Raw genomic sequence first — 144179 nt, 5'->3', positions numbered from 1 at the left:
ACAACAACCTTAACTTCGACAATCATATCAACTCTACCATAAAATCAGTAAATAAAAAGATTGGAACACTCTACAGAATCAAACCCTTCCTCACTCCACTCGCAAGAACCACATTAGCTAGGACTCACCTTATCTCTACTTTGTTATATGCATCCCCCATCTACACCAATCTATCCAAGAAGAACCTCAATAAGTTAGAAATATCTTACAACAATATTGCTAGATTTGCTATAGGAGCCCCTTTTAGAACACATCACTGCCTAAATCTAAAACAACTAAATTGGCTAGAACTTCCTACTCAGCTAAAACTTCAACAACTCATTATAGCCCACAAAACCCTGCACCAACCCCTTAAAACTCCAATACTCTTGTGCCTCATTAAACCTTATTTTAGTCAAAAACAACTACGATCTTCAAACAAACTATTAATCAAAACTACCATAGCCAATAACTCTGCAGGTGACTGCCTGTTCTCAAACTATGTTGGAAAAATATGGAACAAACTACCTTCAGATATCTCATCTCTGACTTCTCTCCCACTTTTCAAAAAGAATCTGAAACTGCATCTCAATACCAAATGGCTATGCCCCTGTAGTAACCCAGACTAATACTATTTTCTTCCTACCTTCTGCAGACTACATTTAAATAGGCTCCATCTGTTCTCCAACCTTGTTGGAATTTACAGTATATCTACCCGTTGATGACTCATCCTACACCTCTCCCTCACTTTTTGAACCAACTCCACAGTCTCAAGTAAATAGCCTATGTACCACACAGTACTTCTCTAAATAACCAATGTCCTTCTAACTCTACATGTGACTGCCTGATCCCTAACTCTTTTATAAACTGAACAAGACAAACTCCATCTTTCCATTTTTGTCCTCCTTCCCTTTTGTTCTCTCACACCACTTCTTTCAGCTTTTCTTTCCTCATCCTTCCTCTTATATAGTTTATGCAATGATTTCTTTTTGTATTATATTACTGTTTTGTAATGCACATTGCAAAAAAAAAAAAAAAAAAAAATTTTATTTTTTATTTGTTAATTACTAGTTATTTACTGTTAGTTTCATATTTTTTGTAAGATCTGCTAAAACCATGTAATCATTGGAGCTTTTCCCCCCGGGCCTCTACTGAAAATGGACATATATCCAGACAGACTAGCCCGGTCAACAAATGTAAAATAAAATAAATAAATGAATAAATAAAATAAATAGGTCTAAAAATATAGCTGATGTTAGTTTGCCTAGATTCCGGTTCTGGTTGATTAAGTTGGTGAAGGAAAGAATGGCACTTGTTGCACTATGGGCTGGTCTAAACCCATGTTGGGTAGGAGTGAGAAGTTGTTTTTTCAATAGGTATTGCATAAGTTGCTGGTGAATACATTTTTCTAATATTTTAGCAAGTGGGGATAATATGGCAATGGGGCGATAGTTGGTAAGGTCTGTACAGGTCCAACCTTTGTGTAGTGGGGTGACATATGCTATTTTTCAGATTGTTGGGATTTTGCTTTCTGTTATTGCTCTGTTCAGGAGAATTGATATTGGATAGGCTATCTCATTAGCAGCTATTTGAAGGTATTCAGCTGGAATGTTGTCGGCAGTTAGGCTAGTTAGTTTGAGTTTACCTAATAATAGTCTTTTTATGTAATCTGTGGGAATAGGTTTGAATTGGAAGGTGGTATTGATATTGGTAGCAGGCTTGGGTTGCTAGTAATAGATGTTGTGGGTTGTTGATGAACTAATTTTGAAAATGGTTTCTATAAAAAATCTATTAAAGGCTTCTGGAATGTCAGTGCTATATTTTACAGTGGCTGGTGTTGGGGTACTTGGTCTACTGGGGTGGAGTAATGTATTTAGTCCTGCTCAGGGTTTTTGGGGGTTATGTTGGTGTCTATCTTGCAAATTGAGAAAATAGTTCCTTTTGTCTAGTAGAATTTGTTTTTTTGTTTTGTTCCTAAGATTTTGAAATTCTTGTTTGGTTGCTATGGTTTTGACGGCTCTCCACTGATGCCAGGCTCTATTTCTTTGGGTTATCATGGTTCTAGTAGTGCTTGTGATCCAGGGGGCTATTTTAATTTTTTGTTTGCTTATATGAGGTGGGGCATGGGTGTTTAAGATCTTTAGGAAGGTAATGTTAAGTAGCTCAACTGCTTTGTCTAGTGGGCGGGTATTTAGAAGATTCCAATTTTGGCATTGTAGTTCAAGTTTGAATTTTGTTATGTCAAAGATGTTAAGTTGTCAATCTCGCCTTCATTCTTGCTGGATGGGTTCGGAGCCGATCCTCGGCTTCGACTCGGCACTTGCTAAGCTCAAGAGTCACTTCCACCAGCTCGAGGCAGCCCCATATCCCATGATGCAAGGCGGTGATTACCCAGATCTCGTTTGCCGCTTCGCTCATGAGGTAACTTTTTACCAGCTCCTGGTAAGTGAATTTTTCTCTACTTTTTTCTAAGACTTTAGTCCACCCCATTACCTTATATTTATATATATATTACTTAGTTAATTTCTCGATTCACTTAGCCCTATTCCCGTTAGTGTCCCGCTCCCTTTATTTATATTTTTTACTAGTCGGGCCTTAGGTCTTTACCCCTCCTATATTTTTCCTGTCAGGGTTTGTTTGGGTGTGTCTGTGTGTTTTTTTCCCTGTACTTGATTTTGTTAAACTAGTTTAATTTTTTGGACTGAGTGTGTAGTGTGTGTGTGTAGGTACTCAGTAATGTCTAAAGAGGCTAGGGTCTCAGGCTTCAAGAAGTGTGACTCGTGCTGTCAGAAGATGTCTCTGACAGACGGTCACACTTCTTGTATTTATTGCCTGGGACCTCTACATCTGCAGGACTCCTGTGCTATTTGCCACTCTTTCAGCCAGAGAGTCCTGCAGGAACGTAAAAATAAACTTATTCTCGGGGGCTTATTAAAGCCTGAGAGCTCCCCGGCTAAGTCCGGCTCGGGGAAGCCCTCAAAGCCTCCCAAGGCCCAGGCTTCAGTGTCCAAGCCTTCGGCCTTGGCTCCAACTCCCTCGGAGTCGAGATCGGCTCCGGCTGGAGCTGATCCTTCCTTCTCTGAAGGTTCGGTATCGGCGCCAATCGGCGCTGATACTCTTGCTTCCATGCCTGTGTCGGCTCCGGCTGGAGCCGACACATCTCTGACTCAGCTCGGAGCCGACAATTTGTCGGCTCCAACTGGAACCGAAGGTTCTTCGGCTCCGATGGCTCCGTCAAGAAAGAGATCCAGATCTCCGTCGCTGGAGTCTATTCATTCAGCTCCGGCCTCTCCTTTACTTTCGGAGCGGAGCCATCGGAGCCGATCTTCAAAGTCTTCCAGACTCTCAGACCATGACTTGGAGAGAGTGGTGAGTAGACTTCTGAAATCACAGGCACTGGCCCAGATGCTTCATAGCCCATCTCAGCAGACAACCGCTATTCCACACCCTCCAGAAATTCCTCCTTTGACTCTCCTTCAGAGCTCGGAGCCGGAGCTTATTGGAACTGTGACTGTCGGTGCTTCGGAGCCGATACCACTCCTTTCGGCTCCGTCGTCTTCGACTCCTATCTCCTCCTTGAGACCTTCCTTGGTGGTATCCGGTCGTCGGGCTTCCCTTGTCAGTTCTGAGGGGGCAAGTGGCATCGAACCCTTGTCCGACCCCGTTCTCCCCCTCGGAGCTTCGGCTTTGGTAAGCTCGGCACCGACATCTGCTTCGGAGCCTTCCCTTTTGGTGGGGCCGGGGATTCCTGTTTCCTCGGAGTGGGAACTCTCGGTCCTCCCCGGGAGGGGAGCCTTCGAGGTGATGAGTGTACTAGCCCCCGAGCTGAGTCAACAGTCGGTCCCTTTAGCTCCTCCCTCTTCAGTGCCTGTAGATATCTCTTCCCACTCTCTTGCTCCCGGACCCAGAGATCCATCACCCCAGGTTTCCCCATTGGGAATACCTTCCTCTTCCGAGGTTTCTCCTGATCCTTCAGGGGAACCCCCGTGTAAGAGGACCTGCAAGAGGAAGCATTTAGACTCCCCTGAGTCTACAACATCAGATACCGACTTAGATGAGTCGGAGGGGTCCCCAAGATCCCCCTCTGAGGATGTCTCCTTTTCAGACATTCTTGAACTCCTCAGAGGGGGAACTGGCCCTCCATTAACCCCTCCGAGGATGTCGGTATACCTGGAGGCTTTTGGATCTCGACCCTCCACCTCCTGGGTGTCTCCGCCTTTCGACCCCCTCATGGACGTGATAGCTTGAAAGGCATGGGCATCTCCTGATTCTGTGGAACCAGTCCCCAGGAGGCCTTCTAAATTTATCACGGCCCCCACTGAAAAACAGTTTCTCACCAAAGGTGTCCCGGTTGATGCCATGGTGGTGGCGGCCGCCACCAAAAAGGAACTTGCAGATCCTTCCGTACCGGTCCATCCTCCTAACAAGGAGTCTAGGACCATGGACAGGTATGGTAAGCGGATGTTTTCCTCAGCGACCTTTGCTATGCGTTCGCTGAATTATCTATGTCACTTCACCCGACTTCAAAGAGATATCCTCAAGGAATTGGGTGAGGTGGTACAGGATCCATCAGCTGCTGGGGCTCAAGAGAAGACTGCCTCTCACCTGGGAATCCTAAATTCCATAACTAACTCCTCCATGCAGCTCATTTCTTATGCAGCCAATGGAGCGAGTAGAGCTGCAGGCACAGGAGTGGCTCTCAGACGTCAGTCCTGGATGCGACTTTGCAATTTTGCAGACCCCTTTAAGGCATCCTTCACAAACTCTCCCTTCAATGGGACAACTTTGTTTGGACCTCAGGTGAAGGACACTTTGACCAGGTGCGATTAAGATGGCAAGACTCTTTCTGCCGTAGGAGTCCGTTTCTCCACCCCTTCAAGACCTTACCCCAAAGGTCAGAAGGGAGGGAAAATGTGGTTCCGAAAATCTCAAGGAGTCACGCCTGACGCACATGGTCAGTTTACCCCCAGCGGCAGAGGGGGTAATAACAACAGACACCGCCCTAGGGGCAGAGGGGGTCCGCAGAACCAGGGCAGCAGAGAGCCTCTCTCTCTGACAAGCCCTTCCAGCATCCCTGAGGTGTTGCCCGACTGCCCACCCTTGGAGGCAGTCGGGGGGAGATTATCACTGTACCCAGAAGCCTGGCTTTCCCTTTCTCAAAACAAATGGGTACAGTCGATCATATCCAAGGGTTACAGAATACCTTTCGAGAAAAGCCCCTTCCCTCAAAAAGGATCCCTTCCAGACATTCCACCCGGTCTAAGGGAAATTGCAAAGCCAGAGGTTTCAAAACTTCTAGAGAAAAGGGCCATCCAGCCAGTTCCAGCAGGCCATTTAGAATCCGGAATCTACTCAAGGTTCTTTTTGGTCCCCAAAAAGACGGGAGACTGGAGACCAATATTAGACCTCAGCAGACTAAACAAGTCTGTCAAAAGACAAGATTTTGGATGGTCACACTTCAATCGATTTTGCCCTTTCTGGACAAAGACAACTGGATGTGCTCTATAGACCTTCAGGATGCGTACTATCACATAAAAATCCACAGACACTCCAGAAGGTTTCTCCGCTTTCGGCTGGGGACCAGTCATTTTCAATTCAGAGCCCTGCCCTTTGGTCTCACCACAGCCCCCAGAGTGTTCACCAAATGCATGGCAGCGGTCACGGCTCACCTGAGACGTCAGGGATTCCAGGTGTTTCCGTATCTAGACGACTGGCTCCTCACAGCCACCACCAGGCATCAACTTCTCCAGGCCAGGGATTACACTCTATGTCTCTGCAGCCAGTTAGGGATTTCTGTCAACTTCAAAAAGTCTTCCTTATCACCTTGCCAATCTATTACCTTTATAGACGCAGATCTAGACACTACGCGGATGTCAGCAAATCTAACAAATCAAAGAATCCTGGATATCCAAAATCATGTTCGGATCATCCTATTCAGCAAAAAGGTACAAGCCAGGTTGGTCCTGAAAGTGTTAGGCCTAATGGCAGCTGCCATCACACTTCTTCCTCTGGCCCGCTTTTACATGCGTCTCCTACAGTGGATGTTGTTTACCCAATGGTCCTTCCAGCAGTTGCCCATGCGTCACAAGATCCTTGTCACACAGACCTGCAAGAGCCACCTATCCTGGTGGATTTCTTCCCCCCTAGTCCATCAGGGCAGACCATTTGTCCCCCCGGCAGCCACGGTCACTTCGGATGCCTCCCTGATCGGGTGAGGGGGGCATTATCAGGGCAGAATGGTCCATGGCACGTGGCAACCGTTCGAATACCACCTGCATATAAATGTCCTAGAGATGAGAGCAGTGCTTTTAACGTTGCAAGCCCTCAATGACTTTCTTCCTTTAGGAACTATCGCAGTTCACACGGACATGTCCGTAGTATGGTATATCAACAAACAGGACGGGACCAAGTCCTATCCTCTGTGTCGAGAAGCTCTCAGACTTTGGCAATGGGTGATCTCCTCTCAGCGGTTTCTGATAGCAACGCATATCCCCGCGAAAACCAACATCATAGCGGACAGGTTGAGCAGAGCTATACTCATGCCTCACGAGTGGTCTCTCAAACAATCTATAGCGGAAGAGATTTTTCAGAAGTGGGGCCCTCCTTGCTGTGACCTTTTTGCTACACCCCAAAACAGCAAATACCCAGACTTCTTCTCTCTCTTTCCACTTCCAGGCCATCCCCCCAGAGATGCTGTAACCCAGGATTGGCCCCAGGGACTTCTTTATGCTTTTCCCCCTTTTCCGTTGATTCCTCAAGTGCTCCAGAAAGCTACCGACTTGAGAGCCAAGCTGATTCTCATTGCTCCTTACTGGCCTCGACAAATTTGGTTCCCGTTCCTTCATTGACATCTCTTAGTGCAGCCTTGGCATCTGGACCCAGTTCCAGATCTTCTGACCCACCAGTCGGGTCAACTGCACCGGTCCATTCGTTCCCTCAACCTCACTGCTTGGTTGCTCCACTTCCTTCCTTAGCCAGGCTTCCTATGATCTCTAATCCCATTAGGGATATCATAGTAGCTTCTCTAAAGCCCTCTACCAGAAGGATTTACTCTAGCAAATGGCAACGTTTTTCCTTTTGGGCAAGGTCCAAGAACATAGATCCCTTTACTGCCCCTATTCAGTCAGTTTTGGACTTCCTAGCTGAAATTTTTCACTCTGGTTCTTCTTCTTCCACAGTTAAAGTCCAGCTGGCAGCAATCTCAAATTTTCATGTCGGATTTGCAGACCAGAACATTATGTCTCACAAACTTTGCAAAGCCTTTCTCAAAGGAATCTTCCTACTTAAACCCCCTGTTAGGGATCCTCCACCGCAGTGGGATCTAAATTTAGTGCTGGCATCCTTAATACTTCCCCCTTTTGAACCGGCTGCTACATGCTCGTTAAAATTTCTCTCTTGGAAGACACTCTTTCTGGTCGCTATTACTTCAGCTAGAAGGGTGTCTGAACTTCATGCTGTCTGTGTTCGTCCCCCGTACTTGTTCTTCCACAAGGATAGAGTATCTTTGAGAACTAATCCATCTTTTTTGCCCAAGGTTGCTTCTAAGACAAATTTAAACCAATCTATTGATCTTCCAGTATTTTTTCCCAATTATTCTGACAGGGCAGAACAAAAATTGCATTGCCTAGATGTTCATCGCCAACTCAGATATTCCTTGGACAGATCAAAGCAATATAGAAAGTCTGACCAGCTTTTTCTTTCTTATGCTGAAAATAAGAAAGGTCTCCCTGTTTCTAAGGTGACCTTATCTAGATGGCTGTCTTCCACTATTTCTTACATTTATCAGCTTAGGGGCAAACAGCTGATCTCAACACCAAAAGCACATTCTACCAGAAGCCTAGCCACATCTACAGCCTTTCAGGCTAGACTACCCTTAGACACTATTTGTGCAGCAGCCACTTGGGACACTCCTCATACCTTCGTCTCACATTACAAATTGGATTTGGCCTCCAGGGACAGGGCGAGTTTTGGTTCCACAGTTCTCAAGAGTCTGTTCTATTGAGCCACCCAGGATAGAGGTGCTAGGAACACGGTCCCATCCAGCAAGATTGAAGGCGAGATTGACAACTTAACATTTAGAAGTTATGTACCTACCATAACGTTCCATGTTAGTTGTCTTCTCTCGCCTTCTTTCTTGCGTCCCTCCCTCCTGTCCCCCTAGCCTGGACAGACCTTGAACTATCTTCTTCTCTGGGAGATTTCTCCCTTGGACACCAGTTAGCTCTGCACTTAGTTACCTGGGTTCCCCTTACAGTTTTTCTCAGGCTAGTTGTTCTTCTTCCCTTGGGGGAAGATAGTAGTTATTTTATTTTTTTTTTTTCCTCTAGCTACCAAACGAGATCTGGGTAATCACCGCCTTGCATCATGGGATATGGGGCTGCCTCGAGCTGGTGGAAGTGACTCTTGAGCTTAGCAAGTACTGAGTCGGAGCCGAGGATCAGCTCTGAACCCATCCAGCAAGAAAGAAGGCGAGAGAAGACAACTAACATGGAACGTTATGGTAGGTACATAACTTCTAATTTCTTTTGTTTCTAATGGTCCGAATTGGTGGTTTGGAGTTGGTGTGGGATTTCAGTTTTAGTAGGAAAGTGGGGTGGTGGTCACTGAGGTTGTCTGGTAGGATTCCTGCTTGATAGAAGGTATTGGAGTTGTTTACTAGGGTCCAGTCTAGGAGGCTTTCCTTGCTTTTATTATTACCTAGCCTTATACTAGAGTTAATGATCTGGGTGAAATTATATAGATTTATAAAGTTGGAGGGGTTTGAACTGGAGCATGTATGCCAGTCTATATTAAAGTCACCTAGGATGATGGTTTCATGGTGTAGGTTTTCATTGGTCCAATGTAAAAGGGCTTCTAGGGTGGGGATATTATTACCTGGTGGTATGTACCCTGTTATAATATTCATAGATATTTTTGTCAGTTAGTTCAAGTTTGGCTAGTAGTAGTTCTAAGGTTGTAAGGGGGAGTATAGGAGGGTCAATAATGGTTACCTTGTTTTTGTAAAGTAATGTTACACCACACCCTTTTTTGAAAAGTCTATCATTACGTATTACATTATACCCTGGGGGAAGGAATTCCCTATCTGGAGTGGTAGATTTTAACCAAGTTTCAGTTAGGGATAGTAGATTTGGGGAATAGGTGTCTAATAGAGTATGTAGTAGATGTACTTTATTATTAATACTACGTATGTTTAAGTTCAGTAAAGGTAATCTATTATCTGGTCTGGAGGGTAAGTTTGAGTTATTAGGTGGGGGGGGGGGAGTGTATGTCTGTGTTTGGGCCTGGATCAGGGTGCATGTCACCTGCTAATCTTAGTTGATGACTGATATAGTGAAGGAATATTGATAGCTTAGCAAGAATGTGTATATTTATGTGTGGCAAGTGATTTCATGGTTGTTTTGATAACTGTTGTTGGTCCTAACAGGATTGTGCTGTGATGGTAAGTCCATGAGGGTATGTGTTGGCTATAGTGTTTGGTGTGGGTGGAGTAGGTGGATGTATGTTTTGATGGGATGGTAATGGTGGTAGGAAGAGTGATGTGGTAGGAGGTGAGGTGATATGTTATAACTAGAAGTGCAAGGGTGATGGTGTTGATTACACACATGTTGAGTGGTTGTAATGGTATGTGTGTTGGAATTAGTGGGAGGAGTGTGTTGATTAGTGTGAGGTATGTCTAGTAGATGAGGAGTGGTAAGTGGAGTTAGGCCTGTTTGTGATTGGTTGTAGGGTTAGTGGGAGGAGTGCATAGGTATAAATTTAGGTGTAGTGGGGGTGGGTGGGAATTGGGGGTAGGGGAGTGGAGTGAACGGAGCGGGGCAAGCCCAGCCTAAGGAGGTAGGTGGTTAAGAAACAACCAGGCAAGGGTTTTAGACACTATGGGAACAGTGCAGATTGTTTTGAGTTGCAGGACCGTTTCTTATACTTTTAGTTTGTTAGACTTGTTATACAAGTCTGCTTTTTAGAGTGTTTATTCAAGTCTGCTTGGGGGATCAATGGCTAGGTGAAAATAAAAAGCTGTAACCTTTCTTTTCAGCCCGTTTTCCCAGCTAGGTATCTGGCTTAAGGGTATGGTCGGTGGGAGCTTATCATTAACAATGATAGGCTGCCATCTAGTGGCCAAAGAGAATAACACCACCTCAAGTCAGGTTAATTTGCCACGAGTAGATGAGCAATAAAACTGCTGGGAAATACTGCCTGTCCGGGCATGTGTGCAGCCAGAAAGTGTTACAAAAGGTAGAATAAACAGTAATAAACCATAGGCAATCACCTACACTATAATTCTTGAGAGGTGTAAGTCCTTTAGTCAGCAGGGAGGGAGATGCTGATTTCCAGAACACGTAGGTGTCCAAGACGCTAGGTAGGAGCAGACTGGCAGACACCATTGATGTGCAGTGATCATGGGGTTATAAAGGTTAACTTGTTGCTAGATAATTCTGACAAACTGAAATCTAAACCAATGCACAGAAGACTAATTAGATTAATTTGCAGATTATATTGAAGCAAAACAGTTACTATATAAAACTATATAAAACTAACTGTAGCGATGCATTCGGTTCGGTGGAAAGTTTTGAAAGAGAAATTTTTGTACTGGTAGGCAAAACTTAAACTCACCATGACTATTATCAGTAAAAGAAGAAAGACTTTATTTTAACAAAGGTAAGCGCTTTCGCGTATCTCCTGATACGCTTCTTCAGACCATGTATACAGTGAATGAACTTTCAGAGAATATATAGTGAAGATACATTCAAATTATTCAATTAATTTAGCAATAAAACAATCAACCCTTAAAAGGGAAACGCTTCAAGCAACATGACTATGCATGCTAAAAGCTTCATATGAGCAAAACACTAGGTAATGCAGAACTTTTTCTATTTATAAAAAATTTTATAATTTAAAATTTAAATAAAAGCATTAATAAAAAGTATGTAAGAAATCTCACTGCTTCAAATTAAGGCATATGAAAACTCATATAAAATATGCCTGTGAAATCTTAATGCACGTTAAATATACAAACTAAACAGTACAAAATTCTACAGAATTCATAGGTTAAAGTCCCTGGATAAAAAACTTAAATATTTATGCATAATATTCAAACTATTCTATGAACAATCTTCTTATTTACTTTTAAACTATATTGCTATTTATAGAAACAAAGTAATGTATATGTATAGAATTTATAAAACATTTTCTAATTATAGGGCCTTGTCTGCAAGAAAAATGTAATGCTGTAAATCCATGCTAAAATCAGTTTAAAATCAGGTTCCATGTTATAAATATGTATAAATATATATAACAATTAGATGAATGATTAAATAAATAGAAATATATGTATAGATAAATAAGTAAATATGGATAAATAAATATACAACTATTCATCTGCGTGTATTCAAAAAAGATCTTAATGAGACATAGGCATTAAGTCCAGGGGGATAGTGACCTTTTAACCTAAGGATCCATTTCAGTTCCTTCAACTCTAATAAATTCATATAATCACCACCTCTAGTGTTCGGTTCTACTATTTGTAATACTCTAAACACAAAGGTATGACCAGGGAAAAGCTGGATATGCTTTGCTAGAGCATTAAGCTCATTTTTATTTTTGATGTCATATTGATGGTTATAAATGCGATTTTTCAACTTCCTCTTTGTCAGGCCTACGTAGAACACTGAACATTGTTCACAGGTGGCCAGATATATTATGCCTGTGGTATCACAGGTAGCCTGGAATCTAGGTACAAATGTATAGGAAAGATCTGGATGTATGAATTCTTGTTTTTTAGTTAGATACTTACAATAATTGCAATGGTTGCAAGGAAACGTACCAAAATTATTCCTTAAATGTACTATATCAAGTCTTCCATTATTTGCCTTATCACATAAAAGTCTTTTAAATTCTTGTTGTTTCTATAGATAAAGTGAGGGTTCTTACCTACTAAATTCAAGGTACGGTCATCTATTAATAAAACTTTCCAGTTATTGGCAATAATTTTCTTAATATTTACACTATCATTGGTGTAAGTAGTCACAAAGCTCACCCTCAAATCTGTGCTTTTTTTATTTTCATTTGCATGAGGAGGAAAAAATGAGTGTTTGTATCTAGTTGCAGTTCTAGGTGTTTCTGCTCTATCTAAAACTTGCCTTCTGATATTCTTTACTAACTCTTGATCATAGCCTCTATCTAAAAATATTTTTTCCATTTTGTCAGCCTCTATTAATAGATCCATGTTGTCTTTACAAATCTTAGAGAGTCTAATAAACTGACTTTTAACTATCCCACTGAAAACATGACGTGGGTGCATGCTATCATAACGTAAAATTGTGTTTCTCCAACATAATTTTCTATACAATGTTGAAGTCAGTGTACCATCTCTAATATCTAGAGAGACATCTAAAAAACATACCGAGTCAAAAGAAGTTACTGCTGTAAATTTGAGAAAATTTGTCGTGCTTTCAAGATAATTTTTAAATAAATAGAATTCTTCTGTGGAACCATCCCAAACAATTAAAATGTCATCTACAAAATGTTTATAGACTAGAACTTTGCTAAAATAAATACTTGTAAAGACATATTCCCTTTCCCAGTGATATAAGACTAGGTTTTATGTGACGTATTCGCACAAGGGGTGCCCATGGCTACCCCAGATACTTGTAAGTATAGGTTGCCTTCAAATGAGAATACATTATTATTTAAAACTAAATCTAATAGATGACATATTAAAATTTCCTGATTCCTGTCCACAGAAGGAAAAACTTGGAGTACTTCTCTAATTGCTTGTATCCCTTGATCATTAGGGATAGAAGTAAAAAGACTTTGAATGTCCATAGACACTAATAAATGTTTACCTTTTATAAGAGGTGTCTCTAATGTATCTAAAGCTGATAATAGCTGATAAGTGTCTTTAAGGATACTCGGGACCTCATTAACTAAAGGTCTAAGTGTGTCTTCTAAATATATAGAGATATTTTCTGTGACCCACTTTTCACTAGACACAATTGGACGCAAAGGAGGAGGAAATGTACCTTTATGAAGTTTTGGTAAACCCTTGATGATTGGAACAACTGGGCTATCATTAAATAAAAACTCATAAAGACTAGGTGATAACTGACAACACATAAGTAGATCATATAAGTCATCTTTGATAGCATTAATGATTCCTGAGAGCTTTCTTTGATCTATCCTTAAATAAGTCGCATCATCATTTAACATGTCTAACATCAGGGTTTGATAATTCTCAGAATCAAACAGAGCAATACCACCGCCCTTGTCTACTGGTCTCAATACAATAGAAGAATCATTAATCAGCTTATTTAAAGGCAATCTAATATCTCTAGACATGTTAAAATACAAACATTTTCTTTCACCGCTAAAGAAATATTGATATAAATCTTGTTCGCACATTTTTATAAAAGATTCAACATGTGCTGGCAATGGAGGTGTATAAGAACTTTTCTTTTTATGGAAATGCAAACCAGATGCATTCTCAGTCTTATGTCTTGAAGCGTCTGTATAAAAATATAGCTTTAGAGCAACTGCTCGCCCAAACAAGCGTAAATCAATAAGTATGTCTGATAAAACGCTGCCCTGTGAAGGGACGAATGATAGTCCTTTGTTTAACAAGTCTTGATCATTTTTAGAAAGTACATACCTTGACATGTTAAAGAACAATGGTTCTAATGTTTTTGTCTCCTTCTCTGATACGACGCATTTTCTCCTGAAAACTTTCGTTTCCTGGTCTCCCAACTGCCAAGACGCTCACAAGATTGAAGCTTGCTTCCTTATCGGAAAGGGTAAAAAACGAGAGCTATCCTGGACATTCTGTTTTGGTATGGCACCTAAGCTTTTTTGAAATTCAATAGCTCTGTCCGCTTCTTGATTCGGAAGTGGAGTTGAAGTCGCTGTTGCAGAGACTACCCTTGTTGGTATCTCTGGCGGCGTGGTGAACGCTTCATCTGTGACATCATCCTGTATCAATGGCATGGGAACTGAGCTCAAAGGACCAATAGAAACAGGGGCTGTGAGTGTTGAATCACGAGGTGCCAAATTATGAATTTGGTTGGTAGCTGGTGAGTTAGAATCAGTGCTCCTGGGCCATACGAAGACTCGCCCAGTAGAAAAATCTCTGAAGTCTCGCTGCAATTTCTTCAGCTTAATTTGTTGTAGTCTAGAGGCATAAGAACTTACTTGACTATAAATGTTATCAAGTTTCTTACAACAAAAATCTTCGCTGAATTTCTCTCTCAGTTCTTTGTTAAGTATATTAACTTGAGATAGTTCATTTCCAAGAGGGGTGAAATAATCAATTAGTAATTGCATGTATTTGAAACTGGCTTCAAGGTTAATCTCCTGCCATTTCTTCAGGAGAATGGGGTGAGAATCACCATATGAAGGCATGCATAATATACGCATGCCTCGTGGAACTAACTTAAAATGCAAACACGCTTCCATATGTTTGCGTTGCCACATAAATCGCTGAAGTTTGTATAAGTCATTTTCAAGCATTTTCGTTTTTGTGTTAAAAACTTCTAAGTTATCTATAGTGGCATTAGCAGTATCAAAAGTGGAAACATTTAAGTCCAGAGCCAATAAAGGATTAGTTTTACAAACTGTGATAGCAGTCCATTGTTGTTCATTCAACAGGTTCCTCGGTTCTGGGTTGTAATCCAGTTCCACATTCAGGTTTGCCATGTCGTGTGTAGATGCAGTTCCAATAAAGTTGAAGAGAAGGAACAAAAAGACGAACCACAGCTACTGAAGAGTTTTCAGTTAAAAACTATGCAAAGTACTGGTAGGCAAAACTTAAACTCACCACGACTATTATCAGTAAAAGAAGAAAGAATTTATTTTAACAAAGGTAAGCGCTTTCGCGTATCTCCTGATACGCTTCTTCAGACCATGTATACAGTGAATGAACTTTCAGAGAATATATAGTGAAGATACATTCAAATTATTCAATTAATTTAGCAATAAAACAATCAACCCTTAAAAGGGAAACGCTTCAAGCAACATGACTATGCATGCTAAAAGCTTCATCTGAGCAAAACAATAGGTAATGCAGAACTTTTTCTATTTATAAGAAAGAGAAATTTTTGAGTGCAAAAAATGTTTGACATCAGGATCTAGGCATACAACATCAGAGGAGTATATTTCCATAAGAACAAGATACCTGATTAAGGTGAGAGACAAGAAATATAAGAAACGGAAAGTCAAACTGCAACTTTGAAGACTGAAGTAAACAAACTGGACAAACAAATTCAGCATAGTCTAAGACAAGCTCAAGAAAAATTTTAAGAAAATGTATATAAAGATATTGAGCATAATAGGAAACTTTTTTATAGATACATAAGATGCGGAAGGTGTAAAGACATACAAATTGATAAATTGTGTGTAGATTCTAAAATTTATTCTCAGACACAACAGATTATAGATATATTTACAAAATCTTATGCAAAACAGTTTAGCTCCACAAAGGGGGCAATAAGTTATCCTTGTGACATCTAGGTTACCTCAGATACTAGAATCAAATTAGATTATCTTGAAAAAGAACTGCACAAATTGGATCCAAGTAAAGCACAGGGAGGAGATAGAATTAGTAATAATGACCTGAGAACACTTCAGCAAGAACTTACAGAACCACTATATCTATTATTTACTCGGGCATATAAATATGGGGAGAGTCATCAAGATTGGAGACATGAGCTTATTAAACCTGTCGTTAAGGGAAAGGGGAGTAGGACAAACCTAGAGTCATAGAGACCCTTAAGTCTACTTTCATGTTGTGGAAAAATAATAGAGAAGGTAATATTGGATAAGTTATTGTCAGAATTGGATAGACTGGAACTTGTAATCATATATCAGCATGCATATGTTGAAAACAGTTCTATTACCACTTGTAACATGATGTTCTATAACAATATAATAACATAGATGAATGAAAAATTATGCTGTGATGTAATTTATATAGATTTAATTTCAGCATTTGACAGGGTCATATACAAAACACTGATCAATAAATTAGAGCTACTAGGTATTGATGTACTGTTGATAAGATGGATAGCTGCATGGCTTACAAAAAGGACATGGCAAGTATCATACAGCAATTGGACAGGTGAAATTCTTGGTTACAGTCAGGGTGTCCCACAGGGCTCTGTCCTAGACCCTTAAGATTGTATCTTTCAGATGTAACATTTTCATCTGAGGTGTTCTACAGTCTATATGCAGATGATCTGAAACTGGGTAAACTGATTACATGTGTTACAGATAAGGTATGTCTGCAAAAGAACTTAACTAGTAAAAAATACACTGATAAGTACATCAAAAACAAAGTATATGAGATTTGGGAGACAAACTGTAAGGTTAATATTTAATATAGCACACAGTGATAGAAACTGTAGATTAGTCTAATGACCTGAGTATATGGGTAGATCCAGCTCTGAGTTTTTATAATCATATCAACCAATTGGTTAATGATAGTTATAGAACTATACAGGTTGTATACAAAGATTTAAAAATTCTAGGAACTCAGAAATGATTAAGTCATTGTTTGTTAGTTACATTAGACCCAAACTTGGGTATGGAATAACAATATGGAAACTTTATAAGAAAACAAGCATGAGTAAACTGAAAAGAGTACAGTAGAAATATACCAAGGGCATCAATGGATGTGAAAATTTAAGTTATCATGAAAGACTAAAATATCTGAACTTGTACAGTGTCTCTTCTAAATATCTAAAAGGAGATCTTATTCAGGTAAATATAGGGCATTTAGAGACCACTACCTCTGGGAATGTTTGGGGTTATCAAAAAGTACTAAGAGAATCATCAGACAACCTATGTAGAAGCTTCTGTAGGAATGAGAAGTGTACTAATTGTTTCTCTGAGAGAGCAGATGATGGATGGAACAGACTACCAAATTACATTAAACCAAGTACTAGTTTAGATGTTTTTTTAAGAACAGCCTGGAAACTTATTACGGGAACAAGTGTTTTGGTATATTGGTAGGCTAGAAGGGCATTAATACCCATGCTTGAAATATTTGTATGTATGTATGTCAGGCAGTGGTGGCACAGAGGGCCACAATATGAAAACAGTGGCCATTGGCTCCAGTGGTGGTTCCTCAGCTCCATATCATCATACAGTCATTAGCATGCACTGTATAGCTTGCTATTTTGACTATTACACAGCCCCATTATATATCTGAATCACCTACACTCTGCACATGGGTGCCACTCATACTAATTTTCACAATGTACTAATCATATACGAATACCAGCTGCAGTCCTATTTTTTCCAAGGGCAAATACATTGCATCTACTGTTTAATGTTCAAAGATAAAAAAATAATAGTTCCTAAAAAAAGTAAAAAAAAATGCTTGAAAGGATACATGAATCACATTTGGGAATACTAAAGTGCAAAGATAGAGCAAGACATAATGTACTAACCAGGAATGCAATTCAAATAGTTTTAGTACAGAGTTGAGCCATCTACAGTTCTTTCCATAATAATCCAAACTAAGAGATTTTAGTATATCCGTTACCAAGTCATCATGTAGGTACTGATTTGTTTGCATAATTCAACTGACAGACACAAGTGCAAGTCAGGCAAGTGTACTAAAGTCTCTTCTGTAGACAAACAGATATCTGATGTTCTCATATCTGAAGATGGCTAGCAGGACAAAAGTTAAGGATTCAAAAGATATGTGTCTGCATGGGAATTCAGACATAAAACAACCAGTTCATATCGCTGGAAGTCAAACGGACAAGTGGCGAGAACTATTCAAACAGTGACAAATTTCAAAAAAGACTTGTAGCAAATCTATGTAATCCCATATATTTCAAATAAATCAATACTTCAATGCAGAGACCCAGTCTCACATCAGCTGAGCTGTTATTGGGAAAAAGAATGAAAAATAAGTCACATACTTTACCTGTGTTACTGATAATCAGACGATGAATAAAGAGTAAAGGGAATGCTGGAAGGAAAGTTGCTGAAATAGAAATACTATTATGTCAGAAACTGTAGAAGTTTACCATATGTATAGGCTGGAGACAAAATGATACAAATATTAATTACACGGGACTGACATTATTGCCTTTGAACCAACATCTGTTGAGCCTAAGTATTGCTATTCCAAAAGCATTTAGTAGTTTGCTTCTCAGACTGGTAGGATACAGTACAGAGATGTACTGCATACTATCCTATAAACAGTTAATTTTGAGAGCATAAGTATGAAAGCAACATTCTCATCTAGTAGGATCTCTGCCATTTTAAATATTCTGGTTATTGTCTTCTGTTTGGTTGACAGTCTGTGTTGTGCAGTCTAATCTGTCCAAACATTTCAAAGGTTGTTTTAATCTTGTAATATTAGGGATAAGGTTGCCAAGGTCATCCATCTACCCCCTAGGATGTGACCATATATTACTGTGATATCCTGTATATGGACTGACTGGAATTCTGCTGGACTGATTTTAACTATGTTGGCTATGAAGAGGTCACAGATGGTGTTTCATTGCACCCTGGACCTATGAGGCTAGTGAAATCTTGACTAGAATGTCTTGGTACATTCATCTGATGTAATGTTAATTTATTTCCAGCTACTCTTAAGTAAACTCTGACAATCCATTTCCTTAAAAACATCCATCAGTCTGGACTAGCTGGAAATTTGTCGTCCTACTTTTGACTTACTTTTTGGGTAGGGCTACTGAGAATCTGTTTATAAACAGTTGTATGCATCTTACATTTCATGATTTCCTCGTTCCTTATCAGACTGATTTTAGATCCTGGCACAGTAATGTGGTTGACCACACAAAAATGGTAAATGATCTCTTGATTGTGAGGGATTAGCATTTGTATTTAGTTCTGTTTCTTTGTGTTGTCTATGCAGAATATGAGTGTGTGGATACACATTTCCCATTTTGACATTTTAAACCACTCTGACACATTTTTACAGTGCAAAGATAAAGTCACATCTTCCCATTTTCTATTTATCACATCAGTCTTTATATTTGTATTACAAAACAGTGTAAGAAACTTCTCTGTGTGGAAGATTTTCAGTCCATATATTTCTAGTTAATCACTGTATATTAATCAGATCAGACAATAGTAGTAGAAGTAGCGAACGTAAACTCGTCAAGTCAAAAAGTAATAATAGAAAATATATAATTCTACAGTATTACTAAGTATTCGAAAGTAATCCAAGCAAGGCAGGCGGTCTGTTTCCAGTCGAAAATCCTTTATTAAGTACACAGACAAGCGATCCAAGTAAAACAAAAATAGAGTAATAATTTCCTCACAAGCTTTCTAAATATATATATACTTTTTATCAGGCATGGGAGTGGTTTACTGTGCTGTAAAACAAAGTGTTATTGGTACACATGTTAAATTCACATCCCTTCCCCCATCAGAGTGACATTCAAGCTGGTCCTGCCCTACCTAGTAGCTGTCATAATAATATATAGCCCTAATGTACTTTAATGGTACATCTTATTTAACCAAATTATTAAGTCTGTGATTTTATACAAGGCAATATACTACATGGCTGGAAATATATCAACCTTAGTTCATTTTGCGATCAAAAATTATATATAAATATATACATATACATTTTGCATGTAAAAATCAGTTTCTATTTTCATAACCTATTGTTAACAAAGATCGCTTTCGTCCTTCTAGACTTCTTCAGGTCTGTGTACAAGAACCCTGAAAACCTATATAATTGTATAATTAGTTAGTATTGTTATTACCATCATTTTGAATAAAGTGGAAAAAAGAGAACCAGAAAAAAGTAAAAAAATATATGTATGATGATGGAAACAAAAATATACACTTAAACGTCAAATGATTTAAAATGGCATTTAAAACCAATTTGTAGAAAAAAATAAAATAAAATACACTTAGTCATGTAAACAATGTGGCAATTTTCTAAGTTCCAGTGCACTTTTAATTGAACAGTAGTAGTTTAGTCCAGGCTTCCTAAAAGAGTTCAGCTTTAATTGCCACATGAGTTCCTGTTTCTCCAGAATATTCGGGATGTCTCCTTCAAGATCACCCATGTCTATGCGATCCAGGATCTGGAACTTTAAACCTGTGTGTCTTTTATGAAGAGAAAGGTGTTTGGCTAGTGCATTATTTTTACATCCAGAGCGGATTTCTGACAGATGACATGAAATCCTTCGCTTGAGTTTATTTACAGTCTTGCCCACATAGAATGCATCACATTTATTGCACTGTGCCCTGTAAATTACTTTTTTAGTGTTACAGTCACCCCCTGCACTGGTTTTAATGATCTTCTTTATATAAGGGCAATAAAAACTATCACCTTGCTGTATAAATATACAAAATGTACAATTAGTTTTACATCTTTTAGTGCTTTTCTCACATGGTCTAGGTTTAAATTCAACAAAACTTCTAATATTCCTGGCCTTCCTATAAACAAATGATGGGGCTTCACCTAAGATGTTAATCAGAAAAGGGTTTCCTGTGACAATGTTCCAGTTTTCTTCAATAATATTTTTGATACTGTGATAATCCAAAGTGTATGTCAGGATGCAGCTATTTTCACATTTGTTATTCTCTGTGGGATTACTTAACATTTTTCTACTGGGGAGGTTGAGTGAAGGTGCTTCAGTCCTTTTCAGTTCTATAATGGGTTCCAGGATGTTTTTTAACATCTGACTTTCATAGCCTCTCACTAGAAAATCATTCTCTAAGTTGTTCACGTTTCTCAAAAATGGTTCCATCTCTGTGGTGATTCGAGCTAGTCTATAGCCTTGGGATTTCATTACATTATACTTGGGTTTTGTAGGATGTAGACTTTTACTGCGGAGTAATAAGTTAACCCTTGCTGGTTTTCTGAATAGATCAGTGGTGATTCTGTTATTGTTGATGTCCTTGGAAATCTGCATATCTAAGAAAGTGGTTGAAGTACAGCTATGGGAAGAGGTAAACTTCAGGAAGGGGGTTGTTTGATTGAGGTAAGCCTAGACTAAACTACTACTGTTCAATTAAAAGTGCACTGGAACTTAGAAAATTGCCACATTGTTTACATGACTAAGTGTATTTTATTTTATTTTTTTCTACAAATTGGTTTTAAATACCATTTTAAATCATTTGACATTTAAGTGTATATTTTGTTTCCATCATCATACATATATTTTTTTACTTTTTTCTGGTTCTCTTTTTCCACTTTATTCAAAATGATGGTAATAACAATACTAACTAATTATACAATTATATAGGTTTTTAGGGTTCTTGTACACAGACCTGAAGAAGTCTAGAAGGACGAAAGCGATCTTTGTTAACAACAGGTTATGAAAATAGAAACTGATTTTTACATCCAGAATGCATATGTATATATTTATATATAATTTTTGATCGCAAAATGAACTAAGGTTGATATATTTCCAGCCATGTAGTATATTGCCTTGTATAAAATCACAGACTTAATAATTTGGTTAAATAAGATGTACCATTAAAGTACATTAGGGCTATATATTATTATGACAGCTACTAGGTAGGGCAGGACCAGCTCGAATGTCACACTGATGGGGGAAGGGATGTGAATTTAACATGTGTACCAATAACACTTTGTTTTACAGCACAGTAAACTACTCCCATACCTGATAAAAAGTATATATATATTTAGAAAGCTTGTGAGGAAATTATTACTCTATTTTTGTTTTACTTGGATCGTTTGTCTGTGTACTTAATAAAGGATTTTCGACTGGAAACAGACTGCCTGCCTTGCTTGGATTACTTTCGAATACTTAGTAATACTGTAGAATTATATATTTTCTATTATTACTTTTTGACTTGACGAGTTTACATTCGCTACTTCTACTACTATTGTCTGATCTGATTAATACACAGTGATTAACTAGAAATATATGGACTGAAAATCTTCCACACAGAGACGTTTCTTACACTGTTTTGTTTTTAGACCCACTACACTTTAGTGGGTTGTTTTGAGACTTCGGGGATATCACGGAGATTACTTGTATATTTGTAATACAAAATCTAAATAACCATTCTTTCTCTCCACAATCTCACATTACATAAAAAGAAGTTATGTTCTTACCATAACGTTCCATCTGTATTCAGTCTTCATTCATTCTTGACAAATGGGACATGAAACATTAGTACCTCCCAGAACAAGGTACTCCCCTTCTGGGTCAACTTCCCAGTCCCTTCTTGGATAGGCCAGAGTCTCCCTCGGGGATGTCAGTCCAATAAACACAAAGTCTTTTAAAGACAGGTTTACCCAAAGTTGAACCTGAAAAGGACACAAATAATTGATCTGATTTTCTAGACTGTTTGGTTTTGTCAAGATAGAAACTTAACTATCTGTGAAAATCTAGTAAATGCAAGCAATATTACCTTTATTTGAAAAAAACGGGAAAGAAGACAGGCAAATCAATAGTCTGATTAATATTAGATTCTGAGACCACCTTAGGTAGAAAAGAAGGATTGGTTCTCAATGAAACCCTATCCATATGAAAAATCATATAAGGATGCTTCACACATAATGCCTGCAATTCAGAAACTCTCCTGGCAGAAGTGGCAGCCACCAGAAAAAGAGTTTTCCATGACAGGAACTTGAAATCGCAAGTAGCTGCTGGTTCAAAGGACTGGAGAACTAAAAACTGTAGTACTAGGGTCAAATCACATGGAGCTATAGGATCCTTAAATGGGGGCTTTATACATAAGGCACCTTTAAGAAAAACTTTGCATAAACAGTGGGAAATTAAGGTATGATCATCAAACCCATTATGAAACTAGGAAATTACTGCTAATTGGACCTTGATGGTGGAAGCAGAAGCTCATTGATCAAAAAGTGAAGCTAGAAATTCCAAGGCCTTGTCAACAGGTGCTGAAAAGGGATCTAAATTATTCATATGTGGCCAAATTGAAAATCTCTTCCATTTGCTAAGATAGTGCTTCCTTGTGGATGGTTTATGAGAAGCCAGAAGGATTTTGTTTTGTACTAAGAAGGGTAATCTGTTCTGCCTGGCAATTAATGGAATTGGAGAAACCAAGCCATCAGTTTGAGACTGTGAAGATTGGGATGCACCACTCCCTGTAGGTGAGACAGCAGGTCTGGAACTGGGTCCAGATTCCAAGGTTGGTAAATCAGGTGAAGCCAAAGGAAGTGGAACCAGACTTGATGGGGCCAATAGGGTGCAATGAGGATCACTTTGCATCTCAACCTTTGGGCTTTCATCAAGAACAGGGAAATGATAGGGAATGGTGGAAAGGTAAAAAGTAGACCCGGGGGCCAATCGAGGAGGAGTGCATCTCTTGGGGACTCCCCCCTGTGGGGGAATTAAGGCAAAACAGCTACTGCATTTGTTGTTCATTGGGGAGGCAAAGAGGTCACAGCAAGGCTGGCCCCAATGATGAAAATTTTTTGTTACCTTGAAATTGGAAGACTTGAAAGGTTCTGTGAAGTCACACAAATGCATCCATGCATCCTTATGGCAATGCATGAACCCACTGCCCTGGTCTTTCCCTCAGTTGCATGAATGATGAGCCACATGGACAAGTTCGATATAGACTCCAGGGTGGCAAGCTGAGAGACAACCTTATCCCGCACCTTGTCAGACACAGCTCCGGCAAGGACATCTGACAGCTCCTTTATCAGATCCCTTTGGAGTCTAGTGAAGTGTGCCATGAAGTTCAAGGACCTAAGAGCGAAGGTCGATGATGCATAGACCCACTTCCCAAACCTGTCCATCATTCCAGTCTCTCGGTTAGGAGAGTGGACAGTGGAACTCTCCTCGGCAGGTTCCTTTTTGGTGGCCACTGCCACCACCATGGCTTCTACTGCTAAACCCTTTCTCTAATGTGGTTGATCTTCTGGAGTTGATAAAATTTTGTCTGGTCTCCTGGGAATCTGCTCTATGGAATCTGAAGCCTTCCATGCCTGTTGCACGATTAGCTTAATAAGTTTGTCAGTGGGCGGGGTCACCCAGGAAGTAGATGGGTAAGCACCAAAAGCTTGCAAGAACACAGATTCATCTGTGGATGGGTTTGTGGGCTTTAAATCATTCCTCTGTTTTAAGATTTCCAGGATGTCTCCAAATGAGACATCTTCAGGGGTGACCAGGGGGAACCATCCCCTTCATTGTAGTCTGTGTCTTCTGTGACAAATTCTTCTAGAGAATCTAAATGCTTCCTCTTGCAAGTCTTCTTATATGGTGGTTTCTCAGTGGGGATCTCTAAAGAAGATTCTGAAGAAGAGGGGTCCTGAACAGGGATATCTTGCAGTATCAGTACCTACTGTTCTGACGTGAGAGACGGTGGCAGCTGCAGTCCAAAAGGTACAAATGTGACACTCTGATGTAGATGGGGCCAGCTGAGACTAAAGCTGTCTCCATGATCTGGAAGGCAGGCCCACCTAAAGAGGGATGATAGCCCAGAACTGAGAAAAACAACCTCAGAACCGGGATCACACCCTACTCCGAAGGACTGCCCTCCAAAACAGAGCTGGAGAAGAGTCCGAAACTGTCAGGGTTCCAAGAGCCAAGGATGACTCTAAGAAAAGTGTAGGGACCATACTGGAGCCCTCCAAACTGACAGCCAAACTATTGCCCCGAGAGTCTATCAGTTCCAAGGGAACCAAAGACATCAGAGCCAATCCAAGCACCAAAGGAGGAGCTTCTGTTGACACCATAACATCTAGAACTGGCTAATCTAAGTGATGGGCTCCAAGCCTAGTGAGGAGGTCAGAGGAGGAAAATCAGGAGGAGCCTTAGGAGAGAAGACCTTGACTCCAGATGGCAGGGAGGTCTGAGTGGGTGCAGGAAAACCCCTGGCCGCCACAAGTTGATCCACTAATCAAAACACATCTACCTCGGAAAGACTTCTGGTTGATCAAACTGACATCCCCGTGGGAGACTCTGGTCTGTCCAAAAAGGGACTGGGAAGTTGACCCAAAAGGGGAGTACCTTATGTGACACTGCCAGCCTAGCCATCTGGAATTTTTTAAATAATTCTATGTCATTTGTGAATATTGGTATGATTTATACAGTACTGTATGTTATGTACTGAGCTTCAAGAATGCAACCAGAGCATACCCTGCTGGAACATAGAAGATTAACTTACAAAACTTCAAGCATTTTATTGTTTTATGACTTCCAAGTTCTACAAACTTCTGAGAGATATGTGCTTCTCACACAGAGATGTTGAAATTCTATTAGTTTCTGTTTCAGCCTGGGAACTGAAGTCAGGTGACAAAAAGTGAAGTCATGCAGGCTAACCCAGCAATAATATTTGATATTAATTTAGGAACTCTCTCAGAGAGTAGGCATTTTGTATTTTGTCTTGGACCTAACAAGAACATCCACTCATCATCATTTGCTCTTGCCTTGCTAATAGTAAGTAACCAGGGTACAGTAATGTCTTTAGATATAGTTAGGAATAAAGATTAGTTTATATGTTTTCTGTATTTGAGACTCTCCTGCAATGTTGTTTTAAAATATTTTCTGTGATTTTGAACTCTGAAGTAACTATTTGTTTTCTGAGTATTGTCTTGTTCATTTATTATTTATCATTAAATATATTTAAACCTATCTTTGTGGCTGATATTTGTGAAACACATTTAAGCTCTTAGAGCACTTGCATATGTATTTGGTGACACTGTACAGGCCGCTCTTAAATAGACTTACAAGTCGTGGTCAACATTACCATTTCGATAATAGTAAAATTACAAAGTAGGATAGGACACTCTTTGTAAGGGCCTTATAGTAGCTAAGTAGGCGTTGGTGGCAGTGATAACTACCTTATAGTCTGGGCAGAAGGGGGCATAGCTAGTAAACCTGTGCCAGCCTTCCCCAGGTATGTGTATGTGTGTTTGTATATAAATCAAATATCTAAGAGTGTGTGTGTGTGTGTGTGTGTGTGTGTGTGTGTGTGTGTGTGAGAGTGTGTGTGTGTGTGTGTGTCAGCTACTTGGGAAGGGACACGAAACACTGGTTGAACAGAGAGGGTTGCTAGAGGTCTTGGCTTGACCCCTCAGCTGAGATCTTAACCCTATACCTGTGCCAGTGGGGAGTCTTACTGGGGATCTAGAGGAAGGGGAAAAACAGCCCCAAACTGACTGTGATCTCTGTGTGCTCTTAAGGGAAATTGTACTTTATTGTTTGCATATTTATCATCCTCCCATTGTGTACATCCCTCACTGTTGCCAGTGGTGAAGATTGAGGCTCCTTGATTTCTGGCCCAGTGCAGTGGCATCACACCTTCTTCTAATGTTATGTATCCCATTCATCAAGAATGAATAGAGATTGACAACATCAGATCTGATGTTACAGAAAAGGAATTGTAGTGTCTAGCAGTTAGCACAGAAAATGCAATGAACTGTTAACAAGTTGCTTCCTGTAGTCCATGGTTTGATTACCTCACCCTTCAATTCCTTGCTTTCTGACTCTTGAGTAAGTCAGTTAACAAGACAGTACTTCTTGGTGGGTGGGGTATGTAAAAATTCCATGAGGATTAGTGCTGTACCTTAATTAACATATAAATAAATGCCTACTCATGTCTTCTCTTACTTCCTGTAACAAATATCTGTTTGCTTTATTAGATTCAGACGAACTCCAAAGTGACACACAAACATAAATGAATAAATACCTTTCTTATCACTAACCTAGAAAATAGACATCAACTCCTTTCACATCATGCTTTCAAAAATAGTCCTATTAAATATACTTTCTTCATTACAAGTATTAAAAAATATTCCATATCTATGGTGTATCCGTAATCTTATTTGGAACCTTCCTCCAATAAAATCTGAAATGTCATATTCTATTCTTAATACTTTGACTTATTTTCATTTCAAAATTACACATTTTTTTTGCTTTCTGAAAATCATTTTTCTCTCTTTAGTTGTAAAGTAAATGTCTCCATGTTTCCAACTAAAATGTGTGTAACTCACTATATTACATCACTATTAATTAAGAAAACTAAAATCCATATAAGACATAATAAGTGGGAAGCCAACTTCCATTCCCAAAAAAGCTCACAATCTCATCCCCATCTTCCTTTAATGTACTCCATTATTTTACCAATGCATCAAACTAATAATAAAGGACTAAATAGTCATCCCTGCTTAATACCACTTTTCAAAAATATGGTCTCCTGAAGAAGAAGAAGAAAAAAGAAAACTTTTACAATGAGGGTTGCTTCTTATACTCAATATACTCCCTTTACTCACTTCTAACACATTTGGCCTATCTGTTTGTCAACAACTTTGCCATAAACTATACTGTCAAAAGAATTTGCAGTCTCTGCTCCTAGACAAAAGCTCATCTCTTTTGTTAAAACAAATTTATAAACATCCTCGCTGCTTCTAATATACTTGGAAACACTATACCCTTCCCGCAAAAATGGGAGATCTGACATTGCCATTCACTCCCATCCCCCTTGCCATTCTAACACCCAAGTGAGCACTCAAACAAGTCATTTAGGTTATAGTCAGGACTTCATCTTTTTATCCCACAGAGCTGGGCACCATCTTTACATAACATCCATGACCTAGTTCATCCTGATCAGGTAAACTCTCTGTTCTTAAAACCTTTAATGCTTCTCTTCAATCTCCCAGTGTAACAGCTTTTATTGTAATCCCCATCTTCCACTTCTGTAGCTCCAAACTTCTCCCTTAATCCCATTTTCAACTACATTTCTTACTTCCTATCCTTCTAAAAGGGATATACTGAAGTTATTCAGCACCCATCTGATCAAAGCTCATTCAAATGAGACAGACTGAAAGGGCCAGTATAAAAAATTTCTTAAACGGAGGCAGTGTCCTCATTTCCATTATGCAGGTGGCTCTGGTTCCTGTATCCCCATTTAGTACAGTTAACTCCAAGACTGCCAAACCTTGAGAGAAGTTATAACTTGTGTCAGTCCTGACCCATTCAGACTATTCCTTTTAACTCCATGGGTAACAAAAGCCCAGTAAAAAAGGGTCAGTTAGGAATAAATGTCTCATATACTCTAGTTCTTTTCAAGAAACTTGCTTATAACAATATTTGACTGAAAGGACACAGATCCAGTTGAAAGTGTTATTTGGCATTCATACACCTACCACAATGTGTATACAGCCATGTACACATCAGAGTACATTTTATACATTCAGGAAGACACCTTACACTGTGCTGCATGGTCCTCCAATGTGAAAACATGCAGCACTGTGAAGGGCTGACCCCATAGTCATGCAGAATGCCAATTGGGCTTTCAAGGGAGAGAGGCATATTCTAATAAGCCATGTGCTCTCTCCCCAGAACCATGCCAGGAACCCGTCTACATGGCCGAGCAATTCAGGAAAGCAATCAAACGTGTACATCAGCATGGGTCTATATTATGAAACTGAAAATCCCTAAGCATCGACCCCTTTACCACAAAAATCCCCAAAGCACTAAATTGCAAAAAAGTATCGACCTGTAATAGTCGGCCAACCCCACCACCCGCTACATACTACCTACCTAACTATGCACTATCCTTAACCCCTCCGTAACCCTAAGGTCCATAACTACCACACACTTCCCATACACACATACAACCAAACAAAATAAATAAAACACATACATACATTTAAAAAAAAACCTACCTCCAACACTATACTAAACCCCACATACACAACTAACTATGCACTATCCTTAACCCCTCCCTAACCCTAAGGTCCGTAACTACCGCACACTTTCCCTACACACATACACCCAAACAAAATAAATAAAACACATACATACATTTAAAAAAACACCTACTTCTAACACTACACTAACTCTTACATACATTACCTATCTATGCACTTACCTTAACCCAAATCCTAACACTAAATTCCTATCTATCGCACATTTACCTTACGGAGCTATACCGCAGATGGGCCAACCAAAACAAATCGACATTTTGAACTTTGCGGTTTTGAACTTTCATGGTTTACATACTTTGCGCAATGTGGGTCGACATCTTTGTATTCGCCTAAAGGAATCTTCGCTCTCATAATAGGAACCAGATCAGCATGGCCATCCCCACCATGTTGTGGTACCGAACCCAGCCAAAAGGCACTGTTCAACTGTGAACACAAATGTGGTGGGGGAGGGAACCACTAGACACAAGAATTTCCAGTAAAAGTACCAGAATGGCACCATCAGCAAAACAGGGATTGGGGTGGATAGGGGGGGAACCACGGGACATCAGGGAGAATAATGTTTAAAAGTGCTGTATCAGCACTTCCATTACTACAGGTATTGGGGTGGATACACCATACCAGCACCAACATTACTACAGAAAAAGGGGGGGTACATGGGACACCAGTGAATACTGCCCTAAGGCAAACAGCAGCATGGCAGGGATGGAGGAGAAGCCACTGGGCACAACTCAACTGCCATAATGGCACCAACCACAGTACAGGGATTAGGGATGTGGGGATCCAGTAGACCACTTAGGAATGCATTGCTGTGATGGCACCTGTGACATCCCCACTCAAGACCAGTAATCAAGGAGCCTGAATCCTCACCACTGACACTGGGGAGGGGCATTCACTTGGAATACAAATGGATACACTCAGTATTTCCAGATGCAGACCTCTCTGCATCAAACACAATTTCCCTTAGAAGCACACAGGGAACACAGTCAGCCTGGAGTCTGGAATTCTCTATATCTGCCTTTCTCCAGGTCCCCATAAGGCTCTCCACTGGCATAGCTGTTTTCAGCATCCTCTCTGTGAAACCAGTGCTTTGTGTCCCTGTTCCCTGTAGCTGACACACACACTGAGATTTAATTTTCACACAAACACACACACAACTGGGAAAGGCTGGTACAGATTACCCACTCTAACAACTTTACCCAGACTATAAGGTAGATTCACTGCCACCAGTCAGTTACTATAAGGTTCTTAAAAGGATATCCAGTTATACTGAGTGAAATTAATATTAATACAAATGGTATAATGTTGACCAAACAGCCAGGCTTCAGGAGTGGCCACAGTTATCACAAAATAAATATATGTAAACTTAAATATTTTCTAAAAGGACCAGCCACAATGAGAAGACTACCCAGTTTTGGCTAAAATGGTGGGAATACCAAAGATCCATAAATCATTGGAAAAACCTCCCTTTAGACCAATTGTATCCGGCTCTCATTCCAAAACCTTTAATATAGGTAAATTAATAGATAGATGGCTGAAAGATATTTATACATCCATCCCACATATTATGAAAGATTCCTGGAACTTTCTGGGTGATCTAACCAAGGATAAATGGCATCCCAACATAATTTATCTTACTATAGATGTCCAGGATTTATTTTCCAGTATTCCTAAGGATGAAGGTTTGGACTTGTTTGCTGACAGTCTTAGGAAACACTCTGGCTTCACATGGGATAAGATCAACTTAATATGTGATATGATGGGAATCGTGTTGGACCACAACTATATATCATTCCAGGGAGAATATTTTAAGCAAACCAAGGGAGTGGCAATGGGAGCAGCTTGCGCTCCCATATTTGCAAACCTGGTTATGCTAGGTTGGGAGTCGGAACATGTATTCAATAGTGCATTTGACTCCAATATAACATATTATGCAAGATACCTGGATGATATTTTTATTTTGTGGAATGGTTCTGTGGAAAGACTTGAGGAATTCATGGTGTATATCAATAACACCACTGATTTCTTAAAATTCACCTATAGCTATAGCCACACTGAAATAGCGTATTTGGATATATTATTAAGTCATAATGATGAGGGTTTCATTTCCAAGATATATAGGAAGCCCACTTTTTCGAACGACTACATATACTTTACCAGCAATCATCCTCCTTATGTCTTTAAAAACATCATAAAAGGGCAATGTATTCGTGCCGCTAGGATGTCATCTGTAAAAGGCACTATGGAGGTAGAGCTTAGTTATATTCAAAATTTATTTTTAGATCATGCATATCTAGAGAATATGGTTAATGATGTAACAAGTTATGTGGCAAATGAATGGGGACACAAGTATCCACCACTGTTGGGCTGTTATAACATGGACATGAGGACGAAAAGAATGAATGATTCCTACGGACGTGTATGTGTATTGACATATACACCCCTCACATATTTGGTCAAAGAAATCCTTGAGAAACACTGGGAAGTAATAGCATCCATGGACAAAGATTTAATTTGGGGTAGATTTCCCAAATGTGTGTATAAAACAGCGCCCAATGTTAAACGACTACTGGAGAGAGCTAGTAAGGGAAATGGTAAGGAAGAGATAGATAAAGGAACGACCAAATGTGGGAGATGTAAGCAATGTAAGTATATTAACACAGCCAAATCTATCAGGTTGGATGATATTAACCACACGTTAATCCATTGTAGGACTGGTAACTGTGGTACAAAAGGGGTAGTTTATATAGCCAACTGTACGCAGTGTAATGCCCACTATATTGGCAAAACTGAAAGACAACTAAAAAAACGGATGTATGAGCATTTATACAGGATACAGAAACATGACACCAAAAATGCTCTATACAGACATATTTTGGATCATGGGAGTGAGCACAGTTTTTTATTCTCCATCATTGACCAGATTTCCATTACACCTCTGGGGGGGAATTGGAAAATGGAGTTGGCAGCAAGGGAGAGTAGATGGCAGATTCTGACAGATTCTACAAGAAAACCAGGACTTAACGATTTTATTAGCATCAAACCATTTTTAGCCCTCATGTAAAAGACTAGAGCAATGAGTTGCCTGAGTGCTATATTGGTAGTGGACTTTTGACCATTAGTGATAGGTTAGCTCACTTTTTTCTTGTATGGTCTGTTGAATTAGTTTTTCTTACATATCATTTTTAGGATAGTTGGTACAGTTAGATTCTGGAAGATATTGTTTTTAGTAACCACTTTATGTGAGGTTATTCACATACAGTTCATAAGGGTTATATAATGTACTAGTTTATTGAATGCACACATTTTTAGTCTATTTGATTCAGATGTGATATATGTCTGAAGATGTTAAAGTACATGGGAGATATTTATATTCATTTTATTGAATATTTTATTGAATATTTTTATTGAATGTTTACATTTTCATTGAATCATATCTCAGTATGATTATTTTCAAAATGTTTGTATTGTTCATGAACCTATATGTGATGACAACTGTGTTTTAACAAACAGGCTGTTTATGTGTGTATATATAACAGCTATAATTATATAAGTTGGAAGGTATGACTTTAAAGTTTTTGGCGGTTAACAGGAACAATTATTCAATTATGTCTATTAAGGTAGAGTATATAATGAGGCAAGTATGTTAAAGAAATTGTTCTGAAGAAGACTGTACTTCACAGTTGAAAGCGCTAAACTTCTGTATTTTTATTTGCACATCGTGGAATTGTCATTAAATTACTTATTTTATCAAGACAAGTGATTCTTCATTGTCAGCATCCAGAACTTTGTTACAATGAGAAGTTTAAATATATTTAATAGTAAATAATAAAAGAACATGAAAATACAACATATATATTTACAGTAAACATCAGAGTTTCAGTCACAGGGAATATTAAAAATAATACTGATGGAAAGTTGCACACAGTTATAGAACAAAACAGTATTTAGCTAATTTCACTATCTATTCCTGATTGACTAAAAGCATTACTGTTCCTACTTACTGAATAGAGCAAGGCAAGATGGGTGAGTGGTCCTTGTTGGCAGATCCAAGACAGAATGCTGCTGAGACTTCAGTCTCCTCTAATATTAAAACATCATTTCAGTACAGAATTACATCACATACATCTGGTCAGCTGACTTTGTTTTCCATCCTATTCCCCCATCACTAGAAGCTACCAGGGTTTAGTACCTATGTGCTACAATACACACAGAGAGAGCATTGCTCAGATGTGGTGCAGCTGCTGGAAGTCATAAAACCATAAAACCATTCCACTCTTCCTACAGGAGCTTCAACATATTCTCTAGCACAGACATTGCGTTGCTGGCTCCATTGAAAACTGTGGGATAACATCTTTATGGCTTAACCCATAAAGTAATTTAATTTCAAGAATATTTTTCAAACTCAGGTGGATTAACCTCTTCTTTCCCAGTATATGCTGTTACAATGTATACGTTTAATTCAGTTGCAATAATACATGTACATTTCCTTTCTTTCCAACAGGGCACACTCTTGATACATTATATATTAACAACCAAATTAAAAAAAAATCCAAGAAAATCCAAATAAAACGACCAGAATGAAAGATCCAACACTGTTTATTAGTCTCTCTAGCGCCTCGGCTCACGCCTTCAAGGAGAATGACTACAAAGAACATTTCATTAATATTTATATCATCTTAAAACAATCAAACAATTAATCAAAAAAATTATTAATTCATAAAAAAACTTTCCAATTACATTCCACATTTATACCACTAGGTGTCATTGTACCATATTTTAATATAAAAACAGTCTCTTTATATAAAAGCTTTTGCTTGATCACTTCACTATTATTATCCACTATAATATGTTCTAAAACTGTTGCTGACAAACCATCTGGTTGACTATTATGATAGTCTTTAAAGTGCATAGCTAAGGGACTTTCCATTTTCTTATTCTTTATATCCCTTATGTGTTCCTGAAGTCTAACTTTGAAAGCTCGTTTACTTTCTCCTATATAAAACAATCAACAAGGACATTTTAATGCATACACCACTACTTCTGTGTTGCAAGAAAACTTGCCACAAGGTTTGAAATTTCTTCCATTTATACGTTCAAACGTTCTACTTATATATTGGCAAGAAATGCACTTACCACACTGGTATGTGCCCATTGACCCTATCTCCAATTTTAAACTAACATAAGGTCTAGAATATCTAGCATGTACCAGCATGTCTTTGAGGTTTCTACCTCTCTTGTAAGAAAATATAACATTTCGCAGAATTATCTCTAATAAATCTTTATATTTAAATAGAAAAGGCCAGTACATCTGTACTGCCTTTTTAACTTGTTCTGCTATTAAATCATACATCAAAACCATATACATTTGCTGACCCGAATATTTATTTCTTTCTTCTACCTTTCTTTTTTTATCTCCCTTTGCACATAATTTTTCACTTTTTGCTCTTTTCAAAGATAATTCCACTTCTTATTTGTCATAACCTCTTCTAATAAATAACTCAGAAGTTTTCCTTAACTCTGTTTCTAACTCATAACTATTATTACACAATCTCATTATTCTAATAAACTCCCCATATGGCAAAGATTTAATAAGATGTGAAGGATGGTAACTTTGTCCATCTAAAAAATGTAAGCTATCTTCAAATTTCCTATATATTTTAGTGGCTATTTTGCCATTGTCCCTACCTCCAACGTTAGATCCAGGAAATTCACTCTATTACCCAAATGAAAACCATCAAACTCTAAACCAAATTGATTTTCTTGTAGATTCTTTTTAAAATTTTCTATTTCATTTACACCTCCCTTACATATAAAGATCAAGTCATCAATGTAACGGTAGTACCTGACCACATATTTTTTAAAAAAATTTATCTGATACAAAAATTCTAGTTCAAAAGAATTCATTAGCACATTCGCATACATAGGGGCAAAACTTGCCCCCATAGCTGTACCCTTTAACTGATAAAACAATTGACCATCAAAATAAAAATAATTATTCTTAAAGCAAAATTCCATTAACTCTATAATATAAAAAGACTGAGGATTATCTCCTAATATTTTTCTTAGTGCTCTTAACCCACATTCATGTCTGATGCTTGTATATAAGCTTTTTACATCTGCTGTTAACGAATACATGTCCTGTGTCCATACAATTGAAGAAATTTTATTCAAAAATTCAAAACTATCTTTAATATAAGATGTTTGTTTAACAACATATGGATACAGGAAACTATGCAAGAAAATTCCCATATTATGTAAAAAGTAATTGCATGCTGATACAATGGGACATCCCGGAGGAGAAATGGCATTTTTATGCACTTTTGGTAAACAGTAAAATAAAGCTCTCTCACAATTCTTTGTCTTAAACTTCTTCATTATATCATCCTTTGTAAAATATCCTAGCCGAAGTCCCTTGTGCAATAAATCATCAAACAGTTTTAATGCCTTATCATATATTTTAATATCACATTTCCTATAAGTTTCAGTGTCATTAAGATGTTCTAAACACATTCCAGCATACTGGGTATAATGCATTAATACCACTTTATTTCCTTTATCTGCTGGCTTTATTATTAATTCATGATTATTAATTAAAGTTTGCAATGCCTGCCATTCCAATTTAGTCAAATTATATGTGATTTTATGTTTATTAACTTCAAAAGCATTATATATTTCTTCTATAGCAAAATCAGTCATTGCTGCAAAGTTCTTTATACCCTCATGTGTAAATGGTGGAACAAAATCACTTTTAGTTTTCACTCTAGATGTATCTAATTTACTATATGCAGTATAATTGACTGTATCCTGATTTTCAGATGAACAAGAGTAAAAACTATCATCAGAATCATCAATAGATGAAGATGACATTAAATTACTGTCCTCATTGCCAAAAATACAATTACTTTTACCATGAAAAAAAAACAGCTAAATGCAATTTGCGTATAAAACGATAAATATCGCTTTTCAGAACATGTAAATGGGGCAAAACAGTAGGAATGTATTTTAAACCATGATTAAGAACTGTGAAAGTTGCATCATTTAAACCAATACCACACAAATTAATAATATATGTAGTGTCCACATTAATATAAGTTACTGTTTGTAAATTGTCATTAATTTCTTCTGGTTCGTTTGTACCTTTGTGCTGTTGTATATGCACCAGCATATGGTCTCTGTCCATTATCTGCTTCTCCGTCGTTTTCTCTAGGTCTCTCTCCATCACCGAAGCCATTGCGTTTTCCTCTATGAAAGGACTGCTGAAACGCGTGGGGATTTTGTGCTGCTGGAAGTGTGGGGAAGTCTCCACCTTCCCCTGGTTCACTTTCCTACTCCGTTGAAACATCCAAATGTGTATGTGATCTGCCATTACGCTGTGGTCTCTCCTGTTCCACAAATCGCACGCCTTGACGTCGTTGCCTATTGGTTGGACGAGAAAACGCTGAATCCCCTGCATAAACTTTTATATCTCGATTCAATTTATATTTTTTAACATTAAGCAGTTCTTTTTCCAACTCTATTAACTTGTTCTGTATATCTTTGAGGCATTGTTCCATACGGATAGCACCTATAGCTCCAGATAATGTTTCACAGGTATTGGTAATATCAGTTTTAAGTTTAGCCTGTTTGACCTTATCGCGTTCAACCAATATGTTAACCCATTCAATTGAACACTGATGGGCAGCTATTACCCATCTTTTGTGGAACGCCTTATCAGTCTCATCTTGTAGGGCAAATGGTGTTGTTGGATTTTTAAAAGCTCGTAAGCCTCTAGGTGTAATATTAAGTTCTAAATATCTTTGCAAACTTAAACAGTTAAGGTATACTGCTAATTCTTTAGCCATAAGTTTGTCCAATTTCTCAAATGTCTCTTTCATATCTGCAGGTAAAGAGTTACCTACTCATTGTCCAATATAAGAGAAGGGATTATCCATCCTTCTCTACTGTTCTTTTTGTAGAAATTTCTGCCAAAAGGTAACTTGCTCTTCTTGTGTCCCATGGGCATTCAATCGCTCACCTGCTGATGTAGTAAATTGCTCCATAGTAGTTTGACTCATATTTAATGAATCTTGCCTAAAGATTCTAGGCAAATTAAGTGAAGGATCACTAGACATAAATATATTAACAACCAAATTAAAAAAAAATCCAAGAAAATCCAAATAAAACAACCAGAATGAAAGATCCAACACTGTTTATTAGTCTCTCTAGCGCCTCGGCTCACGCCTTCAAGGAGAATGACTACAAAGAACATTTCATGAATATTTATATCATCTTAAAACAATCAATTAAACAATCAAACAATTAATCAAAAAAATCATTAATTCATAAAAAAACTTTCCAATTACATTCCACATTTATACCACTAGGTGTCATTGTACCATATTTTAATATAAAAACAGTCTCTTTATATAAAAGCTTTTGCTTAATCACTTCACTATTATTATCCACTATAATATGTTCTAAAACTGTTGCTAACAAACCATCTGGTTGACTATTATGATAGTCTTTAAAGTGCATAGCTAAGGGACTTTCCATTTTCTTATTCTTTATATCCCTTATGTGTTCCTGAAGTCTAACTTTGAAAGCTCGTTTACTTTCTCCTATATAAAACAATCCACAGGGACATTTTAATGCATACACCACTACTTCTGTGTTGCAAGAAAACTTGCCACAAGGTTTGAAATTTCTACCATTTATACGTTCAAACGGTGAAGACGATTTGGGACAGACAGAAAGAATGTAAGAGGAAACAAGGACATCCAGCAAAGAGGTGGATGGATTGTGTGAAAGAAAATATGCGACAGTCAGGCATGAGTATTGAAGAAGGTAGGAATGTGGCATTGAATCAAGAAAGATGGTGACAGTTAACACAATTCCCTGACCACACTGACCACATGTAGAAAATGGGAAAAGGGGGCTTGATGATGATAATGACACACACCTCTGGGAAAGGCTGGCACAGATTACCCACTCTACCAACTTTACTCAGACTATGAGGTAGATTCACTGCCACCAGTCAGTTACTATAAGGCTCTTAAAAGGGTATCCAATTATACCGAGTGAAATTAATATGAATACAAATGGTAATGTTGACCAAACAGCCAGGCTTTAGGAATGGCCACAGTTATCTCCTAATAAATATATGCAAATACTCTCAAAACTTAAATATTTTTCTAAAAGGATCAGCCACAATAAGAAGTTTAAATATATTTAATAGTGAATAATAAAAGAACACGAAAATACAAAATAGCTATTTACAGTAAACACGAGTTTCAGTTACAGGCAATATTAAAAATAACTCTGATGGAAAGTTTCACATGGTTATAGAAAAACAGTATTTAGCTAATCTCACTATTCCTGATTGACTAAAATAATTAATGAATAGAGCAAGGTAAGATGGGTGAGTGGTCCTTGTTGTCAGGTCCAAGAGAGAATACAGAATACTGCTGAGACATCAGTCTCCTGTAATATCAAAACATTATTTCTGTACAGAATAACATTACATACATCTGGTCATCTGATTCTATTCCCATGCTATCCCCCATCACTAGACACTAACAGGGTTTAGTACCTATGTACAATACACACAGAGCATTGCTCAGATGTGGTGCAGCTGCTGGAAGTCAAAAAACTATTCCGCTCTTCCTACAGGAGCTACAACATATTCTGTAGCACAGACACTGTGTCTATGGCTCCATTCAAAACTGTTGGATAACATCTTTATGGCTTAACCCATAAAGTAATTTAATTTCAAGAACATTTTTCAGAGTCAGGTGGATTAACCTCTTCTCTTCCAGTATATGCTGTTACAATGCATACATTTAATTCAGTTACAGTAATACATGTACATTTATTTTCCTTCCAGCTGGGTGCACTGTTGATATATTTTAATACAAGCAAACCTCACAAATACATTTTCAGCACAACCATATGTACAAATTAGTTTGATGTACAAATGACACAATTATTTACAAAATTCCAGCCAGCTGTGCTGGCATATGTTACAAATCCACTGCCCTACTTCTCCTGGCATGGCTGGCAGTATCTCATATTTTCACACCACCACTATCGCTATAGGGATCATGGGTGGGGGGAAAACACTGGACAACAGGGTTTAACCGTCTTAATTGTAATGACACCAATAGTATTATGGGAGTGAGGGAACCTACTGGACTACCAGGACTGACTCTTTAAAGTGCTGTAAAAGGCACTGACATCATAACAGGGATCGGAGACTGAGAGTATATACTAGACCACTAGGGTCTAAGCCATAAGTGCCATAATGGCACTAATATATTCCAGGTATGGGGGGACCACAGAAGGATGAGTGAGTGAGTGAGTGAGTGAGTGAGTGAGTGAGTGAGTGAGTGAGTGAGTGAGTGAGTGTGAAAGAGAGAGTGACTGAAGGGGAAATTCCACTACCTACAGAAGCAGGTGGTTACTAACATGACATGTAGGTCAGCCATGATCTGCACATTGTGGTAAAACCCAAGATTCGGGAGATATGCAACTAAACCAGTAATGAGGTCCATTCTCATTGTGGCTAACATTTTCCTGAATTGCATTTGGGCACATTGTACTGGAATGGCCTTTGTCCCTTAATGAATTCCCAGGCTGATGTGGAATCTCAGTTTTATGAACATACAAAGTAACTAGTAAATATATAAAAAAAAAAAACTAAAAAATCTGTACTGAAAATATGCTTTCTGATGAGAGCAATCCTCCAATATTTGGGTTTTTGTCCATACACACCGCTTTATTATTATACTAAATGTGAGATCTATGTTATTTAGAGAGAGGCAATTTTAACACATTCCACTAACATTTTATCCCAGATACATTTTTCACCCAAACACAAACACACACACACACACACCTACATTCTTTCCCACTCCTGTTGCTTGGGTACACAACACAAAAAATGTCTTCCTTCCTTAGCTTTATCATCTCTAGTTCTGCCAACCTGATGTAAGCATTTCTGATACCAGATGTCCAAGCATTGTTCTGGTGACCTAGGTTCAGGAACAGACTTGAGCAGCCAGGGGGACCAGAAAGATTGTGGCAGGGTTACTTTTTTCATTGCACATCACTGTAAAAAATAAGTAGGTAAAGGCCACGCATCTTGGCACACACCCTTCAGAAAATAAGTCTTCAGCAGTAGTTAAGGAGAGAGCATGAGCACCAAAAAGCATGAGATAGCTTAGAGAGGGGGGTGGAAGGCACAACAGATCACATGAGACAGAGTGACCATAAGTATCTTTTTTTTATTTCTCAGTCTTTTTTTTTTTTTTTTTTTTACTGAAAATAGTATCCCAGTCTCCTTCCATTAATGTGGTATAATATTAAAATGTACTCCTTCCATTTTCTTTCTTTTCCTAAATCTGTTTCCTCACAGCCCACCTTAATTATGTCCTCTTGCTGGCTGTCAAATATCTGAAATCCCTTTCCATCAATAGCTCACTGTTTCATTCAGTCTACTTAATCTTTATCCCCATGTGTCGCTGTAAATTATGTGATCTTCAATTAAATTAACATTATTGGTTTTAGTTTACTGCACCACTACCTCCTGTATTCCATCCTCGTTATCTTTTTTCATACTCCTACTCAACAGAGAGAATCCAGCAAACATATATGCTTGCATTTTCATAGACTCATTGAATGTATAAGGTACTGGGTCATGTGGCCATTTATACTGTGCCAGTACCTACCCTTAGACCTTACCTCCTTTTTCAAGGAGTGATAGGCCAGCCATATACATGGAGTGAATTTAGGAAAATCCATACAATTGTCTAATTCCTTCTTAAAGGAAAACAGTGTCACATTGCTTGATGCAGAGGAAGTTTCTTCTGGAGAAGGTGTAGTCATTGTGTTACAGTTCTCCCTCTCTCACCATGATTTGTTTATTTGATGAAGCAGGTTTAGGGCTCAGGTTCAAGTGTTTGCAGGACTGGAGAAATAACAGGACTTGGACGTCTGGATCCCTAATGACCCAGAAAACAAGGCACAGATTGTCCCTATGGAGTTTCTATGGCATTAAATACAAGGACAAGACCTCCAGCCTCTCTTGATAACTCAGGTACTTTAGTTCCATGATCTTTTTTGTCAGGAAACTTTGGGTTCTCCCCAACTGCTTGACATGGTTAGTAAGATATATCCCAAAGGGGGCATTCTATTCTATGAGGGGTCTGATCAGAGGAAAATATGGAGGGGGGGTCAGGACTTCTTTGCACCTAGAGGACAATATGGGGGGTCAGGACTTCTTTGCACCTAGAGAAAATATCCTTCACAATCAGCTATGTCAAAGAGGGGATTATGTTCAGAGGAGAGGGCGTTATCTACCCATATTCCAAAGTCTTTTACATTTTAATTTTGGAGTGGGTTGTTTTCAAAACTGTGTGGAGGATTTGTTTTCCAAATGCAGCAATGTTGCATTTTACCATGCACTTTTAGCCCATTTTCAGCCCACCAGCTCTTAACATGTATATGTTCACTTTGTAGCATCTGCATATCAGAATACAGTTCAAAGATAACACCCAGTTTTGCATCATCAGCAAACTTGGCTAACAAGAGTTTCTGATTTTTGATCTGGAGATCAGAAAAGTACATACCAAACAGCAAAGGTGTTAGCACTGAACCTTGTGGCACCCTACTGATTACTTTCATACTCTGAGGATGTGCCTAGCACCCTTAAAGTGTGGGTTCTGTCCCTCAGCCAATTTTTGCTATCCATCTGACTACACACAAATCAATTTGGAGTACATTTAGCATGTTGATAATGTTGGCATGTGATACAGTATCAAATGCTTTGGTGAGCAAAAGTATGTTGTATGGCCAGTCAGACCAATATCCATGGTTTGCAGTACCCTCTCAAAATAATTTACCAGATTTAATAGAAAGGATCTAGCCTTAACAAAACCAAACTGCTGTGGGGTCAAGTCTTATAAGACTTTTGTACTGTAGTTTATCAGATCTGTTATGACCATTCTGTGGACTTACAGATGAGGCTTATCAGGCTGATGATTCTGTAATACCATGGTCTGTGGTTGGGCCACCCTTGGGAAGATGTGTTACAACTGCTGTGCATCAAACCTTGTGGATAAGTTCAAGCTGAATAACTGTAGGAGTGGTTCCACCAATGCAGGTTTAGTGCTTATCAGCAGGCCAGCTGGTATGCTATGAGGTCCTATAGAGAATATATTTTTTTGTTTTGGAAAGTACTTACAACAAATATTCCTTTCTGATGATAAACCATTTTAGGTGCTTAGGTATATGCACATTTATCTGGGGTAATGTTAGCCAGTTTATTTTCAATATCCACTATATCAGAGTAGGTAGTACCATTTTGTGAGTTCAGGGCAACAAGTGAGTTCAACAACTATCTTTCAGGTGTCATTCTAAAGGGATCCAATATTTGCAACTTGGGAGAACATGCTTAGCCAAGTATGGTCTGTACTTTTCCCCTCTATGCTTTCAAATACTGCCTAAAAACGTTATCCACCCCCATAGTGCCTTTTTAGGCAATGCCAAATTGGCAAATTTAAGAACATGGCAAAATCAACTCAAGTGAACCTCAAGGTATTACTGCTCAATGCCAGGAGCCTAAGTAAAAAACTACACTCTCTCCAAATCCCAGAAACTTCAAGGGCAGCACACAGCAATGTGGTGAACTGATGGTTAATGATGCCACATTCACTGAGCCTGATGATATAGCGAATCTGTTAGAGGACAAATTCAGTTCTAATTTTACGCTAACCATCTCTCCAAATATACCCTCAAACATAACCCCTCCAACTATAAATAGGTAGCATGTTATGGCTGCACTTGCTAACACCAATAACTTGGGCTCTGATAACATCTCAGGAGGCCTCCTGAGCGGTTTAAAATAGGACTTATCATAGGTTGGTACTAGGCTATCGGCCCTAGAGCCTATACAAGCCTAGACATAACAATTCCCTGGCTATTTCTTCCCACAGTATTTACTTCCTTGGACCCCTGCCTAGCAGGGTGACTGACGTGATCCCCGGGGTGAATTTCCAATCTCCTATCCAACCATCAGGGTTCCTTTTGAAGAGGGCCAAAGAGGCACTCTGCTTGACATGTATGGGCAGTCTATTCCAGAGTATGGGGAGTCTGTTGGTCAGGAACCTATCCCTCCAGCATGTTTTGTTCATTGTGCTGACAAGGTTTAGATCCCTGGAGTGTGTGTCTCTGAGGGATTGGGATTTCAAGTGTAGCATGTCCAACAGCTCTAGGTTTGACATGGCCTTGTATGTTAAGCAGAGATTGCCTCAGAGTAGACGATATGCGACAGAGTATAGCTGGAGTTTTTTTAGACTGTCAGCATAGGGCATCTGCTTTAGGCCTGTGATTCTTTTAGTGAGGTATTTCTGCGGCCTTTCCAGTTGTTGCAGATGACTTGAGAGGTACATACCAAACGGGGCATTGTATTCTATAATGGGTCTAATGAGGGATGAGTACAGTGGGACAATGACCTCCTTTTTTCTGGATGAAAAGCCCTTAGTGATGAGGTGTGCCACATAGAAGGATTTCCTGACTGTTATGGCGATGTGGTTATAGAAGGTGACCACTGTCCATCTGTGTCCCTAAGTCTCTTATCACACTTTCGGTGTTTAGTGTACTTCCACCTATGTGGTAATTCACAGGTAGATGTTTTTTCCCCAAAGGGGATAACTATACATTTCTTGGCATTGAGCTTGAGCTCATGGCTCTGCCACCAAGCATCTGTTTCTGTAAAGCTTGTATTATTCTATATTAAAAAAATTTAAGCTGCGTTTATATCTGTTTTTATGTTATTTTGCTAGTTTGATAGTTATTTCTTTAGGATCACTGTTTTAGTCCTTGCCACTTAACAAGTGATAATTCAATAAAGTTGCTAAAAATACACTTCATACAACATAAATTAACTCTACAAAATGCTGAATATGCACCTGGGATCATCCCATGATGCTGCACCCAAATGTGGCAAACATAGGACCCATGGAGTCATTATTTAACTATCGCCTTAAAGCAGGCTTTGTGTCCCATGAATGGAAGACTGATTGTCATCTTCTTTCATAAGAGAAGACCTTCAACAGATCCTGAAAACTACAGACCCATTAGTCTGACTAGCCTTATCTGCAAAGCAATGGAAAGAATTACCATGAAAATTATCAACAAGGAAATAGGACACCTCCAGACTCTGGATCCAGCTCAGTTTGGCTTTGTCAAAGGAAAGTAATGCTTACTGAATTTGGTGGACTTCTTTGAAAATGTCACTAATGTAATGGATGAGGGAGAAAACAGTGCTTACTGCCTATGTAGATGTGGCTAAAGCATTTCATACAATTCCCCACTTAAGTATTGAGAACAGCCTTAAAAAACTAAGTATAAACTACTTTATAACATGCTGGATATCTAGCTGACTCACTGATAAGACCCAGGAGGTTAGAATTAGTGAAGCTACCTCCACAAAGAGGTTGGTCATCAGTGGAGACCTCTGGGCTCTGTCCGAGGCCCACTCCTCTTTGGCATCTACTTCTCAGATGTCAAAGCCAATGTCAAAGGCCTCTGGCTAACTAAGTTCACAGATGACTGCAAACTAGGAGCAGTCACTAAATCATCCCAAGATAATAACACCTTTCAGGAAGGTTTAACACAGATAAATGCTTAGTCCCAAAACCAAGGTTTAAAACTCAATACCAAGAAATGCATTATAGTATCTTTTGGGAAGTCAGCTACCCTCATAACTATGTCATCAATAAAACATCCCTAAAAGTATACAGTCCAAACTAGAAGTAATGAAGCATGCAGAAGGTGTAACTCGTCAAAAGCAAAGGCAAACTTTAATGCAGGTTAAAAACAGAATAAATCCGCTCCCACACCACCAATACTGATCCTTGTGTTTCTAGTTCTTTGTATTAAGCGCGTTCATTTCTGACCAATCAGAAACATCCTCAGAATACTTGACAATTCCATAATGGAAAATTTACAGTCAAACAAATCCACACCTTCAATAAACAACCACCCTATCACAACCAATGTTAAATACATAATACATAAGCACATTTAAAAAACCTTTTACAGGGACTTAGACAAAAATAACTTTTTTTTAAAAAACTACCTATAAAATTCAGCATATATCTATTCTATATAAAATTGTGAAAAACACAAAAAATATATACATATATGTAAGCAATACTAAATCATCATAAAAAATCATTTATCTCTCAAGTGCTTTCAATTTTAAAAAACATGTTACAGAAAGGGATTCATTCAGACCAGGCCATTCAGTGGCATTGGTCCTAATCTGCCACAATGTTTCTAGTTTCTCTAAGTTAAGGTCCAAGAACCCCCCTTAACCTGTATTCCATCACCTCAATGACAGAAACTTGAATGAATGGTCGCTAAATTCTAAAATATGTTTGGCCAAAGCATTTGTTTGTTTCTTACTTTATGTCCCTTAGGTGTTCATATATTCTATTTCTTAGTTTCCTTTCTGTTTTTCCAGTATAGAATCCTTTACATTTATTACAAATAGCACAGTACATTACCCTTTCAGTATTACAATCACATTTATTATTTAATTTCACTAAATCCTCCAAATATAATACCTTTCAGGAAGGTTTAACACAGATAAATGCTTAGTCCCAAAGCCAAGGTTTAAAACTCAATACCAAGAAATGCATTATAGTATCTTTTGGGAAGTCAGCTACCCTCATAACTATGTAATCAATAAAACATCCCTAAAAGTATATTCACTAGTCAGGGATCTGGTAACTCACATAGATAGTAATCTAGCCTTCAACCACCATGTATCCATGATACTAAGAAAATCTGTGTTGCTCACTTATAAGCAATGGCATAATATATAGGTTTAGAGAGATCAGCCTAGCATTGTACTCAGCCCTCATTGGACTCATTATAGAGCATAATGCCCCCTTTATTTACTTGACCAGACACGTGCAGCAACTGCAACATCCACAGCAAAGGCTCCCTACAAGGGAGTAAACACAACGTCCTATACCGATTGCCTCAAAGCCCTGTCTCTTTACTCAGCATCATACATACTTCTGAGGGGTGAACTTTGCCGGGCATACAAGTCATCCCTGGATACTGTTTTGATGAACCTTTTGCACATCTGCAAGACAAACAGCATCAGAACTACTAGACTGAAAGACCTAAAATTTGCTTGTGACATAAATAGAACATGTTGGGGAGAGAGAGGTTTCTCAGAGAATTCCCATTCCCTGGAACAGGATCCCCCCATCCAAGAGCAGGAGAGTTCCTCCTTATTCCTATTTAAGAGTAATCTGGACCAATAGTTAGATCATCAGAAATTAACCCCTGGTCTGATGTCTAGGTCTTTGATGGACAGAGGCATTCAGTAACTCACCCTCTATATAAATCAAATATTTATGTCACATTTGGGTTGTATGGCTAGGCTTATAAAGGACCTAGTGGTCGTTAGCCTGCTATACACCTATATTGGGTGTTATTTTATAACTTCCTAATGTAGCTAAAGGAGGATTTATAATTATCATTAGCTTCTCATGTAACCTAAGTTCATGGAAAGCATTAATTTTCCTGATGGTGTTTTTCAGTAACCTGGATAACCTGTTGATGTTATGTTTGATTTGTGGGTCTTTCATTTTGCTATATAGTTCCAAAACATCTTCATTGCACATGCCATTTTCATCCATCATGCTGACATACTTTTATTACACTCTGAAATTATATACCCTTCTGCTCCTATGAATATAGAGGCATAACTAGGTATTCTGGTACCCAGTGTCATCCCCCATGTTGAGAGAAAAAAAAACAGTACATTTTCTGCTCTGGCACTCCTCATGTAGGAGCTAGTTAGATCCATTCTTCATAATCTACACCCCTCAACACACAAAAGAAAAGGCAACCTGCTTGCTACATTTGTAACCACAAGCTGCTACAGTTTATGACACATATGGAGCACTAAAGTGCTTATTTCTGATTGCAAATGCAATATCGACATTCAGAAATAAATGCTGGAATTGCAACTGCAATCAGAACTGAAGCACTGAAGGCCAACTGAATCGGCATGGCGTCTGCTGATCATAGCACCTAGCTAAACCTATGTATGAATAATATTTCTTCAGCTGATCAGCATCAGTTCACCCCCCCCGATAAATAACATTTACAAAATGCATGCCTTACCTTATCCTCGTGCATCACCACGACATGTAGTCTATAATCCAAATATGCCCTTTTTTTTGGATTCCCCACTGAATTATGGAACTTTTCTGGTTCTCTTTTTTATGTTCTACAACCACAGCTTAATTCCCAAGTGACAATTAATTTTTCTACTTATCTGTGCTTGTTTAATGCCATATTTGAAAATACAAACTCTTTCTTTAGTCATGTAACAACTTCTGTACCAAATTCGTAGTCCAAGTTGATATCATTAGCGCCTCTGAGTCTACATGGCCTAAACACATTCTAAGAGCCACAGAATCAAGTAAACTTTCTCCAGCAAACAATACCCATGAGGCACTGGTCTTGACTGTCCAACATATTATATCAATACCAAATTCCTTCTGTGTGCAAAACATCGTCTGCTAACTCTGGTTCTTCCAGCTAATGTCTAGGAACTACACTCTGCTGATCTCTGGGAACCTTCTACAGTCTTTATGCAATCACCTCTGACCCTTTGTGGTAGAAGCCCTTCCCCTTGCCATTTGATAACTGTTCTGATTCCAAAGTTAGTTCCAAAGCAATCATATCTATGCAGATAGACACCAACGACCTTTGCTTTACCCAGTCTTGCTTCCTGCCTCTCTCTGGATAAATACTCACTTCACCAAGACTCCATATTATATCACTGAATAGTCTTTTTTTTTAGTGGATTACCTTGTTAATTAAGCAAAGCCTCTAGCTAAAACATCACATTATCTGACAATCCCTACATACCTCTGTTACACTCCTTTGCTATGACCCCATATTCCAACTCACCGTCTTCTGAGAAGTGTACAAAGGAAGCACACCTCCCAAGAAAAATAAGGGAATGCCACCCAGTGCCTTAGCCAAACTTCTCCTAGTCCTTACAAAATACTATCTCCTGTCTCCCCAGAAAAGTCATGACTTTACTAAAATGTACATGGTCAACAAAAGAAAATACATAAAAATAAATAACACAACAAAGCAGTCCTAACTTGTTTCTGCACACTACAGGTGTGGTAAAGAACTAGTTGTATATTTCCATCTGAGGAGTTGCAGTGTGTGTGCGTGTGTTTATTGCAGCATCTTAATATTGTAATATACATTTTCCTAGAAATAATTACCAAATTCACTGGATATTAAATAAGTATACTGTTGATAGCAAATCAGCAAATGTGTCTTCAGTGATGAAATTCAGCTGAACAGTTTAATACTTTTATTTATACAATGAGTCTGCAAATTCAAGATACTTGATTAGCTAATGCTCCCACAGACGCAGTGATGACATTCAGTAGTGACATCACTGCCTGCACTCAGTCAAAAACAATATTAATAGAAATGAGCCATTGTATAAATAACACAAGTCTCAGGTTTTAGCACACTTGCATGCTATTATTATTGCATGGTATCACGTACACTGATATGCTTTATTATTTAAATGTAAAGTGTGCACAAAGAAACTGCTTTTGTCTGTTAAGCAACTAATTTGATCATTTCAAAGCACAAAAACCTTTAGCACAAAGTCTTAGGCAACAGAAAGTAGAAAGAGTGGTCACTTCACCTAGGGAGCCTATGATAAAAAATAAATAAACAAACCAGACATCCTATAGACTTATCAGAGATATTTCAGAAATGTTATGAAGATGTGTATAAATCAATGGAGAAACCAAGAAAAAGCACAAATGGAAATATCTGAGTAAAACTTAAGGTTAGAGGAAAATGAGGCTCAACAATTAATAACTAAGATAGAACAGATGAGATCAAAGTGGTGATGCATACCATTCAAAAAGTGGTCCCAGGATGACATGGCATTCCTGTGGGAGTTTGTAAGGTGAGAGGGAAGAAAGTGATAAAGATCCAGAAGGTTTTGTTTAATAACATTTTAAAAGCACATTGGAAGAAAACTGAGGTGACTGTATTACCCAAAAGGAAAAGGATCTTTCAGACCAGCTTCAAACAGACACATTTGAATTTTAAACCATGATTATAAAAGTGTTATGTCTGTTATAGCAAAGAGAATAGCAAAGGTGTTGCCAAAACTGATATACATGGATCAATGTGGTTTTGTGAAGCAGAAGCAAACTTTTGATAACAGTACTAGTACAGTAAAAAGAAGCTATGTACTCACCATAATGTTGCATGTGAGTTGTTCATCTCGCCTTCATTCTTACTGAGGGGTTCAGAGCCAATCCTCGGCTCCAACTCGGTCAACTGCAAAAGCTCGAGGTCTTCAACCAGCTCGAGGCTAACTCCCTATCCCATGATGCACCCTGATCTTCCCTCAGATCTTGTTTGCTGCCAACTGACTACCTACTAACATTAATATGCCCATCTGAGAGCTGGGTGAGAGACAATGCACCATATAACAAAAAGTGACGAACCTCAAGTAGACTGGATGGGGGTTGGAGGGTGGGACGCAACAATGAAGGCGAGATGAACAACTCACATGGAACATTATGGTGAGTACATAACTTCTTTATGTGAAGTTGTTCTATCTCACCATTCATTCTTACTGATGGGTCGTGTCCCAAGCACCATCTTTCTCGGGTGGCTCACGGAAGAATGTTCCTCAGAACTGTGGAACCAAAAGAGGTCCTGTCCCTGTAGGCCTTGTCTACTTTGCAATGAGTGATAAAGGTATGAGGTCTTGACCAGGTAGCTGCTTCACAAATAGAATCTAATAGTAACCTTGCAGAAAAGGCTAATGAGGTTGAGATGAACAACTCACATGGAACGTTATGGTGAGTACATAACTTCTTTATGTGAAGTTGTTCTATCTCGCCATTCATTCTTACTGATGGGTCGTGTCCCAAGCACCATCTTTCTCGGGTGGCTCACGGAAGAATGTTCCTCAGAACTGTGGAACCAAAAGAGGTCCTGTCCCTGTAGGCCTTGTCTACTTTGCAATGAGTGATAAAGGTATGAGGTCTTGACCAGGTAGCTGCTTCACAAATAGAATCTAATAGTAACCTTGCAGAAAAGGCTAATGAGGTTGAGATGAACAACTCACATGGAACGTTATGGTGAGTACATAACTTCTTTATGTGAAGTTGTTCTATCTCGCCATTCATTCTTACTGATGGGTCGCGTCCCAAGCACCATCTTTCTTGGGTGGCTCACGGAAGAATGTTCCTCGGAACTGTGGAACCAAAAGAGGTCCTGTCCCTGTAGGCCTTGTCTACTTTGCAATGAGTGATAAAGGTATGAGGTCTTGACCAGGTAGCTGCTTCACAAATAGACTCTAATGGTAACCTTGCAGAAAAGGCTAATGAGGTTGAAACAGCTCTAGTAGAGTGGGCCTTTATTTTCTGTTGTAAGGGAGAATTCTCTGAACTATAAATGAAGGAAATACACTCTGATAGCCATCTTGACAAGGTTACTTTTATCACTGGGGCACCTTTTTTTGACTCCGAAAAAGAAGAGTTGATCCATTGATCTGAATTGTTTCGTTCTATCTAGATAAAATTGGAGTTGTCTATGAACATCAAGTTTGTGCAGCATGTATTCCATCCTATTTGTGTATTTAGGAAAGAAAACGGGCAACTCAATGGATTGGTTAAGATTTGTCTCTGAACAAACTTTTGGTAAGAAGGATGGATTAGTTCTGAGCGAAACTCTGTCATTATGGAAAATCAGATAAGAAGGTTTGATGGTCAAGGCCTGCAACTCAGAAATCCTCCGAGCAGAAGTAATAGCTATCAAAAATGTAGTCTTCCATGAGAGGAATTTCAAATGACAGGATGAAGCTGGTTCAAAGGAGGTAATATAATTCGGGAGAGAACAAAATTTAGATTCCATGGCATGGCTGGAGCTCTGGTTGGTGGTCTCAAATGAATGGTACCCTTAAGAAAGGCTTGAGATTGTCGATGTGTCATGACATTAGAACCTTGGAAATAAAGATGAACATTTGAGATCACTGCTAACTAAACTCTGATGGTAGCTGCAGCAGCTCCTTTGTTGAAAAGTTTAGTCGAAAATTCCAGTATAGATGGGATCAGAGCTAGGTAGGGATCATCATCATTCTGAGATGCCCATAGAGAAAATCTCTTCCATTTGCTAAGATATAACTTTCTGGTGGATGATTTATGAGTGGATGTTATATGTTGGGCCTCTGCTGAGAGGTTGTAAATCTTGGCTATTGTTGGAATTGGAGCAGCCAAGCTGTCAGTTTGAGGGAATGAAGAGAAGGATGAAGAGCACCTGATGAATGGGGTCAGCAAATCTGGAACTGAGTCCAGGATCCTTCCAAAAGATGAGGCTGGAGGAAGGGAAACCAAATTTCCCGAGGCCAGCAAGGGGCTATTAAGATTATGGTCCTTCCCATAGACTTTGCTTTCTGTAATACTTTGGGTATCAGAGGGAAGGGGGAAAAGGCATAAAGGAGACCCAGGGGCCAATTGTACACCAGTGCATCCCTTGGGGCATCCCCCAGCAGGGGGATCAGGGCAAAGTAGCTGCTGCATTTCGTGTTTCTTGAGGTTGCAAAGAGATTGCACCAAGGCTGGCCCCACCAGCAGAATATCCGTTCCGCTACTTGTTTCTTTAGGGACCACTCATGAGGCAAAAGAATTGCCCTGCTTAGTTTGTCTGCTATCACATTGGATCTCCCCGGGATGTGAGTCGCTATCAAAAAGTGCTGGGTGGAATTTGCCACTGCCATACTCTCAGGGCCTTTCGACGCAGAGGATAAGATTTGGTTCCTCTTTGTTTATGTACCAGACCACTGACATGTTGTCTGTCTGAATTGCAATTGTTCCCGGAGGTAAAGAGTTTTGAAAGGAACGCAACGCTAGAAGTACCGCTCTCATCTCCAGAACATTTATATGCAGATGTGCTTTGTGTTTCTTCCACATGCCTTGGGCTGTTCTTCCCTGATAATGCCCTCCCCACCCTATCAAGGAAGCGTCCGTGGTCACTGTGGCTATGGGACTGGGTAGAATGAATGGACAGCCCAGAGTTACCTGTTGAGATGTCAGCCACCTTTGAAGGTCCTTCTTGCATGTATTCGTTATGATGATTTGGTGTGACATTTGGAGTTCCTGAAGGACCACTAAGAGAGTAGGAGCCATTGTAGAACTCACATGTGCATTCAAGCGAAGGAAATGGCTATGATCGCTGCAGCCATTGATCCTAGCAATTTGAGTACCATTGAAACCGGGGCTTTTGTCCTTGGAAGCAAGTCTAATATTTGTTTTCGTAAGAGGCAAACTCTTTCTGGAGGCAGACTTAATGTCATTGAAACTGTGTTTAGTTCTGCTCCTATAAAAACGTTCTGTTGCGATGGCGATAAGGCAGATTTTTTCTGAGTTGATGGTAATCCCCAATTGATTGCAGAGATTTAAGGTTGTGTTCCTCGCCTGAATGAGTTGATGCTTGGTGGTGGCAGTACGGAGCCAGTCTAGATATGGAAACACCTTGAATCCCAAACGTCTCAGGTAAGCGGTGACTACTGCCATACATTTGGTGAACACTCTTGGGGCTGTAGTGAGAGCAAAGGGCAGAGTGCGAAATTGATAATGGCTGGCTCCCAGTCAGAAGCGTAGATGATCCCTGGATGGCCTGTCTATCTTTATGTGGTAGTATGCATCCTGAAGATCTATAGAGCACATCCAATTGTCTTTCCCCAGAAAAGGGAGTATTGACTGAAGCGCGACCACCCAGAACATCATCTTTTTTACTCCAGAACGTCATCTTTTTTTACTGACTTGTTTAGTCTGCTGAGGTCCAGAATAGGTCTCCAGTCCCGTTTTCTTTGGAACTAAAAAGAACCTTGAATAAGTTCCAGATCCTCTCTGGTCTGCTGGGACTGGCTGGATGACTCTTTTCTCCAGCAACATTTGGACCTCTAAGGCTGCTTGTTCCCTGTGGCTGGGTGGAATGTCTGGGATTTTTTTACTAGAGGGGGTGAGTGGCAAAAGGAATTGAGTATCCTCTGGATATTATGCTTTGTACCCAGCTGTCTTTTGTTCTTTTTAGCCAGGTGTATAGGTACAAAGAAAGGCATCCCCCGACTGCCTCCAGTGATGAACAGTCAGGCCTCCTTTCAGGAGCGCTGATAGGGCTTGCCAAATAACTGATCTCTGTCACCCTGGTTCTGCAGACCCCCTCTGCCCTGTGGGCATCTTCCGTTATTACCTCTCCTCTGCCTCTAGAGGGGGTTTCACCACAAGTGTTCTGGAAAGATTCTTGAGATTTACGGGACCATATCTTTCCACCACCCCCCCTCCCTTTGGGGAAAGGTCTATTCAGGGTAGAAAAACGTACTCCAATGGCAAACAAGGTCTTTCCGTCTTTTTCACTCCTGGTAAGTGTTTCCTTTGGAACCTTCCCCTTTGGAAAAATAATCGACAGGTGGTTGAAACCTATTTATGATGAGGTCCCACATATAGTAAAAGACTCATGGGACTTCCTTAGTCATATTAAACCCAAACTATGGAAAGAAAATTTAATCTTCTTGACAACTGATGTAGTTGATTTGTTCTCCTATATACCTAAGGAAGAAGGTCTGATTAGATTTACCAACAGTATACAGAGGTATACACAATTTGGCTGGGATAAAATAAGTTTGTTAGAAGAATTTATAAGCATAGTGTTGGGCAACAACTATATATATTATGAAGGAGAACATTACAAACAGACTCGAGGGGTTGCTATGGCAGCGTGTGCCCCCATGTATGCGAACCTTGTTCTATTAGATTGGGAGGAAGAACATATTTTCAAAAATGAGTGGTACCAGTTCATTAGTTGTTATATTAGATTTCTGGATGATATATTTATTTTGTGAACTGGTACCGTGGATGAAATTGTAATTTTTGTGGAACATCTTAAGTCTAGTACATACCTAAAGTTTACATACAATTACAATTGTACTGGAATCCCATATCTAGACACGTTTATTCTACTAATGGGGGTTTTAAATCCAAAATACATAGAAAGGAGACCTTCAGTAACACTTATTTAGAGTTTTCTAGTAATCACCCTAGAAGTCAAAAGTGAAGTATCATTAAGGGACAATGCATTAGAGCTGCCCGTATGACTTCAGATTATACCGAGATGGTGACAGAGATTGAAAATATAGGAAATATGTTTAGAGTGAGGGGATACCCCAATGAAATTATTAATGATATCACTTGGTATGTCAAAAGTGAGTGGGGGAAAGTACAAGCCCTTGCTGGGTGCAGACAAGGACACTATCAATGGACCTACTAACGCAATAGTTATGGACAAGACCAAGACAAGGACAAACACAATAGTTATGGACAAGACCAAGAAATTTAATAGAGCCTGTATATTACAATTTAATCCCTTTTGTCAAGGAAGTGAAAAATATCATGCATAAGAATTGGAACATTTTGAGATGTGATGAAGGTGTGCACAATAAATTAGGGGATAAACCCCACTTTGTGTATAAAACGGGACCGAATTTGAAAATAAAAATTCAAACTAGTGACATTTTTAAGGAAAAAAGAAAAAATAGGATAGAAGGTACAAGCAAATGTGGACACTGTAATCAGTGCCATGCAGTAAGGTTCATAGGTTCATACTAGGCTATCTGCCCTAGGGCATTTATAAGCCTAGCCAGAGTGTGTTTGGCTTTCGCCACCCATTTTAAATGAATTTTGCTATGCCCTTTTTCAAGGTTAGTATACTGTGCCTCTATCTAACAGTGACACAGAAGTGATACCCGGGGTAAATCTACGATCTCCCATCCACTCATCAAGATTTCTCTTGAAGAGAGTCAATGAGGGACTCTGCCTAACCTGAAGTGGGATTTTATTCCAGAGGGAAGGGAGCCTCTGGGTTATGAATCTGTCCCTCCAGCATGTCCTATTTATTTCAGTGCTGAGGTTCAAGTCTCTCGAGCGCATAGCTCGATGGGATTTGGATTTTCTGAGGTGCAGCATGTCCATTAATTCCGGGTTGGACATGGCTTTATACGTCAGGCACAGATTGCCTCTGAGCAGGCGGTATGCCACTGAGTAGAGCTGGAGTTGCTTTAACCGGGCAGCATATGGCATCCGTTTGAGCCCTTTGATCCTCTTGGTGAGGTACTTTTGGGGTCTTTCCAGTTGCTGCAGGTGTCTGGTAAGGTACATCCCAAAAGGGGCATTGTACTCAATTATGGGCCTGATGAGGGATGAGTAAAGAGGTACGATGACCTCCCCTGATCTAGATGTGAATCCCTTCATGATTAGGTGGGCTATATAAAATGTTTTTCTAACCACTTTGGCCACGTGGTTTTCAAATGAGAGATTGCTATCAACTTGGGTCCCCAGGTCCCTAATTAGTTCTTCTTTACTTAATGGATTACCACCTATGTGGTAATTTGTGGGCACTTTGTTTTTGCCAAAGGGGATGACTATACACTTTTTGGCGTTTAGCTTGAGGCCATGGCTCTGGCACCAGTTGTCTGTTTCTATGAGGCCCTTTTGTATGATGCTTGTGTCGGCTGGAGAGTTGATTATGGCGCCTAGTTTGCAGTCATCTGCGAACTTGGTCAGCCACAGTCCTTCCGTGTTGGCCTGTACCTCCGAGAAATATATACCGGACAAGAGAAGTCCCAGGACTGAGCCTTGTGGGACACCACTTGTAACTGGTTTGGAGTCTGACATGGCTCCAGCAATTCTAACCATGTGGGTTCTGTCCTTGAGCCAGTTTGCAACCCATCTAGTGACATAGGGGTTTATATTTAAGCTGGTGAGTTTATCTATAATGCCCGAGTGGGGTATTGTATCGAAGGCTTTTGCGAGGTCCAGGTAGGCTGTGTGGACAACCTTCCCCTCGTCAATGGCCTTGGTGACTGTTTCAAAGAAATCAACCAGGTTTAAGAGGCAGGATCTGCCCTTAACAAAGCCGAACTGGGTAGGATCCAGTGTCTGTAGGTCCCCAATATCTTTATTTATGAGGTCCATGATGATCCTGGGAAGATCATACCCTCACCCTAGGTAACATCAATAAAACAGTGATCAGGTTTAAGAAGGGAAATTGTCAGACCCAACATGTGGTTTATTTAGCCACCTGCACCAATTGTCTCAGTTTTTATGTAGGAAAAATGGATAGAAGACTTAGGAATCGTATTTATGACCATTTATACTGTATTAGAAAAGACACAACATGCCCTATACAGACATTTGGAAGTCAGTGACACTTGCGATACTTTTAAATTTGCCATACTAGAATGTGTCAAGATTGACCCCAGAGGAGGAGATGTGAAAGCCAAATTGGGGGAGAGGGAAGTGAAATGGCAAATCGTATTGAATGCAGCCACCCCCCAGGATTAAGTGACTGTATTTCCACCAAACTCCTATTAAGAGCTTGAAGGGGGTATTTACAATACAATAATATTAATTATCTAACAGATCTAGAGCTGTATTTTTGAAATACTGAAATATGAGCAAATACTAGTATTTTAGCTGTAAAATTTATTGTTTCCCATTTTTATACATTTTATATATTTTTAACATTTATATATATTCGCACTTTGTGTATTTGTTTTTAATATTTTATCACTTGAAACTTTCATGTGATTCTAAAATAGAATATAACTTTATATCACTGTTATGTTTATCTGCATAGTTTTATTGATTTTAGTAGTTTAGTACTTGAACAGTTGAATATTAATGAGGTTAACTGATGCAGCAATGTGATTGGAAGGTTATTATTTAAAGACTAATGTTGTTGGATATGGTGTTCTGAGGAAGTCTACTGTGAGTAGATGAAAGTGCTAAACCTGAAGTTAACAATAAACAAGTATTATTTATTTAGCTCTAGTTTGATTTTTTTGGGACCTGATACCACTGTTTTACCAGTAAATTGAGCTGATTTTTTTGGTTGGAAACTGTTGGAATCTACTGGTTAATTTTGTGTAAGTGTTTCCTTTACCTTTGGTCCGAAAAGGGACAAACCGTCAAAGGAACATAAGTGCATCCATGAATGACTCCTGAGAACAATTCTTGTACCTGCTGCTCTGCTCGTACCATCAGCTGCATACGATAACAGACACATGGACGAGTTCACAATCGAATTAAGAGTGGAGAGCTGGGAAGTTACCTTGTCCGAAACCTCCACAGCTACAGAACCCTGCAGGGTGTCTCCCAGCTCCTTCAGGAGATCCCTTTGTAATCTAGTGAAATGTGTGAGATAGTTCAGCGATCGAAGGACAAAGACCGCTGAACTAAACATACACTTCCCATATCTGTCCCATGATCCTGGATTCTCTATTAGGAGGATGAACAGATTAAGTTGTCTCTGATAATTCCTTCTTGGTGGCTGCCGCCACCACCATAGCATTAACAGGCCCTCCTTTAGTAAAATAAGCTCTATCTTGAGGGCAAGTTATAAATTTATTAGGCCTCCTGGGTACAGGCTCCGTGGTGTCTGGGGACTCCCATGCCTTTCGAGTGAGTAATTCACCCTCATGCCCTTCGAGCGAGTAATTCAAGCAACTCATCAAAGGGTGGAGACACCCAAGAGGTGGAGGGTTGAGACCCAAAAGCCTTCAGGAGGACTGACTCATCATCAGTAGGGTTAAGGGATTTCCAGCCAGCCCTCTGTTAATTTCTAAGATATCTGAAAAGGAGATATTTTCTGAGGGAGACCGTGGGGACCCTTCTGACTCATCCAAGTCACTATTTGAAGTGATGGACTCCTGTGGGGAGTCCAGATGCTTCCTCTTGCAAAGTCTCTTCCTAGGCACCTCTTCAGTGGGAGCTTCTGGAGAGGTCTCGGAAGAACATGGCTCACCCAATGGGGCTTCCTGAGACTCAGATCTCTACGTTTAATGGAGCGTGTGATGAAGAGGCAGACACTGATGCTTTCAAGGAGGGAGCTGCCAGGACTAATGGGGTGGACAATGCCCTCCTCATAGCCTCGAAGGCCCCTCGGTCCCGATGAGAGGAATCCCTCAGATCCGAAGATTTGATGAACACTGTCTGCACCGGTACAGAGGGCTCCGAGCCAGAGGTCAGGGCTGAACTCACTCAAGCCAAAGTCCCAAGAGGCAAAGTCGGTCCTACTATCGTTCCCGGACCTGACCAGTGAGTGTTGGCTCTGAGATCCTTCAGTCAGCACCAAAGACATCAGGGCAGTCGGGGTCAAAAAGCCTAGAGTAGGTGTCAGCCTCGAGGGTTCCACGATCATCAGTTCTGCACTGTCCAGCTCTAAAACTTCCATGCAGATCAGAGGAGGAACAGAACATGTTGGGGGAACTAAAGTCAGCTCCGAAGTCCCCCATGATCGGTGCCGATAAAATTTTTGCCAGCTCCAGTATCTGTAGAAGTTTCTTCACCACTCGGTCCACATCCAAATCAGACAGTCTACTTGAGGCCCGTGAAGAATGTGATGAAACAACAGATTATAAAATGGGAGATTTTAATGTAGGAGATACCAGCTCCTAACTATAACGACAGTCAGTTCCGAAGGCTGTTGAACCGATGTTGAAGCTTTACTAGAGGCTGATTTTGAAGTTGATGGACTTTTCTTTGGTTCCACAGGCTTTTTGGAGTGCTTGTCAGAATTATCCAGTGACTCTTGGAAAGAGGATATTAACAGCCATCTCCCCCGAACTCCCAGTACTGATGGGAGTACCCCAAGAATCAATTCTAGGACCACTGCTTTTCAATATTTTTACTAATCAGTTATCAATCTCCACCCCACACTCATCTGTAATGCAATATGCTGATGACTCCACAGTCATCACCATTGCTGACACTCTTCCCAAACTCCATATTAAAATACAGGAATCCTTCTTGTCTATCGAGAACTGACTCAACCATAACCATCTAATCTTAAATCCAAAAAAGACCAAACTCCTTCTCTTTCTACCTAAAACAATGACCCACCTGAAACCCAAACTTCTCTATCACCTCCCATAACAACACACCCTATCATAGTTGATGACCACACTAAACTACTCGGGAACATCATTGATGACCAGCAAAAATTTGACCAGCATGTACTAAATAACAAAAAAAAAAACACACCAAAAACTAGGTCTTCTTTACAGAAACAAAAACTCTCTCTCTACTCAGGCAAAAATTATTCTATCACATGCCTACCTTCTACCAACCCTTCTCTGTGGCGCTCAGATTCTCACCAACCAGCCGACCTCTCATCCAAACTTGAATCCACCTATAACAAAGCAGCAAAATTTGCAGCTGAACTACCATGCTCCTCTCACCACTGTCTAGCACTACAAAAGCAGAAATGGTTAGAATTCCCCCACCACCTTACTCTCTCCCAGCTCCAAATAATCCATTCCATCCTATTCCAGCCCACCTTTTGCTCCGCCATATTACCCATCATCTCATCCTACACCCCAGCTAGATGACTCCAGGGCTCTGGCCAACACCTCCTGATCATAACCAATCCCAAGCTCAACATAGGAAAAAAACTGTATAGTTATTACCCCGTCAAAAACTGAAATAAACTCCCACTTGACATCAGAAACACTAGATCCAAACTACTATTCAAAAAGGCTGTGAAAGATCACTTTAGTGAAAACAAACTATGCCTCTGTTATTAGCCCCCTGACTAACCCATCTCTCCAGACCAACCATTCATTTCTTTTTGCTCCTACATGTACCCAACCCTACCTACATCCCAACTCTCTCACCCTTCTTCACTGCTAAATCCATCCATACTTTCAACCCCAACACTTTCTTTGAAATGGTACCAATCTCCTCAGCAGTAGAGAGTCAAACAACACTTCCACACTTTAATCTCATCTCACTGCCACTTATTAACTTCCTTATTATTTTGTTTTCTCTATATTGTAAATAGTTTTTTCCCTAATTAACTACAATATATGTAGTTAGCTAACGTATATAATCTCTAAGCAGTTTTAAGTATTGTGGACTCTCTACATTGTTATGTATCATACTTTTGTACTGGTATATGTTTGTAACTTAGGAGTTTTTCTCCCCAGGTCTCCACTGAAAAAGGGCTTCATCCCAGATGGACCAACCTGGTCAACAAATGTCAAATAAAATAAACAGACCCTTATCCATGAGTTTTCTTTTCCTTTCATGCAACACTCTGGAGCTAAAAGAGTGACATATAGCACAGCTTTCCTGCAGGTGTACCTCATCCAAACAGTAGACACATTCAGTATGTCCATCGGTGATAGACATCTTTTGCCCACATCTTGAGCATTTTTTGAAGCCAAATTTGGCCTTTTCCTTCTCCTGATGAGACATATTATCAGAGACAAATATATATTCAGAAGTACAAAATAAATACCAACAGTAATATTTCACAGCAAGTACTGCCCTGTAAATAAGAGGGCTCTAACACTAATATCCACACTGAACCAACTACTAAAGCCTTATTAAAAAAAAAAAAGGCTCTGAGAAAATTTAGCAATTAATATAAATTTAAGCTAAGATAAACTATCTGCCCTGTAAAAAAGAAGGGCTCTAATTTAACAGATAAACACACACAATATAATGCTAGAAGTAGTAAGAAAATAAGGCCTAAAAACATGTCCACCAATATCTAACTATTAGTATAAATATACACTAAGTTAAACTATGTGCCCTGTAAAAAAGAAGGGCTCTAATTTAACAGATACACACACTCAATATAATTCTAGAGACAGAGAGAATAAAGGCCTAAAAACACGGCCACTATCATCCTACTACTTATAGGTTCATAGGTAGATACTAGGCTATCTGCCCTAGGGCATTTATGAGCCTAGCCAGAGTGTATTTGGCTTCCACATCCCTATTAGATTAGACTACTGTGCCTCTGTAAAGTAGGTCACAGAAGGTACCCTTTTAAGATTAGTTCACTGTGCCTCTGTCTAGCAGGGACACAGGAGAGATCCCAGGGGTGAATTTGCGATTTCCCATCCACTCGTCCAAATTTCGCTTGAAGATGGTCAGCAAGGGGCTATGTCTAACATGAATTGGGATTCTATTCCAGAGTGAGGGGAGCCTCTGGGAAATGAATCTGTCCCTCCAGCATGTCCTATTTATTTTTGTGCTGAGGTTTAGGTCCCTGGAGCGTGTAGCTCTAAGGGACTTGGATTTTTTGAGGTATACTTAACTATAGACTTAAACTGTGCTAGAGATAGGGAGAAAAAAAGGCCTAAAAACATGGCCACTAATATCTAACGATATTATCTATGCTCTAAACTATCTAAATCACTAACAGTCTTAGCTATTTTAAACACTTATTTATCACAAAAATAAAGTTATTCACTGGCCAGAGTTGGTGAACGTCTGATCAAGTTGCAGCGGCAAACGAGATCTGAGGGAAGATCAGGGTGCATCATGGGATAGGGAGTTGGCCTAAAGCTGGTTGAAGACCTCGAGCTTTTGTAGTTGGGCGAGTCAGAGCAGAGGAGAGTATCAGCTCCAAACCCACCAGTAAGAATGAACAGCGAGATAGAACAAGTTCACATATGATGAGCCAGAAGGAACCAGAATGTAAGAAGACATTGCTATCATTGTGGGTCTTGATGCAGAGAAAGTATTCAGTAGAGTTAGCTGGGATTTTATGCATAAGGAAATGGAAGCTTTGTGTTCCCCTGATAGAATAATAGGTTAAAAAGGAAGATATATGAAGAGTCAAAGAAAATAATTAAGGTGGGAGGGTTCCTCATTAACAAGTTTTGCTTGAACAGGGGAACCAGGCAGACATGTCCATTTTCCCCATTATTTGCTTTATATTTAGAGAAGCTGGCAAAGAAATAAGGGACTTGCAAATTAAAGGATATAACCCATATAAGCAATGCCAATATTTATGAGGACATGCTACATACCTCTCAACTTATCCCTAATTTACCTCATATTTCTGCTCTGTCCCTTAAAACAAAGTCTTTCACTCTCACACTTCTCAACTTATTAGCACAAGAATTCTGGACAAAGCAAAAATAATTGGGTACAAAGAATCAAACTCAGGGATATATTTTAAATGTTGCTCGTTTACACCCCAAGCAGGTATTAGAACATTTTCTCCATATGGCAAATGGTGGAGATGTAATGGAAAGACGGAGGTAATTGGGATCAAGCATTTTTGGGTATGTAATGAGTTGGCAGAGGAAAGGATTCTTCTGAGTGGGGCACATACTCTGAATTGCCTAGACAGATTAAGGACTTAAGCTAAGTTTAATTTTACTAGCTGCCAAAAAAGCAATTACTAGAAAATGGAAATCAAAATCTAAACCAGCTGCAACTGAAACACTGAATATTGTAAAGGAGATACAAGAACTGGAGAAGGAAAATAGCAAATTACGCAGACATAAATGTAGTCTTTGTAAACAGTATGTGCATAATAATGTCCAGATGAAGGACTGAGGTTTAAGGGAAAGCAGGATCTGACCAATTTATGTAAAGATGGAGTAAATGATAATTGTTAAAAAGGAATTTGTATACTTCATGAAAACAATAGTGTTAATATGGCTTGTTTTTTTATTATTTTAACTGTATCTGTGTTATCATTCTAGATGTGATTTAACAAATATGTCAAAAAAGGACAGAACAGGTACAGTACTCAAGGAAAGGTAACCTTATTGCAGATGATATTTTGTATTTGATAGATCCAGAAAAGGACATTTTGGTATTGTGGAACATTTTTAGATAGTTTCATGTCTTTTTCTGGATATAAAATTAATAAAGATAAAACAGACTGTAGGGGTAAACTACGTATCCACACAGGAACTGGTTCTGTTAAGACCTCAGAACATAAGATGAAGTATTTAGGTATATGACTTAAATATGATTAAGCTGTAATTATTTTGCGCTTGAATATAGGCTCTGAATTGCCTAGATGTTGATGTTGCTGTGGTGGTGGCAGTAAGGTCCAAGTTTAATGCTACTGGTTTCCAAAAATGCAATTAAATGATTACTATTAAAAGGGAAGGTATATGCTGCATGAAAAATGTTACTATGGGTGGTTTTCTTTTCTGTTAATGTTTGTGTAGATGTTTCAATGTTTACAGTTGTGATTTAATAAAGATGTTTATGAAAAAAAAAAAGGAATCCACTTTCGCAAGAAAACTGGAATCTCTAGTGCAGTGGCAAAACTGCTACTATTCAGTTATCATTGTTCTTCCTAATTAGCTATTAACACTCTCAAAAGTTTAAAAACAAGAAAGGAAACCATGACAAATGATCAATGTTAGACTAACCTACTGATTGCCATGACCTTGAAAACATGAAAGAGGTCATAATGTGAGAACTAACTCCTGTAATATGTACAATAGTGTGTAAGCCACAAATAAATGACTAACATGTTTTTGAAAGGCATACATACCAAGCCTTCTTATTTTGTTAATCCACAATTAAGATACGGATTACAGCTTGCATGTTATGCAAAACAGACACTCAAAGTAATTCAAGTAAATGGTTTTGCTATTATTCATCAGCAAATAGTAAACATTGCTGATTAGTGCACATTATGAAATTATGTTTGCTGATACTGAATTATACTCTGCCATTCTTATTATTCTGCAATAGTTCTTTTATAACCAGCTGAGTATTGTTTATGCAGTACATGTAATAGCAGGAAATGTGTCATGTAATTTTATGGCAGCTGGACTTCCAGTAATAGCTCACAGGTGACAAGATTTTCTTGAACAAACACCTTTATTTCTACAAAAAAAAAAAAAAAATCAAACATGTATTTCCTGTTTCCAAACATCACTTAGCATTTCACAGCACATACGTAACTTTTTTTCCCCACTGCCATAATATTTTACAAGGTCCTCATGTACCTGTATGCCCTGGTGGACATCAAGCATAAATAGGTTCTACAACAAGAGAAAGAAACTAATGTCCAAGAACAAGAGGGAACTGATTCAGCAGAGGAAGGATACCCTCCACAGCTTGGACAGGCAAATTAGATATCTTGTAAAGTCCTCTAAAGCCAATTATAAATCAAAACTAGCATTCTTAGCTAAGGATAATCACAAGGCATTATTTAGCTATGTCAGAAATCTAAAAGGGAAGTCCCAGCTTTGTGCTAAATTAGTAGTGGACCATCTGAGGACATGGTCAACCTACTAGCAGACAGATTTGGTGCAAACTTCAACCCCTGTCCCCATCAGACATATCCCCAAAGCATACCTGTCTCCAGTCCCCTACGTAGTATCGCCAAAGAGCAGGTCATACCCGCACTTTCCATGGTCAAAAACACAGCCTCTATGGAACCAGATAACATCCCAGGCTGCCTACTAAATGCTCTAAAACAGGACCTAGTAGAATCACATGGCACTTTATTCAACCACAGTCTAAATACTGGCTTTGTCCCAGCAGAGTGGAAAACAGTAATTCCCTTCACAAAGGGGGTCCATCAACCAACCCTGGGAACTATAGATTCATAAGCCTAACCAGCCTTATCTGCAAGGCTATGGAGAAAATCATGGACCTCATCAACAAAGACATAGGTGACCTTCAGACTCTTGACCCAACCCAATCTGGCTTTAAGGGTAGATCATGCTTATTAAACCTGGTAGACTTCTCTGAGAATGTCATCAAAACCCTGAATAAAGGCATAAAAGTACATACAGCCTATCTTGACTTAGCAAAGGCTTCTGACACAATTCTCCACTCAGGCATCATTGAGAAACTCACCCTGCTGGGAATTAACCCATATGTCACTAGATGGGTAGCCAACTGGCTGACCAACAGAATGCATACACTCAAAGTTGTGGATTCCACTTGTATGAGTAGACCAGTTACCAGTGGAGTACCACAAGGATCTGTGCCAGGCCCCCTAGTATTAGGAAAATATTTCTCAGAGGTCCAGGTGAAAATAGATGGTCTGTGGTGTATCAAGTTCGCTGATCACTACAAACTGGGTGCAATCTTTGTGTCCCCCAATGATGTTAATATACTACAAAAAGGTTTTACATGGACTTCAACTAAATGCAAAAATATATATTATCATCCCTTTCAGCAAAGGGGAAATCCCTGCAAATTACAATATCAACAGTACCCCCCTTAGATCAAACCCTGTGGTGAGAGATTTGAGAACACAGGTTGATATAGCCACCATAACTTCAATCACCCTAAGTCCACAGTAGTAAGAAAGGTCTTCTACGTTGCACATCTCATAAGTAAGGGCATCGCACCCAGAGCTAAGTATAACACCCCTGTACTCATCCCTCATCAGACCACTAATAGAGTACAACAGTCCCTTCTGTATGAACCTCACCAGACACCTGCAGCAGTTGGAGATATCTCAGAGATTTTTCACCAAGAAAATTCAGGGCCTTCAACACATGACCTACATGGACAGACTGAAGAACCTATCACTGCACTCTGTATCTTACAGACTGCCGAGAGGCAACACGTGCCTGGCCTACAGAGCAGTCTTGGATCCTGCCCTAATGGAAATGCTGGACAGCCACAAGTCAAATGGGATAAGATTCCAACCTAGCCTACAACATTAACAGGACATGCTGGAGAGGCAGATATATCTCCTAGAGATTGCCATTCCTTTGGCACAAACTCCCAAATGTAGACCATACAACTTGCTCAATAAGGGAACAACGGTACAACATGACTAGGCTTATAAAGGCCCTAGGACCAGTAGCCTAGTAACCGCCTATGTGCTACTTTTTCAAACAACAAAACTTTGCTGAACAGCTCAACAAACTAGAACAGAATGGCATCAATTTACAAAATAGTAATATCATACTGGTATACTGAAACAATAACAGAACCATAAAAAAAATGTAATATTAGGAATATAACCTGTAAGGTGCATCAGCAATGCTTTCCATTTTAATAATGTACCTAGAGCATCAAGCAATTAATCATATGTAACAATTCTAGTTAAAAAACAAAAAAAAAAACTAGCTCATTCTCCGACAATACAAAGTTAGAGATGAAAATGGTGGCCTGCAGGTATCATACAACACTCTGAAAAAATAATAAAGATACAATGAAGTAATCTGTAAGCACAGTGTAACTATATAGCCATGACCTTTCTTCCATTTATCTCTTTCAAAACTAACTTCACATCGCCAATAATTGACAGTTTTCTATTTTTCCATTTCCTTTTTTTCGCTTTTTTAGCAACCAGTAATAATAGGTCGATGAAAGCCTTCTCTGTTTTATTAAAAATAATTTACAAGCCAAAAAGCTATTAAGAACAAGAATGCACTGAATATTACCTGTAACAGCCAAACCTCATTAACAAAAGTATTTCACCTATTGGTTAAACACCTCCTGCTAAGCTTCCTAAAAAATGTATTACCAGACCCAAAGATACCCATCCTTAAAACATGAAATAGCCTTGTTTGAGTAGAGAAATATTTCTACAGGCACTACTGCTTAAAATAACAAAATAATAAATTTTGTAGATCTCGTATATCTAGGGGAAAAACTGAAGTAAGCTCCAGGTCTCCAGAGCAAGGTTTATATGCAGATTTCTTTCGCAGGACAATCTACACCTGTTCACCTTGTTAAGCCTAGTTAAACACTATCTTATCCATTTGCTGCAGTATCAGTTTACCGTGTTTGCTGTACCGTTGATTCCTGGAACTGGTTATAAGATGACTCAGTCTGTAGTCTACTGAATATTTTTTGCAGTCCATATTTTTTTTCCAGGACACTGTTGAGTGACCCTTTTGGACTTTGTATTTTGCAGACATTGTTTCTAAAGGTGTCACAACCTGAACACTGAGTTCTTAAAGGACAACGCACTCAGTAACGGCCGCTGCTGTTTTGCAAATCTACTTAAATGAGAGATGTACACATTTGCAGACGTCACCAAGTTTTTCAGTACTGGTCATTACAGTAAAATAATTACTTAACACAAATGTCATTCATGTCCATCTGACTGCACACAACTGATATAAAGAAAGACTCCCTTTATCTAGAAATGTTGCAATATGCTTGGGAGATAAGCTTGCTGTTTTAGTTTTAATGAGTTATTTTGCTATTATAACTACATATGGCTTGTTTAGGTTCATATATTAGTACTAAGCTAACTGCCCTTGCGAGCCATTTTAAGCTTAGCCAGTTATCCCTTGTGAGACTCAAACCCTGCACCTTGTGTTTGTAAGGCAAATACCTTAACCATTGGGCCACCCTAAAATATCCACAAGCACAGAAGTTGCATGATTACTTGCAGTACAGCAAAAACATTAACATCTTAATGGCAGAGATCATAATGAGAATCCATTGCAAAGCACCTTGTGTACTTAAGATTCACGTGTGTACCACAGTGAAAAAAAAAGAGAGCTCTGGCCTGTCATTCTTTAATTGTTTACAGTCATGAATGAATGGAATAGAAATGCAAGAACCTTTTAAGTATTCTCTAGAGACATTGGTAAATACAAGATTCAAATATAAGAGGTGTATACTTCAGAGTGCTGCAGCCTTTATGGCTTCCTCTGATAAAACCTCGTGAACTCTCCGTGCATTTTTCAGTCTTCTGTTCAGAAACATCTCAGAGACAAATTACTTTATTCTTTGCATAATTAACCTACCAACCCATCCCAGTTATAACTAGTGAAATGCCACAGGGATCATTTCTAGGCCATTTCCTGTTTGGCATTTATTTTGCAGGCATCCAAGCCAATATTCCAAAACTATGTTTGACAAAGTTTGCTGATGACTGCAAACTGGTCACTGTCACCTGCTTATCCACTGATAGAAAACAACGGCAGCAAGTGTTGGAATATGCACATCCATAGTGAATCAAAAATGGTCTCAACTAAATGAAAAAAAAAAGTGCAGCATAGTAGCATTTGATAGAAAAGTTGATCCCCTCCTATGTTATAAATGGTACTCCTCTAGAGACAGATATGGGCATAACAGACCTAGGTACTTATGTGGATAACTCTCTTATTTAATCAGGTTTCCACCATAGCTAGGAAATCCTTCTATCTAGTTCATTTAAATTTCAAGGGAATATCTTCAAAACCAAAATAAGTCATCCAATCACTGAACTTCTCCCTTATCTGACCCATTATTGGATATAATGCCCCCTTTGGTATGTATAAATCCAAGCATACTGTTCAGCTGTAAAGGGCCCTGAGATACCTAATGAAGAAAATTAAAACTAATGGCTCTACAAACACCTGCATTAAGGATCTAAATCTACACCAATAAATAAACAAGACTAGCTGGAGGTATAGGTTCCTAACTCAATGTATTCCAAGCCTATGGAATAAGTTACCACTATAGTCAAAGTACTATACTGAATAACTTTAAGGCTTGTCATGATGACTGGATAGGTAGACACAAATTTATAATAGGGTTATTATGTATGTTCCTGCTCATTAAAGTACTTGAAAATGGTTGCAAGAACTTTTAAGTTTCCATACTTAGAGGTAGATATGGGTTGGCATTTTATTGTTCTCTTACCTAGTGTGTTCTATTCATTAGCAATAACCCATGGCTGGGTGTTGGTAATCTTTTATTTGGTCATGAGGGTGAAGCATGAGTGACCAAACAAAGCCAACCATGGGTAAATGAAGCACTGCCCACACCCAGCCATGGGTTATTGCTAATATATAGTTGTGTTAGTTTTGTGTTGTGTGGTGTCTCTTTGCTGTTGTTATTCAGTTTTCTGTGTTTTTAATTTTGTATTCTTACTCTTCTAAGAAAAAATAGCTCCACATTTTCATTTCAACTTTTGCTTTTATTTTTGTATCTTTTATTTTTAGTTATTACTTTGTCAAGACATGCACAAAGAGAAAGACAAAAGTAAATATATATATTTTATAGTTTTTCTTGTTTAGATGTTGTATTTTGTCTTATATTTCTATATTGCTTCAGATGTTTGTTGTCGATCTTCACTTGTTGTTTTGAGCTTTTCTTAGTGTAGTACCCGTAATGAGATATGTTTGATTTATACATACAATTTATGCATCTTTTTTAGTTATGTATAGTTCTAAATGTATATGCAAACGTTATGCATGTATACAAACAAAAATGGCACAGATTAAAAAAAAAAACATTTGCCAGCACATATATGAAGCAGAAAATATAGCTGTGTAAGTAAACTTACTTTACCAGTAGATGTTCATATTATCAATACTGCAGTAGCAGAAGCTTTATGGGTTATATCCTGCTTAAGATACAAGAGTCAACCAGCTTCCAAAGCTTTAGGGCACCTTTCATGCTCAAACTGTTTGCTCAAGCGGAGCTGACTAAAAAGTCAGCTTTGAGCACTAAGCCCTTCAGAGCTTTCATGCCAACTGACAGAGGGAGGCTGGGCCCTGAGAGGACATTGCTAGGACAACAAAAAATAAATGTCCACACCCTAGCACAAAAAAACACAACAAAAAACAAAGGTCATGGTGGTAGGGAGTGGCTACTGCACCAGTGATTATTCAAACATCTACTCATAACTTTACTTACACAACTGTACTATGTTCATATTGATCACTGTTGCAGTAACCTAAACTATATGGGTAGATTACCATAGCTTAGAACAATTGGGTGGTGGGAGGAGAAGAGGCCAGGACCCCCTGCAGAATGGTCCTAGCAAAACCTTGCCTTGACTTGGAGAAGGAATCTAATTTATAGTGCTTTACAAAAGTATACAAAGTGGACCACATTGCTGCTTCTAGAATACTTTTTTGAGTCCAACCTCTTACAAAAAGCTACAGATGAAATCAATGTCCTAGTATGATGTGCTTTGGCCCTGCCAGGAATAGTTTTTATAAAGTGGGAATAACACAAATAGCCAGAAACAACATTTGGAAAAAGCCTGCTTTGACACAGGGTGCCCCTTCTTACATTTGTAAGAAACAAACAATTGATTGGACGTTCAGCAAGATTTTGTTCTGTAAAGATAGTACCTGAGCTGTCTGTGAACATACAAGCTCTGAAGTATCCTTTCTCACTCATTTTGGGTTTCAAGAGACAACGCAGGGAGATGGACAGATTGGCTTAAAAGTAAACTTGGATACCACTTCAGTCATAAAAGGAGGATTAGTTCTCAAAGAAACACTCTCTCTCTGTGGAAAATGAGATGAGACTTATAAGAGATTGCAACTCAGATACTCTTCTTGTAGAGGTCAGAGCAACCAGCAACTCTCTTTTATGTTAAGAACTTGAATTCAGCCAAATAAGCTGGTTCAAATGAAGCAAGTGTCAGCATTTTAAAACAAAATGAAAATCCCAAGCAGGGCCCACTGGTTTTCCTGAAGCTCTCATGCAAAACCCCTTTCAGAAACATTTTAGAATGGAAATACCCTGAAAGAGGGGGATCTATGGGCAGACATGCTGAAATGGCCGACAAATGAACCTTAATAAAGGACCAAGATAGGCCATAGGAAAGTAAATTACACTGTTTCAAAACTAGAGAAATACTAGCCCTGAATATGTGCTGGTTATGTTATTGGCAGCAAGTAGAAAATATTTTCCATTTACTAATATATGTTTCTAGTAGTGGGCTTTCTTGCCTCTGTTAGCACCTTCTGCATGTCCTTGGTAAACAGGTGTCTAAAGGGAATTAAGGCTGTATCATCCAGTCAGTCATTTTGAATTGGAGTGTTCTTGTGCAAGTAAATCTAACTGGTGAGGAAGCCTGTGGTAATTACCCATGGCCACTTCCAACAGAAGGGAGAACCACTGTTGCTTGGGCCATTAGAGAGTCCAAAATGACCTTGGGGAGATTTCTTCTGAAATTCCCTAGATATCAGTGGAAAAGCATACAGGAAACATTTCCGTCCAAGGAAAAGAAAAGGCATGTGTCTTTCAGCCCTTCTTGTATGGAGTCAAGAAATAGAATTTTGTCTGCTGATAGTGAGGAGGCTAAAAAGTCTACTTGAGAAATTCCCCACAAATGAATCAAATCTTGGAAAAACCCTGATCTAGTTTCCATTCATGATGGTCAGCCTTTGTCCTGTTCAGTTTGTCTGCCACACAATTTTGCTATGACAAATGTGGGGAGACTGTGCTGTAAAGCTATATCCCAAGGTAACATGGATAGTCTGTACAGGGAGTAAGACCAGGTTCTCCCTTTCTTGTTTATGCAGCACATCACTGTGGTTTTGTCCTTAACCTGAAGTTGTTCTAGGCATCAAATGTGATTCAGAGAGTTGAGGGCCTTAACAAACGCAAATAAGAAGTTATGTCTTACCATAACGATCCATGTGAATTGTTTATCTCGCCTTTGTTCTTACACACGGGTTCGGAGCCGATCCTCGGCTCTGAGTCGGCCGCATCACCAGCTCAGCATCTTCGAGAAAGCTTGAGGCACAGTAATATCCCATGATCCTCAGGTGCTAACCCTCAGATCTAGTTTGCTATACCAGAAGAATGCCTATTGGAACTGTGTCTAGAACACTTATAAACAGATACTACACAGTGTCTGGAACCCTGCTGTCAAGTAGAGAAAAGATGCCATTACTAATGCACAATGACATGCCCACCATATCTAGAAAAGGCTGAAAAGGAATCTAGTTGAATACCGTTCTCCCAGACCGCAGGACAGGGGATGGAGGGGGGGAATGTAAGAACAAAGGCAAGATGAACAATTCACATGGATCATTATGGTAAGACATAACTTCTTAATGTGAAATTGTTCAATCTCGCCGTTTGTTCTTACACACGGGTAGCGTCCCTAGCTCCTTTTTCTTGGGTGGCTCAAGGGAGAACATTCCTGAGTACAGTGGAACCAAAGATCGCCCTGTCCCTGGAGCTCTTGTCTAGCTTATAGTGGGCGATAAAAGTATGTGGTTTTGCCCAAGTTGCCGCTGCACAAATGGTATCTAAAGGCAAATGAGCGGTATGGGCTGAAGAGGTAGCAATCGCCCTTGTAGAATGAGCTCTGGGTTTGAAAGGGAGTTGCTGTTTCGATTCAGCATATACCAGATTTATGCAATCTGAAAGCCATTTGGATAAGGTAACCTTCGTTGCTGCCTGTCCTTTTCTTTGGTCAGCATATGAGACAAATAGTTGATCTGACTTTCCTGTACTCTTTTGTCCTATGTAAGTAAAATCTTAGTTGTCTGTGAACATCCAACTTGTGCAATGTGTATTCTAGCTTATTGGAATGATTTTTAAAGAAGGTAGGTAGTTCGATAGATTGATTGATGTTCTGAATCGAACAAACCTTCGGAAGGAAGGATGGATTGGTGCGCAAGGTTACTCTATCTGGATGAAAAATCATGTACGGGGGTCGGATAGATGGAGCCTGTAACTCTGAAACTCTCCTGGCGGGAAGTGATGGCAACCAGAAAAAGTGTTTTCCACAAAAGAAATTTTAACGGAGTTGTGGCTGCTGGTTCAAATGGGGGCAACATGAGTTGTGACAGCATGAGATTAAGATTCCAAGGGGCTATTGGATTACGAAAGGGGGGATGGAGGTGAAAGGTACCTTTCATGAAGGCTTTACAAAGCCTGTGGGACATAAGAGAACCATCCTCATGGCCAATATGAAAATTGGATATAGCGGGCAGTTGAACCCTTATAGTGGATGTTGATGCTCCTCCTTGAAAAAGTGTGGTAAGGAAATCTAGTATCTTGTGTACTGGAGCCCCAAATGGATCTATACCTTGTTTGGAGGCCCAGTGCGCAAAACGGTTCCATTTGCTGTTGTACAATTTCCTTGTAGATGGTTTGTGAGAAGATACAATCATTTGTTGTACTGCAGGGGATAGTAACTCTGACCTGGCTAAGATTGGAAGCGGAGCAGCCAAGCTGTCAGTTTGAGGGACTTGAGGAAGGTGTGAGGAACTCCCGACGAATGTGTCAACAGGTCTGGCTCCGGGTCCAGTATCCATGGTTCCTCCACTTGAGATTGAAGGAAGGGAAACCAGATTTTTCAAGGCCAGAATGGGGCTATCAGTATTATGGTCCTGTCCAGACGTTTGGCTTTCTGCAAAAAGCTGGGAATTAGTGGAACAGGAGGAAAAGCATAAAGGAGACCCTGGGGCCAATCGTACACCAGTGCGTCCCTGAGGACACCCCCTGGAGGGGGTAACAGGGCAAAGTAGCTTCTACATTTGGCATTCAATGGGGATGCAAACAGGTCGCAGCAAGGCTGGCCCCATATGCGGAAGATCTCTTCTGCCACTTGAGGTTTGAGGGACCACTCGTGAGGGAACAGGATGGCTCTGCTCAACCTGTCTGCGATTACGTTGGAAGTCCCCGGGATGTGCGTTGCTATCAGAAAGCATCCAGTGGACTTTGCCCATTGCCAAATTCTGAGGGCCTCTCTGCATAATGGGTAAGATCTGGTTCCCCCTTGCTTGTTTATGTACCAGACCACTGACATGTCTGTCTGAACTGTCACTGTTCCCCGAGGTAAGGACTTGTGAAAGTGTTGCAATGCTAGAAACACTGCCCTCAGCTCTAGAACATTGATGTGCAGATTGTACTCCAAGTTGGACCATTGACCTTGGACTGTTTGTCCCTGAAAGAATCCCCCCCACCCTAACAGGGAAGCGTCCATGGTTAGAGTTGCTACCGGACTGGGTAAGACAAACGGTCATCCTAATGTTAGGTCTTGACTGTGTATCCACCACAAGAGACCCTTCTTGCAAGAATTCGTGATCAAGTTTTCGTGTGACAGTGGAAGTTGTAGATACAACCACTGGGCGAATAGCATCCATTGAAGAATCCTCATGTGCATCCTGCCTAAAGGAACTACAAGAAGGGAGGCTGCTATTCAAGCCTAGCACTCTTAATATTTGTCATGCCGGGACTCTCTTGTTGTGAAGAAGGAGCGAAAGTTGATGCCTGAGGTCTGATACTCTTGGTGGGGGGAGAGTAACTTGAGCCAGGGAAGTGTCTAGCTGTGCTCCTATAAATAAGATACGCTGTGACAGCGATAAGACAGATTTTCCAAAATTCACCGTTATGCCTAGTGAAGAGCAAAGACTGATGGTGTAGTCCCTGGCTTGTAGAAGACGATACTCGGTGGCGGTGGATAGGAGCCAGTCATCTAGATAAGGAAACACCCGGAATCCGTTTAGTCTGAAGTGAGATGCTACTACTGCCATGCATTTGGTGAACACCCTGGGGGCTGAGGTGAGACCAAAGGGCAGAGCGCGAAACTGGAAATGACTGGCTCCCAGCCGGAAGTGCAAGTGATCTCTGGATGCGCTGGCCATATTGATATGGTAGTATGCGTCTTTGAGATCTATAGAGCACATCCAGTCGCCCTTCTACAGAAAAGGGAGGATTGACTGAAGCGTGACCATCCGGAACTTTTCCTTTTTCACAAAGGTATTTAACTTGCTGAGGTCTAAAATTGGCCTCCAGTCCCCTGTTTTCTTTGGAACTAAAAAGAACCTTGAGTAAGTTCCAGATCCTATTTGGTCCGCTGGGACTGGTTGGATGACTCTCTTTTCGAGCAACCTTCCTATCTCTATGGTTGCTTGGTCTCGCAGACTGGGTGGAACGTCTAGGAGTTTTTTGGAGTTGGGTGGCATTTTTATGAAGGGGATGTTGTAGCCTCTGGTAACTATGCTTTTTACCCAGTAATCTGATTTAAGATTTAGCCAGGCCTCTGGGTATAAAGCCAAGCGACCCCCGACTGCCTCCAGAGTAGGATAGCCGGGCCTGCACTCAGGAGTGCTGGAAGGGCTTTCCAGAGAAGGTCTCTCTGTCACCCTGATTTTGCGGACCCCCTCTGCCGGCTGGGCGGCGTCTTCCATTTCTTCCCTTCTCTGCCTCTGGAGGGGGCGTCACTTTGGGTGTGCTGAAAAGATCCCTGAGTCTTTCGGAACCACATTTTTCCTCCTCGTTGCCCTTTAGGGTAGGGTCTAGATGGAACGGAAAAACGGACCCCTACGGCAGACAGGGTCTTCCCTTCTTGTTCACACCTCGTGAGAGTCTCCTTTACTTTGGGCCCAAACAAGGAGGCACCATCGAAGGGGGCATTGGCAAAGGAAGACTTAAAGGCTTCCGCAAAGGAGCATAAGCGCAACCAGGATTGTCTTCTCAGGGCGATCGCTGAAGCTGCCGCTCTACTTGACCCTTCAGCTGCGTATGAAATCAGCCTCATGGATGAGTTGACTATGGAATTTAGGGTGTTAAGTTGCGCTGTCACTTTCTCAGCGACAGCAGCATCTGTGTGTCCCTGGAGAGTATCTCCTAGTTCCTTAATGAGATCTCTCTGTAAACGCGTGAAATGGGTAAGGTAGTTGAGCGATCGGATGGAAAAAGTCGCCGAACTAAATATGCACTTCCCATATCTGTCCATTGTCCTAGAATCCTTATTAGGAGGATGGACAGAGGAAGATGATTCAGACATCTCTTTCTTAGTGGCCGCCGCCACCACCATATTATCTACAGGAACTCCTTTTGTAAGATAGGATTTATCTTGGGGAGCCGTCATGTATTTCTTTGGTTTACGGGGGACTGGTTCCACTGTATCAGCTGTTTCCTAAGCCCTCCGAGCTATAAGATCCATGAGATCATCAAAGGGTGGAGTCACCCAGGAGGTAGAAGGTTGAGCCCCAAATGCCTTCAGTAAGACCGATTCATCCACAGAAGGGGTAAGGGTTTGCCAGTCCCCTCTTTGCTTCAGGATTTCCAAAATGTCTGCAAACGAGACATCCTCAGAGGTGGACCGTGGGGACCCTTCTGTTTCATCTAAATCAGTATCAGACGTGAGAGATTCCTGAGGGGAATCTATGTGCCTCCTCTTGCACAGTCGTTTCCTCGGAACATCTTCTTCGGGAGCTTCTGGGGATGCATCTGAGGAACCAGAGTCACCCTGTGGGGACTTCTGAGGCATTGGGTCTCGACGCTTGGTAGGTACCGAAGGCACAGAAGCAGAACGCGGACCTTTCGGGGAGGAGATGAAGATACCGATGAAGTATGTGTCTGATCAGACAAGACCTTCCTCATGATGTCAAAGGCACCAGTGCCCCAACCCAAAGATCCGACCCGATCCGAAGAAGGGGGTCATTTCTCCGGAATCAGAACCACGGGCTCCGACACCGAGGATGGATCAAACTGATCTGAGCCGAGGCACCGAGGGGAAGAGTCGGAACCGATATCTCGGTTCGACTATCCCCCCCCCCCGGAACCCAGGAAAGATCTTCGGCTCCGAGACTCTCCGGCTGGTTCCGAAGGAGTCGAGGTCAATGGAGCTGATAGCACTACTGGAGGCTTCGGCACCAAGGGCTCTACAATCGTCAGTTCTTCGACTCCTAACACCGATGACTCGATGGGTCTCGGAGGAGGAAGTGTTGATGGAACTGGAATAGCTTTGAGTTTCGAAACCAGCTGGGACGAAACCTCGATTAATTTGGACAAATCTGAGTTCTCCATAAGCTTCTGTACCACTCGGTCCACATCGGAGTCGGAAAGTGGCCTCGAAGAATGGGTCGAAGGGATCGAAGCAGTCACCGAGCGAAGGATAGCCGAAGGTGGTGCCTCTGATACCGGCTCCAAGACCTGAGCCTCGTGCAGAGATAAAGTCTCGACACCCGGCACCGAAGTCATAGGAGCCGGTGTCCGAATTTGAAGAGAGGTGCTCAGAGCCGATGACTTGTGCTCCGACACTCTTGAAGACTTCGACCCCTTCGAAGACTTTGAAACCTGTTCAGCCTTGTCCAGGGCCTCCTGAAACTCGGGTTTAAGCAACCCTCTGTCAACCAATTTCCTGCGTCTTTCCAGCATGACCCTCCCACTAAAGGAATGACAGATGAAACCGTCTTCCTGCAAGTGGAGAGGGCCAAGACAGTAGACGCAGGATGAGTGGTTGTCAGTAATGGACATCTTCTGTCCACACTGACACCTTTTAAAACCACTTTTGGTCTTTTCTGACATTTTTACAGTAAGGAAAAAAATCCAAGAAAAAGTACACCACTCTTAAGAAAATTTCCTGTAATATATATCTAAACTGTAAAACACTCACAAAGCACACTATGATATATATATATATATATATATATATATATATATATATGAAAAATAGAAAAAGTTAAAGGCAAAAAAACTATCTTTTTTTTTTTTTTTTTTTTTTTTAAGTATTGTAAATTCTTACAGAAAAACGGCCTAAGGCCCTTATTAAGAATTTTGAAGTAACAACCTAACTAAACTAGCCTTAAACAACAACTAAATAATAAACCTATCAAACACTATAAAGAGTATAAAAAGTAAAAATTAGAAGTAAATGACAAGAAATATATAGTAAAAAGTCTACTGGCCCGAGCTTCTTGATGTGATCTGCTGCTAGTGGCAAACTAGATCTGAGGGTTAGCACCTGAGGATCATGGGATATTACTGTGCCTCGAGCTTTCTCAAAGATGCTGAGCTGGTGATGCGGCTGACTCGGAGCCGAGGATCGGCTCCGAACCAGTGTGTAAGAACAAACGGTGAGATTGAACAATTTCACATCATCTCCTTTACATTTATGTGCTTGTGCCTGCCTTTGTTTTCCAGACACCTTGCAGTTTTATCCCAATTTTCCTGCTCCCCAAGCCAAGTCTGAGGCATCTGTGGTGATTGACAGTTTTGGAAAAGGGGAGACCTGGATTCAGGGATATTTTATGTCTCCAGCAATTGTTTCCACTTTTCACATTTTTCAGAACTGGAATTTGAAAAGATAATGGGTGTTCGTGTTATAACCAAAGTTCAGATATCACTGTATCTTTCTCATGTAGAGTCTTGCCAGAGGTATCATGAAAACCACAGATGCCATGAGACCCAAAATCCTGAGATATTCCCTTCCAGTGACCAAAGTCTGAGTGGAAAACCCCTTTTTTTCCAGTGGAAGAAAAATTCTTCGTACGGAGGTGTCTAGCAGACACCCCAGGAACATAATCCCATGTGATGGAGTCAAAGACTTTTGAACTTTATCTTAGAATCTCAGCCTGCATAGGAGACTTCTCCCCCAAGTGAGAGCTTTCTGACACACTGAAAAATATTCTGCAAAGATAAACAAGTCATCTGAATACGGACAAAATCTTGCAGGCTGCACTATGTTATAATTGGAGTTAAACATTTTGTGAACACTCTTAGAGCAGTAAATAACCTAAAGGGTAAGGCAGAGAACTGGTAATGTGATGATGACCATCTTAAATCTAAAGATACTAAAACAAACTCAAATGAAGAAGGGGTAAAAGATTGTGCATTTTGAACTTGGACACGATCACAAACTGGTTTACTAAATAAAGACCCAGAACTGGTCTCAAAACATTTTATTTGGCACCAAAAACATTCTTGACTAAAAAGCTATTCTCCATGGGGAAGGAGGAACGGTTTCTATTACCCCTGAGAATGCATGTGCTGCAGGATGGGGGAAACAGTGGGGTTTGGTGTGGTGGGTGTGGAATAATTCACAGGAAAGGAGATCTCTCATCCCACTGCCATCTGTACCCCTGCTGAACCAGCCTCAGAACCTAGTCATCTGAAACAATCTGTTGCCAAAGACAAAACTACTGATTCAGACTTTCTAGAAGGCATAAGCCACTGCCGGGGGGGGGGGGTCAAGATCCCTTACATATTCATTCTGATTTTACTCTCCTCCTTTTGGGGGTTGCCTGCTTCCTTGTTGGACCCCACCCCCCGCAATGTTTTTTAAAAATCTTAGCAACATTGTACTGAGACTGTTTGTTTTGTTTCTTGCCAAAATTGGACAAATGTGTAAAAAAAAAAAAAAACCCTTGGGAAATTTAGAGGAGGATGGCTGAAAATCAGAGATTCCCTGTATTAGCTTACAACTTGGCACATTTTTGTTAACCTATGCAGTAGAGAGTTCAAAATGAAGTCTCTCTTTAAAGTTTAAAATCTCATTTTACATCCTCTAGGAGGTTTTGAGAATGCAGCAAGACAAACCTTCTCAACATACTACTAGTGGCAACAGCCTTGGATGTAGTATCTACAGTCATAAACACACTCTAAAGAGTAGTGATTGAAGAAATAGAAAAAAGTAAACCAAACAAACCTTAGCTCAGCCATACAGCCAAGTTTTGACATTAAAACCCACATATGCACCCCATGCCTACAGCTACTGGGAGTCACATGCACTGTACTGCACACCTGTTCTCTTAATGTCCCATTAACGCCCAGCAATGTTTTAGTCATTGGTAATTCCAATGTAAACACCAGGTTGGCCAAGAATAGCGCAATAGTTTCATTTTTGGTGCTAAGACTAAGGATGTCACTATGGCCCCTAAGATGCTGCAACTCCTCGGATAAGCTACTCAGTTTTAGGTGTTCCACTCTAGGTACAATGCAGAGAGACACTGTTGGACTCGACTCGTATCTTCAAAACAGGGTCCTGGTATTGAACAGCATTTCACTTTCACACAGAATGATACACACGTAAATTCAAGGATAAATTAAGTGGTTAGTAAGCAGGTATAATTATAGGAGACTTCAGTGTACGCCTGCAAGGGGTGAATTAGTCAAATCCCCCCTCTCACTTTGAAAGGCTTGGTCTGTATCTTTCTCCCTTTATTATTATTTTTTTTCATATTGGTTAAAATGTTTGCTACCCCATAGTGCCTTTTTAAGGAACAGTTGAAATGATAAACATCCCAACATAGCAAATTCCAACCTGGATAATTTCAGTGTAGTACTGCTGTAAGCTGGAAACCTAAGTAACAAAATGTCTGAATTTGAGACTTTCCTTACCTTTGTAAACATCAGCATTTGAGTAATTACTGAAACCTGGTCCCCGTGTAGTGACAGCATGCCATCAGTTACATAGTACAATGTTTATCATGTGTACAGATCAAATTCAGAGCAGGTAAGTTATAAGACCATTTTGTGAACACAACATCCAGTGTATATTCTTATTGTGTGGTTGTATATGGGATGTTTCACAATTTAAAATGGATTGTAATTATTGTAATGATTGTTTTATTTATTAACATTTTCAACAATTTTTTTACAATTATTTAACTTTTGATAAAAGAAAAAACTGGAACATTCTTGTTTATCTTGCATGTTGATTAAATGTTATCTACTCCTTGTTTAGTCTGGTGAGTGAGACGTGTGTGTCATACAATGAATACCCTAAGACAGCAGCCCTGGTTATTGTGTTGCCTTGCCTTGCCTTAAGGGCTTTGCTCTTGGGGCTCCACTGGGTGTAGGAATGTGTGTGGTGTTTGCTGTTGCTTTGAGTGAGTGCTTTAGTGACCACTGAGGATATGGGTTACTGTTTATAGGTTTCAGAGGTCTTTGAGGTTTGGGAAGATTGCTTTTTAGTGCCTCAACATAGGTTGGTCTGTGTATGTGGTGGGCAATATGAGTGGTGGCTGTAGTGTGGGTGTTCTTGACAACCTTGTTTGCATGTGAAATTTTTGCCTCCAGTGAAATTGAGCATGTGCCTCTCTTACATATTGTGTGTTTTTTTTTTTGTTTGTTTTTTTTTTCAGGATTAAATTGCTGCCTGTGAACATGTGGCAATTGCTACATTGTCTCAGGATGCCCATATCTACCAAGCTGGTTATGGAGGCATTTGGAAATTGCATATCCATGTTGTCCAGACCTTTAATTGGGTGGGCTACTGTAAGTCGTGGACTGGGTTATGCAGAGGTCTCCTTGGGTGGTCTCTGGGATTTGGCACTACGCTAGGTTCGATTCTGCTAAGATTATGATAGTAGTTCTTCTTTAGCATGTAAAACAACTGCTCTAAACTTGTCTCCAAACCCATGACTTTGTTTTAGACACAAAGTTACAGGTTTCAGTTCTTAGGGAAGTTTTCTAAATAAAATTTACTTTCTGTGTGTTTATGTCTGTACAAGGCACTGCTAACCTCATGATGTAATAATACCAAGAAATACTGCTTGTGAATGTAATGCTACAGCAAAACAAACCATCTTGACAAGGCAATTTCAAGTATTAGCGACCTTTAAAATGATTTAAAGGCAAAAATCAAGAAATGAGGCAAAAAATAAAGCAGTAGCATTCTAAAGATTTAACTGAAGTACAAAACAAAAAAATAAATCTCTTACCTGCCAAGGATGGAGCAAGATTAAAACAAGACCCCCGCAGATTGTGGCTAGGTACCAAACAGATGGGAGCTCTGAGAGAATGAGCAGGAGACAATTTGTATAAGGGAGGTTTACTCAAGTGCAATACTGGTTTACTGGGTGGGTGCTTAATATTACTGGTATATGGAAAAATGTGCGAGAAGGTACTTGCATAGCTTATACAGCATACAAAAGCAATTAAAGAGGGAACTGAGGGACAGTGGAAGTCAGATTACCATAAGGGACAAAACCCTGAGACACTGCCTTTTAAAACCACAAGAAAGGGGTGAGAGCGTTGGGGAAAATTCAAACTTCAGCTCAAATCCTGTGGTTAGAATTTCAGAAATGTTTTGCTTAATCCCTCAGTGGGGCTGTGGCAGACTCACAGAACAGGAATAAAAACAATAGCAAGGTAAACAGAAAGGCACTGTGATGCAATTTTAATCAAGTATATACAGCTATAAAAAGTACCGAAGCACAAATTCTGGATCAGAATTCTCAATATTGACAATACTGCAAATCTAAACACCACGCCTTGCACGTACAGCATGCACGGCCAAACCTACCACAGATTAAGGCACCTGATTACTGGAATACTTTAATCAGGTATACACAGCTATAAAAAGTACTGAAGCAAAAATCCTGGAGCAGAATTTGCAATACTGCCACTACTGCACACCCACCACAGACTAAGGCACCTGACAATGCAGGAATTTACCAGTAACGCTGAAATAAATGGCTAAATGAGGTTTAAAGCCAGCAGCAGATCACACTACTGCCACAACTGTGAAAGAACTACAAGATTGTCCAGACTGGGTTCAAAATAAAAAAAAGCTACCTTTTACATGTAATTCTACTTATGAAAATTGAAATGCAGTATAATGTACAAAAAATGGTAAATTCTTGCTGTAATACACAATCTTCACACAACTACAAATGAAGCTACAAGACTAAAGTTCCAGAACAAACTAAAAAATGCAAACAGAGAAATGGACAAAAAACAGAAAAGGACAAAAAATAAGTATCAACACAGGTCACTGTAAGTGCAATTTAAAATATTTAAGCTGGATATAAATACAATTTTCCCTTTTGATGAAAAGCTTGCATCTCAAACCTCTCAGTCTTGAACAAAAGACCCTCGATGGATGCATCTCTGTGCTAAATATAGCAGATGTGCTAGAAAGGGAACCAAATAATCAAATCAAAGCCAGTGAGTAAAATGAATAATTGCACCAACTTTTAAAAGGTATGGCAGTACATATTCATTTATTCATCACCCAGCTAATTAATTTCCTTCCTAACACCCATATTCTCCTGGTAAATTGTTGCTTACTGGCATAAGCTCAGGGTCCTTTTATACATTTTGTATGTAAATGAGACCCTTTGACTTATCTCTTTGAATCACACTAATATGCAAAGATGTAATACCCCTCATCTTTATAATAGTGCTCCCCTAACGCTTTTGCCAGAGGGAAGCATGTTTATCAAATCACCCCCAGTGACATTTACATTAAGGACATGGCACTGCTCTTCGCAGATTATCACCACTATGAACATAGGGGTTTGAGACTATGAATCCTGGCCCATATCACAGGTTCATTTGTTAGGCTTATGACCTACTGGCCTTCAACAGACTTGATTATTATAACTCCATCTTAATATTTTCTATATCCAATATACATTTCAAGTTTATATCTGAAGGAAGTCATAACATCGTTCTTCTGAATATAAGCCCTGGAGACATTGTATAATGAATCTGTCACATTTTGATATTGATATTTATTTTCGGTATTAGATTCCCTGATCTGGTCCTTGCTGTCCAGCACAGTGTTCCAGCCAAAGATTTTCACACAGAACTGGATCAGACATTGCCTTTTAGACCAGAATAAGATCACCTCTTAGTAACTTAGAAGAAGCAGACTCTGAAACAGTGAAGTCTTTCTGTATTCTTAAAGTTCTCCAACCCTTACATTTTTCTAGTACGGAATCACTTCTGAGATGCCACAAAATGCAGGAGTGTATTTAATAATAGGCAAGATCAATGAATTAGAAAATGGTACACTGATTTCCCTGTAGTGACTAGACATACTGTTTATGGGATGCAGAACACATTTTTTTTTTTGGAATATGAAAAATAAACACTGGTCAAAGTTTATAAAGTATTGTCTACTATTGGCCCTAGATCTTTACAGATTGGGACATTTTTATGACTTTGCCATTTATTTTGTAATAATCATTTATGTCTTATTTTGCCAAGTCTCACAATGCTACCCCCTTACTGATAATTAAACATGACGTTATTGTACCAAGTATATTTTTTGTAAAGTATCTTAGATATATTTTATTGAAATAATTATGTTGCCAAGTTTACAATTATCAGTATATTTAAAGTTCTATAACCCATTCCCAATTTTACATCTGAAAAGTGTAGTGCACATACCAGTACAGATTTCTGTAAAAGGCATTACTGATAATGTGTTTTGAGGCAAACAGGTAACCCCACACTCTTAACTGTAGCATCCTCTTTTTAACCAATGTTTTACCCTCTGAATTACATACAGATTGACATTTAATACTCTTAAATTTGTTATTCTCTTGTGTGGAATACTGACAAAAAAGAAGGAAAATACTGCGCAGGCTGATATGTTATAACATGGAACTACTGCAGGATGTTGCCATGTACAGGACATAATTACATGCAAACAGTTTTTTTAATGTGATCAGTAGGAATTCACTTAGGTTTTACTTGACTCTGCATATGAAACTACCAGGTAAGTTAACTGGTAATTGTGGCAGCAGTTGTCTAGATATAGAAGGGATGTATTCCCTTGACATATTTATCTGCTTATTGTGAAGTCTACTGAAATTATTTTGCAGATATATTTGCTACATACTATGGATGAGTGATCATTTTGTTGCTTATTTCATTCAGTTGTATTACCATTTTTTTCTCCATGTAATAGTTCTAACTAGTTATACTGCATACAAAATCATGTTTTAATGTCATCCATGCTTGCTTCCAGTAAAATTCTGATATTTGAGTTATACTGAAAAGTAGACTACCAAAGAATAGACCTCTGTGGAATGTCACATTTTGGCCTTCCTACAGTTAAATGGAGTCTTTGTATACTAGTTATAAAATGAGACATTAAACAGAGGTCCCATCTGTTTAAGTTGGTGGCACCTCAGGTGGATGCCAAAGATCCGATGACACCTATTTGGAAAGATTAGGGGTCCTTTATTTAGCACAACATACAAAAGTTATTTAAATATTTACAAAATTTACATATTTATAGGCAATATATATATATACATACACACACACACACACACACACACACACATTTCTATTTAGTATTTAACAATAAAGATGTAATAAGAAAAATGATATTCTTCCATAACTGACCCCCATTCCTTCAACAGCCATACTCTGATTTTTCACAATATATCTGACAAAACTCATGTCCCATTAAACAAAATATCACAGTCTTTCATTCCAAATAACCCATATTACATAAAGTATATATCCTTCTCACAATCTTCTCTCAAAATAATCTTCTCACAATATCCATGTATAATCATTTTCATAGCTACATTCTTTATAAATATTCTCAAAATTTCTTCACACAACTTTTTCCATAGTTTCTTCACTCTTTCACATTAAAAAAGCACCCTGCTGTCAATTCCAGCCCACAAAATAAACAAACACACAATTTCAACTTTTATATGACGTATTCCCTTTTACTGGCAATTTATTTATTACTAGTTTCCACAGGAAATCCAGACACTATTTTGTTGCACTGCTTTTTCCTGACTTTAATAGTTTTAATAACTTTAGGTACATTTTCACATGGATTTACAAACTATTGCTTCATCACATTAATACACCCCATCCTTCTTTCTGTGTATCATCATGTTTTTTAATTTCCACATTAGTGTTTTTCTTCACAATTTTTAATTTCTTCATTTACATATTCTTTTTTTTTTTGTTCTCGTCTACCAGAAGATTTTTGCACTTATAGTTTCACTACTAAATTCTCATTTTCTTCTTTTACCTACTTTAATACCTATACAAGTTCAAAGAAACAGAATAGACAACTGGATTTAGTAACCCAAACTCCTGCATCCTCAATCATATGCAACACATCTCTTTTCACAGGGTTTATCTTGAACCGCATATGAAAGGAAACACCAATTGCACAATTTCCTTTTCATAGTTCACTGGGATCACAAACACTGATACAGATGCTATTTTTCTATCAATACTGAATTCATCAGCTAAACCTCTTCCCTGAATGCTTATATATCCTCCACAGGAGACATTTCTTTCATTTCTTTGTCAAACCCTCCTACTGTGTCATAACTATCATTTTTATCAAGTTTTGTTTCTAGCAAGTATATTTAAGTTACTGAAAGTACCCCCCCCCCAATTTTTACATCACCTAAACCACTACATTTATCTTTATTCAAGGCCATTCTCATTTCTTTAAACATCCATTCAGACAAACCAACACTTCCTTCATCCATATTTCTACAACTATATTGTCTGCATGTTAAAACTACTGCTATTACCACCTCCTTCTGTATCACATATCTATCATATTTCATTTTATAAGCCACTTCACTTACTATCGCATTCGTCACCAATGCAAATATTGCACTCATGGGCATTTCCTTGTCTTATACCACACTTCATGTATAGTTATTTATTCAGCTACCCATTCACTAACATTCTCACTCTATTATTCTGATGTGCTCATATACACACTTTTATTTCTATTACCTATTCCCTACTTCTCCATAACATCCCACAAATCATCATGTCCTACAGTATCAAACGCCTTGCTGATATCACCTATGTTTCACATCTTCCCTCTTACTTATATCATCCAATTTCTCTACAACCAATAACAATTATTGATATCTTTTCCCTTTTATACCATATGTATACTTTTTCCATAATATCCCTCATCCTTCCTTCCATTCTCCTCTGGATTATTCCTACAAAACTATAATCTGTGTTATTTAGTGTGATGAGTCTCCATTTTTTTATTTCATTCTTCTCATCCTTCTTCCATATACATCTTAATATCCCACTATATAACTCTTCATATAAACAACCCCTTCCTTCAACCATTCATTCAGTACATTTACAAAATACTCTTTGCCAGTCTATTAATTTCCATATCATATGTACCATCCAGGCCTGATACTAAATCAACATTTAATTTCCTAAGTACTTTATCCAATTCACTTAATAGTAAATTCTTTTTCAAAATTTTCCTTAACTTTTTCTGGAAATGTCTTTACTTTTCATTCTCTCTTATTTTCCATCCATATACTCTTTTCACTCTCTTATTTTCCATCCATATACTCTTATACATATTTTCAACATGATGTGCAACACTCATTTGCCTTCATGTTCTTTAATCATTTAGTTTACATTTTTCATTTCTCTCATATTAATATCCTCCTTTACTATTTTAACCAAATATACAGATACCTCCTCCCTTCTCCTTTGTAAATATCTCTGCCTTAACAGTAATGGCTTATTTTCCCTTCATTTTATATATTTATTGTTCTATTTATTCTCTCATTCATTTCCATACATTTTCCAGTTATTTACTATCTCTTCCTTTCTTACATCATCCTGCCTCTGAAAACAACACTTGACATACTTATTTTTAATTTCAGTCCATCGGTCAGACCAGTTTTTATAGACTTCCTTCATAGTTATATGTTCCTTCCATAACTGAAGTACTTCCCACTCTCCAATTTCATCCAACAATCTCATTTATTTAGTCTCTTTCCTATATTAACACTCACTTTCTTCCATCTCTATCCACATTGCTAAGTGGTCAGAAAAACCTGCTACAAATATCTCACCATCTACGACCCCCAAGCCTTCTAAAACAGACTAATCAATCCCAGTGCCCCTTCCAGAAGTCCATGGACTTTTGCTCCACACAGTTAATTTAACAAACTTTATCACTTTTTTTATTTTACATCTTTCCCTTTCTTTTTACATTTTCCCCTTAAATCACAATTAAAGTCCCCTGCAATTATAACTTCTATGTTATAGAATACATAGAGTACACAAATAAAACAGACAGATACAGACTACATTTAATCAGTGTATATACTATATACATGAGAACTTCAGTGCATTGAAGTACTCATTCTGGAACAACGTGGTGAATGTACCAGTGGCAAAAATGCCAAACAGATGGAATAACATACTTAATGTTAAGTTGTCCATCACGCCTTCATTCTTGCTGGATGGGTTCGGAGCCGATCCTCGGCTCCGACTTGGCCAATACTAAAGCTCGAGAGCCAATTCCACCTGCTCGAGGCGCCCCTATATCCCACAATGCTATGCGGTAACTCCTCAGATCTCGTTTGCCGCTATAGCTGACGAGGTGCTTTTCTACCGGCTCAGGTAGGTCAGTGAGAGTTTTTACCGTAATAGGTATTTCTTAACCCCCTATTGTTTCATACCATAACCTTTTTAGTTTAATATTTAGATAAATCGACCCCTGTTTTTTCGGGTCTATATTCCCTTCCTTTTCTTCCCTTAACTTGTAGGCCTTCGGCCCCTCCCTTCCCCCAGTCCTTTAGTGTGACTAAATTAGTAGTTTTTTGTTAAGGGCTTGTATGTGTGTTTGTGGCTTTATGTTAGCCTTAATAATTTAATAATTTTCTTCGGTAGAGGGTGTGTCTGTAGTGTGTTTGTGTTGTTGTCAGGCACTCCTTTCACTATGTCAAAAGACGCTAAGGTCTCAGGCTTCAAGAAGTGTGACTCGTGCTGTCAGAAAATGTCTCTGACAGACGGTCACACTTCTTGTGTGTATTGCCTGGGACCTTTGCAACTACAGGACTCTTGCACTGTTTGTCATGGTTTTAGCCCTAGAGTCCTGCAGGAACACAAGAATAAATTAATCTTGCAGGGCTTATTAAAGCCTGAAGGCCCCCCGACTCAGTCTGTGTCGGGGAAGCCTTCTAAAACTTCCAAACAGTCGGCTCCGGTTTCTGAGTCGACTGCTGGAAAGGTTAAGTTGGCTTCGACATCGGCTCCGGCTGGAGCCGATGTTTCCAAGCCTCATACTGTTACCTCGGCTCCGGCTGGAGCCCAGGCTGATAAAACTCCGTTGGCTCCAATACTCTTATCGGAGCCACAGTCTAGGAAGAGATCTAGATCCCCCTCTATCGGCTCTGTGCATTCGGTGCCAGGATCCCCTCTTTTTTCTGAACGGAGCCATAAAACTCATTCCTCATGGTCTTCCAGGTTATCTGACCATGATTTGCAAAGGGTAGTGAGTAGACTTCTCAAGTCCGAGGCACTGGCCCAAATGCTGCATAGCCCGACTCAGCAGTCAGTGGCTATTCCCGTTCCCCAATACATTCCTCCTCAGACTCCTTTGAGTTTGGAGCCAGGGCTTGTCGGAGCCATGACTGTCAGTGCGTTGGATCCAATACCTTCCCTTTCGGCTCCGTTGTCTGCTCCGATCTCCTCCTTGGAGGGATCTCGGCGCCGAGCTTCCCTCGTCTGCTCCGAGGGGGCGAGTGGCATCGGACCCTTGTCCGACCCCGCTCTCCCTCTCGGGGCTTCGGCGCTGGTGAGTTCGGCTCAGACATCGGCTTCGGAGCCATCCCTGTCGGGGGCGGGGGAGGTCCTTGTCTCTTCGGAGCAGGGGCCTCTGGCCTTGCCTGACAGGGGTGCCTTCGAGGTCATGCGGAGCATGCTAGAACCAGGGTCTGCCCCACAGTCGGCTCCTTCAGCCCCATCTACAGTGCCTGCAGTGATTTCTACTCACCCCCTTGCCTTAGACCGCAGAGAGCCAACTCCTCAAGTTTCCCCATTGGGAATTTCCTCCTCTTCTGAGGCCTCTCCTGACCTGGTAGGAGATCCCCCTAGGAAGAGGCAGTGCAAGAGGAAGCACATTCACTCCCGTGAGTCTATCACCTCTGACACTGACTTAGAGGAATCTGAAGGTTCCCCTCGATCCCCCTCTGAGGATGTCTCCTTTGCTGACATCCTTGAGATCCTCAAACAGAGGGGGAACTGGCCAGCCCTTAACCCTTCGGAGGATGAGTCAGTGTATCTTGAGGCGTTTGGCTCTCGCCCTTCTACCTCCTGGGTGTCCCCTCCCTTTGACCCCCTTATGGAAGTGGTGGCAAGGAAGGCTTGGACGGCTCCTGATTCAGTGGAACCCACCCAGAGGAGACCATCTAAATTTATTACTGCCCCTAGAGATAAAGATTTTTTATCCAGAGGTGTCCCTGTTGATGCCATGGTGGTGGCTGCGGCCACTAAGAAGGAGTTAGCTGATCCTTCGGTTCCTGTCCATCCTCCTAATAAGGAATCTAGGACCATGGACAGGTACGACAAGCGGATGTTCTCATCAGCGACCTTTTTAATGCATTCGCTGAATTACTTATGCCACTTCACTCGTCTCCAGAGAGATTTACTCAAGGATATGGGTGAACTGATAAAGGATCCTACAGCTGAGGGGTTCAAAGACACAATGAACTCCCAGTTGGCAACCCTGAATTCCATCGTTAACTCCTCCATGCGGCTGGTCTCATATGCTGCAGATGGGGCGAGTAGAGCCGCAGGCACAGGTGTTGCCTTACGACGTCATGCCTGGATGCGGCTATGCAACTTTGTGGACCCTTTCAAGGCGCCCTTCACCAATTCTTCCTTTGATGGATCATCCTTGTTTGGTTCACAGGTGAAGGATACATTGACCAGGTGCGAGATAGAAGGTAAGACTCTCTCTGCCGTAGGAGTCCGTTTTTCTACCCCTTCTAGACCCTATCCCAAAAGTCAGAGGGGAAGAAAGATGTGGCTCTGCAAACAATCCCAGGGAGTCTCATCTGACACACAAGGTCGATTCCCATCTAGAGGCAGAGGGGGGAATAATAATAGACGCCGCCCTAGAGGCAGAGGAGGTCCGCAAAACCAGGGTAGCAGAGAAATGTTCTCTGATAAACCCTTTCAGCATCCCTGAGGGGCTGCCCGGCTGTCCACGTTCGGAGGCAGTCGGGGGAAGGTTATCCCTGTACCCAAAAGCCTGGCTTTCCCTTACTCAAGACAAATGGGTACAGTCGATCATATCCGAGTGTTACAAAATTCCCTTTATTCACATCCCATCCCAACCCAAAAGATCCCTTCCAGACGTTCCACCCGGTCTAAGGGAACAAGCAGCATTAGAAATTTCAAAGCTGCTATCAAAAAGAGCTATCCAATCAGTCCCAGCAGACCAGCAAGGATCCGGAATCTACTCCAAATTCTTTTTGGTACCAAAAAAAACAGGGGACTGGAGACCCATACTGGATCTCAGCTACTTAAACAAGTATATCAGGAAAACAAAATTCCGGATGGTCACGCTTCAGTCCATTCTACCCTTCTTGGGTCAGGACAATTGGATGTGCTTGATAGATCTTCAGGACGTGTACCACCACATCAAGATGAACAGACGCTCCAGGAGATATCTCCGCTTCAGGCTGGGAGCCAGTCACTACCAGTTCAGGGCCCTGCCCTTTGGTCTCACTACAGCCCCCCGTGTGTTTACCAAATGCATGGCAGTGGTTGCGGCTCACTTGAGACGTCAAGGATTCCAGGTGTTTCCGTATTTAGATGACTGGCTCCTTACCACCACCACCAGACATCAGCTTCTTCTATCCAGGGACTTCACCATCCAATCTTGCCAAGCTCTAGGCGTTTCGATAAATTTCAAAAAATCTGCCTTGTCAATCTATTTCCTTTATAGGCACCACCTTAAACACACTCAATCTTTCAGCCAGACTCACAGAGCAGAGTGTGTCAGATATTCAAAAACAAGTTTCCCTTCTCTTACAATGCAACAAAGTCAAAGCCAGATTAGTTTTGAAGGTGTTAGGACTCATGGCAGCAGCTATTCCCCTTCTCCCCTTGGCTCGCTTTCACATGAGGATCCTCCAATGGATGCTGTTTACTCAATGGTCATTTCAACAGCTCCCGATGTCCCATACCATTTTGATAACTCAATCATGCAAGAATCAACTGTCTTGGTGGATCACATCACCTCAACTTCTCCGAGGAAGACCCTTCACTCCCCCCCCAGTCGCCACGTTGACAACAGACCCCTCCCTGATCGGGTGGGGGGGGCATTATCAGGGCAGGACAGTCCAAGGCACGTGGCAACCTTTCGAGCGCCACTTGCACATAAATGTCTTCGAGATGAGAGCAGTGCTTTTAGCGTTGCAAGCCCTTCACGACTCTCTTCCCACTGGGACTATTGCAATTCAAACGGACAACATGTCTGTAGTGTGGTACATCAACAAACAAGGCGCAACCAGATCATACCCTTTATGTCGAGAGGCACTCAGACTTTGGCAATGGGCGATCTCTTCTCAGCGTTTTCTGATAGCAACGCACATTCCCGGGAAATCCAACGTTATTGCAGACAAATTGAGCAGGGCAATTCTCATGCCCCACGAGTGGTCTCTAAAGAAATCAGTTCTAGAAGAAGTATTCCTAAGATGGGGCCAGCCTTGCTGCCGATCTTTTTGCTACTCCCCAAAACAGCAAGTGTCACGACTTCTTCACTCTCTTCCCGTTACCAGGCCATCCCACCAGAGACGCTCTAGTTCACGATTGGCCCCGGGGACTTCTGTATGCCTTTCCCTCCTTTCCACTGATATCTCAACTAATTCAGAAAGCCATCGCCTTGAGAGTGACAATGATCCTCATTGCCCCTTACTGGTCTCAATAGATGTGGTTTCCGTTTCTTCATCGTTACCTTTTGGAGCAGCCTTGGCATCTGGACCCAGTACCAGATCTGATAACCCACCAATCGGGTCAGCTGCACCAATATCTGCTTTCTCTAAACCTCACAGCATGGTTTCTCCGATTCTAACCTTATCCAGGCTTCCCTCAATATCTCACTCGGTCCGAGATATCTTGATAGCCTCTCATAAATCTTCTACCCGGACGATTTATAGTAGCATATGGAAACGCTTCTCCTTTTGGGCAATGTCAAAAAACATAGATCACTTTACAGCACCTATCCAGTCTATTCTAGATTTTCTAGCAGAACTCTTTCATTTAGGATCATCTGCATCTACCATTAGAGTTCAATTGGCTGACATATCTAATTTTCATGTTGGTGTCTCGGAGTCTAGCATCATGGCTCACAAACTCTGTAAAGCCTTTTTAAGGGGGCGTATTTCTTCTCAAACCTCCAATCAAAGATTCCCCACCTCAATGGGATTTGAACTTGGTTCTGGCATCCTTAATCCTTCCCCCCTTCGAACCGGCAGCTTCATGTTCTCTGAAGTTGCTTTCTTGGAAAACACTTTTTCTAGTAGCTATAACTTCAATGAGAAGGGTATCTGAACTCCATGCTCTGTGCAGTCGTCCTCCTTACTTAGTGTTTCACAAAGATAGGGTATCCCTCCGTACTAATCCATCCTTTTTGCCCAAAGTTTCCTCTCAAGTAAACTTGAACCAAATTATTGATCTCCCCATCTTTTTCCCTAACTATTCAAACAGGTCGGAACAAAAGCTACATTTTTTGGATATTCATCGCCAACTTAGATATTACTTAGATAGGACTAAACAATTCAAGAAATCTAATCAATTGTTTCTGTCATATGCGGAAGGAAAATTGGGCCTTCCTGTTACTTAAGTATCCCTCTCTAGATGGCTTACCTCTACAATTACCTACATCTATGAGATAAGACATCAAAAACTACCCTCAAGACCTAGAGCTCATTCAACTAGGGCATTAGCTACATCCGTAGCTTTTCAGGATAGGCTGCCAATAGATTCCATTTGTGCAGCAGCCACCTGGGCTTCTCCTCATATATTCATTTCACATTACAAATTGGACATGGTTTCCAGAAGCCGTGCCAATTTTGGTTCCACTGTTCTCAAGAGTCTGTTCCGATAGGCCACCCGGGATAAGGTGCTAGGGACGTGGTCCCATCCAGCAAGAATGAAGGCGAGCTGGACAACTTAACATTAAGAAGTTATGTACCTACCATAACGTTCCATGTTAGTTGCCTTCTTCTCGCCTTCTTTCTTGCGTCCCACCCTCCTTCCCCCAAGCCTGGACAGACCGACAGGAATTCAGTTTGTGTTCTTCCTCTGGAAGTAGTCATTCCCACACATTCTTCCACCTCTTTTTCTCCTTTCTTAGGTCTGCGATACCTTTCACGCAGGTTGTTTTGAGGTGGGTTTCCCTACTCCATTCTATGGAGACTATGGTTGCTTGGTATAGCTATCAAACGAGATCTGAGGAGTTACCGCCTAGCATTGTGGGATATAGGGGAGCCTCGAGCCGGTGGAATTAGCTCTCGAGCTTTAGTATTGGCCGAGTCGGAGCAGAGGATCGGCTCCGAACCCATCCAGCAAGAAAGAAGGCGAGAAGAAGACAACTAACATGGAACATTATGGTAGGTACATAACTTCTTATTAATGCTTCCTGAGATTATTCTAAAGACATGATTATTCAGCATATTTGAAGAACTGGAAATATATTCCTTGGATAAAAATTACTGTAACCTTTTCTCAAATACTGAAAAAATCCAGTAAGGCTGTAACATCATTAGATAGACCAATCCAGTTAGCTGGGCTTAGTTTTGTGAAAGATCTTTCACAATGGGATATGGTATAATGGGGTTTCTTTAATTTAAAGGCACTGGAGTTATAACGCATATATGAAGATTCATGAACTGATAGTTTACTACTAAGAGGAGAGAAGTACCCGACATGAAGTGGCTTGAAAGTGAATATATTAAATACGTAGTTATGTAGATATACCTGCAATAATAAGATATTTGGCTCTCTGTATAGATGTCCAATGATGGTGTCTGTGATGGACTAGGTTTATAAAACAAGATACTTCGTTTTTGTTCTGATGTAAGGATATGTTGTGCTTTGAGACACTGGCAATTAGGGCTAAGACATATTCTACTCTAGGGATCAAGACATTTATTCAAATGGCTTGATGTGCTTCAGATGCGAGTTAATCAGATATGTATGCCATTTTTAGCTGTTGGGAGACTCTGAGGAGTGTGTTGCTCTTGTGAGACTGAAAAGAGAGGCACTCATCTAGTAAGATACTCAGATATTTTTGTTCTCTGGTACAAAGAAGCAGATTTACGTAAGGGTTGTAATTAGAGTGGCAGTGTTATGTTGGTTATCCTTTTTGGTGACCCAAAGTGGACTTGTTAGTAATGACAGTTTATTATCTGTAAGAAAATTCTAAATGGAGGCAGATTGAGATTATATTAGCATTATTTGAGGGATATATTTGTAAACACAGGTGAAAACAGTATCATCTGTGAATGTGGTGATATTTACATGAAGGTTCTAGGGTAAATTATAAATAGGTAGAATAGTAGGAGTGGGGACTAAGACTGAGCCTTGAGAGTCTCCAAATGTGGTGTACCTGTTGTGTGAAGGACACTTAGATGAAGAGATACAGAATGTTCTGCTGGATAAATAGCTCTTGAATCATCAGAATACCTCAGGACAGAGGCTGCAGTCAGATAATTCATGTAGTAGAATGGTGGCCAATCATCTCTAAAGCTCCTTTTAGATAGAGCCAATTTACTCCAGCTAGAATTATATTGTCTACATTAAAGGAAATGTTTAAAGTGAGGGAAGAGATGGTGGCGTGAGTACTGTACTTTTGGTGGAAGCCATATTTTTTAGCAGTTAGATAATCATATTTTTAGCTGAGGCTGGCTATGAGACTGCAATCCATGGAGGATTTGGGGTTTAGAATTTTAAGTAGTGGGAGTACCAAGTATGTGTTTAAGGCTAGTTGGCAATTATTCTGTGATCAGTCTTAGACTGTGTGACAGAAATTTACTTAGAAGTGTTGCTCCTTTTTTGTAGCATATTTAGATGTAAGATGTGAAAAAATGAGTTGAACTTATAGATTATCATTAAGGGGAATTTCTTTGTGATGTACAGCTTTAAAGTGAAAATGGGGATAATCATGGCATTTAAGAAGAGGGGTGGATAGGACTCCCAAATTTATTAATAAATAACTGAATTAATGAAGTAGAAGGAAGTTTCCAAGACAAAAATGCAAAACTCCAGAACAATCCACAGGAATGGACAGCCATCCACAGGAACAGCTGAAACCACACAATTGTATTCAACGGTTGACAACTGACAGTTAAGCGCTTTCTTCCCTCAACAGTAGGGGAGTGAACAAATTTGTTCTGTGGAAGTCCCCTACTATTGAGGGAATAAAGTGCTTAACTGTCAATTGTTAACCGTTGAATAAAATTGTGTGCTTTCAGCTGTTCCAGTTGCTGGCTGTCCATTCCTGTGGATTGTTCTGAAGTTTCCAAGATGACTGGACTATGAAAAGCAGGTTGATTATAGTTATTTCTGTGTGAAAAATGAAAGTGGTATAAAAATGCCAGTAAAAGTTAACAATTGGGGAATGTTAAGTTACTGCTTAGTCACTACACTGCCTGGACATCAGCATAGAAGAAATCTGGAGAAAGTAATTGAAAATCAACTTGAAAAGAAGAATGAACTCTTGTGGGGGAAAGCCATGTCAATATTCAGCAAAAAGCAGTTCAGATTTCAGCTTTGGTATAGGGGATGTCTTCCAGTTATTAAAATGAAAAAATATATCATATTCATTCACATGTGTCTGAAGTAAGTGATGCACTACAGGAATATGCTATCCAAATGATTCACTAAGCTAGTATGGACATAAACACTTTCTAATCATTATTTAAAACTGAACTTGGCCTATATGAGGATCTTTGTTATACAGCCACAGTGGCTTTCATACAAAATGCTGGTACTTGCCCCCCTTTTAAATATGAATAAACAAAACCTCATAGATCTTTGTCAATTTCTTTGTCTAACTTCCAAAGGAAAATGGTCCATTACTGAAGATTTCCCTGTTGATTATGTCTCACCATTTTTATCTCATCCCTTCCTATCTTAGCTGCAATTATTGAGCCCCATCTTCCAAAGTTAAGTCATCCTTAAATTTTTCTATTTGTGCTTTTTCTTGGTTTCTCCTACTTTGTTATGCAAATTTTCATAGAGGTATTAGAGATGTTTCAGGAATTCTACATGATCTCTGGTTATTTTTCTTTCTCAAGGGCTTACTATGTTTGGCAAGAACCATTTCTACTTTTTGTTCTGTACGCAGTTGAGCTAAGACTAGAGTTGTCAAAAATAGTTGCTTAGCAGAATATTTCCTAAACTCATGCATATTATCCAAATACCCCTATATTTTTTCTTCAGCACACAATTACACCCCTTATTGTTCTGCGAGACTTCCCTTGTTTTGTAATACTTTAACCTTTGTCGACCTCTCAAAATAATTCCTATTCTTTTCCATACCCTTTTGTCTAATTTCTACCATATTTTTAAACTGTATTTTCATTTAATTTTATACCACTTTCCAGCAATCCCTTCTGAAGAAATTTCTATCTTCTCTAATAACTCTCAAACATACCTCTCAAATGTCCAGATTTCTGCCCCTTGTCTTTGGCCAGTTCCTCATAAAATGTATGGTTTTCTGACAAATCACTAGCATGATCTGAGGATTAATGTCACTAAATAATGACATGCTTTGAGTTTCAGACTTCATGTCCTTCAGAAATTGCATGCGAACAAATTCAGTTATTCTAGCAACTTTCATGTGTATAACCAGCAATATTTAAAATGTGTCCCTATTTTTGGGCCTTTGTCCCGATATTATGTCATGTTTGTCCAGATTTCTTGTGCCAAGAGGCTGAGGTCTGCTTTTGAATAATTTCCATTACCCATTCTTTAAATTTCTCTCTTTTCAACAGATAAGTAGGAAAGTGCCAGTGTCTTTACTACCCTGCATTTTTATTAGTCCTTATTGGTGCATGATCTGAAACAGTTATTAGATATGTTCAAATATTTCAATTAAGTACCTATGCTCCTTTGAAATATAACACCTATCCAGTTTGACCTAGTTATTGTACTTTGGGGATTAATATGTAAAATTCTGATTTCCTGTTAGTAAATTCACAGCTTCCATTCCAAATTTTCTCACCTATTTCTTCAAAAATTGACCTTTTTTATATTTTCCCTTTTAGAGCCTCAATACATAGTCACTATTGCAAATCAAGTTTCAGCCCCTACCCATAAATATTTCTCTCATATGTTCTTAAGCTCCATGACAGCAGTTTTTTGGTGGAATATAAATATATGCCAGTGTAATTTTCTTTCCTTGCCAATAGCCTGTTAGTACCACAAATCTACCATTGTCTTTTCCCTATCTTCTATCACTATTGCAGTCTTCCTAGCAATCAATATTATTCAACTTCTTTATCCCTGATATTCTGCTGAATACCCTTCCCAAAACCCTTTCTTTATCAAATTCCCATGATCATTTCTATCTAAATATGTCTGTCTACACTTGTAAGGACATTTACATTCCATGATAATAAGGACAGAATACCCATTATTATAATAAATAAGCTTGTCTTGAATAGCTGAAAGCAAGTTATAGAAAGCAGACAAAGCAGTTGTAGTGTCTGTGGACTTATATATCTGAGACCCCAGGCTAACTAGCTGAAGTTCTAACTGTAGTAGAGAACTGAATTTATTTGACAAGGAGTAGTGTGGAAGGAAGGAGTCCTTCTGAGTTATGAAGTACAAGTAGGTAAAAATAATAATGTCATGATCACTAGTTATTTGGTAAGATCTGAAGGTTTGTTAATTTATAAAGGATGTTAGTGATTAATGCATCTAATATGATGATCCGTCTAATATGGATGCCTGATGTCTTCTTTTACAAGTTGGATAAGATTTAAAGTATTTATTATATGAGAGAGATTTGGAGAGAATAGAGTTCCATTCTAAGTTACAGGCACCACAACAAATCAGTTTACTTTTGCTTGTTAAATCTAGAATTTCCAACAGAGTAGTTTCAATATTGATATGGTGGCTGAAGGTGGAATATAGACTGTAGCTATGAATATTTTACTGTAGCCCACTAGGAACATTTGGATTAGTGTCCAGTTGAGACTTTCAGGAATGTTATGATTATAATGGGTAGTAAGGTAAGGGTTAGCATCTTGTTTTATCATAGTAAGCACCCCTACTCCATTTTTTACCATCAGTTCTGTGATCTGAGAAAAGGTGTTAATTAATAAAGTATGGTGGCTGCCAGGAATTTTTTTTTTATTTGGGCCAAGATCAGACATGACCATAATTTTGGCGGTGTGTTTGATTACCCAGAGTTCAGATTGTGACCATGTATTTCTTATGCTGCATATGTTCATGCAGGCAACAGATAGTAGCTTTTATGTAGTGTGTGGATCCAGTGGTTAGGTCTTAACTGACTGCCACTGGCAAGGACAAAGTGTATAAAAATAATACGCATATGCTTTTGTGATTTGTACCGTATCTTGACAGGGAAAACTTTAGGAAATAGAGTTGAGAAAACAAAGAGCTTGAAGTCAGCCCATCAGTCATGAGAGTAAGGTTGGAAGAAATGATTGGTGGTGGCAGAGTAGATATGGGAAGCTCTGGTACTGAACTGATGAGAGATAAATGAAGAGAAAGAGTAGTAGAAGTACATGTTTTGGGTAAATGGCATGGTGATGGAATAACTTCCAGAAGTGAGATATAATTAGATGAGGTGTATATAAATGTTTGGTTGGTGTGCATGAAAGAGGTTTGAATGTTTTTTTGTTTTTTTTTTGAGTAAGCTTAAGGATCAGATAAATTAAAGAATGTTTAGTTTTTAACATGCAGGTCTTATGGGAGAGGACGGCTAAGTATAAAGGTAAAGATATGGAGTGGCTTAGAAATTGGGGGTTAGGAGAGTAGAAAAGTGGAACACACACTCATAGCAGTGGGAGCAAGTTAATCTGTACATATGCAAAAAAGTAGCAGCCAGAGAGAGAATAGGGTTACTACAATGTTTGTACTGTAAATTATTTGCTCTTATATATACCTTAAAGGAAATAATTAGGCTGCTGAAACTAGGTGGTAATTGTACTCAGATAAAGGACAAGTGAAAAATACTGCCTATCTATGTTAGTATGCTGCCATGTAGAGTAGAACATTAGGCAGAGAGAAGCTACAGCACCAGTTACATGTACCTTTGCAACCAGGAGGAAGGATTGGGCTATATAGGAGTAGTTGAGCAGGCAACCACATTCCCAAATAGAAGTTATGTACTTGTAACTTGGCATCTGCGTTGTCCAATTTCATTATGCCTCACTACTGGGTTTATGGATTCAACCTTGGATCAGACTCTGCCACTTCTCAAGACTTAACAATCTGAACCTCAAGCTCCTCCCTATCACATAATACCCTACTCCTTCTCTAACCCCTCAGATCGAGGTTGCTGTCCTATTAAAGGTGATTTAGATTTATACTAATGGAAACCAAAAAGAATGTGACCACACTGGAGCTCAAATTAAGAACTTATGTGTTCCCATGTCCTCTCTATTGCTCTCAGCTGTTTTAGACTGAGGGATGGCAGGTGGGACATGAGGCATAATGAAACTGGACAACACAGATGCCAAGTTATGGTAAGTACATAACTTCTAATCTGATGTCCATTTCATTATGCCTTGCTACTGGGTCAGAGTCCTTAGCTATGTAAAACCATGGGTAGCCCTCAATGAAGGTTATGCCCGAGCACAGCAGAGCCAAAGAATGCTCTGTTTCTAGAAATAATATCCAATTTATAGTGACAAACAGACACTTGGACCAAGTTGCTGCTGCACAAATTTCATCAAGTTCTTGATGCAAAGGCAGATGAGGTAGACATGGACCTAGTGGAATAAGCTCTAGGAGGATGGGGAAGTTGCATGCCATGCAAAGAATCGATAGTAGAAATACAATCAGTAATCCATTTTGCTAGGGTAATTTTGGATACAGCCTGATGTAATCCGTTTGATGAAAGAGATTAACAATTCCTCAGATTTTCTATACATTTTTGTTCTATGTAGACAGAAACACAACTGTCTATGCACATCCAGTGAATGCTGCATATAGTTGCCCTTAACGGAATAATTTTTGAAGAATACAGGCAAGTGAATGGTCTTGGTTAATATTCACCTGCCTGTGGCAACCTTCAGTTTAAAGGAAGGGCTCGTTCTGAGGGAGACACTATCCTTGAAGAAGATAATGTAAGGTGTCTGGGAAGATGAAGTTTGTAATTTCGACACTCTTCTTGCTGAAGTAACTGCCACCAGAAAAACACTCTTCCAAGACAAGTATTTTAAGTCACATGAGCTCGCAGGCTCAAAAGGTTTCTGAATAAGGCATTGAAGCACAAGAGTGAGATCCCAAGATGGAGACGGATCTTTTATGGGAGGTCTAAGTTGAAAAACTCTTCTCAAGAAAGCTCTAAATAACCTTGATGTTGAGATAGAAGATGAAAGGTTGTTGCCCTTCCCTACATGAAAATTTGCAATAGATGCTAGATGCAACTTTATGGTGGCAAAACTAGCCCCATGTTAGGAATGAGAGCTCATAAACATAAGGATATCCAAAATAGGGGCAGAAAAGGGACTGATATTCCATTCTGAAGCACAAACTGAAAATCTCCTCCATTTGCTATACTACACTTCTTTGGTAGAAGGCTTCTGAGAAACCAGTATAATTTTACAAACAGGGGAAGCTAGCATGGACTTTCAAAGGATCACTGGAAGTGGAGAAACTAAGTGGTTAGTTTGAGGGATTGGAGACTGGGGGGTGTGAAGTTCCGACGGATGGGAAATCAGATCCTCCCTGGGGTCTAGTATCCATGGCAGATACTGGCTGTGAGACTGCAGGAAGGGAAATATATCTGAAGAGGCCAGAAGGGGGCAATAAAGATTAGAGTGATCTTCAATCTCCTGGCTTTCTGCAAAACTTTGGGGATCAGAAGACTTGGAAGATAAGCATACAGGTGACCCGGGGGCCAATTGTGGACTACAACATTCATGGGCGACTCCCCAAGTGGGGGGATCAGAACAAAATACTTACTGCACTTGTTCAAGGGACAGTCAAAGAGATCTTAGCAAGATTGGTCCCAATGGCTGAATATCTGATCCACTACTGATGCTGATCGATTCAGGGACCACTCGTGGACTCAAGATCATCCTGATCAGTATGCCCTCCAGAACGCTGGCTCCCCAGGATGTGTGTTGCAATGAGAAAGCAGTTTAAAGAGATCACTTATTCCCAAACCCTCATGCCCTCCCTGCACAATGGGCATAAGCAGGCTCCCCCTTGCCTGCTGATGTACCAAACTGACATGTTGTCTGTATGTACTGCCATCGTTCCCAGAGGGAGGCAGTCCTGAAAGGCTTACAGTGAAAGAAGAACTGCCTTCATCTCCAGGACATTTATATGCAATTTTGTCTTGGACAGTGTGCCTTGGACCATTCTTCCCTGAAAATATTCCCCCCACCCCAACAGGGAAGCGTCCGTGGTCACTGTGGCTATAGGTGGAGGGGAAGTGTAAGGTGTACTGAGAGGAGGAAGGTTGTCTAAGCATCCACCACTGTAGATGATGCTTGCAAATTGGAGTTGGTCTGATGGGGGTTGACAATGGATGATATAGAATAGACCATTGGACAGCAAGAGTCCATTGGAGAACTTGCATGAAGAATCTTGCTAAAGGAACCAGAAGAATGGCAGCTGATATGAACTCTAGGGACATGAGGATCAGGTGAGCTGGCGGTTTTGTGGTATCTACTAACAGTTGTACCTGCTGTCTCAATGATCTTATTCTTTGTGGAGGTAGGGCAGCTGTGTGGTTGTGGTCAGTTTCGTCCCTATAAACTCTATGTCCTATAAGGGAGACATCTGACCACCAAATTTACTGTGATTCTCAAGCAATTGAAGAGTTGTAGCATAACCTGAATGGCTCAAAGTTTTTGATGCCTTATGGGTGCTTTAAGAAGCTGATTGTTTAGGTATGGAATCACCTGGAATCCTTGCAGTTGGAGGTGGGCTGTAACCACTGCCATGCATTTGGTGAACATCCAGGGGGCGGTGGTGAGACCAAAGAGCAGTGCTCTCAATTGGTAATGACTGGCTCCCAGCCAGAAGTGGATACATCTCCTGGAGCACCTGTCTATTTTGATATGACAGTACATGTCCTAGACATCTGCAGAGGACATCCAGTCGTCCTTGTGTAGAAGGGGCAGTATGGACTGTACCTTAACCATGCGGAACTTTGACCAACTTCTTTAGAAACAAATTCAGACTGCTCAAATCTAAGATTGGTCGAAGTTCTGCTATTTTCTTTGGCACTAAAAAGAAGCCCGAGTAAGTTCCATATCCTTGATATTCATCTGAGACCTCCTGGATGATGCTTTTCTAGATGTTTCTGAATATCTAGTGAGACATTCTCCCTCTGTCTAGGTGGCATATTGTGGAGATACCTCCCAGAACTGGGAGGAGGAAGGGAAAAGGGAATATAACCACCTCTGGAAATTATATTTAACACACAGTTGTCATTTATGTTTGCCCACGTGTCTGGGTATAATGATAGTCTGCCCCCCAACTGCTTTTAGAGTTGGACAGCACATCAGGAGTACTGGTAGGGTCTGATGGAGAAAGGTTCTCTACTACCCTGGTTCTGTGGACCCCCTCTCCCTCTGGGGCAACGTATACCATTAAATCCTCTTCCTCTGGAACAGGTTTCATCCTGTGAATCTGGGAAAGACCCTTGGGACTTACTGAACCACATCATCTTCGCACTCCACTGGTTCCTGGAGAAGGTCTGTTTGTGAAAGAAAACTGGATTCCTAAGGCGGATAAAGTCTTGCCTTTCTGCTCGCTGTGGGTGAAAGTTTCTTTAATTGATGGTCCAAACAGGAAGGAGCCATCAAAGAGGCATGTATGAATGACATCTTAAAGGGGTCCACAAACCCACAAAGTCTCATCCAGGCATGTCTCCTAAGGGCTATGCCTGAACTGGCTGCTAAAGAAGTTCCTTCTGCAGCATGAGAAATTAACCTCAAGGATTTAGCAATGGAAGACACAGCAGTCAGTTGGGGAGATACCTTCTTGAGGTTCTCCTCCAACAAATACTGCGCCCAAAAGTTAGTGAGTTCCTTGATCAGATCTCTCTGGAAATGTGTAGAGTGTGCCAAATAATTTAATTCTCTCAGCATAAAGGTGGCAGAGGCATACACGCACTTCCAATGCCTGTCCAAAGCCCAAGACACTCTATTCGGAGGATGAGCAGAGGAGCCCTGCTCAGCTAGCTCCTTCTTAGTGGCTGCCGCCACCACCACAATGGCATCTACTGGGATGCCTTTACTCCAGAATGGACAATCGCTAGGGGGACTGAGGTATTTGCGCATTTAGGGATGGGCTCCACAGTGTCTGACTCCTTCCACGCCCAGAGGGCGATCAGGTCAATGAGCTCATCCACCAGTGGGGTCACTGAGGATGTAGATGGGCCTATCCCAAAGGCCTCCAGAAACACTGACTTTTCAGAGGAAGGGGGTTGGGAAAACCAGCCACTCTTTTGTTTCAGTATTTCCCAATTATCCCTGAAGGAGATGTCGTTGGGTGGAGACTGGGGGGGGGGGGCCCTTTCCATTCATCCTCTATCAACGACTCTAGAGGAGAGTCTAAGGGCTTCCTCTTGTCTTCTGATGAACCTCCCCCGTGGGATCCTGAGGACAGGACTTGGAAGGCAGGGGGAACCCTTGTTGACAGTAGGTCTGGAGGCTCTCTTGGAGGAGCTGACTACTGACGGGATGGATGGGAGAAAAGCTCTGATCAGGAGGAGACTGGGTAGAATCCAGAGATGAGGGGCTGCATCTCGTGGTTTGGAGAAAGCCCTTTCTGCCACCTGGAAGGCAGACAAACTCAGGGAAGCCTATCCCCACTACCTCAGAGCCAGAGATACCAAGGAAGAGAAGGATGCCATCCTGGATCAGATACCTCCAGAAAGCACTAGGCCTGAAATGTCAAGGGCCAAGACCCACAGGGGCAGGGAAGTTTCCAAAAATGTCAAAGCATTGCATTGAGCTAGTCTGGGACACTGCCGGAGTCATAGAAAGACAAATTCCACACTTCAACGGCGGCTCACTCAGGAAAGCCAGATCCTGAAGTTCTGAAACCGGAGGTTGGATTGGAAGAGGAGGTTAAGGTACTGGAGTTAGAGCTCTCACAGATCCTGCATTGGTCAGAGATGACAAGATCACCAACTGAATCTGGGCTATGAGAAAACTCTGCATCATACTGCCCATATCTGAGTGTGATAGCCGACAGAATCACGAGGAGGATGAAGAATGGGTGGACTTGACCAGGGACAGGTTAGACTGAGCAGTTGAGGCTGGAGATTTGTTCCAATGTGGATTGTGAATCTGAGATCTCCGATATGAGTGTCACTACAGAGGAGCCTTTGCCCAGAGATGGGAAAACTCTGGATCCATAAAACATACATAGGATCTGAAAGGCTACTTGGACCCAAAGGAATGCAAAAAAATAGTTGGATCTGAAGCAGAAGGATCTGATCCTGGAGGAGCTGAGGGGGCATGTTTCTTTAGCTCCTTAGTGAGGTCAGCAAGAGACCTCTCAAAATCAACGTATTACACCGATCAGCAAGGGCTGGGGTTTGAAGGACATGCAGATGTCACATGACCTCCAAATGCCCCGGCACAAGACAATACACACACCTCTTGTGGGCATCCGACTGGGGAATCATATGCCTATAAGAGGCATGCAACTTTAAAAATCCAAAGGTTTGTCAGAACCTGTAGGTTCATCAGACATACTGGAAGGAGGGTTAGCGTACCCCCCCCAGACACACACACACACACACACACACACACACACACACACACACACACAAGCACTACAGATGGCCTAACACTAAAGATAAATCAGAAATACCAAGAAAGTTTTTTTTTGTTAAAAGAGGAGAAAGAGAAGAGAAAAAGGAAATTAACAGTTATATAAGAGCAAGGAGGGTGGTAAGCAAATCTAACACCCGTGAAAAGCTCCAGTAAGAGCCAGCTAAAGAAGGAGGAGAGGAGTACAATATATATATATATATATCTATATATATATATATATATATATATAGATATAGATAGAGATAAACGAGAGTAAGAGTAAAGAACAGAACTCACTATTGAAATAAACCCATGAAAAACACGAAAGTCACTTATTTCTAGGCTGAGGCTGTGGAATCACGTCTGAGCTGGAAGGTGGCAAACAGGATCTGAGGGTTTAGAGAAGGAGTAAGGCATTATGGAAGAGGGAGGAACTTGAGACTCGGATCATAAGTCTTGAGAAGTGGCAGAGTTGGATCAGAGGTCAGATCTGTAGACCCAGTAGTGAAGCATAATGAAACAGACATCAGATTATCACAAATTACTACTTAGTGTTGCAAGTTCCACAATTTAGCATGCATTATTATCTTGCTTTGCAAGTTCCACAATTTAGCATGCATTATTATCTTGCTTTGCAAGTTAATTTTAACAGAGCAAGATAAGAGAAATGGATGCAGGCTGAAGTAATGCAACGCCCTAACTAGGATATGCAGTGGGACCAAGCAGCAGAAAGCATCTTATCTGAAAGATTTTCAGTCTTTATAGTGGCAGTCTAGCAAGAAAAGCCTTGGAAACATGAGCCTACCTAGCTAGGTAGCAAGTAGTTCACCAGGGACATCTAAGGTGGACAGGCTGGGTCCACCAAAATTTCCTGAATCTCACTTTAGTGAATCAATTACTGTATTAAAATGTTCTGGTGAGAATTTAAAATAGAGATAAATCTCTCAACTTCTTATGTACGAGGCAAGACCCCATCCTACGGCTAAATCTAACCTATTCCAGTCACAGCACCCTACATATCTTATATTTCTTTAGGAAAGTTGTTACACATCTCACACTTGTGCAAACATGTTTAACACGAGTTTCACCTAAATGAGACTTGTAAATTTATCAGTTCATCATGCTCCATGAAGCCTTTTTTTTTGTTGTTACATAAATAGGAAATGGACAATTATTTTGCTTCTGCAATCATACCAGTAATATTTTCTTTTAATAAAGGCATCATCTATATGTACTTCAGTGGGGCTTAAAAAGTAGCACAATTTTTAAATACTTAACAGCAAATACTTTGAAGTGCAGTAGCTGGAAAATCCAGTAATCATACAATTCTTATTAATGGACTGATCAACATTCATGTAAATCTAGGTCATTTCCCCTCGGCTATCTAGTAATATTACCCCATTGTTTCTATTCTCCCACTGGTTGATCACTACTGGTGGAGCAGAGACTAAATGCCTTCATCTTGGGTAGACTATTTTTAAGTATGCACCACAATATTTTCTTTTTCTCTTCCCAACTGCTTCAGAGTGCTTCATGCAATGGATGCAGTGTGGACAATGCCACTTTCACACTCAGCAGGTGTCCTTTACTAGTAGCTTTGCATTTCCTGAAAGCTGGCATTTCCTGTTAGGTTCCTCTATCTCCAGCAGGCAATCACATAGCAAGAAGCAAGTCCCCATTACATATCTCCATCCTCTGCTGGAACAAGACAGCTGATTAGTCACTCGTTTCCCATAACCCCCCCTCCAATGGTTACTCTACTGCTCAGTGTACTAAATGAACCTGGGTCATAGAGTTCCATCTCTACATCACAGCACCACCAAACGTTTGTATTATCACTGCCAACACCATGGTGTATGTTGCTAACCAAATTACATTTTTTGTTTATTAAAAAATATGAAATGGACCATGTTACATTTTTTCTGCTATCAGTAACACCACCATGGTCAGAACATTTAGTTCAATTCATATATCTATATTAAAGATTTTACTACTGCATTTTTCTGTTGTCCAACTCTCCATTTTTTTTCAGATGATTTTAGTATTTTAGCATATCTACATTTAAGATTTAGTGAGGCTTAATGTTACAATCACTGTGGAAATATAACTGTGTTACAAAAAAAAGCCATCTGATTATTTTTCACCCATCAGCTTTATAAACCTTTCCATTTTTGTAGTTTTAAGTACAGTTGAATGCATAACTTCTTGCATGGGATGACTTTAAAGTAGCGAAAGGATCAAACCATTGAGTATGCATTGAATGAAGTTAAACTATCAAGTGTGCAAGTTTGTCTTCATATGCAATAAACAAAAATTGCCAATAAGAATATGGTTACAGTATCCCATGAAAGGTTGGCTGGTTTTATGAAAACTGCCTCTGTCTGGGTATTGGGCTGATTTTGATTTGCACTTAAATAGCAGGATCTAAATTACCATATGTTTGTGGCTCTTTCCCTTTGTTTCTGCTGTTATGCAATGATGCAGTTAAGATATACAAGTGTATGTGGAGAGCAACCCCCTCCCCAACACACAAGTACAGATGTTTACATCCTTGCTGTGTACTTAGGACACAATATTTCAAACAGAAGTTGTAGGATCCCTTCCTGAAGTAGCTGCAGTATAAAATCAACCTTTTATACAAGTGGAATACACTTGTTAACTTGTGGTCCAACAAATACTTAAAGTATAGGGACTCTAGAGACTGCCATTAAAAGCACCAAATACTTATTTTAGATCAACTGTTTAAAATAAAATATATTAAAAATAACATTCAGATATATTTATCACCCCTCTAAGCTTTCTGAGAACTGAAATGTACAGAGATAAACTGCATAAACAGGTTTACCTTCATATTGTCATAACGGACAATATAGATCGTGCATTTGGGCGAATCAAATGTGCGAAATTCAAACTTCGACATTCTCAGAACTACGAAAGTCAGCAAATCTAACAGCTGATTAACTGTCTTTTGAACTAAAATGTCGAAGATACATCATAATGCAGGGGGGCAAGCCTGGCTGCACCCCCCCTACTTTAATATACTAACCACGAGATCGCACTACACTGGGGAATGGGATCATTTCCCGATCCCCGCTATAGTGCAATCTGCACCCACAATGTCAAATCTGCAATGAGTGAATGCCAATTTTTTGTAGAGGTTTTGCAACTTTGCAAACCTCCTTTCGCACAAAGTGGAGTTGCATGAAGGCATAACGCACTTATGAAGGTAAACCACAAACATAGCTGTTAAACCATGACTTGGAAAAGGAAATGTCATCCCAAAAAGATTGTCTGCTTGTTGAATGGATTTTGTAATAAACTAACAATGTTAAGTTGTCAATCTCGCCTTCATTCTTGCTGGATGGGTTCGGAGCCGATCCTCGGCTCCGTCTCGGCCTATAGCAAAGCTCGAGAGCTAATTTTACCAGCTCGAGGCAACCCTGTATCCCATGATGCTAGGCGCTAACTACCCAGATCTCGTTTGCCGCTTTCGCTAGCGAGGTGCTTTTTTTACCGGCTCCACAGGTCAGTGAAAAATTTCAAATTTTTCTTCTCCTTTCTTAGGATTTTTCCCCTTTATTTTAAATAAAAAAAAAAAAATATATATATATATATATACAGTCTAGTACCTGTATACCACTTCCGTTGGGTCCCATTTTTATTAATCACTAATCCCAAAGTTATATCCCTCCCCTGTTAAGGTTAGGCCTTAGGCCCTTTCCGTTTTTTTCCCGTTCCCTTGTTTTGGGACAGTTAGGTGTGTGTTAGTTGTTAACCTTTAATTTTACTGTGTGTGTGTGTATTTGTGTTTTAACTTTCTAAGGAAGATATTTTTCTTTCCTTGACAGCTTAATGTCTAAAGACATTAAAGTCTCTGGCTTCAAGAAGTGTGACTCGTGCTGTCAAAAAATGTCGCTGACAGACTGTCACACTTCTTGCGTTTATTGCCTGGGACCCCTGCACCTGCAGGACTCTTGTTCTGTTTGTCATGCGCTCAGTCCAAGAGTCCTGCAGAAGCGCAGGAATAAGTTAATTTTGAGGGGCTTATTAAAGCCCGAAGGTTCCCTGGCTAAGTCCTTGCCAGGGAAACCTTCGAAGCCATCCAAACCGTCGGCTCCGTGCTCCAAGCCTTCGGCTGGTGGCTCACCTACTGCATCATGATCGGCTCCGGCTGGAGCCGATACGGCTATGTCGCAGTCTTCTGCATCGGCTGTCTCAAAGACTCTGTCGTCAAAGTCGGCTCTGGTTGGAGTCGACGTGTCTTTGGCTCCATCGGCACCACTAGTCTCGGTGCCATCTTCCACCCGCAAAAGATCTAGGTCTCCGTCCCTGGAGTCCATTCACTCGGCACCGAGATCGCCTTTGCTCTCGGAGCGGAGCCATCGGAGCCATTTCTCTCGGTCTTCCAGGATTTCAAACCATGACCTTGAGAGGGTGGTTAGCAGACTCCTAAAGTCTCAGGCACTGGCCCAAGTGCTTCATAGCCCGTCTCAACAGACAGTGGCTTTACCCATACCATCTTCGATTCCTCCTCCAACTCTGCCCCTGAGTTCGGAGCCGGAGCTCCTCGGAGCTGTGACCATCAAGACATCGAAGCCGATACTTCCCCCTTCGGCTCAGTCATCTGCTCAGATCTCTTCCATGGTCCCATCCATGGAGGGATCCGGGCACTTGGACTTCCTCATCGGCTCCGAAGGGGCTAGTGGCATCGGACCCTTGTCCGACCCCATTCTCCGTCTCGGAGCTTTGGCGCTGGTGAGTTCGGCCCAGACATCGGCTTTGGAGCCATCCCTCTCGGTGCCGGCTGGGGTTCCTATTTCTTTGGAACGGGAACCCTCTGTCCTGCCTGATAGGGGTGCCTTCGAGGTCATGAGGAGCATACTGGCCCCTGTGCCTGCTCCACGGTCAGCTCCATTAGCTCCTCCCACTGTAGTGCCTGCTGCGGTCTCTACCCACTCTCTCATTCCCGACCGTAGAGATCCAACGCCTCAGGTTTCCCCATTGGCAATATCCTCCTCTTCCGAGGCTTCCCCTGATCAGTCAGGTGAACCCCCTCGAAAGATGACATGTAAGAGGAAGCATGTGGACTCCCCTGAGTCCATCACATCTGATACCGACTTGGATGAGTCGGAAGGGTCCCCACGGTCCCTCTCTGAGGATGTCTCCTTTTCTGACATCCTTGAAATCCTTAAGCAGAGGGGGAACTGGACTACCCTCAATCCTTCCGAGGACGAGTCTGTTTACCTGGAGGCTTTTGGTTCTCGCCCTTCCACCTCCTGGGTGTCTCCGTCTTTTGATCCCCTCATGGAAGTGGTGGCGCGGAAGGTGTGGACGGCCGCTGATACGACGGAACCCACCCCACGGAGGCCTTCCAAATTTATCACAGCCCCGTCAGATAAACAATTTTTAACTAAGGGTGTCCCAGTTGATGCCATGGTGGTGGCTGCAGCCACTAAGAAGGAACTGGCCGATCCTTCAGTGCCTATACATCCTCCTAATAAGGAATCTAGGACTATGGATAGGTACGGCAAACGGATGTTCTCTTCAGCGACCTTCGCCATGCGGTCGCTGAATTACTTGTGCTATTTCACCCGCCTCCAAAGAGACATTCTCAAAGAAATAGGTGATACCCTACAGGATCCAACAGCTGCAGGGTCTCAGGACAAAATCAACTCCCAGCTAGTAACCCTAAATTCCATTGTCAACTCCTCCATGCAGTTTATTTCCTATGCAGCCGATGTAGCGAGTAGAGCCGCAGGCACAGGCGTGGCTTTAAGGCATCATGCCTGGATGCGGCTTTGCAACTTTGCAGACCCCTTCAAGGCGTCCTTCACTAACTCCCCCTTTGATCGTTCGGCGTTGTTTGGACCTCAAGTGAAGGATACTTTGACCAGATGCGAACAAGATGGCAAGACTCTCTCTCTGACGTGGGAGTCCGTTTTTCAACCCCGTCCAGACCATATCCTAAGGGTCAAAAGCGTGGAAAAATGTGGTTCTGCAAATCTCGGAGTCACGCCTGACACATTAGGTCAGTCCCCCCCCCCCGAGAGGCAGGGGGGGACAACAACAGACACCGCCCTAGAGGCAGAGGAGGTCCGCAGAATCAGGGTAACAGAGAGTCTCTCTCTGACAAACCCTTCCAGCATCCCTGAGAAGCTGCTCGACTGTCCACCTTCGGAGGCAGTCGGGGGAGGGTTATCGCTGTACCCAGAAGCCTGGCTTTCTCTCACACAAGACAAATGGGTACAGTCGATTATATCCGAGGGTTACAAAATTCCCTTTATCCACACCCCAACTCGGCCAAAATGGCCCCTCCCAGACATTCCACCCAGTCTAAGGGAACAAGCAGTACTAGAAGTATCAAAACTGCTAACAAAAACAGCCATCCAGCCAGTCCCAGCAGACCAACTCGGATCCGGAATCTACTCCAAGTTCTTTGTGGTACCAAAAAAGACAGGGGACTGGAGGCCAATATTGGATCTCAACAGACTAAACAAGTCTGTAAAAAGAACGAAGTTCCGGATGGTCACGCTACAGTCCATTCTACCCTTTCTGGGTCAGGACAACTGGATGTGCTCAGTGGACCCTCAGGATGCGTATTATCACATCAAGATGCACAGGTGCTCCAGGAGGTTTCTCCACTTCCGGCTGGGGGCCAGTCACTACCACTTCAGGGCCTTGCCCTTTGGTCTCACTACAGCCCCCCCGAGTGTTCACCAAATGCATGGCAGTGGTTACGGCTCATCTGAGACATCAATGATTCCAGGTGTTTCCGTATTTAGACGACTGGCTCCTTACTGCCACCACCAGGCATCAGCTTCTTCTAGCCAGAGATTACACCATTCAAACTTGCAAAGGGCTAGGTATTTCGATAAATTTCGAAAAGTCTGCCTTGTCAGTCTATTACCTTCATAGGCACCACCTTGGACACCATACAGCTCTCAGCAAAATTAACCGAGCAAAGAGTTTTAGATATTTGACATCATGTTCATATCCTCCTTCAGAGCAAAAGAATCAAGGCCAGGTTTGTTCTAAAAGTGTTAGGTCTCATGGCGGCAGCCATCACGCTACTTCCCCTTGCTCGCTTTCACATGCGGCTCCTTCAGTGGATGCTCTTCTCCCAGTGGTCCTTCCAACAGCTTCCTTTGACACACAAAATCATAACAACTCTATCTTGCAAGAAACATCTGTCTTGGTGGATGGTCTCCCCTCAAGTCCTTCAGGGCAGACCATTCGTTCCTTCCCCTCCAGTCGCAAAGGTCACAACGGATGCCTCCCTGATTGGGTGGGGGGGGGGCATTTTCAGGACAGGACAGTCCAGGGCACATGGTAACCTTTCGAATGCCACCTGCACATAAATTTCCTGGGGATGAGAGCAGTGCTTTTGGCGTTGCAAGCCCTCCAAGACTCTCTTTCTTTAGGGACTATTGCAATTCAGATGGACAATATGTCCGTAGTGTGGTATATCAACAAGCAGGGCGGAACCAAGTCATATCTCCTGTGTCGAGAGGCACTCAGACTTTGGCAATGCGAGATCTCTTCTCCACGGTTTCAGATAGCAACGCATATCCCCAGGAAGTCCAACATCATAGTGGACAGGTTGAGCAGAGTCATTCTCATGCCACACGAGTGGTCTCTCAAGCAATCAGTAACGGCCGAGATTTTTCAGAAGTGGGGGTCTTCCTTGCTGCGTTCTTTTTGCAACACCTCAGAAGAGCAAGTGCCTCGACATTTTCACTCTCTTTCCCCTTCCAGGCCATCCCCCCAGAGATGCTCTAGTCCACTATTGGCCTCGGGGACTTCTATACGCTTTCCCCCCTTTCCATTAATCACTCAGTTGATTCAGAAAGCTACCGCCTTGAGAGCCAGGATGATCCTCATTGCCCCTTATTGGCCTCGACAGATATGGTTCCCATTCCTGCATCGTTACCTTTTGGAACAGCCTTGGCATCTGGACCCAGTACCAGATCTTTTGGCCCACCAGTCAGGGCGGCTGCACCAATCCCTCCAATCTCTCAACCTCACAGCTTGGTTGCTCCACTTCCATCCTTAGCCAGGCTTCCCCTGATTTTCAATTCTGTTTGTGATATTATTGTAGCTTCCCTTAAGTCCTCTACCAGAAGGATTTATACTAGTAAATGGAAGCGTTTTTCCTTCTAAGGCAAGGGCTAGGAATATAGATCCCTTCACTGCTCCTATACAGTCAGTTCTAGATTTCCCAGCGGAAATTTTTTATTCAGGCTGTTCATCCTCCACTGTAAAGGTTCAGTTAGCGGCCATTTCAAATTTTCACATAGGCCTATTGGATTCCAGCATCATGTCCCACAAGCTTTGTAAAGCCTTCCTTAAGGGTATCTTTTTACTCAAACCCCCAATCAAAGACCCCCCACCACAGTGGGATTTAAATTTGATTTTAACATCCTTGATTCTTCCTCCCTTTGAACCTGTGGCTTCCTGTTCTTTAAAGTTGCTCTCTTGGAAAACTCTCTTCCTAGTTGCCATAACTTCTGCTAGGAGAGTATCAGAACTCCATGCCCTTTGCATTCGTCCTCCTTATCTAGTTTTCCACAAAGACAGGGTTTCTCTCAGAACTAACCCATCTTTTTTGCCCAAGGTGGCTTCTCAGGCAAATTTAAATCAATCTATCGATCTTCCAGTTTTCTTCCCTAATTATTCTAACAGGGCAGAGCAAAAACTGCATTATCTGGATGTTCATCGTCAGCTCCGTTACTATCTGGACAGAACTAAACAAACTAGGAAATCTGATCAGCTTTTTCTGTCCTATGCAGAAGGTAAAAAGGGCCTTCCGGTATCCAAAGTAACCTTGTCTAGATGGCTGTCCTCTGTGATTACCTGTATCTATCAACTCAGAGGTAAAGAATTACCTTCTAAGCCAAGAGCCCATTCAACCAGAGCTTTAGCTACATCAGCAGCCTTTCAAGCTAGATTGCCAATGGATAGTATTTGTGCAGCAGCCACATGGGCCTCTCCTCATACCTTTATTACACACTACAAATTAGACATGGCCTCCAGAAACAGGGCAAATTTTGGTTCCACCGTTCTCAAGAGCCTGTTCCAATGAGCCACCTGGGAAGAAGGTGCTAGGGACGCAGTCCCATCCAGCAAGAATGAAGGCGAGATTGACAACTTAACATTGAGAAGTTATGTACCTACCATAAAGTTCCATGTTAGTTGTCTTCTTCTCGCCTTCTTTCTTGCGTCCCACACGCCATCCCCCTAGCCTGGATAGACCAAAAGGATTTCCCTTTTTTATCAGGGTCTTCACCCTTCACAATTTGAAGCCTAAACTGGTTATCCTTGGGTAACTATAGCTTCAGGTAGTGGCACATGGGAGTTTTTCCCCTTTTCCTTCTCTCCCTTGGGTTGGGAGGCTAAAATTGCTATGTTCTCAGCTACCAAACGAGATCTGGGTAGTTAGCGCCTAGCATCATGGGATATAGGGTTGCCTCGAGTCGGTAAAATTAGCTCTCGAGCTTTAGTATAGGCAGAGTTGGAGCCGAGGATCAGCTCCAAACCCATCCAGCAAGAAAGAAGGCGAGAAGAAGACAACTAACATGAAACATTATGGTAGGTACATAACTTCTCATTTTGGATCTTAGTCTGGACTGATTATGTTTACTTTGAGTTTTCTGTTCACTTTAAATCCACAGCTTATCTAAGCAATCCTACCTTGGTTTGTGATTTACTGGGGAGCTGGCTGGTAAGAGAGGTTTTATTTGAATTTATATTTTATTTTTTATCACTGTTTATGAGTAGGATGGGATAGCTTGTTAACAAGAAGACTTGCGTAGATTCATATTTTGTTGTTTTACCTTTAATTTCACTGTTGGTTATTAGAAAGGGGTAGGTTTTAATCAGGCAAGCTCTAGCCAAAGGGGCCTAGACAGCTATAAATTCACGGTTACATATTACATTATCAAAGTTTCAGTACTTCGAATAAAATATGGTCAACACCATATGATCAAAGTACTCAAACTTCGAAAATATAATTTAAAAAAAAACAAAACAAACAAAAGTAACTGCTGTGAGCAGGGGTTCAGAGCAGGAAGGTTTCCCTTTCCTACATTGTAGCGCAATCTCAGAGTTGGTATATTTAAATAGCGGGGGTGTGGGGGTGCAGGTTGGCTTGCCCCCTGCCTACACCCTTTACTTTTTCTTTCTTTTATAATTTTTTACAAACATTCGAATATTTAATTGTTCGATCATTAAAGGTCGACCTTTAGTGATTCAAACGATTGAATATTCGATGTTCCAATAGGAACCCTAAATTCACAGACTCGAGAGAGGAAAATCCAGAGCTTATATAAACAGTTCTACCTTGGTTTGTGATTTATTGATCTTTACTGTTAAAAATAAGTGCAGTTGCAAGCGATAGTGAGCAGAAGCTACTGCACGTGACAAAGGAATTATAGCTTTTTTCTGACTTGCAGAATTTGTACGGTCAGAACTTTACTGCACTTTAGTATTTAGTTGTATATTGCTTGTGTGATTTTTATCATAGACGTTTATTTAAGCTCTCTGAGTTCTGTAGTTACTGGTTTTGATTATTTTTTCTTTTATAATATTTTATTCATTTGAAGCTGAATATGGATTCCCTAAATGAGTATGCAACTAATGAGTTGCTAAAGCACAACTATCTTGTACAATGTAATAAATGCTATGCATATTTAAAGGCAACAGCTAACACTGGTGATCTGTGCTCCTTGCGTCAAAAGTTTAAGGATTTGGTTACCATTATTAGAAGTAAATCTAGACTTAATTGTCACTTGTCCCTCTCTAACAATTATAACAAGCAGACAGGGTATTTCGTTTAGATGCTTTAATACATAGAACCACAGCAGGATGGATATCAGCATCATAAAATACAAATGAACTGGTTAAAGAGACAGACCTTATATACATACATACATGCTTACATCTCAACAGCTTACTACAAAATGTCAGTCAGACTTGCATGTGCTCAGTATTTATACACTTGTGCAAGCCCTTGGATAGCTTGTCAAAGGTACACACACTAATCTACATCCTCTCTCTCAAAAAGATTGCCCTCTGTAAAAACAATATTAGAGTTAGACATGCATTGCTAATATACATTAGAAACAAAACACTGTTCATGTCCATGTTGCCATGTATCTGCTATATGGTTTTGAGATACGACCAAATCTCATAATGCAACATCTGAACTAAATTTAGCAACGGACAGTCTTCAGTGAACAACTATCAGGAACTTATGGATTTGTCACAGGAATGGGAATATTCTCTTGAGCTTCCTCAGGAAATGGAACACCGGACAACTAACTCGGACATACAGTCTCTCTCACAGGCTATGTGCTGTGGTATAGTCTCTGACACCAGCCTCAAATGTTTCCAATTGTGCCTAAACTCTGCTTTGTGATTCCACAATATATGATCTCCGCTCTGGACAAATATTCTTCACAACACCACTCCAATCAACCTTTGGACGTTTACATCCTCACCACTTCTCATAATGGATTGAGCAGTTTGCTGGTTTTATTGTAGTAGGACTTCTAGGTTAAGCATTTCTTCAACAGATTGGCTTTCACTGACTTGTTGTTCTTGACACATGGAACCAACTGACTACTGATTGGTAATGTTGTTTTGGTTTGCCTCGACAGAAATCTCTGAGCAGGTGAACCAAGATATTTATCATGAGGAACATTTCTGAGACTTGAGATTCAGGAAAACATCACTATTATCTAATTGTGACTTCTCTAGTAACCGTTTTGCATTTTGAACTGCATGTTCTGCCAAACCATTTGACTGTGGATACTCAGGACTACTCGTGACACGAGTAAAGTCCCATTCTATGGCAAATCTTTTTAACTGTTGGGTTGTAAACTGCATGCCACTGTCAGTAATAACTGTGCGGACTACCATGCACTGCAAAATGATGCTTCATTTTAGTAATGGCTGTACTGGATGCTAGATTAGGAAGTAGGTCAATCTCGAACCAATTGGAGTAAGAGTCTACTAACACCAAATAATGTTGATCATTCCACTCGAAGATGTCAGTGGCTACTGTCAACCAAGGTAGTTCAAGAATCTGGTTTAGCTGAAGTGCTTCCATCTGCTGATGTGGCTAAGTACTATTGCACACTGAACAAGATAAAAGTGCTGTCTGAATGTCTTGGGACACAGAAGGCCAAAATACTAGTCCTCTCACTCTTCTTTTGGTAAAGTTGGTACCTAGGTGCCCACTATGCAAAATAGTAATGTACTCTTGTTGCAAGGATGTTGGAACAATCACTTTTGGACCTTTCATAATACCATTGTCAGACAAAATCTCATCACTGTATGAAAAACAAGGTCGCCCTTCTTGAGGTAAGCTAGACTGTTTTGACGGCCATCCTTGATAACATGGTTGAGCCTCTATAAATCTGGATATGTGGCTGTATGATCTCTCAACTCACCAAAACATGTGGAAGAAACATTTCTCACTTCCATGACTTAAAAATCAAGGTTCTCATTCTCATGCTGTTCTGTGGTGTTTCTGGGCGATCTGGATAATTTTATCAACAAGATAAAAATGTTTGCCTTTCTTGGAGACAAGAGTGGAATTATACTTTTGCAATCTCAATATCATACGTTGCAGTCTGGCTGGAGCTGAAAACATAGGCTTTCTCAAGATAGTGACTAAAGGTTGGTGGTCTGTTTTGATATGGATAGGTCTACCATAAACATAATCACGGAACTTTGAACATGCTAACAATTGCCAAAAGCTTTTTCTCGATCTGGGCATACTACATTTCAGTTTGGGTAAGAGTTCCGGATGCACAGGCAACAGGCTTGACCCCTCTTGTAGAATGACTGCACAGAGACCAAATTTTGAAGCATCACGAGACAGTAACTGACTTGTGAACATCACAATATGAGAGTTGGTGGACTAGAAATTCTCTGTTTCAGAACATCAAATGCTTGTTGGTGTTGCTCTAACCCAAAGCCATGATGCATCTTTGTGTGTCAACTTTCTGAGTGGTGCTGGTAGTTGACTCAAGTCTGGAATGAACTTGACTAGATAGTTAACCATGCCAAGAAAATGTTGCATGGCTTGAGCACTGTCTGGAGCTGGCATCTCGAGAATGGCTATATGCTTAGAAGGGGCTGGTCGTAAGCCTGAATTGGCAAATAAATGACCAACATAAGTAACTACTTGTAGCATGGATTTGCATTTCTGTGGATTGAGCTTAAGATTCATTTGATGTGCCCTTTCTAGAACTTTTCTAAGATTTCTGTCTTGCTCAACTTCACCATGACCTCCTACTAATGTCTACTATAATAGCACAAGGATACCAAGGAAAATTTTGCTCCATTGCACATTAAGACTTCACTTGCAGAATTTATCCCAAATGGCATTCTCAAAAATCTTTACCTGCCAAATGGAGTACCTAACATAGTGAGCAATGATGATTTCTTGTCAAGCTAAATTTGCCAAAATGAACTCTTCTGCATCCAAGGCAGAAAAAAAACAGTGGCATTTGGCTTCAAAGCTGTTACTTCGATTGTGTGCATTGGATGATGAGGTTGTTTTAGCTCTTTGTTCAAATCCCATGGATCAGTACATATTCTGATGTCATCTGAGCTTTTCTCATGAGCTACCACCATGGAAGATTCCCATTCAGTCGGAGTAGCCACTGAACAAATCACACCTTGTAGCACCATTTTATCTAGCTTGGCTTTGACTCTGTCCTGCATGACTAATGGAACTTTTCGAGCTAGTCTGATAATTGGAGTGACATCTGGGTCTAACTTCATGGAGTACACTAATAGAAGCTTCCCTAATTTGTCTTCGAAAAGATCAGCATAGATGGAAAATAAATGTACTGGGTGAAATTAGAGTAGTGGTCTTTTAGGTTAGCATGGTGTACTTCCTTATTAAATGAAAGCAGTCCCATTTTCAAACTGCCTCTGAGCCCTAATAATGACTGGACTTACCTCTTGTCCATATAAAATAAGTCATAGCTTCTCCCAGCAGTGTAACATGAAAGCACTACTGAGCCTTCGGTTTGAATTTCTTCACCTCCATAAGCACCAAACTTTGCACACCTTGCCAAATCGAGCTTTTCACCATGACACACACTAGCAAATGTTTCTACTGACATAACACTGCACTTGGAACCTGTGCCAACCTTGAGCTCTATGGGTTTGCCATTTATCCGAACATTATAAAATACTTCATTCTTTGCCCTTAAATCTACTGAATTGACTGTTTCAAGAAGCACTGACACATCATCCACATAAAAGGTAGGGTTGCAGCTCTCAATTTGATCAATGTGGGCCTTTTGATTTACAAAATCTTTTGAAATTTTCATTTATTGCATTTGTGGTACTGCTGACCAAAAGCTAAACATTTTTTCCTTTTAGATTCATGACTTCCACTACATTATGACAGCTGGCAATGAAACTGGGTTGGGTACATGCTTTGAGTTTGTTGACTCACTCATGCTTCACTGAGACTGTGCGAACTTTGGAATTTACCGGAACGTTCTGGGGTTTATTGCTGCCATGTGCTTAGGCCTGTTTCTTTTAACTACATTCTGCATACTATCAACATGAGCTTTGTCACTGTGCCTTCTAGAGCTATTCTCATTTGTAAGCAAATGTGTGCTTTTCTGTGAGCTCACATATTTGACAAATCTCAATGCCCTTTTTCAAAGTTAAATCACTGTCATGAAGAAAAATCTTTCTCACAGCATCATCTTTAATACCACACACATCTGTCCTTTATCAACTCATCCTTTAAATCACCAAATCTACACGTTTTAGCTTTATTTCTCAAGTCGGTTACATATGCTGCAAAGGTTTCACCAGGCTTTTGATCTCTTGTGTAAAATAGGTGTCTTTCCATTGCAACATTTGTCTGGGGGTTACACATTTTTCTAAATTTACGTTTTAAGCACTCTGGGTCCTCTTTTGATTCAGCCGGTACAACAATATGATGGTTTCCTCCTCTGCTGTATAGATAAGCAGGAGCATACACAAATGAATGCTCCCTTTCTATGGCTTCTGACCCAGCTAAATTAAGTAGAATAAATGCCTTTGTACAGTCATCTTTATCAGAAAATGCAGCCTGTATGAAATTGTACTCTTGCTTAAACACTCCCCAATTCTCAGTAATATTACAAACACAAGTCCACTGGATTTTCAAAATTTGTCTACCATGCCCACAAAGTATGTACAAAGTAAAATAATATGGCCCTTGTAATTATGTATGAACAAACTTTTCTGTGAGCTTGTAATAACATTCAAATGAACAATAAACTGAAATACTGTACTTAAATATGCTTGATCGTAACTCCATTCTGTGAAAACTTCACTGCACAAACATGCAAATACTTTATACACTTCTGATAACTTGGATATCTTCGATTAATACAAAAAAATACTTAGAGAAAATGTGGTTTCCCTTTATTTTGTTTATGCAATTCGGACTTTATTTCAAATATTTTCCATAGGAATGCAAATATTTTTATCAATATCAGACAGATCGGTTTATGTAAAAATAATTTAGAGCATTCCGAATGCCTCATTTCATATTTTGCGAAAAAAATAGTGCTAAGCAAGTTTAACATCTGAAATTCGTTTATGATCTGTTTTGCGAAGTATGCGTATTGTAGGGATGATTCACTCCTTTACATTCCTCTAGCTTCAACTGAGTGCCTCTTGATCTCAAACTGAAGAATTTGGATTCCATCATGTCAAAGTCCTTTAGGCATGCTGCTTGTCCCTCTCTAACACAGATGACAAACAGGCAGGGTATTTTGTTTAGATGCTTTAATACATAGAAACATCAGGATGGATAGCAGCTTCATAAAATACAAACTGGTTAACAGATCTTATATAATAAATGCTTACATCTCAATAGCTTACTACAAAATTGCAGTCAGACTTGCACATGGTCAGTATTTATACACTTGTGCAAGCCCTTTGCATAGCTTCTTAAAGTTACATAGACACACACTGATCTACATTAATGATGATGATGATGATGATGATTACACTTGTGCAACTGGCACAGCTTGGAGAACTGCTGTTACATATATTGACTGGACTGGTGAAATAAATAATGTTAGGCAAATAGAACACATTTAGGAAATGATACGTCTATTGTTTGTAAAGATCATTCAACTCTTATGAAATAAGACAATGCCCCTGACAACTATGGAATTCTGGATGCAAGTGTTGCAATCTGAGGATCCAGATTGTTTAGAAGAAAACAAAAAAGATAGAAAGAAGTTCACAACAAATAAGGAAGGAAAAGAAACTGTCTGTAAATTATAGAGAACACGTACTAAAACGAACACTGCTTTGTTATGTAACACACATGTTACAGGGAACTATGACATTTTTCTATCAGAAAACCTTCAGTCTATAGAAAAAGGTATAATTTTTCCAAAAGAGAAAGCAGAAAAAAAGAGGCAAGGGGCAGGTGAAAAGAAATAAATCAAAATTGAATGTGGAAGGATTGAAGAACATTACTGTAAGAAAAAAAGAAGACACATGCTGACTACAAGGCTCAAGCTGTGGATCTACAACGCCAGCTGGATGAGAATTTAATACACAATGAAAACACTGGGATTAAGAAGACTAATGGTGATGAAGACCATTCCTTTGTAACAACTGATAGAGCAAATATTACTGTATTTGAAGTTGGAGTCTTCGGATCTGGTCAGCAAAGATTCTTGTAATTGGAGATTAAATTATTAGAGGAACTGCTACTTATATCCACAGAGATGATAATGAACATTGAATGATGTTATGCTTGCCAGAAGCAAAAATAGAAGATGCGAGACAAGCCTTGGAATGCCTTAATGTAAACTACAGATCTGTTTTTATTCATGTTGGTAAAAATGATCTCATCCGCAAGTATTCTCTGACTGTGGGTAGGGAACTTACCGCTTTCTTAGATAGTATAACTTGTAATGGTGTTAGGATGCATTTTTCACAAATCACATATAGAAAGGATAGTCCGGTCACTGTTAATGAAAAGATTTTTGGGGTAAAATACCTATATGGAAAAAATGTCCTGTTTTAAAAACAGGAAACGTGTAGAGCATCCAAGCCTAGTTTTGGGCACATGTGTTCAGACAGGATGGCATGCATTTGTCATGATCAGGGAAGAGAACCAGCAATGGTAGAGCTTTTAGTAGAATCTAATAGAAGCTGCCATTAAAAAATGAATAATTAGTACAACATATAAAATATTGAATGCTAACTATAAGAATCAATCAGAGGAGGTTAGAAACTATTAGGAAGTGAGGTTGGATAAGCAATTCACAAAGAAACAATGGGATGCTACATGTATATCTCCCAAATATGCAAAGTCTAGAAGATTTAGGATATTTGCTTGGAAATGTTTACATAGGTATTTTTACACCCCAAGTAGACTCCAAAGAATTTTTCCTCAAGTATACAGCAAAAGTTGGAGGTGTGATGGGGAAGAAAGAGGTAACTGGGAACATTTTCTGGGAGTGTAATGAGTTGGGAGATTTTAAAGATTCCCTGCAGGCTGCTTTGTCAGTGATGCTGCATGAGCAAATTGGTGTTAACTCACAAAATAAATTTTTTGAGCTATGATACAGAATTGGAATTGCCTAGACATAATAAGGCCTTGCTGAGTCTTGTGTCTTGAATTGTGGGATCAAAAAATGCAGAGGAGAAATGAGATTTAAAAGATGGCAGGATTTGAATGAGCTATATAATTTTTGACTGACAATGACTGCATATATAAGTGATGTATAATGCTTGCAGTTACAGTTGTGTCAGCATGGTTTGTAATGTAAAATGTTTGCAAATGAAATTGTCTCAGTGTGGTTTATTATCATTTATATAAATGTAAGACCATCTATGTCATGCATAATAATTTAAAAAAAGATGTTTCTTAATTAAAAAAAAAAATCTTGCAAGACCCCTTGATTCAGTTTCCACTCAAGCATCTGTCCTGCTTCTGCTCAGCTTGTCTGCCACACAATTGTGCTCAAGCAGGATGTAAGATGCCTGTAGAATGAAATTATGCTGTAAAGCTATATCCAAAGCTAACATGGTTAGTCTACATAGGGAGTAAGATCCCCCTTACTTGCTTATGTACCATCTCACTGTGGTGTCTGTAAAACTTGAACAAGCCCCTGGGACCACAACATTTTTACAGAACTGAGAGCATTACTCTTTTTAAAGTGATGTGTTTTGGTCTGTTTTTTTCTCTTTCAAAGACCATGTACTTTTATCCCCATAGACATTGCTCCCCAAGCAAAGTTTGAGGTGCCTGTGCTGGAGCAGGAGGGGAGAATGGGAGACCTGTATTCTGAGAAACTGAGCATCTCAGACCACAATCTCCCGTTTTACAAACCCTAAAGCTGGAATTTAAAAAGTCAATGGGTGTTGATGCTCGGACCATTGAGCCTTCAGATACCATTCTTTCTCATATGGAGGCATGCAAAAGGGATCCTTTGCTGAGACTGAAGTCTTCAGTGTAAAACCCCAGAAACAGATTTAAATATAGATCTACTTTTCCTGTGGAGAGAAAAGATCTTTGTATGGAGATGTCCAGCAGGCATCCCAGACAAACAATCCTGGAAGACCATCCAGAAAAGACTTCGGAATCCCATAACCCAAGAGATTATTTGTGACACTTTGAAAAAACTCAGCAAAGATAAGCAATCATTTAAATAAAGAAAAGCATGGACAGCATGTGCTCTGGAGTGAGTTAACACAGAAGCAAGAACCATTGTGAAAACTCGGAGCACTGGAGAGCACAAAAGGCAAGGTAGAGAACTGATAATATAATCCAGACAAACACAACCTTAAGAAATGCATGAAATCTGGATGATCACAAATGTGATCAGCATCTTTTAAATCCAAGGTTGCTAAGTAACTCAAACAAGGAAGAGATAAGTTGTGCAGTGAGACCATTTTGAACCTGAGCACTGTAACAATCTGGTTTAGGAAGGAAATGTCCAGAACTGGTCTCCAATAATCTTCTTTCATTGGTACCAGAAACATATCTTACATAAAATTCTTATTCTAACAAAAAAGGAGGGACCACTTCTATTACCCTTCTGAAACAGCACGTGTTGGAAAACAGCAGAAAAAAAAGAGAGTTTGGTCTGGTGGATGAGCAATCTGCAGGAAAAAGACGGTGTACGTGTCTCCCTCTCACACCTGTAGACTGGATGAATGACACAAAAACCATCTGGTGCCAAAAATGAGAAATGGAGATTCACACTTTTTGGGAGGATTAGGGGATTGACAGGTTAAGAGGGGGGAACAAGGTCCCTTATATAGTCATTCTGACTTACTGGACTGTTGTTTGTGGAGGGGGATTCCTTTCTTGCTGGAACCTCTTTGCCATTGTTTTTTTATAAATCCGCTTACCAATATTTTACACAGGCTATTTATATTGCTTAAGTTAGTCAAGGTAGCAAAGAACCTCTTGGAAAACTTAAGAGGGCCGAAAAAAATCTGAAAGATTACCTTCCTCTCATCACAACTTTTGATGACTTCTACATCACAAGGTCCAAAACTATCTCTGTCAAAGGAAGAATTCAAAATTTCATTTTTGACATCCTTTGGGAGGTTCAGAGAATGCAGCTTGGCAAACCTTAGCAAAACAGTAGAGTGGCAGCAGCCCTGGAAGTAGTAAGGAAATTTTAAACAAGAAGTTCTGACATAGGAAATCAAAGAAACCAAATTACACAAATTAATTTCTCTACACAAGAAGAAACTAGTGTCAAAACATTTCTTATACTGTCACAATAAGCCAGGATAAACTTCAACATAGGAGCCTGACAACTGAGAATTCTAAAAATTAAAGCTGCAGCCCCCCCCCTACACACTTGTCAGAAGTAAAGGGATTAGAATTAAAATGTTTAGCAGGAGGAGCTGCACTACAACAGCTGCTGGGTCAGGTCTGGGATTAGTGTATAAAAAATTAATAAACTGAAAAACTTTAATCTATCTGCTTTTTTTAAGTGGAGGACTGATTGAAGTACCTAGAAATTACATTTGTAAAAATCATTTTTTTTTCCTGAGGGACTGAGAAAATTCACTGTTTTCCCATTGAAAGAATGAAATCATTATGGAAATGATCTCAGAGAAAGAAAATCCTTCAAAGGTACTATCAGATACTACATCTCCTGAGAATCTTACAAAAATCTGGAGAACAAATGCACCTGTTCTTTCACACCCCCCATACAGTATACTGTCATGAACCTCTTCCGGGAATATGGAATCTCTCTCTTACCAGAAACAGCTTTAAAAGAAGGGACAGAAGCCTGCACTAGACCCTGAGCTAAGCTTAATAAATTACTCCTGTCTTGAGTTAACTGATACAGGAGATGACATTTTGTTTAGTTGTCTGTTTCCTTTTGACAGGACTTTCTGAAGAAAGGACTCAGTACTGCAACTTCCCAAAGGATAGGCACCAACATTCTAGCTAGCACCTTCCTTGCCCCTTCTTCCAGGGCCAAAAAGAGTTTTTCTCCCTTGCCCAGAGAGAGCACTCCAGTACAGGACGTGTCTAATCCTCTTGTCCATGATGACTATAGGAACTATACCACAGGGATACTAAGAAATAGACCGCTTTGGCCACAGCAAAATCACCCGTATGCAACCAAGACAAACTGTTTAACAACCTTTCTATTTTTGCAGCTGGAAGACGGTTGAACTGAGGAACTGGTACTTTGATCCATGATCAAACCAAAAATAGTGCTTGATTTCCACGGAAGCTTAGCAGCAGTTGTCGGTAAAGCAGGCAAGATATACATTTTAAACACAACCTCAGCTCCAAAAAGCAAATTACCTGTTTTTCCACAGAAAAAGCATTTTACAAAAGTAAAAAAGTGATGCTCGTTTGAATGTTGCTACCTTAAAAGTAATGGTCATAAAAAAACTTAATTTTTTCTTTAAATAAGTACAGTGAAAGCCCCCCCCCCCAAGCAGAACTTATCTACCCAGCAAAAGAACAGGTTAACCAACTGTCAACCTTTGAAAGCCCTCATAGGAGTGCTCTTCTTGGTGGCAGGAACTCTCTGAGGGGCTTGGTGCTAAAATCTGAATTTTAGACAGCTCAGCTCAAACTAATGATTTGGGTATGTAGAATGTTCACTGAAGCTTTTGAAGATAGCCATCTGTTGCATCCTATCCAGGATACAGTCCATACAGCTTAGGCTACTACAGTAGTGGTTACAATAATGAACATCTACCCTCTTCTATCATTAATCTATCCCCTGAAAATCAGAGCTGCTTCTCCAAAAGCCTGTCTCTAGTCACAAGACTGATGTGTTAACAATGACTGTGATTGCTCCCAACAATCAATTTTAGTGTATGTCACATGTTAACAGACCCCAGACTGGCTCACAGCAACACATGTCACTGTTACTCAGCAATCCTTATGCCTACAGAGTAGCTTAATCTGATCTTCTGGAGTGATTTTCTTTTGCAGGTATCTTAACAAAAAAATACTAGAACATCACTAGATAAGTCTGTGGACAGCAGCAACAAGCAAGTAAACACTGCTCCCAAAATGAACTGCACACATCTCACTTTTCTGAAGGGTGCAGATATTCAGTAACAAATAGGGAATGTGGTCTCTAGCCAGGGGTGTAGCTAGGATTTTCAAATTTGTACTCAAAGCTCTCAAACTGCTACCCCCCCCCAGCCAAGCTACGGCCATTCTCGTAATTCACGGTTCGCTCTTTTAGTATCGATGAAGAGGCATTCGCTGTAAAGCCTCTTCAGTAATATAATATAGATTCACTCAAACTTGGTTCCTTGAATTGAAAATTAACCTGAAAGTCAGTTCTTTGAAAAATGCAGCATGGTAGTTGGGGCAGAGGATTCATAGGTTAGTACTAAGCTAACTGCCCTTGCGAGCCATTTTAAGCCTAGCCAATTATCCTTTGTGAGACTCAAACCTTGCACCTTGTGTTTGAGGCAAACACCTTAACCATTAGGCCACCCTCCCTGCTTTTGTTTTCTGTAACAAAGGTACAGGTTTTGAGCTTGAGTAAATTACTAACCACCTTCTACCCCTAACTAGGGTGTTTCATTCACACACACCCCCCACCTACCTCTTAGTGCAAGAAATATGGACAGAGCCTAAAATAAACAGGGACAGATATTAAATAATGCTCTTGTGAACTTAGAAAGTTGCTAGAATAACAGGATGTGTGCTAGTATGAGAAAGTTGCTAGAATAACAGGATTTGTGCTAGTATGAGAAAGTTGCTAGAATAACAGGATTTGTGCTAGTATGAATTTTTCTAAAGGACATGAAGTCTGAAACTCAAATGTGTCATTATTTAGCAACTTCAGCCTTCAATGATTTTCTAGAAGATCCAAACACAAAAATAAACGATGACCAGCAACTACGAACCAAGTGAATCCCAAGGCTGTAAATCCAATGAAACCTCCGCTCGGGTAATGAGGATAACACCAATATTTATTGACAGTTCACAGTACAAAAACCACGAATATCCAAGTGTGGTTAAGCGCTTTCATCCGCAATACAAGCAGATTTCATCAGAACCAGTAACTATAACTTAATACACTCCTTATAAAGCATTTTAGGCGCCAAAAGAAGTTGAATAATTAATAACTTCTTATTCAATTAGTGTTAAAATGTTTTATACAAATACTAAAGTCTAATGTATAACTAACAGATTTAAAATACATTCCCTGAAAATAAGACAATAGCTTATTTAATGCTTTTTGACATATCTAAATGTTTTAACCAACAGTAATGAAAATTGTCTAAAAAGTGACAATGTGAAATAAATATGTTGGTGAAATGGAAAATACTTTGTAAAGTGCTTTAGTGAGTAGGTGTTTTATAAATATGGGTATCAAATGTTTGTTTTTGTTGTAAATATTGTTAAAAAATTGAAGTTCATGACCTGTTATAATATATGAATATATATAAATGTAAATGTAAATATAAATATGTGTCGTTAAGTATGTAAAATGTTAAATATATAATTGAATTTATTAAATTTGTTGAATTGAAGCGTGTATATTAGACTAAATATCTAATAAAAGAAAAGGTTTAATACTAATAAAGTCATTGAGCCCAGGACAAGTTGTGGTGTCACATAATATTTGCCACTTACTTTCAAACAAGGCTAGATATATTTTCCAATTACCCCCTAGAGTAGTGTGACTTATGTGATCAATAATACTGAAAAGGAAACTGTGCTCAGGGCCTCTATCTAAAATATGCTTACTCAAAGCATTTTTAGGGTCTTGTTTTTTGATTTTATATAGGTGTTCGTATATTCTTGTTTTAAATTTCCTTTCAGTCTTACCAATATAGTATGCGTCACCTGAAATACATTTAGCTACATAAACCACTCTAGGGGTATTACAATTCCCTGCCATACTGTGCAAACACGTGTTGACTATGTTGTTTAACCTAATAACCTTGGCATTGTTAATTTCTCTACATTGTCTGCAAGCACCACACTTTGTTGTTGAAGTGAATCTTTTTCCCCCATTTATCTTGTCCTTAGTACTTTCTAACATATTTTTAATGTTGGCAGAGGTCTTAAAAACAAACTTAGGTAATGGTCCTGCTATTTCACTAACCTCATCAGATGTAGTAATAAGGTTCCAATGTTTAATAAGTATACCTTTAATAAAAATCCGTGTAGGGACTAAACGTGAGAACACAAACATTCCTATTATTATATTCATCTTTTTTATTTTGCAAAAGTGGTTTTCCTAATAAAGGTAGGAATTTGTTACCCCATTCTTTTTTAACATATGTAATTATAGGGGTAAGCATGGCCTCCGGATATCCTCTATTGATAAACATATTGTATGTAACATTTAATTCTTGTTTCATGGTTTCTTTGTTGGATGACATACATGCCGCTCGAATACATTGACCCTTAAATACACTTTTAAAAATGTGTGAAGGGTGACAGCTACCATAAAATAAGTAGTCATTAGAAAAGGTGTCTTTTCTGTAAATTCTAGACAAATTCTTTGTCATTAGTACTAATAAAAGTGTCTAAATAGGAGATACCTTTTGATTCAAACTTATAAGTAAATTTCAAAAAATTTGTCGTGTTGTTCAAATAGTCTATAAAGACACTAATCAGTTCTACAGGTCCATTCCAAAGTATGAATAAATCATCAAGGTATCTTGTGTAGTATACAATGCACTTGTAGTACTCACTAGAAAAGACATACTGGGATTCCCATTCTAACATGACGAGATTGGCAAACACTGGGGCACAAGAGGCCCCCCATGGCAACCCCTCTGCTCTGTCTGAACAGTTCCCCTTGGAACTGTAGGAAGTTGTAGTCCAAAACCAATCCCATCATATCCATAATGAGGTTGATTTTGTCCCAACTCAAAATTGAGTACTTCCTTAAACTATTACAGAAATATTCTAGACCAGTCTCTCTAGGGATGCTGGAAAAGAGGTAGACCACATCTACTGTTAAAAAGGTCAAATCCCTCTGCCATATTAAAGGGGTCAAATTCCCCAAACAATTCCAAGAATCCTTGGTCAGGTGACTCACATTGTCGTAAATGTGCTTTGTCCAGGTATCAATGTTAACCCCTATGTTGAAAGTTTTAGACTTTGAACCTGAAATAATCGGCCTAAAAGGGGGCTTTTCAAGGTTCTTATGTAACTTGGGGATCCCAAACATAGTGGCCATCCTAGGAAATTCTTCTCTAATAAATTCATAGGTGTCATTAGTGATCCTATTATCCAGTAAATATTCTTCAATTACTAAGTCTATATGTTTGTAACCAATATTTACTTCGTTAAGAGATACTTCCTCATAATTACCAGTGTTGTGGAGGATGTTGTGAATTTCCTGGTTGTAATCAATGGTGTTAAAAATTACAATCCCACCTCCTTTATCTGGCTTCATAATCCTAATGTCACGGTTGTTTATTATGTTGTTCAAACATTCCCTCTTTTTAAAAGTAAGGTTGTCTTGATGTGAATACACAATCTTTTTTGACCTTAATATGATGGTTTGACCAATACATATCTTGGGCTACAATTTTTTCAAATTGAGCAACCGTAGGGTGGTAACTAGGAATAAATGCACTTTTTTTCTTTAGTTTGTAATTTTCATAATGTCTATCCTGGTCCCTATTCTTGTCTTTAAACTGTAGAGCCAGGTTTAGTCTACGACAAAAAAATTAGATTTCTTTAATAGTATCTATAATATTGAATCGGCCCGTTGGGATAAAATTCATCCCCTTACTAAATAACAAACAAAAATCTTCATTGATGTCGAACTCAGTATAATTATAAACATTTAAACCTTTGAAGGTGTGTATAGTCGGGAGTGTTTGCTCTCCTATAACCACTTCAACCAGTTCTTGTGATTTTTCATTAATAACATTGATACCTCCTAAACATGAAATATGACACGTAGAATCACCTAAATCAACTGCCACAGTTTCATCTAATTTTAAAATCTCCTTTTGTAAGATTTGGGGGCGGGGTGAAAACGTCCCCCTTGAAAATTCTCATCATCTTCTATTCCCCAAGAGCCTGTACGGCCTCTGTCCATTCTTTCAAATTCCATGTGTGTATGGATGTGAGTCTTCCTGTTGTGTGGCCATACATAAGCTCTCTGTGTTTTGTAAGAACCCAAATCTCTGTCAATTTTTCTGTTCTTTCTACTAAATGTAGTATTTGCTTTTTGTTCAGCCATTTGAAATTGTTTGTGGTATAATTCATACCACTTATCAAAATTTATGTCTTGAACTATCTCCTCATTTAAAATCTCAGTTTCATTAGTAATAAACCCCATTTTTTCATCGTTGTACTTCATTAATCTTTTCATAAATAAAAAACCAAATTCATCAAACATACTATTGAAATCCTTGATAACATTGTCACTGTATTCTAACCCTAAGGGTAACTTGAAAAACCGTAGCCCTTTAGGTACAATTTTCAAATTGATACATTGTTGTAAATAAGCGTTGTCTATCTTAATACATTTTGCATGTAATATTTTCTTTCCCAATGCATATATCTTTTGTTTAATTGAAACCTCTCCTGAAATATAATTAGTCTTTTTGTGAACATGATGAGTGTCATTTTGTTTAAAAACATCACAGTTAATAAAATTGTCAATGTCGTCAGATTTATAGCGCTTTTCTGTATTAAGCCCTGCTTGGCTTTTGTTACACTGCCAGTTGTATTTGTCAAATGGACTAGAAATAACTTTCTTTTTATTATTAACAGTACCTTTGTGGGAGTCCTGATGTTTGGTCGTGGTGTAATACGTTTTCACCACCTCATGATGTTTTGGTCTGGCTCCCTGTCGGTGTACTTCGTCGTCCAGGTGGAATAGACTGAAATCAAAGGTACAATCCGCATCCAAGGAAATATTTAAATTGTGGTCTAAAGTTGTTTATTTATATTCCGTTTATCTTGACGCTGCAAAACCCCTCCAGAAACTAATATTTGGACATTTGGAGGTTGTGCGTTTGGAATCTCGTCCAAACTGTTATTAAAGGAACCAGCGTTGTCATTAGAAGCTGGGTTTACATTCGTAACCGTTGATTTAACCGGTTTTGTAGAATCCGAGGGACAAGGCTCTGTCCGCTGCGTAATATTAGAGGAAAGTTTACTGACTAGATCCAAAAGCTTGCTGACGTCGGCTTGAAGGGAGTTGACATCAGCCCTTAAAGAGACAAGTTCCTCATTTTCCAATGAAGCGAGTGGTAGTCCGGAAATATCAGCCATCAGGAAGAAGAAGAACCAAACACAAAAATAAACGATGACCAGCAACTACGAACCAAGTGAATCCCAAGGCTGTAAATCCAATGAAACCTCCGCTCGGGTAATGAGGATAACACCAATATTTATTGACAGTTCACAGTACAAAAACCATGAATATCCAAGTGTGGTTAAGCGCTTTCATCCGCAATACAAGCAGATTTCATCAGAACCAGTAACTATAACTTAATACACTCCTTATAAAGCGTTTTAGGCACCAAAAGAAGTTGAATAATTGAATAATTAATAACTTCTTATTCAATTAGTGTTAAAATGTTTTATACAAATACTAAAGTCTAATGTATAACTAACAGATTTAAAATACATTCCCTGAAAATAAGACAATAGCTTATTTAATGCTTTTTGACATATCTAAATGTTTTAACCAACAGTAATGAAAATTGTCTAAAAAGTGACAATGTGAAATAAATATGTTGGTGAAATGGAAAATACTTTGTAAAGTGCTTTAGTGAGTAGGTGTTTTATAAATATGGGTATCAAATGTTTGTTTTTGTTGTAAATATTGTTAAAAAATTGTTAAAAAAGAGAAGTTCATGACCTGTTATAATATATGAATATATATAAATGTAAATGTAAATATAAATATAAATGTGTCGTTAAGTATGTAAAATGTTAAAAATATAATTGAATTTATTAAATTTGTTGAATTGAAGCATGTGTATTAGACTAAACATCTAATAAAAGAAAAGGTTTAATACTAATAAAGTCGTTGAGCCCAGGACAAGTTGTGGCATCACATAATATTTGCCACTTACTTTCCAACAAGGCTAGATATATTTTCCAATTACCCCCTAGAGTAGTGTGACTTATGTGATCAATAATACTGAAAAGGAAACTGTGCTCAGGACCTCTATCTAAAATATGCTTACTCAAAGCATTTTTAGGGTCTTGTTTTTTGATTTTATATAGGTGTTCGTATATTCTTGTTTTAAATTTCCTTTCAGTCTTACCAATATAGTATGCGTCACATGAAATACATTTAGCTACATAAACCACTCTAGGGGTATTACAATTCCCTGCCATACTGTGCAAACACGTGTTGACTATGTTGTTTAACCTAATAACCTTGGCATTGTTAATTTCTCTACATTGTCTGCAAGCACCACACTTTGTTGTTGAAGTGAATCTTTTTCCCCCTTTTATCTTGTCCTTAGTACTTTCTAACATATTTTTAATGTTGGCAGAGGTCTTAAAAACAAACTTAGGTAATGGTCCTGCTATTTCACTAACCTCATCAGATGTAGTAATAAGGTTCCAATGTTTAATAAGTATATCTTTAATAAAATCTGTGTAGGGACTAAACGTGAGAACACAAACATTCCTATTATATTCATCTTTTTTATTTTGCAAAAGTGGTTTTCCTAATAAAGGTAGGAAATTGTTACCCCATGTGTTTGCACAGTATGGCAGGGAATTGTAATACCCCTAGAGTGGTTTATGTAGCTAAATGTATTTCATGTGACGCATACTATATTGGTAAGACTGAAAGGAAATTTAAAACAAGAATATACGAACACCTATATAAAATCAAAAAACAAGACCCTAAAAATGCTTTGAGTAAGCATATTTTAGATAGAGGCCCTGAGCACAGTTTCCTTTTCAGTATTATTGATCACATAAGTCACACTACTCTAGGGGGTAATTGGAAAATATATCTAGCCTTGTTTGAAAGTAAGTGGCAAATATTATGTGACACCACAACTTGTCCTGGGCTCAATGACTTTATTAGTATTAAACCTTTTCTTTTATTAGATGTTTAGTCTAATATACACGCTTCAATTCAACAAATTTAATAAATTCAATTATATTTTTAACATTTTACATACTTAACGACACATATTTATATTTATATTTATATATATTTATATATTCATATAACAGGTCATGAACTTCTCTTTAACAATTTTTTAACAATATTCACAACAAAAACAAACATTTGATACCCATATTTATAAAACACCTACTCACTAAAGCACTTTACAAAGTATTTTCCATTTCACCAACATATTTATTTCACATTGTCACTTTTTAGACAATTTTCATTACTGTTGGTTAAAACATTTAGATATGTCAAAAAGCATTAAATAAGCTATTGTCTTATTTTCAGGGAATGTATTTTAAATCTGTTAGTTATACATTAGACTTTAGTATTTGTATAAAACATTTTAACACTAATTGAATAAGAAGTTATTAATTATTCAACTTCTTTTGGCACCTAAAACGCTTTATAAGGAGTGTATTAAGTTATAGTTACTGGTTCTGATGAAATCTGCTTGTATTGCGGATAAAAGCGCTTAACCAAACTTGGATATTCGTGGTTTTTGTGCTGTGAACTGTCAATAAATATTGGTGTTATCCTCATTACCTGAGCGGAGGTTTCATTGGATTTACAGCCTTGGGATTCACTTAGTTCGTATTTTCTAGAAGATCACAAAATTTATGAGGAACAGACAATAAATATGGGGCAAAAATCTGGACATTCTGCAAAATTCGGACAGTTGAGAGGTATGCTACCTACAACACACATACATATACCTCTCAACCTCTTAGAGCAACAAACCCATAAATAAAACTGAGGCAAAGGCTCAAAAATAAAGACTTTTTTTAAAATCTTGCCCTTATAAATTTAGAAAGATAATAGAATAGTAGTAGGTCTTTCATTAGTACGAATTTTCTGAAAGGTATGAAATCTGAAACTCAAATGTCTGCCATTATTTTCTAACTTCAGTCTTTAATGATTTGCCACTAATTTGCCAGAAAACCGCAATTAAATATAAAATTGCCAGACAATACAGCTGGGAACCTGTCAAAGAAGGGACACAATTTTAATATGAGCACTGTTAACTTGAGCAGCTGACAAAATTAGAGAATCTACATGCATTAAAAGTAATGTATAACTCTGATCATTAGTTATTTATAATTGTAAAGCCTCCACGTTTTCTTCCAAAATTGCTATTTTGCAGAGGGATTATTAGGGGGGAGCAACATTTTGAGCCAAAATTGGGAACAGTTGAGAGGTTTGGATATTCCTAATTCTATAAAGCAATTTATTTGCATGTACCTCTCAACCTCTTAATGCAGGAAATCTGGACAAGGCCAAATATATTGGGGGAACGTACAAACAGTACTAAAAATTGATCTTGTACAAACTTGACAGTTGATAGAATAACAGGTCTTGCTTTAAGCATGCATTTTTCTGAAGATTATGACATCTGAAACTTAATGTCTGTCATTATTTAGTGACTTCATTCCTAAATGATTTGCCAGAAAAGTTTTATTTTGCATTTTACAGCACGGACACCAATAAATATCTGCTAAACAAAGCAATGCAGTCTCACAATGAAACTAGACTTGGTATTAAAACTTCTCTGCCCTTGAAATTCACATTCATTGAAACAGCATTGAAACCCACATTCAAAGAAAATACATTTTGCCAGTGGCAGATAAAGATTAACTTTGTGCTGTTTTCAAATCATAGGCCCCTTGCACATGGAACATACACGTGCTCTTTGATACACCTCTTGATTGTATTAAATTATATTCCTTGTACAATACAGTATAGTTGTTAGACAGCATTTTAAATTTGTTTTGAACATTTTTCCAGTAAACAATGAAACAAAATGCAAGCACCAATAATGACAAAACAGCCCAATTCAGAACATTTCTATCATAAAAGTCTACTGAAACTTCTACAGTCCACCAGTATCAGTAAATATGCACAATCTCTGAACTAGTAAAAGCCATCTACACAATTCCACATTAAAGAAATATGTAACTAATGAAGAGGTTGCTGCTAACAAACTTTATATTTCATTGTTTCATCTACAAATAAAGTGCCTGTTGCCCTTGAGGAATAAATTGCCTATGTTGCATTAAAAAAAGTGATACACTAGTAATACTGCAATAGGGAATGGATGGCAAACTGATAGGTTCATAGTTACTACTAGATATCTTTGCCAAAATGGACTACAGCATCCACCCCCCTTTACAACACAGTACAGTATTAGCAATGCAACTACCTACTGTGGGAGAAGAACCCACAGCCTTCTGCATCAAAAGCAGGTACACTACCTGTTGTACTATTAACAATATAAGCAGCACTAAAAAAGAAGTTATGTACTCACCATAACGTTCCATCTGAGTAGGTAACTTCATTTGTCTGCAACCTGTGGGTATCGGATCCGACTCGGATCAGAGCCAGCAGCTTTCCAAGCTAATAGATCCGAACTCTAAGCTCCTCCCCTACCCATAATGCCCTGCCATCTCCCTCTAACCCTCAGATCGAGTTTGCCAAAGGACAATAAGGAATTCTATAACCTAGGAGTGGTTCCAATCTGCCTCAATGATGTCAATGAAAAGAAGCCATATCCTGACTCTTAGATAACGAACTAAGGGTGCAGGGGATGGAGGGTGAGTCGGTTGCAGACAAATGAAGTTACCTACTCAGATGGAACGTTATGGTGAGTACATAACTTCTTTATCTGAAGTAGTTAACTTCATTTGCTCTGCAACCTGTGGGACAGAGTCCCCATTTACCGACAACTTGGGAGGCCCTTATGGAAGGATATTCCGGAGCACTGCAGAGCTCAACGATGCACGTCCTCTGGAGATCAAATCTAATTTGTAGTGTGTAATAAAGGTATGAGAGGAAGCTCAAATAGCTGCTGAGCAAATGTCATCCAAAGAAACCTTTGACCAGAAGGCAGCAGAAGAGGCCATGGATCGAGTAGAATGGGCTTGTACTCTCAGGGGCTCAGGATGACCAGAGCTTTTGTAAGCTAGGAGAATGCACTGTGAAATCCATCTAGCTAAGGTTACTTTAGTAACTGGCTTGCCCAGACAAGATTTTGCAAAGGAAACAAAAAGTTAAGATTTTCGAAGATCTGCTGTTCTGTTTAAGTAAAAGCGTAACTGCCTGTGAATATCCAGACAATGAAGTCTGTATTCTCCTTTATTCTGAAAATTTGGAAAGAAGACAGGCAGATTGATGGTCTGGCTGATGTTGACTTCCGAAGCCACCTTGGAAAGAAAGGAGGGATTAGTCCTGAGGGAGACCCTGTCTTTATGAAAAATGATATAGGGATGTTTACTGCAAAGAGCATGAAGCTCCGATATTCTTCTCACAGAAGTAATGGCAATCAGAAAGGCCGTTTTCCATGATACATATTTCAAATCAACTGAAGCCGCGGGCTCAAAGGGGGGCCCAGTCAGAGCTTGAAGAACTAGGGTAAGATCCCATGGGGGGACTGGATCTTTAATGGGAGGTCTTAACAAAAAAGTTCCTTTCAAGAAAGCCTTGCATATTTTGGAGGATGCTAGCGGCCCTGAGCTGTTACCAACATGGTAGTGGGAGATAGCTGCCAACTGAACTTTAATAGTAGAAGCACTGGCTCCTTGATCAAAGGTATGTGAAAGAAAGTCTAGGACTGCTGGAATCGGAGCCATAAAGGGATAAGTTCCTGTGCTCTGCCCAGATTGAGAAACATTTCCATTTACTGTTGTAGGTCTTCTTGGTGGATGGTTTATGGGCGGCCACCAGGATGGCCTTAACCGAAGATGATATACCAGGAGTCCTAGCCATCAAGGGAACTGGATCAACCAAGCTGAGTTTCAGGTAGTCCAGATTGGGGGTCTTCAATCCTAAAGGGTGAGAGATTAGATCTGGTTTGGGATCCAAAATCCAAGGAGGATGTACTTGATGAGACCACAGGTAAGGGAACCAGGTTTGGCGAGGCCAGAATGGGGCTATGAGGATAATTCTGCTCCCCAACTGATGAGCTTTCTGCAAGAATTTTGTCATCAAGGGAAGAGGAGGATAAGCATACAGAAGACCGGATGGCCAAGCATGAACTAGAGCATCTCTGGGGGTTTCCCCTGGTGGGGGAATCAGAGCGAAGAACGCGCAGCACTTTGTGTTCGAAGGAGAGGCGAAGAGATCGCAGCAAGGTTGACCCCATTGGAGAAAGCTTTGTTTCGCTACAGCAGGGTTCAGAGACCACTCATAAGGTGAGAGGATCGTCCAACTCAACCTGTCCGCTAAGATGTTTGACCGACCCGGTATGTGCGTTGCTATGAGAAAGCAGTTGGTGGATATCGCCCACTCCCATACTCTCATTGCCTCCCTGCAAAGTGGATAGGATCTGGTTCCCCCATTTGTTTATGTACCAGACTACCGCCATGTTGTCTGAAGTGCAATAGCTCCTGGAGGAAGAAGGGGATGGAGAGCTTGCAACGCTAGAAGCGCCGCCCTCATCTCCAGGACGTTGATATGCAGTGAGGTCTCTGTGAAAGTCCAGGTGCCTTGGACAGATCTGCACATGCAATGCCCCCCACCCGAGGAGAGAAGCGTCCGTGGTCACCATGACTTGGGGAGGGGGTATAGCAAAGGGGCGGCCTTCTCGAAGATCTCTGGAGTGGAGCCACCAAAGAAGCGATTCCCTGCAAATCCTGGTGAGAGGAATAGGTGTGGTCAGGGGTTGACAGAGGATGGACCACTGCACTTGTAACGTCCACTGAAGGATCCTCATCTTGAGGCGAGCGAAGGGGGATAGATTGACAGCCGCTGCCATAGATCCCAGGGCCCTCAGGACTAGTCCCACTGGTGGAGCTGACAATTGTAAGAGATCTAGAATGTGAAGGCTCAGATTGCGAAGCCTGTCCTTAGTCAGAAAGACTCTGGATTGAGTAGCGTCTATCCTGGCCCCTATGAATTCTAAAAATTGAGTGGGTTGAAGGGAGGATTTCTGGAGGTTTATCGTGAACCCTAGGTAGCGGGCTAGGTGTAAGAAGTAGTCCCTGCCTGAGCAGAGTTGATGCCTGGTGGGGGTGGTTAGGAGCCAGTCATCCAGATATGGAAAGACCTGTATTCTCTGAAGCCTCAGGTGGGCCCCTGCAACTGCCATGACCTTGGTGAACATCCTGGGGGCTGTGGTAACACTGAAGGGTAGGACCCTGAAGTGATAATGGCTGGCTCCCAGCCAAAAGCGGAGGAACCTTCTGGATGGTCTGTCCATCAAAATGTGGTAGTACGCATCCTTGAGGTCTACTGAGCACATCCAGTCATTCTCCTGCAGAAGTGGTAGAATGGATTGAATAGTGACCATCCAGAATTTTTCCTTGGCAACTGACAGGTTCAGCGTTGACAGGTCAAGGATGGGTCGTAAGTCCCCCATCTTTTTTGGCACCAGAAAGAACCTGGAGTAAAAGCCTGATCCAGATTGTTCGGGGGGACGTGCTGGATGGCTTTTTTTCTTAGCAGCCCTAAGATTTCTGATGCTGCTGCCTCCCTCTGATCGGGTGGGACATCGGGGAGTTTTGTTGCTCGGGGAGGGTAAGATAGGAAGGGGAATGAATATCCTCTGGATATGATTCGGAGCACCCAGCAATCTTTTGTGATGGACTCCCATTTCGCTAGGTGTACTGAGAAGCGCCCCCCCAACTGTCTCCAGAGAGGAGCAGTCGGGCAACCCCTCAGGGCTGTTGCGCAAGTCAATCCGAAAAAGGTTCTCTCGACCCAAACTTTTTCGGGACCCCTCTGCCCCTGAAGAACGAGGTATCCAGAGCAAAATGGGATTGTTGAGCTTTTTGGAACCACATCTTTTGTCCTCTTTGGTTCCTGGAGTAGGACTTCTGAGGAGCCGAGAAGCGGATCCCAACAGCAGACTTCTTCCCGTCTTTCTCGCTCTGGAGAAGTGTATAGCGGACGGTTTTGCCAAAGAGCGTGGAACCGTCGGAGGCATTTGCGAAGGACGCCTTGAAGGGTTCCACAAAGTTGCAGAGATGGAGCCAGGCCTGTCTACGTAAGACGACGCCTGTTCTGCTAGCTCTAGCCTCTCCCTCCGTAGCATGGGAGAGGAGCCGCATAGACATGTTGGTGATTGACTTGAGAGTGGCCATTCGAGCCAAGAAGGTCCGCTTGTCCTCGGCCAACATGGACTCTGGGGGTGACGCAGCGTACTCTTTAATCAGGTCTCACTGCAGCCTAATCACGTGCCATATAATGCAGTGACCTTACACAGAAGGTCGCTGAAGAAAACATCCGCTTTCCCAAACGGTCCATCATCCGAGACTTCTTGTATGGAGGATGCACTGAGGAACTCTCCTGTGCTAATTCCTTTTTAGTGGCAGCCGCCACCACCATGGCATCTACTGGGACACCCTTGCCCCAAATTGTCTTGTCCGTGGGAGGGCTGAGGATCCTGTCGGGTCTCTTAGGAATTGGTTCAACAGTGTCCGGCTCCTTCCATGCCCTGGTAATAATGAGGTCTACCAGGGGATCGGCGGGAGGGGACACCCAAGAGGTAGATGGGCCTGCGTCAAATGCCTCCAGAAACACAGACTCATCTGAGGAAGGTTTTTGGGCAGACCACCCCCCTCTAATGCGTAACATTTCCATGATGTCTCCGAAGGAGAAATCTTCGGGGGGTGACCTTGGGGAACCTTCCCCTTCCTCCAATTCAATGTCCTCTGTGAGGGACTCAGGTGAGTCCAAGTGCCTCCTCTTGCACTTCCATTTGTGAGGGACCTCCTCGGGGGGGCTGTCCGAAGAGGCCTCACCAACAATGTCCTGTTCCCCTATGGGAACAATCTGGGACATAGGCGCAGGCTGTCCCTGGGGTCAGATGATGGAGGACAGGCCCATCTGAGTGGGAATGGCAGGTGGATCCGAATCAAGAGCCTGGGGCCTCGAATCCCTCGAGAGGACCCTCTCCACGACGTTGAATGCAGAGGGGGAACTGCTTTACCTTGGATCCGAAACCATTCCCCTCAGATCCGATGTGCGAATCAGCGCCGAAGGTGACCCGACCGGATCCAAAAGGGTAGTGTGCCCCGACCTTGATGGAGCCGAAGGTCCACTGGCCCTCTCGGATCTGATGTTCAGCTCACGGCCCCGAGAGCTCTGATCCGAAAATGGATCCAACAGACTCGAGGGTACAGTCGGCGCCGAAGTAGGAAGCACTGTCAGTGCCTACCCTACCCCAGCTCCGAAGCTCGTCGGATCCGATAGCTCCAAGCCCCGAATGCGGGTCGGAGAAGGAGCGATGGGGGCGAAAAAGGGTGTCAAGCTCCCCCCCAGTGGGGGGGGGAGGCAAGAGCACTCCCATCTGCATCTGGGCCTGAAGAAATTGACGCATCATCCTGTCCATATCAGCGTCTGACAAGCTTCTGGTAGATCTAGATGAGGCCACCAAAGCCGGCCGGGAAGGCCGCCTGGATGACCTCGAAGGGGACCGGGTCTCCTCCTCCGGCTCCAGGGAGAATCGTGAAGAACGGAGCCAAGAGGGGGAAGGCCTGGAGACCTTAAGGGGAGAGGCGAGCTGTTTAGGTGGCGGTGCCGAAGGGGTGGATTCGGACCACCTTTTATGGCTCCGGTGCCTCTCCTCTCTTTCTCTATCTTCTGTCTTTTTTCCTGCTGTCCCTTTCCTCCTGGGCCAATGTGGGAGGGTGAGTCCCGGCCAGGGGATCAGGAGCGATAGGTGGGGCAGCTGTGGCCGGTGCCATCGAAGTGGAGGAAGCAGAGTCTAGGGGCAAAAGGCCCGCCAGAATGAGCTTCGACCTCCTATCCTTCAAAGCCCTGGGGTTGAAGGCTGCACAGATAGTACAGCCCAAAGAAAGGTGGTCAACCCCCAGGCAAAGGACACACCAAGTGTGACCATCCGCTGGAGACAGCCTATGGCCACACTGTACATTTTGAGAAAATGGCTTTAGGGCCTTCAGCCATTGTAAAAGAAGAAAGGAAAGTAGGCCCACAAGCACACACCTTCACACACGCAGAGGGGGGAGGGGAATAAAACTAACTAAAAATTCAAGAGAACTACCCAAAAAGACTACAAAATATAGGGGGAGTTCACACACACCAAGAAAAGGAAAAATCTGACAAATTGAAGTTTTTAAGACTGACTTACAGTACTATTGCTCAGAGCTCATTCTAGAAAAGCTAATGGAAGCCACGGCAAACAAGATCTGAGGGTTAGAGGGAGATGGCAGGGCATTATGGGTAGGGGGAGGAGCTTGGAGCTCAGAAATATCAGCTTGGAAAACTGCCGGCTCGGATCCGAGTCAGATTCGATACCCACAGGTTGGAGAGCAAATGAAGTTAACTACTTCACATCTTTAGTTCCCCTGCAGCTCTCAGCTCCTTGTAAAATGTACTCGACACTCAGCTGCATCTCTGAACTTTGCAGCACAAGAAATCTGGAAAAAGCCAACATTTATTGGGGGGGGGACAAAAGCCCAAAAACCAGGGACACATTTTAAACATTGCTTGTATAATTTTGGAAAGTTGCTAGAATAAAATGCTGTGTTACCACCATGCATGTCTTGAACCCAAAACCATATGCACTACAGTCAGTGCAACATACCACTATGCTAAATCAGCAGTCTGAAAAATAGGAAGACTGAAACTTAATGGCTATTAGATAGCTCTCAACCTCTTAGCACAAAAAACCTGGACAAACAAAGGCAATAATGAGGGAATACAAATTCAGTTCTCACTTCACACCTTAGCACAAAAAACCTGAACAAACAAAAATAATAATGGGGGAATACAACTTCAGTTCTCACTTCTCACCACAACTGGGGAATACAACTTCAGTTCTCACCATAGCTCACAACTGTTAGAAATAAAAATCTGAACAAAGTTCAGAAATGGTGGTGGTAGGGACTACTTTAGGCTCTTCTTACCCTGAAGCAAAGGTACAGGGTTTGAGCCTAAACACCTGTTGTGTTATGTGGGGAGACACACACACACTCTGATGTTTCTATTGCCATTAGGCAAACTGTAAGGCAACTGAAGCAGTTATCTACAGTTTCATTCAGCAAGAAAGCCTTAAGTACCTTTGGAATATATTACAACAAGAAAAGTGAGACTATTGTGGAACATGTTCACTAACCTTTTACACACATCATATAAACACTTCTGGGATTTGCATTTTTGTGTTAGCACATCTATGTTCACAATAGTGAACAGAGCAAAATAGTATGTGCAGCAAACCCAGCACAGATAACCCAGCTGGGTATCAATGTTTCAATGAGAGGTATTGCACAAACAAATCTTCAGCAATCTCCTCAAAACAAAGCAGTAGTTACTGGTAAAAAGAAGCAGTGGACTTCCATTATGCCAAACAACATACAAGGATGTTGTAACTGCGACATGTGGAATTCTAAAAGCAACATCAGAAGCAATCATACTGTTCTCTAAAATTATTTCACTTTGGTACTCAAATGAAAGCATACAGAGATTCTTATTTTTTTAATATAAGTGTTCCTCCTGCTCTGAAATAAGGTACTTGTAGAACCAAAATGAGATTTATGATGGTCCATCCATTTCCTGAAGAGTGAGGGGCTGAATAGTGGTATCACTACAGAGGTGGCACTGTAGTGACAGTTTTTTTTTTATCATCTCAGTATAGAGTCCATGTCCTTGAAGTGCGTGTCTCCCAACTGAAATGTTCACAGGTAGACTCATTCCTGAAGTCTGTGTACCTGACTGCTCCAGTAAATCTGTCACTGCTTGTCTTCTGCTCTCCAAAGGAAATTGAAAGAAGCCCAACTCCCCTTCTCATTATAAGAAGCAAACCAGTTAAGAGCTCCTCTCTTTTGCCCTTCTGCAGAGCCATCCTTTTCAGCATGCTCACTGGTATGAAAATAGAAGTGGACAAACTCCCTACATCTTCAGCATTCACCGGACTGCTCCACTATGAAATATCACAAATCACATCTATAATCGGAACAGATGAAATCACATATTTGACATTTTTTTTAATTGCAGTAGGGCATGCCCTCCAGAACCTCCACACTTCTATGACTTCATAGCTGCACAATTCCAAGGAAAGGGGAAATTCCCCAAAACTGCACACTGTGATTTTAACCACAGTTTTTTGACTGACGAGAATGCAGGAAATATCTAAGGAATGTCAGACAGAGGAAACACAGCACAACCTTAACCTGGTATATAGTTTTAAATATTCCATTGGGAAGCCCTTTCTTTTTGACACATTAATTCTCTAAGAAAAATTCTGCAGAATCAGTACCTTTCTGAAACCTTACATGTCTGCTCATGTTTGCCTTAAAGTCAATGTTGTTGTTGAACAAAGCAGTAGCTGGAAAAAGTTGCCTGAATCTGACCTAAGGTATCTATTCTAAGTACAAAGGGCTCCAGCCTGATGTTAGACACTACTTAACAAAGGAATGCATATTGGGTGAGTGAAGCATGTGGCAGACAGCATCAGCCTGCTCAGGTGGTCTCTGGTATAAGAGTACACTGTAGGTATAATATAGGATACACACACAAGATGCATAGCAGAACATGTTTTGTACTACAGTTCTACAACAGAACTGGGCAACATCGTAAAAGCAGACATTATAAAACAATTCAAATCTTGAATGAGGCTTGAAACCTTAGAGGCCACTATCAGTAGCCACAATGTGAGTTAAAACATCAAAAATTTGTGTAAGGTGATGGCAGGTGTGGAATGCAGTATATAAAGTAAAGCTACATAACCAGTAATAAATAATGTACCATAACAATCAGTTGCAAACTGCACTTAAAATGGTGAAGTAATTTTGGTTAGTCCTTGAACATTTTTTTTCAAGATGATGACAGTAACCATGGCAGCCAAATTGCAAGGTCTAGCAGTCCAGTGAACAACAAAAACTGAAAGCTCCTTATTAACCCATTTCATTATTATTTAGATTACAGCTCAATCAGCAGGGTCTTAAGCAAAGACTCAAGGTACAGAAAGGGTAAAATGAGCATAACACAGAATTTCTTAGCTGTCCCACCATGAAGAACTGAAGATATCCAAAGCAGCTGGGATACAAGTGCAGCATGCTGGTCTGCAGAGTAGGGGCAGACAGCTAACCACTTGTATAACCGACTGCCAAACGCA

This window comes from Protopterus annectens, chromosome 15.part0, assembly GCF_019279795.1.
Source record: "Protopterus annectens isolate FY-2018-M chromosome 15.part0, PAN1.0, whole genome shotgun sequence".
Classification (NCBI taxonomy): Eukaryota; Metazoa; Chordata; order Ceratodontiformes; family Protopteridae; genus Protopterus; species Protopterus annectens.
This window is presented reverse-complemented; position numbering follows the sequence as displayed.